This window comes from Phyllobates terribilis, unplaced genomic scaffold (assembly GCF_046119375.1).
Source record: "Phyllobates terribilis strain yellow unplaced genomic scaffold, ASM4611937v1 Scaffold_6__1_contigs__length_29720123, whole genome shotgun sequence".
NCBI classification, from domain to species: Eukaryota; Metazoa; Chordata; class Amphibia; order Anura; family Dendrobatidae; genus Phyllobates; species Phyllobates terribilis.
The window spans coordinates 7,786,321-7,930,499 of record NW_027362766.1 but is presented as its reverse complement, the minus strand read 5'-3'; the positions used below and the strand labels follow the sequence as shown (position 1 = coordinate 7,930,499).

Genomic DNA, 144,179 nt, shown 5'->3' with positions numbered 1-144,179 from the left:
TACAGTATAATGGGCCCCACATAGTGCTCCATACAGTAAAATGGGCCCCACATAGTCCTCCATACAGTATAATAGGCTACACATAGTCCTCCATATAGTATAATGGGCCTCATATATTGCTCTATACAGTATAATGGTCCCACATAGTCCTCCATACAGTATAATGGCCCCACATAGTGCTCCATACAGTATAATGGGCCCCACATAGTGCTCCATACAGTAAAATGGGCCCTACATAGTGCTCCATACAGTATAATGGGCCCCACATAGTGCTCCATACAGTATAATGACCCCACATAGTCCTCCATACAGTATAATGGCCCCGCATAGTCCTCCATACAGTATAATGGGCTCACATAGTCCTCCATACAGTATAATGGGCCCCACATAGTGCTCCATACAGTAAAATGGGCCCCACATAGTCCTCCATACAGTATAATAGGCTACACATAGTCCTCCATATAGTATAATGGGCCTCATATATTGCTCTATACACTATAATGGTCCCACATAGTCCTCCATACAGTATAATGGCCCCACATAGTCCTCCATACAGTATAATGGGCCCCACATAGTCCTCCACACAGTATAATCGCCCACATAGTCCTTCATAGGGTATAATGGCCCCACATAGTGCTCCATACAGTTTAATGGGCTCACATAATCCTTCATACAGTATAATGGCCCCACATAGTCCTTTATACAGAATAATGGCCCCACATAGTCCTCCATACAGTATAATGGGCTCACATAGTCCTCCATACAGTATAATGGGCCCCACATAGTCCTCCATACAGTATAATGGCCCCACATAGTCCTCCATACAGTATAATGGCCCCACATAGTCCTCCATACAGTATAATGGCCCCACATAGTCCTCCATACAGTATAATGGCCCCACATAGTCCTCCATACAGTATAATGGCCCCACATAGTCCTCCATACAGTATAATGGGCTCACATAGTCCTCCATACAGTATAATGGGCCCCACATAGTGCTCCATACAGTAAAATGGGCCCCACATAGTCCTCCATACAGTATAATAGGCTACACATAGTCCTCCATATAGTATAATGGGCCTCATATATTGCTCTATACAGTATAATGGTCCCACATAGTCCTCCATACAGTATAATGGCCCCACATAGTGCTCCATACAGTATAATGGGCCCCACATAGTGCTCCATACAGTAAAATGGGCCCTACATAGTGCTCCATACAGTATAATTGGGCCCCACATAGTGCTCCATACAGTATAATGACCCCACATAGTCCTCCATACAGTATAATGCCCCGCATAGTCCTCCATACAGTATAATTGCCCCACATAGTCCTCCAAACAGTTTAATGCACTCCACATAGTGCTCCATACAGTATAATGGCTCCACATAGTGCTCCATACAGTATAATGGCCCCACATAGTCCTCCATACAGTATAATGGCTTCACATAGTCCTCCATACAGTATAATGGACCCCACATAGTGCTCCATACAGTATAATGGGCCCCACATAGTGCTCCATACAGTATAATGGACCCCACATAGTGCTCCATACAGTATAATGGCCCCACATAGTCCTCCATACAGTATAATGGCTTCACATAGTCCTCCATACAGTATAATGGACCCCACATAGTGCTCCATACAGTATAATGGACCCCACATAGTGCTCCATACAGTATAATGGACCCCACATAGTGCTCCATACAGTATAATGGCCCCACATAATCCTCCATACAGTATAATGGGCCCCACATAGTCCTCCATACAGTATAATGGCCCCACATAGTCCTCCATACAGTATAATGGCCCCACATAGTGCTCCATACAGTATATGGGGCCCCACATAGTGCTCTATACAGTATATGGGGCCCCACATAGCCCTCCATACAGTACAATGGGCTCAATGTAATGCTCCCTACAATATAATGGGCCCCACATAGTCCTCCATACAGTATAATAGCCCCGCATAATGCTCCATACATTATAATGGCCCCACATAGTCCTCCATACAGTATAATGGCCCCGCATAGTGCTCCAAATAGAATAATGGCCCCGCATAGTCCTCCATACAGTAGAATGGCCCCGCATAGTGCTCCATACAGTATAATGGCCCCACATAACCCTCCATACTTTATAATGGCCCCACATAGTCCTCCATACAGTATAATGGCCCCACATAGTCCTCCATACAGTATAATGGCCCCACATAGTCCTCCATACAGTATAATGGCCCCACATAGTCCTCCATACAGTATAATGGGCCCCACATAGTCCTCCATACAGTATAATGGGCCTTATATCTTGCTCCATACAGTATAATGGTCCCCACATAGTCCTCCATACAGTATAATGGCCCCACATAGTGCTCCATACAGTATAATGGGCCCCACATAGTCCTCCATACAGTATAATGGCCCCGCATAGTGCTCCTTACAGTATAATGGCCCCACATAGTCCTCCATACAGTATAATGGCCCCACATAGTCCTCCATACAGTATAATGGCCCCGCATAGTACTCCATACAGTATAATGGCCCCACATAGTCCTCCATACAGTATAATGGCCCCGCATAGTGCTCCATACAGTATAATGACCCCACATAACCCTCCATACAGTATAATGGCCCCACATAGTCCTCCATACAGTATAATGGCCCCACATAGTCCTCCATACAGTATAATGGGCCCCACATAGTCCTCCATGCAGTATAATGGCCCCACATAGTCCTTCATAGGGTATAATGGCCCCACATAGTGCTCCATACAGTTTAATGGGCTCACATAATCCTTCATACAGTATAATGGCCCCACATAGTCCTTTATACAGAATAATGGTCCCACATAGTCCTCCATACAGTATAATGGCCCCATATAGTCCTCTGACGCGCCCCCTGGGCCAGTGTTGTTTGGGGGATACCCGGATCCGAATCAGATGGGGGTTGTAGTCTCCGAGTGGCGGTGACCCGGTCCGTGCCCAGGGTGTCAAGCTCAGTGTGTGGCAGTCCTACAGATGTTGCTGGATGTTCTTTAGTGTCGACTACGCCACCCGTTGATTTGCGGTCAATACGGCCGCTGCTGAAGCAGGGTCCGCTGAGGCTGGTGGTGTGTGTGCAGCTTCTGGTAGTATAACCCCCAACGGGAGGGGTATAGCCTCAGGGGGTCAGTTGCAGAGGATGGTGGTTGTGGAGGTGCAGTGAGGGTGGTAATAAGACTCAGAGTCGGGCTGTGCAGTTCAGGGTTTTTACTTACTGCTGTTGTGCTGGTCACTCTGGCCTTGAGTGACCACCCGAGCCGTGCTGCGTCCACCAGGTCCTGGACTCGGCCAGCCCCCAGGTAATTCTGGAGCGTGATCCTGAGCTCCCTTTCTGACGTTCCTTTTCTCTGGCCTTCCCCACCAGGGATCCACTTATGTCCGGCTCCCTCGGGCCTCTTGTTGGTAAAACCCTTGTCTCTGGGTTCCCTGACCCTATACTTGGTGTGCCTTCGCAGTGGATTTAGTGGGGGGTCGTGGCAGATCCTGCCCACAACCTCCGGTCTCTGGCTGAGGATTAGTGCCCTCCACCAGCTTGGGATCCGGTACCCTTGTGCCAACCCTTCACCCTTCTGGTTGTATTTGGGCTCTTGGGGTTCCCTCTTCTTCCCCTCTGGGTCCTTTTCTTCTCCTCTCTCTCTTCTTTCAGGACTGCTTGACCCTCTACAAAAGACTGACTGGTAACTGTCTGCCTGTCTGACCCTGATCTAAGATGGTTCCCACCTTATATACTCCCTCTATGTGTGAGCTCAGGTGACCAGCACCCAATGAGCTCCTAGCATTACCCAGACTGCTCCCCCTATCTGCCCCTACACTACTGGGATGTTCCAACCCCCTCCCACTCCAGCCAGGGACAGACACTATCGTACCTGCACATATTTTGGTGGGAGTACCGTCGATCTGTCCCCCGGAAATGGGATGTATGTAGTGCATGCAGCCTACTGAGCTCAGTTCCACACTCCATCCTTACCCGGGAGTGGAATACCACACCTCTGGCTTGAGGTGCAATACCCCTGTAGCAGCCGAATCCTCAGGGTGCTACATTCCCCCCTGGTAAATCACAGCACGTCCTCGGGCTGTAAGAGAATAAAAACATCAAACATACAAATTTTCATAACAACAATAACATATAAAACACTATATATATATTAACACTCTTGCTCCTCCGGCCACGGTGCGACTTGTGACCGGGTAAAGTGCGACAGTCTCTTGTAGAAAAACGGTTTCCTTATAAAACCAGTAGGGGGCGCCTTAGAAAGCGCAACTATATATAGGGGGAAAGTGGCCGCTCTCAGTCCTCGGCCAGGTATAAGGAAGGAATGACCGCTCTCAGTCCTCGGTCAGTGGGATTAAGGGACACACGGGTTAACAGTTCAATTTGCTGGTCCCAACGGGGACTATATTTTAACTAGCAGCAGTAACAGTTCACTGTACCCCGACGGGTAACTATATACAGTCTCTTTACCGTACTTTAACGACGGCGTCCTCCTGCTCCTCCTTTGTCTTCAGACCCGTCCGGGTCCTCTTGCTCCTCCTCACACCGCAGCTCCTCCTCCGTCAGGCGATGCACATGGAGGGCGTAGGGTCCTTTGGCACACTTGTGCCGGGTGAACGTGACCTCGTCCCCTACGTACAGGTCACGACCTCTGTGTCCCTCCGGCAGATGGCTTTCTACGTCTCTGCGGGTTACAAAGACGTCGCCGGGGGTATGATGGTCTCTTATGAAGCCCCACCCATGCTGCAGGTTGAATTTAATCACAGTCCCGGTGGTACGGGGACCATGAGCTGCACGGGGGTTCCTCCTGGTCCGGCTCTTCTGCCCTGCGCTCTGTTCCTGCAGCCGCTGCTCACGGATCCGCCTCTCTTTCCGCTCTTGCTCGAAGGCTGCCAACTGCTGGCGGCAGCACTCCACTCGCTCTGCTGCGGCTGCCCGCGTTTCTTGAGTGAACCCCATGAGGTCTCCTCCGGTGGGGTCCCACTCGAATTGTGCTTCTTCTAGCGGGAGCGGGGTTCTCCTGACGGGCTTCGGAGCCGGAATCAGGGGCTCGTACAGGGGCCTTGCTCTTTGGAGTTCCAGTTGGTAGTACTCCTGGGGCCATACAAAGGGCTGCCCATCCGGGCACGTGTGCTGGGCAAATAGATCTTCGCCCAGGTGCGGCACTCGAGATGTTGAGGGCGCGTTGATGGTAGCGGCGCCCGGGTTGACCAGGCCTTGCGACCAGGCTTGGGGCACCCTAAAGGTAAAGGGCACCGTAAGGACGGCGGCGCCCGGGGGTACTCGGCCCTGCGACCAGGCCGGTGGCTCCGCGGAGGTAGGGGGCGCTGTTGGAATTGCGGCGCCCGGAGGTACTAGACCTTGCGACCAGGCCGATGGTATTTCCTGTTTCGTCGCGCTCAGGGTCGAGGCGTGTGACGTCACAGGGGTCGCGGCCGCGGCTTCTACTTGAGGCCTAGTCTGGCACGGTGACGATGCAGCGACGGGCACGGCAGGGGGAATTTCGGGCTCTGCGACGGGGAGCTGGGACAGGTACACGGCTCCTCGGCTCGGGGTAGTGACGTCCCCTTTACCTGCCTCCAGTTGTCCAGCTCCCTTCTCGGCGCCGTCTCCAGCCTTCACTCCTCCTGCACCATCCTCAGAGGCGGTCTGTCTCCTCGTCTCGGGTGGCGTGCTCCGCTGACGGGTTCCGGTCTGCTGGGCCATCTCACGGCTCCACTCCGTCAGCGTGTCTTGCTGCACCTGGGCCATCCTCCGTGCGAGGCCCTCCAGCGCGGTCTGTGCACACTCCCGGTCTCGGGGGAGCTGTGCTAGGATCTCCACTAAGCCTAGTGGGGTTGTTGCTTGCAGCAGGCTCCTGACCACTGGGTCGGTGCTGCCTGTCTCTCCCTCCATCTCCGGGTACGCTTTCTCTGGACTCCTCTCCAGACTTCTTGTCTCCGGGTGCGCTCTCTCCAGACTCCTCCAGGCTGCACCCATCTTCTCTCTTTTGTTCCGTCTCCGCCCACATTGAGGGTGGTCCCGGGGCAACTTTGTGATTGTTAGTTCCAGGGGCAGTTCTCTCACGCTGATGGACACTTCCAGCATCACAGTCTCTGTTGGTGGGCGCGGTTTCCGCTTTTGGCGCCATTCTTCGACCTGGCCCACGATGGGAGGTGACCTCTTGCCACCCTCTGGCACGCCCATAATGGCGTCCGCTCTTCCAAGGCGGGAAATCTTTGGAAATGGCGGGAATCGTCTCCCAGTGGCAGGAAACTCCATGGATGGCGGGAAAAGCTGCAAATGGCGGACAACCGGCGGGAAACGACCTGTAATGGGGTCCGTTGGCGGGGACCCTCCGGAACCGGCGGGAGACTTCTTTTTGAGGTAACGGTGAACTTTTCTTCAGGCACGCAGTACCCGGTTGTTGCGGGCACGTTATCCTGCCAACTACGCCAAAGTTGACGCGCCCCCTGGGCCAGTGTTGTTTGGGGGATACCCGGATCCGGATCAGATGGGGGTTGTAGTCTCCGAGTGGCGGTGACCCGGTCCGTGCCCAGGGTGTCAAGCTCAGTGTGTGGCAGTCCTACAGATGTTGCTGGATGTTCTTTAGTGTCGACTACGCCACCCGTTGATTTGCGGTCAATACGGCCGCCGCTGCAGCAGGGTCCGCTGAGGCTGGTGGTGTGTGTGCAGCTTCTGGTAGTATAACCCCCAACGGGAGGGGTATAGCCTCAGGGGGTCAGTTGTAGAGGGTGGTGGTTGTGGTGGTGCAGTGAGGGTGGTAATAAGACTCAGAGTTGGGCTGTGCAGTTCAGGGTTTTTACTTACTGCTGTTGTGCTGGTCACTCTGGCCTTGAGTGACCGCCCGAGCCGTGCTGCGTCCACCAGGTCCTGGACTCGGCCAGCCCCCAGGTAATTCTGGAGCGTGATCCTGAGCTCCCTTTCTGACGTTCCTTTTCTCTGGCCTTCCCCACCAGGGATCCACTTATGTCCGGCTCCCTCGGGCCTCTTGTTGGTAAAACCCTTGTCTCTGGGTTCCCTGACCCTATACTTGGTGTGCCTTCGCAGTGGATTTAGTGGGGGGTCGTGGCAGATCCTGCCCACAACCTCCGGTCTCTGGCTGAGGATTAGTGCCCACCACCAGCTTGGGATCCGGTACCCTTGTGCCAACCCTTCACCCTTCTGGTTGTATTTGGGCTCTTGGGGTTCCCTCTTCTTCCCCTCTGGGTCCTTTTCTTCTCCTCTCTCTCTTCTTTCAGGACTGCTTGACCCTCTACAAAAGACTGACTGGTAACTGTCTGCCTGTCTGACCCTGATCTAAGATGGTTCCCACCTTATATACTCCCTCTATGTGTGAGCTCAGGTGACCAGCACCCAATGAGCTCCTAGCATTACCCAGACTGCTCCCCCTATCTGCCCCTACACTACTGGGATGTTCCAACCCCCTCCCACTCCAGCCAGGGACAGACACTATCGTACCTGCACATATTTTGGTGGGAGTACCGTCGATCTGTCCCCCGGAAATGGGATGTATGTAGTGCATGCAGCCTACTGAGCTCAGTTCCACACTCCATCCTTACCCGGGAGTGGAATACCACACCTCTGGCTTGAGGTGCAATACCCCTGTAGCAGCCGAATCCTCAGGGTGCTACACCTCCATACAGTATAATGGCCCCACATAGCCCTCCATACAGTATAATGGGCCCCACATAGTCCTCCATACAGTATAATGGCCCCACATAGTCCTCCATACTGTATAATGGCCCCACATAGTCCTCCATACAGTATAATGGCCACACATACTCCTCCATACAGTATAATGGCCCCACATAGTCCTCCATACAGTATAATGGCCCCACATAGTCCTCCATACAGTATAATGGGCCCCACATAGTCCTCCATACAGTATAATGGCCCCACATAGTCCTCCATACAGTATAATGGCCGCACATAGTCCTCCATACAGTATAATGGCCCCACATAGTCCTCCATACAGTATAATGGCCCCGCATAGTGCTCCATACAGTATAATGACCCCACATAACCCTCCATACAGTATAATGGCCCCACATAGTCCTCCATACAGTATAATGGCCACACATAGTCCTCCATACAGTATAATGGCCCCACATAGTCCTCCATACAGTATAATGGGCCCCACATAGTCCTCCACACAGTATAATGGCCCACATAGTCCTTCATAGGGTATAATGGCCCCACATAGTGCTCCATACAGTTTAATGGGCTCACATAATCCTTCATACAGTATAATGGCCCCACATAGTCCTTTATACAGAATAATGGCCCCACATAGTCCTCCATACAGTATAATGGGCTCACATAGTCCTCCATACAGTATAATGGGCCCCACATAGTCCTCCATACAGTATAATGGCCCCACATAGTCCTCCATACAGTATAATGGCCCCACATAGTCCTCCATACAGTATAATGGTCCCACATAGTCCTCCATACAGTATAATGGCCCCACATAGTCCTCCATACAGTATAATGGCCCCACATAGTCCTCCATACAGTATAATGGGCTCACATAGTCCTCCATACAGTATAATGGGCCCCACATAGTGCTCCATACAGTAAAATGGGCCCCACATAGTCCTCCATACAGTATAATAGGCTACACATAGTCCTCCATATAGTATAATGGGCCTCATATATTGCTCTATACAGTATAATGGTCCCACATAGTCCTCCATACAGTATAATGGCCCCACATAGTGCTCCATACAGTATAATGGGCCCCACATAGTGCTCCATACAGTAAAATGGGCCCTACATAGTGCTCCATACAGTATAATGGGCCCCACATAGTGCTCCATACAGTATAATGACCCCACATAGTCCTCCATACAGTATAATGGCCCCGCATAGTCCTCCATACAGTATAATTGCCCCACATAGTCCTCCAAACAGTTTAATGCACTCCACATAGTGCTCCATACAGTATAATGGCTCCACATAGTGCTCCATACAGTATAATGGCCCCACATAGTCCTCCATACAGTATAATGGCTTCACATAGTCCTCCATACAGTATAATGGACCCCACATAGTGCTCCATACAGTATAATGGGCCCCACATAGTGCTCCATACAGTATAATGGACCCCACATAGTGCTCCATACAGTATAATGGCCCCACATAGTCCTCCATACAGTATAATGGCTTCACATAGTCCTCCATACAGTATAATGGACCCCACATAGTGCTCCATACAGTATAATGGACCCCACATAGTGCTCCATACAGTATAATGGACCCCACATAGTGCTCCATACAGTATAATGGCCCCACATAATCCTCCATACAGTATAATGGGCCCCACATAGTCCTCCATACAGTATAATGGCCCCACATAGTCCTCCATACAGTATAATGGCCCCACATAGTGCTCCATACAGTATATGGGGCCCCACATAGTGCTCTATACAGTATATGGGGCCCCACATAGCCCTCCATACAGTACAATGGGCTCAATGTAATGCTCCCTACAATATAATGGGCCCCACATAGTCCTCCATACAGTATAATAGCCCCGCATAATGCTCCATACAGTATAATGGCCCCACATAGTCCTCCATACATTATAATGGCCCCACATAGTCCTCCATACAGTATAATGGCCCCGCATAGTGCTCCAAATAGAATAATGGCCCCGCATAGTCCTCCATACAGTAGAATGGCCCCGCATAGTGCTCCATACAGTATAATGGCCCCACATAACCCTCCATACTTTATAATGGCCCCACATAGTCCTCCATACAGTATAATGGCCCCACATAGTCCTCCATACAGTATAATGGCCCCACATAGTCCTCCATACAGTATAATGGCCCCACATAGTCCTCCATACAGTATAATGGGCCCCACATAGTCCTCCATACAGTATAATGGCCCCACATAGTCCTTCATAGGGTATAATGGCCCCACATAGTCCTCCATACAGTATAATGGGCCCCACATAGTCCTCCATACAGTATAATGGCCCCACGTAGTCCTTCATAGGGTATAATGGCCCCACATAGTGCTCCATACAGTTTAATGGGCTCACATAATCCTTCATACAGTATAATGGCCCTACATAGTCCTTTATACAGAATAATGGCCCCACATAGTCCTCCATACGGTATAATGGCCCCACATAGTCCTCCATACAGTATAATGGCCCCACATAGTCCTCCATACAGTATAATGGGGCCCACATAGTCCTCCATACAGTATAATGGCCCCACATAGTCCTTCATAGGGTATAATGGCCCCACATAGTGCTCCATACAGTTTAATGGGCTCACATAATCCTTCATACAGTATAATGGCCCCACATAGTCCTTTATACAGAATAATGGCCCCACATAGTCCTCCATACAGTATAATGGCCCCACATAGTCCTCCATACAGTATAATGGCCCCACATAATGCTCCATAAAGTATAATGGCCCCACATAATCCTCCATATAGTATAATGGCCCCACATAGCCCTCCATATAGTATAATGGCCCCACATAATCCTCCATACAGTATAATGGGCCCCCACATAGTCCTCCATACAGTATAATGGGCCCCCACATAGTGCTCCATACAGTATAATGGCCCCACATAGTCCTGCATACAGTATTATGGCCCCACATAATCCTCCATACAGTATAATGGGCTCCATATAATGCTGCATACAGTATAATGGACCCCATATATTGCTTTATACAGTATAATGCACCCCATATAATGCTCCATACATAAAAAATAATAAATTACTCGCCTCTCCCTGTTCCCCCACCGCTCCAGTCTCCTTAGCGCCTTCTGACCCTCTGCACTGCTCAGCACAGAGGGGTCGCTGTGGAGCATCTGCGCTGATATGTCACACAGCCCAGACACAGAGGGGGAATGATGGCAGAGGGAGCATCAGCTAACACTCCCAGTCCCATCATCCAGGATGCCCAAACAGTAGAAAGTACGATGGAGGGGCCTGATGCCAAGGGCCCAACACATCAAGTGCTGGTGTCCCCAACAGCGAGTGGGGCCCCCTGTTTGTTCAGGGCCCCAGCACTTGCCCAGGTGGTGACTCCGGCTCTGTCCAGCACCCAACAAAAAGAAGCAAAAGAAGATTGCCTTGCCGTGGCTGCTGGGCGTGCATGAATTGTCCAAATTAAGTGCCAAGTATCTTGTTTTTTTCCTATTTTCTAGAGCAAAGTATTTTCTACTTTTGTTAGTTATGTGTGGAGATGACTACTGTTACTAAGCACCTGTTCAGACCAGTATTCTGTTTGGAAGTGACGGTCAGTCTTTTGATATTTGTATACATAGGCCCTCTGACTGAGCACTCCACCCATTACAGCAGGATCTTACCTACCCATATAAATGTAGGCTATCATTTTTTCCTATTTTATAGAGCAGTAATGCAATTAAAATGTCATATATTTCATGTTTACATGATAAAGTGTTACAGAGTGCAACTTTGTTAGCCTCGTCTTTGGTCTCAGCCTCTGTCCTGGTGAGTCTACATTCACCGTCTGGCACCCATCTTTCTCCTCGGCCTCGGTCCTGATGAGTCTACAGTCACCGCCTGGCCTCATCTTTCTCATCAGCCATGGTCCTGATGAGTCTAGGGTCACTGTCGGGCCCTCATCTTTCTCCTCTGCCTCGGTCCTGATGAGTCTACAGTCACCACATGGCCCTTGTCTTCCTCTTCAGCCTCTGTCCTGATGAGTCTACAGTCACCACTTGGCCCTCGTCTTCCTCCTCAGCCTATGTCCTGACGAGTCTACAGTCACCACCTGGCCCTCGTCTTTCTCCTCTGCCATGGTCCTGATGAGTCTACAGTCAAAGCCTGGCCTCATCTTTCTCCTCTGCCATGGTCCTGATGAGTCTACAGTCAAAGCCTGGCCTCATCTTTCTCCTCAGACATGGTCCTGATGAGTCTAGGGTCACTGTCGGGCCCTCATCTTTCTCCTCTGCCTCGGTCCTGATGAGTCTACACTCACCGCCTGGCCTCATCTTTTTCCTCGGCCTCGGTCCTGATGAGTCTACAGTCACCGCCCGGCCTCATCTTTCTCCTTGGCCTCTGTCCTGATGAGTCTACAGTCACCGCCTGGCCCTCATCTTTCTCCTCGGCCTCTGTGCTGATGAGTCTACAGTAACCGCCCGGCCTCATCTTTCTCCTTGGCCTCTGTCCTGATGAGTCCAGTCCCCGTGTGCCCCTCGTGTTTCTCCTCGGCCTCTGTCCTGATGAGTCTACAGTCACCGCCTGGCCTCATGTTTCTCCTTGGCCTCTGTCCTGATGAGTCCAGTCCCCGTGTGCCCCTCGTGTTTCTCCTCGGCCTCTGTCCTGATGAGTCCAGTCCCCATGTGCCCCTCGTGTTTCTCCTCGGCCTCTGTCCTGATGAGTCCAGTCCCCGTGTGCCCCTCGTGTTTCTCCTCGGCCTCTGTCCTGATGAGTCTACAGTCACCGCCTGGCCCTCATCTTTCTCCTCAGCCTCGGTCCTGATGAGTCTACAGTCACCGCCTGGCCTCATCTTTCTCCTCGGCCTCTGTCCTGATGAGTCTACAGTCACCGCGTGGCCCTCGTGTTTCTCCTCGGCCTCTGTCCTGATGAGTCTACAGTCACCGCCTGGCCCCCATCTTTCTCCTCAGCCTCGGTCCTGATGAGTCTACAGTCACCACCTGGCCCTCATCTTTCTCCTCTGCCATGGTCCTGATGCATCTCCAGTCACCGCCTGGCCTCATCTTTCTCCTCGGCCTCTGTCCTGATGAGTCTACAGTCACCACCTGGCCTCATCTTTCTCCTCAGCCTCTGTCCTGATGAGTCTACAGTCACCGCCTGGCCCCCATCTTTCTCCTCAGCCTCGGTCCTGATGAGTCTACAGTCACCGCCTGGCCTCATCTTTCTCCTCGGCCTCTGTGCTGATGAGTCTACAGTAACCGCCCGGCCTCATCTTTCTCCTTGGCCTCTGTCCTGATGAGTCTACAGTCACCGCCTGGCCCTCATCTTTCTCCTCAGCCTCGGTCCTGATGAGTCTACAGTCACCGCCTGGCCCCCATCTTTCTCCTCAGCCTCGGTCCTGATGAGTCTACAGTCACCGCCTGGCCCTCATCTTTCTAATTGGCCTCTGTCCTGATGAGTCTACAGTCACCGCCTGGCCCCCATCTTTCTCCTCAGCCTCGGTCCTGATGAGTCTACAGTCACCGCCTGGCCCTCATCTTTCTCCTCGGCCTCTGTGCTGATGAGTCTACAGTAACCGCCCGGCCTCATCTTTCTCCTTGGCCTCTGTCCTGATGAGTCTACAGTCACTGCCTGGCCCTCATCTTTCTCCTCGGCCTCTGTCCTGATGAGTCCAGTCCCCGTGTGCCCCTCGTGTTTCTCCTCGGCCTCTGTCCTGAGGAGTCTACAGTCACCGCCTGGCCTCATGTTTCTCCTCTGCCTCTGTCCTGATGAGTCTACAGTCACCACATGGCCCTTGTCTTCCTCCTCAGCCTCTGTCCTGATGAGTCTACAGTCACCGCTTGGCCCTCGTCTTCCTCCTCAGCCTATGTCCTGACGAGTCTACAGTCACCACCTGGCCCTCGTCTTTCTCCTCTGCCATGGTCCTGATGAGTCTACAGTCAAAGCCTGGCCTCATCTTTCTCCTCTGCCATGGTTCTGATGAGTCTACAGTCAAAGCCTGGCCTCATCTTTCTCCTCAGACATGGTCCTGATGAGTCTAGGGTCACTGTTGGGCCCTCATCTTTCTCCTCTACCTCGGTCCTGATGAGTCTACAGTCACCACATGGCCCTCGTCTTCCTCCTCAGCCTCTGTCCTGATGAGTCTACAGTCACCACTTGGCCCTCGTCTTCCTCCTCAGCCTATGTCCTGACGAGTCTACAGTCACCACCTGGCCCTCGTCTTTCTCCTCAGCCATGGACCTGATGAGTCAATGGTCAATGTCTTGCCCACATCTTTCTCCTCTGCCATGGTCCTGATGAGTCTACAGTCACCGTCTGGCCCCCATCTATTTCCTCAGCCATGGACCTGATGAGTCAATGGTCACTTTCTGGCCCCCATCTTTCTCCTCAGCCTCTGTCCTGATGAGTCTACAGTCACGCCCGGCCTCATCTTTCTCCTTGGCCTCTGTCCTGATGAGTCTACAGTCACCGCCTGGCCTCATCTTTCTCCTCGGCCTCTGTCCTGATGAGTCTACAGTCACCACCTGGCCCTCGTCTTTCACCTCAGCCTCTGTCCTGATGAGTCTACAGTCACCACCTGGCCCTCGTCTTTCTCCTCAGCCTCTGTCCTGATGAGTCTACAGTCACCACCTGGCCCTCGTCTTTCTCCTCTGCCATGGTCCTGATGAGTCTACAATCACCGTCTGGCCCTCGTCTTTCTCCTCGGCCTCGGTCCTGATGAGTCTACAGTCACCACCTGGCCCTCGTCTTTCTCCTCAGCCATGGACCTGATGAGTCTACAGTCACCGCCCGGCCTCATCTTTCAACTTGGCCTCTGTCCTGATGAGTCTACACTCACCGCCTGGCCTCATCTTTTTCCTCGGCCTCGGTCCTGATGAGTCTACAGTCACCGCCTGGCCCTCATCTTTCTCCTCGGCCTCTGTGCTGATGAGTCTACAGTAACCGCCCGGCCTCATCTTTCTCCTTGGCCTCTGTCCTGATGAGTCCAGTCCCCGTGTGCCCCTCGTGTTTCTCCTCGGCCTCTGTCCTGATGAGTCTACAGTCACCGCCTGGCCTCATGTTTCTCCTCGGCCTCTGTCCTGATGAGTCCAGTCCCCGTGTGCCCCTCGTGTTTCTCCTCGGCCTCTGTCCTGATGAGTCCAGTCCCCATGTGCCCCTCGTGTTTCTCCTTGGCCTCAGTCCTGATGAGTCCAGTCCCCGTGTGCCCCTCGTGTTTCTCCTCGGCCTCTGTCCTGATGAGTCTACAGTCACCGCCTTGCCTCATCTTTCTCCTCGGCCTCTGTCCTGATGAGTCTACAGTCACCACCTGGCCTCATCTTTCTCCTCAGCCTCTGTTCTGATGAGTCTACAGTCACCGCCTGGCCCCCATCTTTCTCCTCAGCCTCGGTCCTGATGAGTCTACAGTCACCGCCTGGCCTCATCTTTCTCCTCGGCCTCTGTGCTGATGAGTCTACAGTAACCGCCCGGCCTCATCTTTCTCCTTGGCCTCTGTCCTGATGAGTCTACAGTCACCGCCTGGCCCTCATCTTTCTCCTCAGCCTCGGTCCTGATGAGTCTACAGTCACCTCCTGGCCCCCATCTTTCTCCTCAGCCTCGGTCCTGATGAGTGTACAGTCACCGCCTGGCCCTCATCTTTCTCATTGGCCTCTGTCCTGATGAGTCTACAGTCACCGCCTGGCCCCCATCTTTCTCCTCAGCCTCGGTCCTGATGAGTCTACAGTCACCGCCTGGCCCTCATCTTTCTCCTCGGCCTCTGTCCTGATGAGTCCAGTCCCCGTGTGCCCCTCGTGTTTCTCCTCGGCCTCTGTCCTGATGAGTCTACAGTCACCGCCTGGCCTCATGTTTCTCCTCTGCCTCTGTCCTGATGAGTCCAGTCCCCGTGTGCCCCTCGTGTTTCTCCTCGGCCTCTGTCCTGATGAGTCCAGTCCCCATGTGCCCCTCGTGTTTCTCCTCGGCCTCTGTCCTGATGAGTCCAGTCCCCGTGTGCCCCTCGTGTTTCTCCTCGGCCTCTGTCCTGATGAGTCTACAGTCACCGCCTGGCCTCATCTTTCTCCTCGGCCTCTGTCCTGATGAGTCCAGTCCCCGTGTGCCCCTCGTGTTTCTCCTCGGCCTCTGTCCTGATGAGTCTACAGTCACCGCCTGGCCTCATCTTTCTCCTCAGCCTCTGTCCTGATGAGTCCAGTCCCCGTGTGCCCCTCGTGTTTCTCCTCAGCCTCTGTTCTGATGAGTCTACAGTCACCGCCTGGCCCTCATCTTTCTCCTCAGCCTCGGTCGTGATGAGTCTACAGTCACCGCCTGGCCCTCATCTTTCTCCTCAGCCTCTGTTCTGATGAGTCTACAGTCACCGCCTGGCCCTCATCTTTCTCCTCAGCCTCTGTCCTGATGAGTCCAGTCCCCGTGTGCCCCTCATCTTTCTCCTCAGCCTCTGTTCTGATGAGTCTACAGTCACCGCCTGGCCCTCATCTTTCTCCTCAGCCTCTGTTCTGATGAGTCTACAGTCACCGCCTGGCCCTCATCTTTCTCCTCGGCCTCTGTCCTGATGAGTCTACAGTCACCGCCTTGCCCTCATCTTTCTCCTCAGCCTCGGTCGTGATGAGTCTACAGTCACCGCCTGGCCCTCATCTTTCTCCTCAGCCTCGGTCCTGATGAGTCTACAGTCACCGCCTGGCCTCATCTTTCTCCTCAGCCTCTGTTCTGATGAGTCTACAGTCACCGCCTGGCCCTCATCTTTCTCCTCGGCCTCTGTCCTGATGAGTCTACAGTCACCGCCTGGCCCTCATCTTTCTCCTCAGCCTCTGTTCTGATGAGTCTACAGTCACCGCCTGGCCCTCATCTTTCTCCTCAGCCTCTGTTCTGATGAGTCTACAGTCACCGCCTGGCCCTCATCTTTCTCCTCGGCCTCTGTCCTGATGAGTCTACAGTCACCGCCTGGCCCTCATCTTTCTCCTCAGCCTCTGTTCTGATGAGTCTACAGTCACCGCCTGGCCTCATCTTTCTCCCCGGCCTCTGTCCTGATGAGTCCAGTCCCCATGTGCCCCTCGTGTTTCTCCTCGTCCTTTGTCCTGAGTGTATTTCTTCCTTTTCAGCTTACACGTCTCCAGCCACCTTGTTTCACCGAATTGGATGATGCCCCATCTCTATACTCTGGCAGTGCCCCCTGGTTTCTGCACTGCTCGGTTTCTGGCAGCATAGCCCCTCCATGTCCTGTGACCCCGCTCTCGCTCTCCAGCCGCGGCGACAATAACAGGATCTGTGTGTTTGTGCAGCATGCGGGGCAGGAAGCCGATGCTTTTCCTGGACTCAGAGGTTCCCACTAAATTTTTCTTTCTAGTGTTCCTCAACAACAACACACGGCCCTTTCTCCAGACGCGGCCTGACCCCTCACGCAACTCTGCAAACCCCAGTAGTTACATAAATGGCAGGTGGGACACCACTTAGCCGACATTTCCCACGTCCTGGACGTTAACAAAGTCTCTGTGGCCTGAGGGTGAGATGCCGGTGATACCGCTGCCATCAGTGCTGTGCCCACTGAACCAGAGGACCCCAAAAAGGTCATCCCTGATGCGCCCTTGGTGTTTAGAAAGGAGTTTGACTATAAGATGTTCTGGGGTGACAGAGAGTGCACCGATCAGACTTAACATACCTGCAAAGGAACCTGGAAAAGGGGGACATATCATCATAATCGGCAGCGATTAATGGTCAGGAAGCAGGAACTATGAGCAAGCATAAGGATCTGAGCAGCTCGGACACGGGCCACATTAAGGTCTGGGTCACTTTAAAAATGGAGGGTGTTGTGGAGGTCCCTAGAATACTGCAGATCCTGTGGAGGTCCCTAGAATACGGCAGATCCTGTGGAGGTCCCTAGAATACGGCAGATCCTGTGGAGGTCCCTAGAATACGGCAGATCCTGTGGAGGTCCCTAGAATACGGCAGATCCTGAGGAGGTCCCTAGAATACGGCAGATCCTGTGGAGGTCCCTAGAATACGGCAGATCCTGTGGAGGTCCCTAGAATACGGCAGATCCTGTGGAGGTCCCTAGAATACGGCAGATCCTGTGGAGGTCCCTAGAATACGGCAGATCCTGAGGAGGTCCCTAGAATACGGCAGATCCTGTGGAGGTCCCTAGAATACGGCAGATCCTGTGGAGGTCCCTAGAATAGGGCAGATCCTGTGGAGTGTTCTAGTATATGGCACATATGATAGACAGGTTAGGACAGAGCATCGTAGCTTGATGATTGTGGGGCTAACCAGTCGGAGGATCCATGCTGAAACAGCCACCTACAATGAGCACGTGATCATCAAAGCTGGACCATGAAGCGATGGCCCAATCTGATGATTTTCATGCTCCATGGTGTGGGCTGCGTGCGTTTCCAGAGAAGAGAAGATATCTGGTGGACTATGGGATGACGACAGTGGTGGAGGAAAAGCGATGGGGGATGTTGTGCAGTCGATCGATCATCAGTGGGATGTGCAGGTCCAATCCAGTGAGTCTGCTCCAAGCAACAACCAGGACTACGGTGGGGTCCAGGCCTTGAGAGGTCAGAGATGGGGGCAGGCTGCAGTATTAGTTATGGCTGACACAGGTTTGTACCTTCTGTGCCGTGGTGGTCCCCACCATTTCAGCATTGTTAGAAGACAACGATCTGGTTCTCTGTGTCATGATGATGGTGAATCTACAACCTGAAGAAGGAGAAGACTCAGACGCCCAACCAAGATAGACTCCCTCCTCAGTGTGAGGAACGTCTTCTATTGCAGCAGAGGCATCAACAAGACCAGGCAGAGGGGGAGATGTGGATGGTGGAGGACGTTGGGGACGAGGACGCAGGGAGCAGCTCAGGGTTACAAGCAGTTCTTAAAGTTTAGCGCAAGTTCATCTGAAGATGTTTTTGATGTGGATTTTAGAGCAGAATAGAAGCTACTGTTGTCTTTCAGCTCTATCGTGCGGTGCCCATCAGCGGTCTCCCTACACATGACTCACGAGGGTCCTCTCTACTGTGTCTGGACCACAGAGCTCACTCTTGGCTCACAGGTGTTCTGTGGTTTGCAGTCTAGACGCCTCTCGCTGACTCCACCGACACCTGGGCAGAGCGCACACCGGGACTTGTTCTAATCAACTGGATGCTCTCAGGGTCTTTTGTCCATCATGTACTTGGTGCAAACCCCCCAGCACACGACATCATGACCCTCCCTGAGCACAAGCATCCAGCGAGCCCGACATGGATGCTGCAGATTCTTCGTGAATTGTGTGGCACACTCTACCCCTCCATATTGGATTTCATCCTTATGGAGGAGGAAGCACTGAACCCAGAACTACATTCCTAATAATCCATGGGTTAGATTAGTCTGGCATTACCCCGAGACAGCAGGTAGAATGGAAGCTCCTAGGATCCCAGCTCCGACCATAGATCAGGGAGGATCCATTATCTACGCCTGCCCTCTGGTGGCCACATGAAGCATTACACCGCAGAGTAAAGACAGGAGACGGGAAACCGCGCCACCCTGCAATAGCGCGCGACACCAATAAATGCCCCCCTGAGAAAAGAGAGGTGTATAGAGTGTAAGTCACATAATGACCTTCACCAGTGGGCAGCACCTACTACCCACAGCCCAGAAAGGAAGCAGCAGCCGCGTGATTACAGCTCTGGCTCTGAATGGAGAGGACTGCCTATTAGATTGTCAGCTCCGGTGACCCTGTATGTTTAAGGGCTGTGACGACCCTGAGGGACCTGCCGATGCTGTATGACAATGGCAGCTCAAGATCAGCCCCAGGTTTTATGGACGGCATCAGCCATTTTAATCACAGGCCAACACCAAGAAATAAAAGTGACGGCGGAGTACAAAGCCAGAACCCTTTATTTCACAGTGCATGGTGGAATGTAAACGATGGGGGTTATGTCCTCTTCTTGTTCTTCCCGATCACCTTCCCCGGGGGCACAGCTGGGGTTACAGTCTGGTACAGAGCAGAGGAGATCTTGTTCACGTAGTACAGATCCACCAGGGAGAAGATAAAGCTGCGGGATGAGCAGAGACACCATGATCACCCCCCCATAATCACAGTGTGCCCCCATCCATCTCATGTGACCCCCTCGCATACTCACCATGTAGTGACACAGACTCTGTGGACCAAGCCGGAAGCAAAAATGGCAATGAAGAGGCAGACGAGGACTGCAACACAAACATATAGGTGATCACCCCGAGTGACCCCCCGACCGCCCCACTGACCTGGACACCCCAACGGCTCCACAAATCTTGTCCCAGGCATGTACGAAACATGGTAGATGCTCCGGGGCCAGGAGACTGCACCCCTCTCTGGCTAGCGTTCCCCCACTCACATTCCAGATCTGACTACATCCTAGCTTCTACCTCTCCTCCAACAGACAGGGCCTTCACCAGAAGTCTTCCTCCCCAACAGGGCCTTCACCAGAAGTCTTCCTCCCAACTCACAGTCAAGATCTGGCTACAACTTCGCTTCTACCTCTCCTCCAACAGACGGGGCCTTCACCAGAAGTCTTCCTCCCAACTCACAGTCAAGATATGACTACAACTTAACTTCTACCTCTCTTCCGACAGACAGGGCCTTCACCAGAAGTCTTCCTCCCCACTCACATTCAAGATCTGGCTACATCCTAGCTTCTACCTCTCCTCCAACAGACAGGGCCTTCACCAGAAGTCTTCCTCCCTACTCACAGTCAAGATCTGGCTACATCCTAGCTTCTACCTCTCCTCCAACAGACAGGGCCTTCACCAGAAGTCTTCCTCCCTACTCACAGTCAAGATCTGGCTACATCCTAGCTTCTACCTCTCCTCCAACAGACAGGGCCTTCACCAGAAGTCTTCCTCCCCACTCACATTCAAGATCTGGCTACAACTTAGCTTCTACCTCTTCCAATAGACAGGGCATTCACCAGAAGTCTTCCTCCCCACTCACATTCAAGATTTGGCTACAACTTAGCTTCTACCTCTTACGACAGACAGGGCCTTCACCAGAAGTCTTCCTCCCCAACAGGGCCTTCACCAGAAGTCTTCCTCCAAACTCACATTCAAGATCTGGCTACAACTTAGCTTCTACCTCTTCCGACAGACAGGGCCTTCACCAGAAGTCTTCCTCCCCAACAGGGCCTTCACCAGAAGTCTTCCTCCAAACTTACATTCAAGATCTGGCTACAACTTAGCTTCTACCTCTTCCGACAGACAGGGCCTTCACCAGAAGTCTTCCTCCCCACTCACATTCAATATTTGGCTACAACTTAGCTTCTACCTCTTCCGACAGGGCCTTCACCAGAAGTCTTCCTCCCCAACAGGGCCTTCACCAGAAGTCTTCCTCCCCACTCACATTCAAGATCTGGCTACAACTTAGCTTCTACCTCTCTTCCGACAGACAGGGCCTTCACCAGAAGTCTTCCTCCCCACTCTCATTCCAAATTTGACTACATCCTAGTTTCTACCCCTCCTCCGACTCACAGGGCATTCACCCATTCATAGTCCACATCTGACTACATTCTAGCTTCTACCTCTCCTTTGACAAACAGGGTCTTCACTCACTCGTATTGCAGATGTAACTATATCCTAGCTCCTACCTATTTCCCGACAGACAGGGCATTCAACTTCTCATATTCCAGATCAGAATACATCCTAGTTTCTACCTTCACCGGAAGTTCCCGCTCATCATGTCCCATACACACAAGTCTCCGGTATACAGACATGAGCCGTCCTGTGCCTGTCATGGCTTCTATATAAATCAGGACTCCAGTACACACCCCGAGTCATGTGTAACTGGTGTGGATCCACAAGATCTTTGCTGAGAATCTGGCACCATTGTACTAAATCCCGAGATCTCACCAATCCTGCCTGCAGTCATCTACATATGAAGGACACCGGGGGATCGAGCCCCAAGGCTCTCACCTTCTGGAAACACCTTCGCCTGGAAACCTTTCCCAAATACCAGATTCTCCAGATTATTAAAGGCCTAAAGTCCAAATTAAGGAAATAACAGATCATGTGTCAGGGGAAGAGCAGGTAATACAGGACGGCCGACAGAAGGATACAGTGAGGGAGAAGAGGAAGATGCCGGAGCCCAGGAGCCCACCCAGGATGGTCAGCCACTCCGAGGACGCCAGGTGGCGGCTGTACATCTGCATTCCAGCGAAGAGGAGGAGCGCGACCAAGGAGGAAAGCGCCAGCGAGATCCCGGTACTGACCGCTGCGGGGAAAGACCACAAGTCACACAAGGGGCGACGCCCTCCACTGACTGCGTACCCCCGCTAGTGATAACAGCCCCCACTAATAACCACGTACCCTCACTAGTGATAAAAGCCCCCACTAATAACCACGTACCCTCACTAGTGATAAAAGCCCCCACTAATAACCACGTACCCCCACTAGTGATAACAGCCCCTACTAATAACCACGTACCCCCACTAGTGATAACAGCCCCCACTAATAACCACGTACCCCCACTAGTGATAACAGCCCCCACTATACACTAAGTACCCCCACTAGTGATAACAGCCCCCACTAATAACCACGTACCCACATTAGTGATAACAGCCCCCACTAATAACCACGTACCCCCACTAGTGATAACAGCCCCCACTAATAACCACGTACCCCCACTAGTGATAACAGCCTCCACTATACACCACGTACCCCCACTAGTGATAACAGCCCCCACTATACACCACGTACCCCCACTAGTGATAATAGCCTCCACTAATAACCACGTACCCCCACTAATGATAACAGCCCCCACTATACACTAAGTACCCCCACTAGTGATAACAGCCCCCACTATACACCACGTACCCCCACTAGTGATAACAGCCCCCACTATACACCACGTACCCCCACTAGTAATAACAGGCCCCACTAACAACCGCGTACCCCCACTAGTAATAACAGCCCCCACTATCAACCATGTACCCCCACTAGTGATAACAGCCCCCACTAACAACCGCGTACCCCCACTAGTGATAACAGCCCCCACTATCAACCACGTACCCCCCACTATACACCACGTACCTCCCCACTAGTGATAACCCCCACTATACACCACATACCTCCCCACTAGTGATAACCCCCCACTATACACCACGTACCTCCCCACTAGTGATAACCCCCACTATACACCACGTACCTCCCCACTAGTGATAACCCCCCACTATACACCACGTACCTCCCCACTAGTGATAACCCACCACTATACACCACGTACCTCCCCACTAGTGATAACCCACCACTATACACCACGTACCTCCCCACTAGTGATAACCCCCCACTATACACCACATACCCCCCACTATACACCACGTACCTCCCCACTAGTGATAACCCCCACTATACACCACGTACCTCCCCACTAGTGATAACCCCCACTATACACCACATACCCTCCACTAGTGATAACCCCCCACTATACACCACGTACCTCCCCACTAGTGATAACCCACCACTATACACCACGTACCTCCCCACTAGTGATAACCCCCCACTATACACCACATACCCCCCACTATTGATAACCCCCACTATACACCACGTATCTCCCCACTAGTGATAACCCCCCACTATACACCACATACCCTCCACTAGTGATAACCCCCCACTATACACCACGTACCCCCACTAGTGATAACCCCCCACTATACACCACGTACCTCCCCACTAGTGATAACCCCCACTATACACCACGTACCTCCCACTAGTGATAACCCCCCACTATACACCACATAACCCCCACTAGTGATAACCCCCCACTATACACCACATAACCCCCACTAGTGATAACCCCCCACTATACACCACATAACCCCCACTAGTGATAACCCCCCACTATACACCACGAACCTCCCCACTAGTGATAACCCCCACTATACACCACGTACCTCCCCACTATACACCACGTACCTCCCCACTAGTGATAACCCCCACTATACACCACGTACCTCCCCACTAGTGATAACCCCCCACTATACACCACATACCTCCCCACTAGTGATAACCCCCCACTATACACCACATACCCCCCACTAGTGATAACCCCCCACTATACACCACGTACCTCCCCACTAGTGATAACCCCCCACTATACACCACGTACCTCCCCACTAGTGATAACCCCCACTATACACCACGTACCTCCCCACTAGTGATAACCCCCCACTATACACCACATACCTCCCCACTAGTGATAACCCCCCACTATACACCACGTACCTCCCCACTAGTGATAACCCCCCACTATACACCACGTACCTCCCCACTAGTGATAACCCCCCACTATACACCACGTACCTCCCCACTAGTGATAACCCCCCACTATACACCACGTACCTCCCCACTAGTGATAACCCCCCACTATACACCACGTACCTCCCCACTAGTGATAACCCCCCACTATACACCACATACCCCCCCCACTAGTGATAACCCCCCACTATATACCACGTACCTCCCCACTAGTGATAACCCCCCACTATAGACCACGTACCTCCCCACTAGAGATAACCCCCCACTATACACCACGTACCTACCCACTAGAGATAACCCCCCACTATACACCACGTACCTCCCCACTAGAGATAACCCCCCACTATACACCACGTACCTCCCCACTAGTGATAACCCCCCACTATACACCACGTACCTCCCCACTAGTGATAACCCCCCACTATACACCACGTACCTCCCCACTAGTGATAACCCCCCACTATACACCACATACCCCCCACTATTGATAACCCCCACTATACACCACGTATCTCCCCACTAGTGATAACCCCCCACTATACACCACATACCCTCCACTAGTGATAACCCCCCACTATACACCACGTACCCCCACTAGTGATAACCCCCCACTATACACCACGTACCTCCCCACTAGTGATAACCCCCACTATACACCACGTACCTCCCACTAGTGATAACTCCCCACTATACACCACATAACCCCCACTAGTGATAACCCCCCACTATACACCACATAACCCCCACTAGTGATAACCCCCCACTATACACCACGTACCCCCACTAGTGATAACCCCCCACTATACACCACGAACCTCCCCACTAGTGATAACCCCCACTATACACCACGTACCTCCCCACTAGAGATAACCCCCACTATACACCACGTACCTCCCCACTAGTGATAACCCCCCACTATACACCACATACCTCCCCACTAGTGATAACCCCCCACTATACACCACATACCCCCCACTAGTGATAACCCCCCACTATACACCACGTACCTCCCCACTAGTGATAACCCCCCACTATACACCACGTACCTCCCCACTAGTGATAACCCCCACTATACACCACGTACCTCCCCACTAGTGATAACCCCCCACTATACACCACATACCTCCCCACTAGTGATAACCCCCCACTATACACCACATACCCCCCACTAGTGATAACCCCCCACTATACACCACGTACCTCCCCACTAGTGATAACCCCCCACTATACACCACGTACCTCCCCACTAGTGATAACCCCCACTATACACCACGTACCTCCCCACTAGTGATAACCCCCCACTATACACCACGTACCTCCCCACTAGTGATAACCCCCCACTATACACCACATACCCCCCCCACTAGTGATAACCCCCCACTATACACCACGTACCTCCCCACTAGTGATAACCCCCCACTATACACCACGTACCTCCCCACTAGAGATAACCCCCCACTATACACCACGTACCTCCCCACTAGAGATAACCCCCCACTATACACCACGTACCTCCCCACTAGAGATAACCCCCCACTATACACCACGTACCTCCCCACTAGAGATAACCCCCCACTATACACCACGTACCTCCCCACTAGTGATAACCCCCACTATACACCACGTACCTCCCCACTAGTGATAACCCCCCACTATACACCATGTACCTCCCCACTAGTGATAACCCCCCACTATACACCACGTACCTCCCCACTAGTGATAACCCCCCACTATACACCACATACCCCCCACTAGTGATAACCCCCCACTATACACCACATACCCCCCACTAGTGATAACCCCCCACTATACACCACATACCTCCCCACTAGTGATAACCCCCCACTATACACCAAATACCTCCCCACTAGTGATAACCCCCACTATACACCACGTACCTCCCCACTAGTGATAACCCCCCACTATACACCACGTACCTCCCCAATAGCGATAACCCCCCACTATACACCACATACCCTCCACTAGTGATAACCCCCCACTATACACCACGTACCCCCACTAGTGATAACCCCCCACTATACACCACGTACCCCCACTAGTGATAACCCCCACTATACACCACGTACCTCCCCACTAGTGATAACCCCCACTATACACCACGTACCTCCCCACTAGTGATAACCCCCACTATACACCACGTACCCCCCACTAGTGATAACCCCCCACTATACACCACGTACCTCCCCACTAGTGATAACCCCCACTATACACCACGTACCTACCCACTATACACCACCCCCACTATACACCACGTACCTCCCCACTAGTGATAACCCCCCACTATACACCACATACCTCCCCACTAGTGATAACCCCCCACTATACACCACATACCCCCCACTAGTGATAACCCCCCACTATACACCACGTACCTCCCCACTAGTGATAACCCCCCACTATACACCACGTACCTCCCCACTAGTGATAACCCCCACTATACACCACGTACCTCCCCACTAGTGACAACCCCCCACTATACACCACATACCTCCCCACTAGTGATAACCCCCCACTATACACCACGTACCTCCCCACTATACACCACGTACCTCCCCACTAGTGATAACCCCCAATATACACCACGTACCTCCCCACTAGTGATAACCCCCCACTATACACCACATACCTCCCCACTAGTGATAACCCCCCACTATACACCACATACCCCCCACTAGTGATAACCTCCCACTATACACCACGTACCTCCCCACTAGTGATAACCCCCCACTATACACCACGTACCTCCCCACTAGTGATAACCCCCACTATACACCACGTACCTCCCCACTAGTGATAACCCCCCACTATACACCACGTACCTCCCCACTAGTGATAACCCCCCACTATACACCACGTACCTCCCCACTAGTGATAACCCCCCACTATACACCACGTACCTCCCCACTAGTGATAACCCCCCACTATACACCACGTACCTCCCCACTAGTGATAACCCCCCACTATACACCACGTACCTCCCCACTAGTGATAACCCCCCACTATACACCACGTACCCCCCACTAGTGATAACCCCCCACTATACACCACGTACCTCCCCACTAGTGATAACCCCCACTATACACCACGTACCTACCCACTATACACCACCCCCACTATACACCACGTACCTCCCCACTAGTGATAACCCCCCACTATACACCACATACCTCCCCACTAGTGATAACCCCCCACTATACACCACATACCCCCCACTAGTGATAACCCCCCACTATACACCACGTACCTCCCCACTAGTGATAACCCCCCACTATACACCACGTACCTCCCCACTAGTGATAACCCCCACTATACACCACGTACCTCCCCACTAGTGACAACCCCCCACTATACACCACATACCTCCCCACTAGTGATAACCCCCCACTATACACCACGTACCTCCCCACTATAAACCACGTACCTCCCCACTAGTGATAACCCCCAATATACACCACGTACCTCCCCACTAGTGATAACCCCCCACTATACACCACATACCTCCCCACTAGTGATAACCCCCCACTATACACCACATACCCCCCACTAGTGATAACCTCCCACTATACACCACGTACCTCCCCACTAGTGATAACCCCCCACTATACACCACGTACCTCCCCACTAGTGATAACCCCCACTATACACCACGTACCTCCCCACTAGTGATAACCCCCCACTATACACCACGTACCTCCCCACTAGTGATAACCCCCCACTATACACCACGTACCTCCCCACTAGTGATAACCCCCCACTATACACCACGTACCTCCCCACTAGTGATAACCCCCCACTATACACCACGTACCTCCCCACTAGTGATAACCCCCACTATACACCACGTACCTCCCCACTAGTGATAACCCCCCACTATACACCACGTACCTCCCCACTAGTGATAATGCCCCACTATACACCACGTACCTCCCCACTAGTGATAACCCACCACTATACACCACGTACCTCCCCACTAGTGATAACCCCCCACTATACACCACATACCCCCCACTATTGTTAACCCCCACTATACACCACGTATCTCCCCACTAGTGATAACCCCCCACTATACACCACATACCCTCCACTAGTGATAACCCCCCACTATACACCACGTACCCCCACTAGTGATAACCCCCCACTATACACCACGTACCTCCCCACTAGTGATAACCCCCACTATACACCACGTACCTCCCCACTAGTGATAACCCCCACTATACACCACGTACCTCCCACTAGTGATAACCCCCCACTATACACCACATAACCCCCACTAGTGATAACCCCCCACTATACACCACATAACCCCCACTAGTGATAACCCCCCACTATACACCACGTACCCCCACTAGTGATAACCCCCCACTATACACCACGAACCTCCCCACTAGTGATAACCCCCACTATACACCACGTACCTCCCCACTAGTGATAACCCCCACTATACACCACGTACCTCCCCACTAGTGATAACCCCCCACTATACACCACATACCTCCCCACTAGTGATAACCCCCCACTATACACCACATACCCCCCACTAGTGATAACCCCCCACTATACACCACGTACCTCCCCACTAGTGATAACCCCCCACTATACACCACGTACCTCCCCACTAGTGATAACCCCCACTATACACCACGTACCTCCCCACTAGTGATAACCCCCCACTATACACCACATACCTCCCCACTAGTGATAACCCCCCACTATACACCACATACCCCCCACTAGTGATAACCCCCCACTATACACCACGTACCTCCCCACTAGTGATAACCCCCCACTATACACCACGTACCTCCCCACTAGTGATAACCCCCCACTATACACCACGTACCTCCCCACTAGTGATAACCCCCCACTATACACCACGTACCTCCCCACTAGTGATAACCCCCCACTATACACCACATACCCCCCCCACTAGTGATAACCCCCCACTATACACCACGTACCTCCCCACTAGTGATAACCCCCCACTATACACCACGTACCTCCCCACTAGAGATAACCCCCCACTATACACCACGTACCTCCCCACTAGAGATAACCCCCCACTATACACCACGTACCTCCCCACTAGAGATAACCCCCCACTATACACCACGTACCTCCCCACTAGTGATAACCCCCCACTATACACCACATACCCCCCACTATTGATAACCCCCACTATACACCACGTATCTCCCCACTAGTGATAACCCCCCACTATACACCACATACCCTCCACTAGTGATAACCCCCCACTATACACCACGTACCCCCACTAGTGATAACCCCCCACTATACACCACGTACCTCCCCACTAGTGATAACCCCCACTATACACCACGTACCTCCCACTAGTGATAACTCCCCACTATACACCACATAACCCCCACTAGTGATAACCCCCCACTATACACCACATAACCCCCACTAGTGATAACCCCCCACTATACACCACGTACCCCCACTAGTGATAACCCCCCACTATACACCACGAACCTCCCCACTAGTGATAACCCCCACTATACACCACGTACCTCCCCACTATACACCACGTACCTCCCCACTAGTGATAACCCCCACTATACACCACGTACCTCCCCACTAGTGATAACCCCCCACTATACACCACATACCTCCCCACTAGTGATAACCCCCCACTATACACCACATACCCCCCACTAGTGATAACCCCCCACTATACACCACGTACCTCCCCACTAGTGATAACCCCCCACTATACACCACGTACCTCCCCACTAGTGATAACCCCCACTATACACCACGTACCTCCCCACTAGTGATAACCCCCCACTATACACCACATACCTCCCCACTAGTGATAACCCCCCACTATACACCACATACCCCCCACTAGTGATAACCCCCCACTATACACCACGTACCTCCCCACTAGTGATAACCCCCCACTATACACCACGTACCTCCCCACTAGTGATAACCCCCCACTATACACCACGTACCTCCCCACTAGTGATAACCCCCCACTATACACCACGTACCTCCCCACTAGTGATAACCCCCCACTATACACCACATACCCCCCCCACTAGTGATAACCCCCCACTATACACCACGTACCTCCCCACTAGTGATAACCCCCCACTATACACCACGTACCTCCCCACTAGAGATAACCCCCCACTATACACCACGTACCTCCCCACTAGAGATAACCCCCCACTATACACCACGTACCTCCCCACTAGAGATAACCCCCCACTATACACCACGTACCTCCCCACTAGTGATAACCCCCCACTATACACCACGTACCTCCCCACTAGTGATAACCCCCCACTATACACCACGTACCTCCCCACTAGTGATAACCCCCCACTATACACCACGTACCTCCCCACTAGTGATAACCCCCCACTATACACCACATACCCCCCACTAGTGATAACCCCCCACTATACACCACATACCCCCCACTAGTGATAACCCCCCACTATACACCACATACCTCCCCACTAGTGATAACCCCCCACTATACACCAAATACCTCCCCACTAGTGATAACCCCCACTATACACCACGTACCTCCCCACTAGTGATAACCCCCCACTATACACCACGTACCTCCCCAATAGTGATAACCCCCCACTATACACCACGTACCCCCACTAGTGATAACCCCCCACTATACACCACGTACCTCCCCACTAGTGATAACCCCCACTATACACCACGTACCTCCCCACTATACACCACGTACCCCCCACTAGTGATAACCCCCCACTATACACCACGTACCTCCCCACTAGAGATAACCCCCCACTATACACCACGTACCTCCCCACTAGAGATAACCCCCCACTATACACCACGTACCTCCCCACTAGAGATAACCCCCCACTATACACCACGTACCTCCCCACTAGTGATAACCCCCCACTATACACCACGTACCTCCCCACTAGTGATAACCCCCCACTATACACCACGTACCTCCCCACTAGTGATAACCCCCCACTATACACCACGTACCTCCCCACTAGTGATAACCCCCCACTATACACCACATACCCCCCACTAGTGATAACCCCCCACTATACACCACATACCCCCCACTAGTGATAACCCCCCACTATACACCACATACCTCCCCACTAGTGATAACCCCCCACTATACACCAAATACCTCCCCACTAGTGATAACCCCCACTATACACCACGTACCTCCCCACTAGTGATAACCCCCCACTATACACCACGTACCTCCCCAATAGTGATAACCCCCCACTATACACCACGTACCCCCACTAGTGATAACCCCCCACTATACACCACGTACCTCCCCACTAGTGATAACCCCCACTATACACCACGTACCTCCCCACTAGTGATAACCCCCACTATACACCACGTACCCCCCACTAGTGATAACCCCCCACTATACACCACGTACCTCCCCACTAGTGATAACAACCACTATACACCACGTACCTACCCACTATACACCACCCCCACTATACACCACGTACCTCCCCACTAGTGATAACCCCCCACTATACACCACATACCTCCCCACTAGTGATAACCCCCCACTATACACCACATACCCCCCACTAGTGATAACCCCCCACTATACACCACGTACCTCCCCACTAGTGATAACCCCCCACTATACACCACGTACCTCCCCACTAGTGATAACCCCCACTATACACCACGTACCTCCCCACTAGTGACAACCCCCCACTATACACCACATACCTCCCCACTAGTGATAACCCCCCACTATACACCACGTACCTCCCCACTATACACCACGTACCTCCCCACTAGTGATAACCCCCAATATACACCACGTACCTCCCCACTAGTGATAACCCCCCACTATACACCACATACCTCCCCACTAGTGATAACCCCCCACTATACACCACATACCCCCCACTAGTGATAACCTCCCACTATACACCACGTACCTCCCCACTAGTGATAACCCCCCACTATACACCACGTACCTCCCCACTAGTGATAACCCCCACTATACACCACGTACCTCCCCACTAGTGATAACCCCCCACTATACACCACGTACCTCCCCACTAGTGATAACCCCCCCACTATACACCACGTACCTCCCCACTAGTGATAACCCCCCACTATACACCACGTACCTCCCCACTAGTGATAACCCCCCACTATACACCACGTACCTCCCCACTAGTGATAACCCCCCACTATACACCACGTACCTCCCCACTAGTGATAACCCCCCACTATACACCACGTACCCCCCACTAGTGATAACCCCCCACTATACACCACGTACCTCCCCACTAGTGATAACCCCCACTATACACCACATACCTCCCCACTAGTGATAACCCCCCACTATACACCACATACCCCCCACTAGTGATAACCCCCCACTATACACCACGTACCTCCCCACTAGTGATAACCCCCCACTATACACCACGTACCTCCCCACTAGTGATAACCCCCACTATACACCACGTACCTCCCCACTAGTGACAACCCCCCACTATACACCACATACCTCCCCACTAGTGATAACCCCCCACTATACACCACGTACCTCCCCACTATACACCACGTACCTCCCCACTAGTGATAACCCCCAATATACACCACGTACCTCCCCACTAGTGATAACCCCCCACTATACACCACATACCTCCCCACTAGTGATAACCCCCCCACTATACACCACATACCCCCCACTAGTGATAACCTCCCACTATACACCACGTACCTCCCCACTAGTGATAACCCCCCACTATACACCACGTACCTCCCCACTAGTGATAACCCCCACTATACACCACGTACCTCCCCACTAGTGATAACCCCCCACTATACACCACGTACCTCCCCACTAGTGATAACCCCCACTATACACCACGTACCTCCCCACTAGTGATATCCTCCCACTATAAACCACGTACCTCCCCACTAGTGATAACCCCCACTATACACCACGTACCTCCCCACTAGTGATATCCTCCCACTATACACCACGTACCTCCCCACTAGTGATAACCCCCCACTATACACCAAATACCTCCCACTAGTGATAACCCCCCACTATACACCAAATACCTCCCCACTAGTGATAACCCCCACTATACACCAAATACCTCCCCACTAGTGATAACCCCCACTATACACCACGTACCTCCCCACTAGTGATAACCCCCCACAATACACCACGTACCTCCCCACTAGTGATAACCCCCCACTATACACCACGTACCCCCCACTATACACCACATACCCCCCACTAGTGATAACCCCCCACTATACACCACATACCCCACACTAGTGATAACCCCCCACTATACACCACATACCCCCCACTAGTGATAACCCCCCACTATACACCACGTACCTCCCCACTAGTGATAACCCCCACTATACACCACGTACCTCCCCACTAGTGATAACCCCCCACTATACACCAAATACCTCCCACTAGTGATAACCCCCCACTATACACCAAATACCTCCCCACTAGTGATAACCCCCACTATACACCACGTACCTCCCCACTAGTGATAACCCCCCACAATACACCACGTACCTCCCCGCTAGTGATAACCCCCCACTATACACCACGTACCTCCCCACTAGTGATAACCCCCCACTATACACCACGTACCTCCCCGCTAGTGATAACCCCCCACTATACACCACGTACCTCCCCGCTAGTGATAACCCCCACTGTACACCACGTACCTCCCCACTAGTGATAACCCCCCACTATACACCACGTACCTCCCCACTAGTGATAACCCACCACTATACACCACGTACCTCCCCACTAGTGATAACCCACCACTATACACCACGTACCTCCCCACTAGTGATAACCCCCACTATACACCACGTACCTCCCCACTAGTGATAACCCCCACTATACACCACGTACCTCCCACTAGTGATAACCCCACTATACACCACGTACCTCCCCACTAGTGATAACCCCCCACTATACACCACATACCCCCCACTAGTGATAACCCCCCACTATACACCACGTACCTCCCCGCTAGTGATAACCCCCCACTATACACCACGTACCCCCACTAGTGATAACCCTCCACTATACACCACGTACCTCCCCACTAGTGATAACCCCCACTATACACCACGTACCTCCCCACTAGTGATAACCCCCACTATACACCACGTACCTCCCACTAGTGATAACCCCCACTATACACCACGTACCTCCCCACTAGTGATAACCCCCACTATACACCACGTACCTCCCACTAGTGATAACCCCCACTATACACCACGTACCTCCCACTAGTGATAACCCCCACTATACACCACGTACCTCCCCACTAGTGATAACCCCCCACTATACACCACATACCCCCCATTAGTGATAACCCCCCACTATACACCACGTACCTCCCCGCTAGTGATAACCCCCCACTATACACCACGTACCTCCCCGCTAGTGATAACCCCCCACTATACACCACGTACCCCCACTAGTGATAACCCCCCACTATACACCACGTACCCCCACTAGTGATAACCCCCCACTATACACCACGTACCTCCCCACTAGTGATAACCCCCACTATACACCACGTACCTCCCACTAGTGATAACCCCCACTATACACCACGTACCTCCCCACTAGTGATAACCCCCCACTATACACCACGTACCCCCACTAGTGATAACCCCCACTATACACCACGTACCTCCCCACTAGTGATAACCCCCCACTATACACCACGTACCTCCCCGCTAGTGATAACACCCACTATACACCACGTACCCCCACTAGTGATAACCCCCCACTATACACCACGTACCCCCACTAGTGATAACCCCCCACTATACACCACGTACCCCCACTAGTGATAACCCCCCACTATACACCACGTACCCCCACTAGTGATAACCCCCCACTATACACCACGTACCCCCACTAGTGATAACCCCCCACTATACACCACGTACCTCCCCACTAGTGATAACCCCCAACTATACACCACGTACCTCCCCACTAGTGATAACCCCCCACTATACACCACGTACCCCCACTAGTGATAACCCCCCACTATACACCACGTACCTCCCCACTAGTGATAACCCCCCACTATACACCACGTACCTCCCCACTAGTGATAACCCCCCACTATACACCACGTACCTCCCCACTAGTGATAACCCCCCACTATACACCACGTACCTCCCCACTAGTGATAACCCCCCACTATACACCACGTACCTCCCCACTAGTGATAACCCCCCACTATACACCACGTACCTCCCCACTAGTGATAACCCCCCACTATACACCACATACCCCCACTAGTGATAACCCCCCACTATACACCACATACCCCCCACTAGTGATAACCCCCCACTATACACCACGTACCTCCCCACTAGTGATAACCCCCCACTATACACCACGTACCTCCCCACTAGTGATAACCCCCCACTATACACCACGTACCTCCCCACTAGTGATAACCCCCCACTATACACCACATACCCCCCACTATACACCACGTACCCCCACTAGTGATAACCCCCCACTATACACCACATACCCCCCACTAGTGATAACCCCCCACTATACACCACGTACCTCCCCACTATACACCACATACCCCCCACGTACCTCCCCACTAGTGATAACCCCCCACTATACACCACGTACCTCCCCACTAGTGATAACCCCCCACTATACACCACGTACCTCCCCACTAGTGATAACCCCCCACTATACACCACGTACCCCCACTAGTGATAACCCCCCACTATACACCACATACCCCCCACTAGTGATAACCCCCCACTATACACCACGTACCTCCCCACTAGTGATAACCCCCACTATACACCACGTACCTACCACTAGTGATAACCCCCACTATACACCAAATACCCCCCACTAGTGATAACCCCCACTATACACCAAATACCCCCCACTAGTGATAACCCCCACTATACACCACATACCCCCCACTAGTGATAACCCCCACTATACACCACGTACCTCCCCACTAGTGATAACCCCCCCCTATACACCACGTACCTCCCCACTAGTGATAACCCCCCACTATACACCACATACCCCCCACTATACACCACGTACCCCCACTAGTGATAACCCCCCACTATACACCACATACCCCCCACTATACACCACGTACCCCCCACTAGTGATAACCCCCCACTATACACCACATACCCCCCACTAGTGATAACCCCCCACTATACACCACGTACCTCCCCACTAGTGATAACCCCCCAATATACACCACATACCCCCCACTAGTGATAACCCCCCACTATACACCACGTACCTCCCCACTAGTGATATCCCCCCACTATACACCACGTACCTCCCCACTAGTGATATCCCCCCACTATACACCACGTACCTCCCCACTAGTGATAACCCCCCACTATACACCACGTACCTCCCCACTAGTGATAACCCCCCACTATACACCACGTACCTCCCCACTAGTGATAACCCCCCACTATACACCACATACCCCCCACTATACACCACGTACCTCCCCACTAGTGATAACCCCCACTATACACCACGTACCTCCCCACTAGTGATAACCCCCACTATACACCACATACCTCCCCACTAGTGATAACCCCCCACTATACACCACGTACCTCCCCACTAGTGATAACCCCCACTATACACCACGTACCTCCCCACTAGTGATAACCCCCCACTATACACCACGTACCCCCACTAGTGATAACCCCCCACTATACACCACATACCCCCCACTAGTGATAACCCCCCACTATACACCACATACCCCCCACTATACACCACGTACCCCCCACTAGTGATCACCCCCCACTATACACCACATACCCCCCACTAGTGATAACCCCCCACTATACACCACGTACCTCCCCACTAGTGATAACCCCCCAATATACACCACATACCCCCCACTAGTAATAACCCCCCACTATACACCACGTACCTCCCCACTAGTGATATCCCCCCACTATACACCACGTACCTCCCCACTAGTGATAACCCCCCACTATACACCACATACCCCCCACTAGTGATAACCCCCCACTATACACCACGTACCTCCCCACTAGTGATAACCCCCCAATATACACCACATACCCCCCACTAGTGATAACCCCCACTATACACCACGTACCTCCCCACTAGTGATATCCCCCCACTACACACCACGTACCTCCCCACTAGTGATAACCCCCCACTATACACCACGTACCTCCCCACTAGTGATAACCCCCCACTATACACCACGTACCCCCCACTAGTGATAACCCCCCACTATACACCACATACCCCCCACTAGTGATAACCCCCACTATACACCACGTACCTCCCCACTAGTGATAACCCCCCACTATACACCACATACCCCCCACTAGTGATAACCCCCCACTATACACCACGTATCTCCCCACTAGTGATAACCCCCCACTATACACCACGTACCTCCCCACTAGTGAAAACCCCCCACTATACACCACGTACCTCCCCACTAGTGAAAACCCCCCACTATACACCACGTACCTCCCCACTAGTGATAACCCCCCACTATACACCACATACCCCCCACTAGTGATAACCCCCCACTATACACCACATACCTCCCCACTAGAGATAACCCCCCACTATACACCACATACCCCCCACTAGTGATAACCCCCCACAATACACCACGTACCTCCCCACTAGTGATAGCCCCCCACTATACACCACGTACCTCCCCACTAGTGATAACCCCCCACTATACACCACGTACCTCCCCACTAGTGATAACCCCCACTATACACCACGTACCTCCCCACTAGTGATAACCCCCACTATACACCACGTACCTCCCCACTAGTGATAACCCACCACTATACACCACGTACCTCCCCACTAGTGATAACCCCCACTATACACCACGTACCTCCCCACTAGTGATAACCCCCCACTATACACCACGTACCTCCCCACTAGTGATAACCCCCACTATACACCACGTACCTCCCCACTAGTGATAACCCCCACTATACACCACGTACCTCCCCACTAGTGATAACCCCCCACTATACACCACGTACCTCCCCACTAGTGATAGCCCCCCACTATACACCACGTACCTCCCCACTAGTGATAACCCCCCACTATACACCACATACCTCCCCACTAGTGATAACCCCCCACTATACACCACGTACCTCCCCACTAGTGAAAACCCCCCACTATACACCACGTACCTCCCCGCTAGTGATAACCCCCCACTATACACCACGTACCCCCACTAGTGATAACCCCCCACTATACACCACATACCCCCCACTAGTGATAACCCCCCACTATACACCACATACCCCCCACTATACACCACGTACCCCCCACTAGTGATAACCCCCCACTATACACCAGATACCCCCCACTAGTGATAACCCCCCACTATACACCACATACCCCCCACTATACACCACGTACCCCCACTAGTGATAACCCCCCACTATACACCACATACCCCCCACTAGTGATAACCCCCCACTATACACCACATACCCCCCACTATACACCACGTACCCCCCACTAGTGATCACCCCCCACTATACACCACATACCCCCCACTAGTGATAACCCCCCACTATACACCACGTACCTCCCCACTAGTGATAACCCCCCAATATACACCACATACCCCCCACTAGTGATAACCCCCCACTATACACCACGTACCTCCCCACTAGTGATATCCCCCCACTATACACCACGTACCTCCCCACTAGTGATAACCCCCCACTATACACCACGTACCTCCCCACTAGTGATAACCCCCCACTATACACCACGTACCCCCCCACTAGTGATAACCCCCCACTATACACCACGTACCCCCCACTAGTGATAACCCCCCACTATACACCACATACCCCCCACTAGTGATAACCCCCACTATACACCACGTACCCCCCACTAGTGATAACCCCCACTATACAACACGTACCTCCCCACTAGTGATAACCCCCCACTATACACCACATACCCCCCACTAGTGATAACCCCCCACTATACACCACATACCCCCCACTAGTGATAACCCCCCACTATACACCACATACCCCCCACTAGTGATAACCCCCCACTATACACCACGTACCTCCCCACTAGTGATAACCCCCCACTATACACCACGTACCTCCCCACTAGTGATAGCCCCCCACTATACACCACATACCCCCCACTAGTGATAACCCCCCACTATACACCACGTATCTCCCCACTAGTGATAACCCCCCACTATACACCACGTACCTCCCCACTAGTGATAACCCCCCACTATACACCACGTACCTCCCCACTAGTGAAAACCCCCCACTATACACCACGTACCTCCCCACTAGTGATAACCCCCCACTATACACCACATACCCCCCACTAGTGATAACCCCCCACTATACACCACGTACCTCCCCACTAGTGATAACCCCCCACTATACACCACATACCTCCCCACTAGTGATAACCCCCCACTATACACCACATACCCCCCACTAGTGATAACCCCCCACTATACACCACGTACCTCCCCACTAGTGATAGCCCCCCACTATACACCACGTACCTCCCCACTAGTGATAACCCCCCACTATACACCACGTACCTCCCCACTAGTGATAACCCCCACTATACACCACGTACCTCCCCACTAGTGATAACCCCCCACTATACACCACGTACCTCCCCACTAGTGATAACCCCCACAATACACCACGTACCTCCCCACTAGTGATAACCCCCACTATACACCACGTACCTCCCCACTAGTGATAACCCCCCACTATACACCACGTACCTCCCCACTAGTGATAACCCCCCACTATACACCACGTACCTCCCCACTAGTGATAACCCCCACTATACACCACGTACCTCCCCACTAGTGATAACCCCCCACTATACACCACGTACCTCCCCACTAGTGATAGCCCCCCACTATACACCACGTACCTCCCCACTAGTGATAACCCCCCACTATACACCACGTACCTCCCCACTAGTGATAACCCCCCACTATACACCACATACCCCCCACTAGTGATAACCCCCCCACTATACACCACGTACCTCCCCACTAGTGATAACCCCCCCACTATACACCACGTACCTCCCCACTAGTGATAGCCCCCCACTATACACCACGTACCTCCCCACTAGTGATAGCCCCCCACTATACACCACGTACCTCCCCACTAGTGATAGCCCCCCACTATACACCACGTACCTCCTCACTAGTGATAACCCTCCACTATACACCACGTACCCCCACTAGTGATAACCCCCACTATACACCACGTACCTCCCCACTAGTGATAACCCCCCACTATACACCACGTACCTCCCCGCTAGTGATAACCCCCCACTATACACCACGTACCCCCACTAGTGATAACCCTCCACTATACACCACGTACCCCCACTAGTGATAACCCCCCACTATACACAACATACCCCCCACTATACACCACGTACCTCCCCACTAGTGATAACCCCCACTATACACCACGTACCTCCCCACTAGTGATAACCCCCCACTATACACCACGTACCTCCCCGCTAGTGATAACCCCCCACTATACACCACGTACCCCCACTAGTGATAACCCTCCACTATACACCACGTACCCCCACTAGTGATAACCCCCCACTATACACAACATACCCCCCACTATACACCACGTACCTCCCCACTAGTGATAACCCCCACTATACACCAAGTACCTCCCCACTAGTGATAACCCCCCACTATACACCACGTACCTCCCCACTAGTGATAACCCCCACTATACACCACGTACCTCCCCACTAGTGATAACCCCCCACTATACACCACGTACCTCCCCGCTAGTGATAACCCCCCACTATACACCACGTACCCCCACTAGTGATAACCCTCCACTATACACCACGTACCCCCACTAGTGATAACGCCCCACTATACACAACATACCCCCCACTATACACCACGTACCTCCCCACTAGTGATAACCCCCACTATACACCACGTACCTCCCCACTAGTGATAACCCCCCACTATACACCACGTACCTCCCCACTAGTGATAACCCCCCACTATACACCACATACCCCCCACTAGTGATAACCCCCCACTATACACCACGTACCTCCCCACTAGTGATAACCCCCCACTATACACCACGTACCTCCCCACTAGTGATAACCCCCCACTATACACCACGTACCTCCCCACTAGTGATAACCCCCACTATACACCACGTACCTCCCCACTAGTGATAACCCCCCACTATACACCACGTACCTCCCCACTAGTGATAACCCCCACTATACACCACGTACCTCCCCACTAGTGATAACCCCCCACTATACACCACGTACCTCCCCACTAGTGATAACCCCCACTATACACCACGTACCTCCCCACTAGTGATAACCCCCCACTATACACCACGTACCTCCCCGCTAGTGATAACCCCCCACTATACACCACGTACCCCCACTAGTGATAACCCCCCACTATACACCACATACCCCCCACTAGTGATAACCCCCCACTATACACCACATACCCCCCACTATACACCACGTACCCCCCACTAGTGATCACCCCCCACTATACACCACATACCCCCCACTAGTGATAACCCCCCACTATACACCACGTACCTCCCCACTAGTGATAACCCCCCAATATACACCACATACCCCCCACTAGTGATAACCCCCCACTATACACCACGTACCTCCCCACTAGTGATATCCCCCCACTATACACCACGTACCTCCCCACTAGTGATAACCCCCCACTATACACCACGTACCTCCCCACTAGTGATAACCCCCCACTATACACCACGTACCCCCCCACTAGTGATAACCCCCCACTATACACCACGTACCCCCCACTAGTGATAACCCCCCACTATACACCACATACCCCCCACTAGTGATAACCCCCACTATACACCACGTACCCCCCACTAGTGATAACCCCCACTATACACCACGTACCTCCCCACTAGTGATAACCCCCCACTATACACCACATACCCCCCACTAGTGATAACCCCCACTATACACCACGTACCCCCCACTAGTGATAACCCCCACTATACACCACGTACCTCCCCACTAGTGATAACCCCCCACTATACACCACATACCCCCCACTAGTGATAACCCCCCACTATACACCACATACCCCCCACTAGTGATAACCCCCCACTATACACCACGTATCTCCCCACTAGTGATAACCCCCCACTATACACCACGTACCTCCCCACTAGTGATAACCCCCCACTATACACCACGTACCTCCCCACTAGTGAAAACCCCCCACTATACACCACGTACCTCCCCACTAGTGATAACCCCCCACTATACACCACATACCCCCCACTAGTGATAACCCCCCACTATACACCACGTACCTCCCCACTAGTGATAACCCCCCACTATACACCACATACCTCCCCACTAGTGATAACCCCCCACTATACACCACATACCCCCCACTAGTGATAACCCCCCACTATACACCACGTACCTCCCCACTAGTGATAGCCCCCCACTATACACCACGTACCTCCCCACTAGTGATAACCCCCCACTATACACCACGTACCTCCCCACTAGTGATAACCCCCACTATACACCACGTACCTCCCCACTAGTGATAACCCCCCACTATACACCACGTACCTCCCCACTAGTGATAACCCCCACTATACACCACGTACCTCCCCACTAGTGATAACCCCCACTATACACCACGTACCTCCCCACTAGTGATAACCCCCCACTATACACCACGTACCTCCCCACTAGTGATAACCCCCCACTATACACCACGTACCTCCCCACTAGTGATAACCCCCCACTATACACCACGTACCTCCCCACTAGTGATAACCCCCCACTATACACCACGTACCTCCCCACTAGTGATAGCCCCCCACTATACACCACGTACCTCCCCACTAGTGATAACCCCCCACTATACACCACGTACCTCCCCACTAGTGATAACCCCCCACTATACACCACATACCCCCCACTAGTGATAACCCCCCCACTATACACCACGTACCTCCCCACTAGTGATAACCCCCCCACTATACACCACGTACCTCCCCACTAGTGATAGCCCCCCACTATACACCACGTACCTCCCCACTAGTGATAGCCCCCCACTATACACCACGTACCTCCCCACTAGTGATAGCCCCCCACTATACACCACGTACCTCCTCACTAGTGATAACCCTCCACTATACACCACGTACCCCCACTAGTGATAACCCCCACTATACACCACGTACCTCCCCACTAGTGATAACCCCCCACTATACACCACGTACCTCCCCGCTAGTGATAACCCCCCACTATACACCACGTACCCCCACTAGTGATAACCCTCCACTATACACCACGTACCCCCACTAGTGATAACCCCCCACTATACACAACATACCCCCCACTATACACCACGTACCTCCCCACTAGTGATAACCCCCACTATACACCACGTACCTCCCCACTAGTGATAACCCCCCACTATACACCACGTACCTCCCCGCTAGTGATAACCCCCCACTATACACCACGTACCCCCACTAGTGATAACCCTCCACTATACACCACGTACCCCCACTAGTGATAACCCCCCACTATACACAACATACCCCCCACTATACACCACGTACCTCCCCACTAGTGATAACCCCCACTATACACCAAGTACCTCCCCACTAGTGATAACCCCCCACTATACACCACGTACCTCCCCACTAGTGATAACCCCCACTATACACCACGTACCTCCCCACTAGTGATAACCCCCCACTATACACCACGTACCTCCCCGCTAGTGATAACCCCCCACTATACACCACGTACCCCCACTAGTGATAACCCTCCACTATACACCACGTACCCCCACTAGTGATAACCCCCCACTATACACAACATACCCCCCACTATACACCACGTACCTCCCCACTAGTGATAACCCCCACTATACACCACGTACCTCCCCACTAGTGATAACCCCCCACTATACACCACGTACCTCCCCACTAGTGATAACCCCCCACTATACACCACATACCCCCCACTAGTGATAACCCCCCACTATACACCACGTACCTCCCCACTAGTGATAACCCCCCACTATACACCACGTACCTCCCCACTAGTGATAACCCCCCACTATACACCACGTACCTCCCCACTAGTGATAACCCCCACTATACACCACGTACCTCCCCACTAGTGATAACCCCCCACTATACACCACGTACCTCCCCACTAGTGATAACCCCCACTATACACCACGTACCTCCCCACTAGTGATAACCCCCCACTATACACCACGTACCTCCCCACTAGTGATAACCCCCACTATACACCACGTACCTCCCCACTAGTGATAACCCCCCACTATACACCACGTACCTCCCCGCTAGTGATAACCCCCCACTATACACCACGTACCCCCACTAGTGATAACCCTCCACTATACACCACGTACCCCCCACTAGTGATAACCCCCCACTATACACCACGTACCTCCCCACTAGTGATAACCCCCCACTATACACCACGTACCTCCCCACTAGTGATAGCCCCCCACTATACACCACGTACCTCCCCACTAGTGATAACCCCCCACTATACACCACGTACCTCCCCACTAGTGATAACCCCCCACTATACACCACGTACCTCCCCACTAGTGATAACCCCCACTATACACCACGTACCCCCACTAGTGATAAGCCCCACTATACACCACGTACCTCCCCACTAGTGATAACCCCCCACTATACACCACGTACCTCCCCACTAGTGATAACCCCCCACTATACACCACATACCCCCCACTAGTGATAACCCCCCACTATACACCACGTACCTCCCCACTAGTGATAACCCCCCACTATACACCACGTACCTCCCCACTAGTGATAACCCCCCACTATACACCACGTACCTCCCCACTAGTGATAACCCCCCACTATACACCACGTACCTCCCCACTAGTGATAACCCCCCACTATACACCACGTACCTCCCCACTAGTGATAACCCCCCACTATACACCACGTACCTCCCCACTAGTGATAACCCCCCACTATACACCACGTACCTCCCCACTAGTGATAACCCCCACTATACACCACGTACCTCCCCACTAGTGATAACCCCCCACTATACACCACATACCCCCCACTAGTGATAACCCCCACTATACACCACGTACCTCCCCACTAGTGATAACCCCCACTATACACCACATACCCCCCACTAGTGATAACCCCCCACTATACACCACATACCCCCCACTAGTGATAACCCCCCACTATACACCACATACCCCCCACTAGTGATAACCCCCCACTATACACCACGTACCTCCCCACTAGTGATAACCCCCACTATACACCACATACCCCCCACTAGTGATAACCCCCACTATACACCACGTACCTCCCCACTAGTGATAACCCCCCACTATACACCACGTACCTCCCCACTAGTGATAACCCCCACTATACACCACATACCCCCCACTAGTGATAACCCCCACTATACACCACGTACCTCCCCACTAGTGATAACCCCCCACTATACACCACATACCTCCCACTAGTGATAACCCCCCACTATACACCACGTACCTCCCCACTAGTGATAACCCCCCACTATACACCACGTACCTCCCCACTAGTGATAACCCCCACTATACACCACATACCCCCCACTAGTGATAACCCCCCACTATACACCACGTACCTCCCCACTAGTGATAACCCCCCACTATACACCACATACCCCCCACTAGTGATAACCCCCCACTATACACCACATACCCCCCACTAGTGATAACCCCCCACTATACACCACGTACCTCCCCACTAGTGATAACCCCCCACTATACACCACGTACCTCCCACTAGTGATAACCCCCCACTATACACCACGTACCTCCCACTAGTGATAACCCCCCACTATACACCACGTACCTCCCCACTAGTGATAACCCCCCACTATACACCACGTACCTCCCACTAGTGATAACCCCCCACTATACACCACGTACCTCCCCACTAGTGATAACCCCCCACTATACACCACATACCCCCCACTAGTGATAACCCCCCACTATACACCACGTACCTCCCCACTAGTGATAACCCCCACTATACACCACGTACCTCCCCACTAGTGATAACCCCCCACTATACACCACATACCCCCCACTAGTGATAACCCCCCACTATACACCACGTACCTCCCCACTAGTGATAACCCCCCACTATACACCACATACCCCCCACTAGTGATAACCCCCCACTATACACCACGTACCTCCCCACTAGTGATAGCCCCCCACTATACACCACGTACCTCCCCACTAGTGATAACCCCCCACTATACACCACATACCTCCCACTAATGATAACCCCCCACTATACACCACGTACCTCCCCACTAGTGATAACCCCCCACTATACACCACGTACCTCCCCACTAGTGATAACCCCCCACTATACACCACATACCTCCCACTAGTGATAACCCCCCACTATACACCACGTACCTCCCCACTAGTGATAACCCCCCACTATACACCACGTACCTCCCCACTAGTGATAACCCCCCCACTATACACCACGTACCTCCCACTAGTGATAACCCCCCACTATACACCACATACCTCCCCACTAGTGATAACCCCCCACTATCCGCAGTCCGCGCTCTGGTTATGGACACGTCACCCTTCCGCCTCTTGTTCCTCCTCCTCCTCCCGGCAGCCGGTACAGCCCCCACCTCCCCGCAGCCCCCCGCGCCTCCCGGAGAAGATCTCACCCATCTCTGCTGCACAGACGCCAACAACCCGGAACAGCCCGAGACAAGGAGGAGCCACCGACTACCCCGCCCACTGCGCGAGGACGCGTCATCAATTCCGAATACAACAAGAAACCACGCCCACAAGAGCGTCATCATTCCCCGCACACGACAGAAAGGGACGTCATCAGTCCGCGACCAGAGAGCGACACCTACCGGAGGATAAGAGAGTAGTGAGAGGAGCAGTCCTGTGCAGGAGGAGGTGGAGTGAGAGGAGCAGTCCTGTGCAGGAGGAGGAGGAGTGAGAGGAGCAGTCCTGTGCAGGAGGAGGAGGAGGAGTGAGAGGAGCAGTCCTGTGCAGGAGGAGGAGGAGGAGTGAGAGGAGCAGTCCTGTGCAGGAGGAGGAGGAGGAGTGAGAGGAGCAGTCCTGTGCAGGAGGAGTGAGAGGAGCAGTCCTGTGCAGGAGGAGGTGGAGTGAGAGGTGCAGTCCTGTGCAGTAGGAGGAGGAGGAGTGAGAGGATCAGTCCTGTGCAGGAGGAGGAGGAGTGAGAGGAGCAGTCCTGTGCAGGAGGAGGTGGAGTGAGAGGAGCAGTCCTGTGCAGGAGGAGGTGGAGTGAGAGGAGCAGTCCTGTGCAGGAGGAGGTGGAGTGAGAGGAGCAGTCCTGTGCAGGAGGAGGAGGAGTGAGAGGAGCAGTCCTGTGCAGGAGGAGGTGGAGTGAGAGGAGCAGTCCTGTGCAGGAGGAGGTGGAGTGAGAGGAGCAGTCCTGTGCAGGAGGAGAAGGAGTGAGAGGAGCAGTCCTGTGCAGGAGGAGGTGGAGTGAGAGGAGCAGTCCTGTGCAGGAGGAGAAGGAGTGAGAGGAGCAGTCCTGTGCAGGAGGAGGAGGAGTGAGAGGAGCAGTCCTGTGCAGGAGGAGGAGGAGTGAGAGGAGCAGTCCTGTGCAGGAGGAGAAGGAGTGAGAGGAGCAGTCCTGTGCAGGAGGAGGAGGAGTGAGAGGAGCAGTCCTGTGCAGGAGGAGGTGGAGTGAGAGGAGCAGTCCTGTGCAGGAGGAGGAGGAGTGAGAGGAGCAGTCCTGTGCAGGAGGAGGAGGAGGAGTGAGAGGAGCAGTCCTGTGCAGGAGGAGTGAGAGGAGCAGTCCTGTGCAGGAGGAGGAGGAGTGAGAGGAGCAGTCCTGTGCAGGAGGAGGTGGAGTGAGAGGAGCAGACCTGTGCAGGAGGAGGTGGAGTGAGAGGAGCAGTCCTGTGCAGGAAGAGTGAGAGGAGCAGTCCTGAGTAGGAGGAGTGAGAGGAGCAGTCCTGTGCAGGAGGAGGAGGAGTGAGAGGAGCAGTCCTGTGCAGGAGGAGGAGGAGTGAGAGGAGCAGTCCTGTGCAGGAGGAGGAGGAGTGAGAGGAGCAGTCCTGCGCAGGAGGAGGAGGAGTGAGAGGTGCAGTCCTGTGCAGGAGGAGGAGGAGTGAGAGGAGCAGTCCTGTGCAGGAGGAGGAGGAGTGAGAGGAGCAGTCCTGTGCAGGAGGAGGAGGAGTGAGAGGAGCAGTCCTGTGCAAGAGGAGGAGTGAGAGGAGCAGTCCTGTGCAGGAGGAGGAGGAGTGAGAGGAGCAGACCTGTGCAGGAGGAGGTGGAGTGAGAGGAGCAGTCCTGTGCAGGAGGAGGAGGAGTGAGAGGAGCAGACCTGTGCAGGAGGAGGAGGAGTGAGAGGAGCAGTCCTGTGCAGGAGGAGGAGGAGTGAGAGGAGCAGTCCTGTGCAGGAGGAGGAGGAGTGAGAGGAGCAGTCCTGTGCAGGAGGAGGAGGAGTGAGAGGAGCAGTCCTGTGCAGGAGGAGGAGGAGTGAGAGGAGCAGTCCTGTGCAGGAGGAGGAGGAGTGAGAGGAGCAGTCCTGTGCAAGAGGAGGAGTGAGAGGAGCAGTCCTGTGCAGGAGGAGGTGGAGTGAGAGGAGCAGTCCTGTGCAGGAAGAGTGAGAGGAGCAGTCCTGAGGAGTGAGAGGATCAGTCCTGTGCAGGAGGAGGAGGAGTGAGAGGAGCAGTCCTGTGCAGGAGGAGGAGGAGTGAGAGGAGCAGTCCTGTGCAGGAGGAGGAGTGAGAGGAGCAGTCCTGTGCAAGAGGAGGAGTGAGAGGAGCAGTCCTGTGCAGGAGGAGGAGGAGTGAGAGGAGCAGACCTGTGCAGGAGGAGGAGGAGTGAGAGGAGCAGACCTGTGCAGGAGGAGGTGGAGTGAGAGGAGCAGTCCTGTGCAGGAGGAGGAGGAGTGAGAGGAGCAGACCTGTGCAGGAGGAGGTGGAGTGAGAGGAGCAGTCCTGTGCAGGAGGAGGTTGAGTGAGAGGAGCAGTCCTGTGCAGGAGGAGGAGGAGTGAGAGGAGCAGACCTGTGCAGGAGGAGGTGGAGTGAGAGGAGCAGTCCTGTGCAGGAGGAGGTGGAGTGAGAGGAGCAGTCCTGTGCAGGAGGAGGAGGAGTGAGAGGAGCAGTCCTGTGCAAGAGGAGTGTAGCGCCGGCGTCCCTGCCCTCTGCTAGGCAGGGACGCTGTTCCCCTCACCTCTCTGCTCCGTGCCCGGCGTCCTCCTCCCGCTCTGCTGGCAGCGCGCGCTCCTTCCCGGCCACTGTGCTTAGGGCGCGCGCGCGCGCTCTCCCTCGCTCTTAAAGGGGCCGCGCGCGCCGTCCTAAGGTGTCCCCGGCCAATTGCTGGAGGACCTCCCATATAAAAGGCACCTCCTCCAAAATGGAGGTGCCCGAGCAATGTTGTTGCACTGTTCACTACTCTGCTTCAGCCCTCAGGTCCCGTTGCCAGTTACCTGCCAGATTCCTGCCTGATTATCTGCTACCTGCCTGCTAGCCTGAGGTCCGACGGTCTGCCTTACTACTCCTGTCAGTATGTCTAAGGACCAGCTTGCCCGCTCACCTGGGAGCGCACATCAACTACCTGCCTGCTTGCCTGAGGTCCGACGGTCTGCCTTCCAACTCCTGTCAGTCTGTCTATGGACCAGCTTGCCCGCTCACCTGGGAGCACACACCCGCTACCTGCCTGCTTGCCTACCTGGAGGCTCCGCCGTCACGTGCTGTGACCACCTGCTATTCCAGAGACTCTCGCCCGCTCACCTGGGAGCGCTCATCTGCTACCTGCCTGCTAGCCTGCCTGGAGGCTCCGCCGTCACGTGCTGTGACCACCTGCTATTCCAGAGACTCTCACCCGCTCACCTGGGAGCGCTCATCTGCTACCTGCCTGCTAGCCTGCCTGGAGGCTCCGCCGTCACGTGCTGTGACCACCTGCTATTCCAGAGACTCTCGCCCGCTCACCTGGGAGCGCTCATCTGCTACCTGCCTGCTAGCCTGCCTGGAGGCTCCGCCGTCACGTGCTGTGACCACCTGCTATTCCAGAGACTCTCGCCCGCTCACCTGGGAGCGCTCCTCCGCTACTTGCCTGCCTGCCTACCTACCTGGAGGCTCTGCCGTCACGTGCTGTGACCACCTGCTCTTCCAGAGACTCTCGCCTGCTCACCTGGGAGCACTCTTCTGTCATCCGCCTGCTAGCCTACCTGGAGGCTCAGCCGTCACAGGTCATACCTACCCTATACTCAGAGACTGTCCCGGTCACTTGCTGTGACCTCCTGCCCGTTCACCCAGAGACTGCCCCGGTCACCTGCTGTGACTGCCTACCCGTCTTCCCTGGTCGCCACCCGCTCCCTTACAAGGACCGCCCCCTTGTATAGTAGCTCAGAGGTTCCGCCTACCAGACCCGTTACAGTTTGCTCGGGCCATGGAACCCGGTGGCACCCAAGCTCCCTCGCTCTCGGACCTGTGTCATGAACTGTCCCGTCAAAGGTCCCAACAGGAGTCCATCCTGGGTCACCTGCGGAATGTCAATACTCGCCTGGACACTCTGACTGCTCCACCAGCAACCTCCGCCAGTGCCATGTCTCGCAATCCGGCAGCCCCGCTGCCCACTAATACCATGGTATCCTACCCCGGACCCCGGCTTTCTGCACCTCCTCGCTTCGGAGGCGACTCCGCCCAGGCTCGGGGCTTCATAAATCAGTGCACCCTGCACTTTGAACTATTGTCCCACCAGTTTAACTCCGACCGGGCCAAAATTGCATTCATCATGTCCCATCTCACCGGGGAGGCCCTGGCCTGGCTAAATCCTCTATGGGAGAGAGGAGACCCCCTGGTGTCCGACTTGCCTGCCTTTCTCACGGCTTTCCGGAAAGTCTTCGACGAGCCCGGACGGAAGACCTCATCCGCATCATCTCTGCTACGCCTCCGTCAGGGAAGTCTCACCATGGGCCAATATGCCATACGTTTCCGTACCCTTGCCTCGGAGCTGGCCTGGGAAAACGACGCTCTGGTATCCGTCTTCTGGGAGGGTCTGTCCGGCCGTATTAAAGATGAACTTGCCGGTCGGGACATTCCTACCACTCTCGATGACCTAATAACTCTTGCCACCCGGATTGACCTACGGTTCCAGGAGCGTGCCAAAGAGGTCACCCGTGAGAGGAGGTTTCCACGTCTAGCTCCTACTTTTCAGAAACCCGTCACTCCATCCGTCTCTCCCCAGGTACACTCTCCTGAGCCTATGCAGGTCGACCAGACCAAGATGGTCAAAACCCGTCAGGACTTACGCCGTGCCGAAGGGAGCTGCTTCTACTGTGGCAGTAAGGAGCACCGGATCCGTACCTGCCCGGAGAGGTCGGGAAACGCCTGTGTCTAGGTTCGCTCAGAGAGGTCAACCTAGACAAGAATAAATCCTCTCCATCTCTGCTGCTGTCAGTCTCTATTATCTGCGGGGAGAATCGTTATTTCGAACTAGCCCAACTTGACTCTAGAGCGGCCGGGAATCTTATCTCACAGTCCCTGGTAGAAAAATACCGCATTCCCACCAAACCTCTGGCTGTACCAATATCTGTCGCTGCTGTGGATGGGGGCCTCTTACCACGTCCCATCCAACTCATCACCGAATCCGTAACTCTGCAAGTGGGAATGCTGCATTCTGAGAGCATCTCCTTTCATGTTCTGCCTGGACTCTCTCACGCCCTCTTGCTAGGCCTACCTTGGCTCCAGAGACATGCACCCGTGCTTGACTGGCAGACCGGAGAAGTCCTTCGCTGGGGACAGGACTGCCATAAGACCTGTCTGGTTCCCGTCCATCCCGTCCGTCCTTCTCCTACCCCAGCTAATCTACCTGGACTTCCGATTCCTTATTGGTCTTATGCTGATGTCTTTAATAAAAAGGAAGCAGAGACACTACCTCCTCATAGACCATACGACTGCCCTATCGACCTGTTACCTGGTACTACTCCTCCCCGTGGGCGTATTTATCCTTTATCCGCTGCTGAGACCCGGTCGATGTCCGAATATATCGAGGAGAATCTGGCCAGGGGATTCATCCGGAAATCTACCTCTCCGGCGGGAGCAGGCTTCTTTTTCGTCAAAAAGAAGGACGGCTCTCTCCGTCCCTGTATAGACTATAGAGGCCTTAACCAGATCACGGTGAAGAATAAGTACCCCCTTCCGCTCATTCCGGAGTTATTTGATCGTCTGAGGGGGGCTAGAATCTTCACCAAACTGGACCTCCGTGGGGCGTACAACCTGGTTCGTATCCATCAGGGGGATGAATGGAAGACGGCATTCAACACCCGGGACGGCCACTATGAATATCTGGTAATGCCCTTTGGTCTCTGTAACGCTCCTGCCGTCTTTCAAGAGTTGGTCAATGACATCTTCCGGGACCTTCTCTACTCCTGCGTAGTGGTGTACCTGGACGACATCTTGGTCTTCTCTCCGGATCTCCAGACTCACCGGAGGGACGTTCGTCAGGTCCTGCTCAGGCTCAGGCAGAATCACCTCTTCGCTAAATACGAGAAGTGCCTCTTTGAGCAGACCTCGCTTCCGTTTTTGGGCTACATTATTTCTCAGACCGGCCCACGAATGGATCCAGAGAAACTGTCTGCCATCGAGAAATGGCCTCGACCGGAGGGGTTGAAGGCCATTCAGCGATTCCTGGGCTTCGCCAACTACTACCGCCTCTTCATACCACACTTCTCTTCCCGAACTGCCCCAATTTCCGCGCTCATCCGTAAGGGTACTAATCCCAAAGAGTGGCCGCCCGAAGCAGAGGAGGCCTTTCTTTCCCTAAAACAGGCCTTCTCTTCCACCCCGGTGCTGCATCGCCCGGACGGCAACAAGCAGTTCTTCCTGGAAGTTGACGCCTCCTCCTCTGGAGCCGGAGCGGTACTTACTCAAAAATCATCTTCCGGGAGAATGGTAACTTGTGGCTTCTTCTCCAAACTCTTCTCCTCTTCTGAGCGCAATTATTCCATTGGAGACCGAGAGTTATTGGCCATCAAACTGGCATTGGAGGAGTGGCGTTACCTACTCGAGGGGGCTCTTCACCCGGTAATAATTTACACTGACCACAAGAACTTGGCTTACCTCCAGCATGCCCAGAGACTTAACCCGCGCCAAGCCCGGTGGTCCTTGTTTTTTGCTCGCTTTGATTTTGTTCTTCATTTTCGCCCGGCTGACAAAAACGTCAAAGCAGATGCCTTGTCCCGATCCTTTCTGGTGTCCGATCTCGAGGAAGAACCTAAACATATCATCGATCCCGCCAGAGTAATGCAGGTGGCTCCCGTGAGTCTAAATCGTCTCCCTCCCGGTAAGACGTTCGTATCAGTACCTGATCGGGAGAAGATCCTACACTGGGGTCACTCGTCTAAACTAGCTGGCCACGCCGGTCAGAAAAAGACCCTCCAGCTTATTGCCCGGCACTACTGGTGGCCTACCCTGCACAAGGACGTAATAGACTTTGTTTCTGCCTGTGTGTCCTGCGCCCGCAACAAAGTCCTGAGACACCTGCCAGCCGGTCGCCTTCTTCCGCTTCCTGTGCCTGCTGCCCCCTGGCAGCATATTGCTATGGACTTCATAACTGATCTCCCCGTCTCTGCCGGTTGTACGGTCATTTGGGTGGTCGCTGACCGCTTTTCCAAGATGGCTCACTTTATTCCCCTGCCTGGCCTCCCGTCTGCACCCGAGCTGGCTAAAGACTTTATCCGCCACATCTTCCGTCTTCATGGCCTGCCCCTCCACATCGTGTCGGATCGTGGGGTACAGTTCACCTCACGTTTCTGGAGAGCCACTTGTAAACTGCTAGACGTCACCCTGGACTTCTCTTCCGCTTACCACCCACAGTCCAATGGTCAAGTGGAGCGGATCAATCAGAACCTGACCAGTTACCTCCGGCACTTCGTTAATGCCCATCATTCTGACTGGGTGGATCTCCTACCTTGGGCCGAGTTCTCCTATAACAATCACGAGAGCGAATCCTCCTCCAAATCCCCGTTTTTTGTAGTCTTCGGTCAGCATCCTCGGATTCCTTTTCCTGTCTCCACCTCTGTGGACAACCCGGCTGCGGAATCTCTCGTTAGCAAATTTTCCTCCATTTGGGAGAGTACCCGATCCGCACTCCTTCAGTCGTCCGAACGGATGAAAAGACACGCTGACAAAAAACGCCTGGATCCTCCACAATTTCGTCCTGGAGATAAAGTCTGGCTCTCATCTAAATATGTCCGACTCAAGATACCTTCTTACAAGTTAGGGCCTCGGTTCATCGGTCCTCTGGAGGTCATCAGTCAGATCAACCCGGTGGCCTATAAATTAAAACTCCCGGCCAACTTACGGATCCCTAACTCCTTCCATGTATCTCTCCTCAAACCTGTGGTACTTAACTCTTTTTCCAAGTCTACAGGTACGCCTCCTGCTCCGGTTTCTGCTGAGGATGAGTTTGAGGTAGAGAACATTCTTGCCACCAAAAGGGTAAGAGGAAAGACCTTTTTTCTAGTAGATTGGAGGGGGTTTGGTCCTGAGGAGAGAACGTGGGAGCCCCGGGAGAACATCCATGCCCCTCTTATCCTAGCTAAATTTCTGTCTGGCCTAAAAAAGGGGGGGCCTAAAGGGGGGGGTACTGTAGCGCCGGCGTCCCTGCCCTCTGCTAGGCAGGGACGCTGTTCCCCTCACCTCTCTGCTCCGTGCCCGGCGTCCTCCTCCCGCTCTGCTGGCAGCGCGCGCTCCTTCCCGGCCACTGTGCTTAGGGCGCGCGCGCGCGCTCTCCCTCGCTCTTAAAGGGGCCGCGCGCGCCGTCCTAAGGTGTCCCCGGCCAATTGCCGGAGGACCTCCCATATAAAAGGCACCTCCTCCAAAATGGAGGTGCCCGAGCAATGTTGTTGCACTGTTCACTACTCTGCTTCAGCCCTCAGGTCCCGTTGCCAGTTACCTGCCAGATTCCTGCCTGATTATCTGCTACCTGCCTGCTAGCCTGAGGTCCGACGGTCTGCCTTACTACTCCTGTCAGTCTGTCTAAGGACCAGCCTGCCCGCTCACCTGGGAGCGCACATCAACTACCTGCCTGCTTGCCTGAGGTCCGACGGTCTGCCTTCCAACTCCTGTCAGTCTGTCTATGGACCAGCTTGCCCGCTCACCTGGGAGCACACACCCGCTACCTGCCTGCTTGCCTACCTGGAGGCTCCGCCGTCACGTGCTGTGACCACCTGCTATTCCAGAGACTCTCGCCCGCTCACCTGGGAGCGCTCATCTGCTACCTGCCTGCTAGCCTGCCTGGAGGCTTCGCCGTCACGTGCTGTGACCATCTGCTATTCCAGAGACTCTCGCCCGCTCACCTGGGAGCGCTCCTCCGCTACTTGCCTGCCTGCCTACCTGGAGGCTCTGCCGTCACGTGCTGTGACCACCTGCTCTTCCAGAGACTCTCGCCTGCTCACCTGGGAGCACTCATCTGTCATCCGCCTGCTAGCCTACCTGGAGGCTCAGCCGTCACAGGTCGTACCTACCCTATACTCAGAGACTGTCCCGGTCACTTGCTGTGACCTCCTGCCCGTTCACCCAGAGACTGCCCCGGTCACTTGCTGTGACCTCCTGCCCGTTCATCCAGAGACTGCCCCGGTCACTTGCTGTGATCTCCTGCCCGTTCATCCAGAGACTGCCCCAGTCACTTGCTGTGACCTCCTGCCCGTTTACCCAGAGACTGTCCCGGTCACTTGCCGTGACCTCCTGCCCGTTCACCCAGAGACTGTCCCGGTCACCTGCTGTGACTGCCTACCCGTCTTCCCTGGTCGCCACCCGCTCCCTTACAAGGACCGCCCCCTTGTATAGTAGCTCAGAGGTTCCGCCTACCAGACCCGTTACAAGGAGGAGTGAGAGGATCAGTCCTGTGCAGGAGGAGGAGTGAGAGGAGCAGTCCTGTGCAGGAGGAGGAGGAGGAGTGAGAGGAGCAGTCCTGTGCAGGAGGAGGAGGAGGAGTGAGAGGAGCAGTCCTGTGCAGGAGGAGGAGGAGTGAGAGGAGCAGTCCTGTGCAGGAGGAGGAGGAGTGAGAGGAGCAGTCCTGTGCAGGAGGAGGAGGAGTGAGAGGAGCAGTCCTGTGCAAGAGGAGGAGGAGTGAGAGGAGCAGTCCTGTGCAAGAGGAGGAGGAGTGAGAGGAGCAGTCCTGTGCAGGAGGAGGAGGAGTGAGAGGAGCAGTCCTGTGCAGGAGGAGGAGGAGTGAGAGGAGCAGTCCTGTGCAGGAGGAGGAGGAGTGAGAGGAGCAGTCCTGTGCAGGAGGAGGAGGAGGAGTGAGAGGAGCAGTCCTGTGCAGGAGGAGGAGGAGGAGTGAGAGGAGCAGTCCTGTGCAGGAGGAGGAGGAGGAGTGAGAGGAGCAGTCCTGTGCAGGAGGAGGAGGAGGAGTGAGAGGAGCAGTCCTGTGCAGGAGGAGGAGGAGTGAGAGGAGCAGTCCTGTGCAGGAGGAGGAGGAGTGAGAGGAGCAGTCCTGTGCAGGAGGAGGAGGAGTGAGAGGAGCAGTCCTGTGCAGGAGGAGGAGGAGTGAGAGGAGCAGTCCTGTGCAGGAGGAGAAGGAGTGAGAGGAGCAGTCCTGTGCAGGAGGAGGAGGAGGAGGAGTGAGAGGAGCAGTCCTGTGCAGGAGGAGGAGTGAGAGGATTAGTCCTGTGCAGGAGGAGGAGGAGTGAGAGGAGCAGTCCTGTGCAGGAGGTGGAGGAGTGAGAGGAGCAGTCCTGTGCAGGAGGAGGAGGAGTGAGAGGAGCAGTCCTGTGCAGGAGGAGAAGGAGTGAGAGGAGCAGTCCTGTGCAGGAGGAGAAGGAGTGAGAGGAGCAGTCCTGTGCAGGAGGAGGAGGAGTGAGAGGAGCAGTCCTGTGCAGGAGGAGGAGGAGTGAGAGGAGCAGTCCTGTGCAGGAGGAGGAGGAGTGAGAGGAGCAGTCCTGTGCAGGAGGAGGAGGAGTGAGAGGAGCAGTCCTGTGCAGGAGGAGGAGGAGTGAGAGGAACAGTCCTGTGCAGGAGGAGGAGGAGTGAGAGGAGCAGTCCTGTGCAGGAGGAGAAGGAGTGAGAGGAGCAGTCCTGTGCAGGAGGAGAAGGAGTGAGAGGAGCAGTCCTGTGCAGGAGGAGGAGGAGTGAGAGGAGCAGTCCTGTGCAGGAGGAGGAGGAGTGAGAGGAGCAGTCCTGTGCAGGAGGAGGAGGAGTGAGAGGAGCAGTCCTGTGCAGGAGGAGTGAGAGGAGCAGTCCTGTGCAGGAGGAGGAGGAGTGAGAGGTGCAGTCCTGTGCAGGAGGAGGAGGAGTGAGAGAAGCAGTCCTGTGCAGGAGGAGTGAGAGGTGCAGTCCTGTGCAGGAGGAGGAGGAGTGAGAGGAGCAGTCCTGTGCAGGAGGAGGAGGAGTGAGAGGAGCAGTCCTGTGCAGGAGGAGGAGGAGTGAGAGGTGCAGTCCTGTGCAGGATGAGGGGGATGAGAGGTGCAGTCCTGTGCAGGAGGAGGAGGAGTGAGAGGTGCAGTCCTGTGCAGGAGGAGGAGGAGTGAGAGGAGCAGTCCTGTGCAGGAGGAGGAGGAGTGAGAGGAGCAGTCCTGTGCAGGAGGAGGAGGAGTGAGAGGAGCAGTCCTGTGCAGGAGGAGGAGGAGTGAGAGGAGCAGTCCTGTGCAGGAGGAGGAGGAGTGAGAGGAGCAGTCCTGTGAAGGAGGAGTAGAAGCCAGAGGGGTAGTCCTGTGCAAGTGGAGGAGTAGTCATGTGCAGGATGAGGATGCGTTAGAGGAGTGGTCCTGCACAGGAGGAGGAGGAGGGATGAGAAGAGTAGTCCTGCATAAAAGGAGGAGTGAGAGGAGTAATCCTGTGTAGGAGGAGTGTCATAGAAAATATTAAGAATATCTCTCTTCCTCCAGACCACTCATCCCCCCCCCCCCTATACAATTTGTCAAAGGAACATGTCATGTCTGGTCTCTACAGAAAGGTAAATTCGCAATTAAAAATATGGTGTCATTTGTGAACCTCTGTGACCAACCAGCGAGGAGTTATCTCAGAAATTATAGATTTTAATTAAACCATGAAGGACGGAGACCAACCCACGTGAGGTCATCACAGGGGATTGTGTAACTGTATATACTGTATTGTTTTGTCCCCCTTGTAACATCCTTGTATATATTTTTTCTAAACACTGCCTCCCTTTTGGATTAAATATACAATTTAATAGTTCTGTTTCTTTTGCTCTGTAATTGTTCCTCCCGCGAAGACATATACGCTACCAGAAAGCAAGGGTCCAATCAGGCCTGTATTATATTTTAAAACTGATCGGTGGTGGCAGCAAATAATATTAATTGGGCTATCGTGAAGCTGACAGTGACTGTACCGGGGCATAAACACATATTTCATGCGTTGGAATTCTGAAGTGTATACGCCATACGCTCACTGCTCGCTTGCCGATAGGTACATTGTGAGTAATCGGGATCGTGCGTGTACCGAATCCCCGACAATCCTGACAAAGTGATTGCAGCGGTGGGATATTGTATGGTCCCGCCGGTGTCGTTCCTGACAAGGAGGAATAGTGAGAGTAGTCCTGTGCAGAAGGAGGATGAGTGAGAGGAGCAGTCCTGAGTAAGAGCAAAAGGAGTGAGAGGTGTACTCTTGTGCAGGAGGAAGAGGGGAGAGAGGAGTAGTCATGTGCAGTAGGAGGATGAGTGAGTGGTGTAATCCTGTGTAGGAGGAGTAGGCATGAGAAGAGTAGTCCTGCACAGGAGAAGGAGTGAGAGGAGCAGTCCTGTGGAGGAGAAGTAAGAGGAGCAGTCCTGAGGAGGAGGAGTGAGAGGAGCAGTCCTGTGCAGGAGGAGGAGGAGTGAGAGGAGCAGTCCTGTGCAGGAGGAGTGAGAGGAGCAGTCCTGTGCAGGAGGAGGAGGAGTGAGAGGAGCAGACCTGTGCAGGAGGAGTGAGAGGAGCAGTCCTGTGCAGGAGGAGTGAGAGGAGCAGTCCTGTGCAGGAGGAGTGAGAGGAGCAGTCCTGTGCAGGAGGAGTGAGAGGAGCAGTCCTGTGCAGGATGAGGAGGAGTAAGAGGAGCAGTCCTGTGCAGGAGGAGGAGGAGTGAGAGGAGCAGTCCTGTGCAGGAGGAGGAGGAGTGAGAGGAGCAGTCCTGTGCAGGAGGAGGAGGAGTGAGAGGAGCAGTCCTGTGCAGGAGGAGGAGGAGTGAGAGGAGCAGTCCTGTGCAGGAGGAGGAGGAGTGAGAGGAGCAGTCCTGTGCAGGAGGAGGAGGAGGCGTGAGAGGAGCAGTCCTGTGCAGGAGGAGGAGGAGTGAGAGGAGCAGTCCTGTACAGGAGGAGGAGGAGTAAGAGGAGCAGTCCTGTGCAGGAGGAGGAGTGAGAGGAGCAGTCCTGTGCAGGAGGAGTGAGAGGAGCAGTGCTGTGCAGGAGGAGGAGAAGTGAGAAGAGTAGTCCTGTGCAGGAGGAGGAGGAGGAGGAGTGAGAGGAGCAGTCTTGTGCAGGAGGAGTGAGAGGAGCAGTCCTGTGCAGGAAGAGGAGGTGTGAGATGAGTAGTCCTGTGAAGGAGGAGTAGAAGCGAGAGGGGTAGTCCTGTGCATGTGGAGGAGTAGTCATGTGCAGGATGAGGATGCGCTAGAGGAGTGGTCCTGCACAGGAGGAGGAGGGGTGAGAAGAGCAGTCCTGTGCAGGATGAGGGGGAGTGAGAGGAGCAGTCCTGTGCAGGATGAGGGGAAGTGAGAGGAGCAGTCCTGTGCAGGAGGAGGAGGAGTGAGAGGAGCAGTCCTCTGCAGGAGGAGGAGGAGTGAGAGGAGCAGTCCTGTGCAGGAGGAGGAGGAGTGAGAGGAGCAGTCCTGTGCAGGAGGAGGAGGAGTGAGAGGAGCAGTCCTGTGCAGGAGGAGTGAGAGGAGCAGTCCTGTGCAGGAGGAGGAGGAGTGAGAGGAGCAGTCCTGTGCAGGAGGAGGAGGAGTGAGAGGAGCAGTCCTGTGCAGGATGAGGGGGAGTGAGAGGAGCAGTCCTGTGCAGGATGAGGGGGAGTGAGAGGAGCAGTCCTGTGCAGGAGGAGTGAGAGTAGTAGTCCTGTGTAAGAGCAAAAGAGTTAGAGGTATACTCCTGTACAGGAGGAGGAGGGGAGAGAGGAGCAGTTCTGTGCAAGAGGAGGGGAGAGTAGTCCTGTGCAGGAAGAGGAGGAGTGAGAGGAGCAGTCCTGTGAAGAAGAAGGAGTGGTAGATGTGTCTGGTCATGATGATGGGTGTGTGTGACGATACAGCCTATAATTTTAATAAGCCAGACATTTAGATTTGTTAATCCAAGAGAAATACAATATTCTCTTTGTGTGTCTGTTGACTTGTAACTGTATGTGTATTTCAAGAAGAACAGACCAGTATTTGTATAACCCTGATTGTTATCTCCTCTTGGGTTTGCAGACAACGATGTTTGCTAATATGCTAATTACATATTGTGCTAAAAGCCAGCTGAATGTTGATTTAAAGATCCCACTCTATACCAACTATGTAAATTGATTAGCTCAAACAATGAGACCGGAGCCCTGTGAGTAATGCCCTCCCTAACCCCTTACCCTCGAATCTGTACTTGACGGACAAGTGTAACTATTTTAAGGGACATGTGCTCCTGTAGCAGTCAGACTTAAAACAGAGAATCAATGAGAAGCAAGTGGACTCTCAGATTCTCTTCACACCATCAGCTTGGTAGCATGGCTTTACCCAAAGAGACACAGATTTGGATTTTACATGATTCTAGCCTAAGGGTATCGGCCCTGACTGGAAAGATAAGGATCTGCTACGTTAACCATCAGACAGACATGGATACATTTGGGGAGACCAGGTTGGGACAATGAAGTCACTTGGCCCCATGTATATGTTGTTTGGGGTTACCAGGAGGGACCCACCAGTCGCCTGGAACTCATGGAGCCATTCGGAGAAGCCAGATTGGGACTAGCCGGTCATCTGACCCCATGGAAACTCTCGGAGAGGCCAGGGTGGGACCCTCGAGTCTCCTGGCCTTGTACCTCAATGGATTGCTAGCTTCCTAAGCATGCCACTACCTTCTCTCTGTGGGGGCCCGCCAGAAGCGGGGGGCCACTGGTTGAGGTAGTCGGCCCTGGAAGTCCCAAAGTCGCAGCTGTTCTATCCCAGGCGGGCGGAGAAGGAAGGATGAGACTGTGTAATGTTGCACCATCTTGGGTATTTGTTGGGACTGTTCTACCTGTTTATTGTCCTGTTTGTGGTTCAGTAAAGTATTGCCACGCTGTTTTACCCGCACCCTGTGTTGTCTGAGTAGTGTTACGCCCACGGGAGACCCCGGATCTTCACAGGGTGGTAATAGTAGATGTGTCTGGTGATGATGATGGGGGTAGTAGTGATGTGTCTAGTGATGATGATGAGGGTAGTAGTAGATGTGTCTGGTGATGATGATGGGGGTAGTAGTAGATGTGTCTGGTGATGATGATGGGGGTGGTAGTAGATGTGTCGGGTGATGATGATGATGGGGGTGGTAGAAGTAGATGTGTCTAGTGATGATGATGAGGGTAGTAGTAGATGTGTCTGGTGATGATGATGAGGGTAGTAGTAGATGTGTCTGGTGATGATGATGAGGGTAGTAGTAGATGTGTCTAGTGATGATGATGAGGGTAGTAGTAGATGTGTCTGGTGATGATGATGAGAGTAGTAGTAGATGTGTCTAGTGATGATGAGGGTAGTAGTAGATGTGTCTGGTGATGATGAGAGTAGTAGTAGATGTGTCTGGTGATGATGGGGGTGGTAGTAGTAGATGTGTCTGGTGATGATGGGGGTGGTAATAGTAAATGTGTCTGATGATGGGGTGGTAGTAGTAGATGTGTCTGGTGATGATGATGGGGTGGTAGTAGTAGATGTGTCTGGTGATGATGGGGGTGGTAGTAGTAGATGTGTCTGGTGATGATGATGGGGTGGTAGTAGTAGATGTGTCTGGTGATGATGATGGGGTGGTAGTAGTAGATGTGTCTGGTGATGGGGGTGGTAGTAGATGTGTCTGGTGATGATGAGGGTGGTAGTAGTAGATGTGTCTGGTGATGATGGGGGTGGTAATAGTAAATGTGTCTGGTGATGATGATGGGGTGGTAGTAGTAGATGTGTCTGGTGATGATGGGGGTGGTAATAGTAAATGTGTCTGGTGATGATGATGGGGTGGTAGTAGTAGATGTGTCTGGTGATGATGATGGGGTGGTAGTAGTAGATGTGTCTGGTGATGATGATGGGGTGGTAGTAGTAGATGTGTCTGGTGATGATGATGGGGTGGTAGTAGTAGATGTGTCTGGTGATGATGATGGGGTGGTAGTAGTAGATGTGTCTGGTGATGATGGGGGTGGTAGTAGTAGATGTGTCTGGTGATGATGGGGGTGGTAGTAGTAGATGTGTCTGGTGATGATGGGGGTGGTAATAGTAAATGTGTCTGATGATGATGGGGTGGTAGTAGTAGATGTGTCTGGTGATGATGGGGGTGGTAATAGTAAATGTGTCTGGTGATGATGATGGGGTGGTAGTAGTAGATGTGTCTGGTGATGATGATGGGGTGGTAGTAGTAGATGTGTCTGGTGATGATGATGGGGTGGTAGTAGTAGATGTGTCTGGTGATGATGATGGGGGTGGTAGTAGATGTGTCTGGTGATGATGATGATGGGGTGGTAGTAGTAGATGTGTCTGGTGTTGATGATGGGGGTGGTAGTAGTAATAGTGTCTGTTGCTGATGATGGGGGTGGTCTCTCCCCTCCCCCGCTCCGCACTGCTCATGCTCTCCTTGTCCTTCGTCTCCTCCTCGTCTTCCTCCTCCAGCAGGCGAGCAGTATGGCAGAAGGGGATGAGCTGCAGGCTTTCACCTCCATCATGGACGCTCTGGTGCGGATCAGTGTAAGTGCCGTCTGTGGATGATGGGGTAGTGGTTGTGTTTTTGTCATCTTTCTCAGGTGGGGGAGATGTGGAGCGACAGGGGCTGCTGCAATGTCTGCCGTCTCCATAGTAACTGCATCCTCCATCTTCCTGCAGCCAGAATCCCCCGCCCGTTACCGGGGCGACATGGCTGTCAGGAGGGTTAATGCTGGGCCCAGACATTCATGTATACAGAGGACGGGGGGACGTATACACCTCCATCATACACAGGACAGGGGATGTATACACCTCCATCATACACAGGACAGAGGATGTATACACCTCCATCATACACAGGACAGGGGATGTATACACCTCCATCATACACAGTACAGGGGATGTATACACCTCCATCATACACAGGACAGGGGATGTATACACCTCCATCATACACAGGACAGAGGATGTATACACCTCCATCATACACAGGACAGAGGATGTATACACCTCCATCATACACAGGACAGAGGATGTATACACCTCCATCATACACAGCACAGGGGATGTATACACCTCCATCATACACAGGACAGGGGATGTATACACCTCCATCATACACAGGACAGGGGATGTATACACCTCCATCATACACAGGACAGGGGATGTATACACCTCCATCATACACAGTACAGGGGATGTATACACCTCCATCATACACAGGACAGGGGATGTATACACCTCCATCATACACAGGACAGAGGATGTATACACCTCCATCATACACAGTACAGGGGATGTATACACCTTCATCACACACAGGACAGGGGATGTATACACCTCCATCATACACAGGACAGGGGATGTATACACCTCCATCATACACAGTACAGGGGATGTATACACCTCCATCATACACAGGACAGAGGATGTATACACCTCCATCATACACAGGACAGAGGATGTATACACCTCCATCATACACAGGACAGGGGATGTATACACCTCCATCATACACAGGACAGAGGATGTATACACCTCCATCATACACAGGACAGGGGATGTATACACCTCCATCATACACAGTACAGGGGATGTATACACCTCCATCATACACAGGACAGAGGATGTATACACCTCCATCATACACAGGACAGAGGATGTATACACCTCCATCATACACAGTACAGGGGATGTATACACCTCCATCATACACAGGACAGAGGATGTATACACCTCCATCATACACAGGACAGAGGATGTATACACCTCCATCATACACAGGACAGGGGATGTATACACCTCCATCATACACAGCACAGGGGATGTATACACCTCCATCATACACAGGACAGAGGATGTATACACCTCCATCATACACAGGACAGGGGATGTATACACCTCCATCATACACAGGACAGGGGATGTATACACCTCCATCATACACAGGACAGGGGATGTATACACCTCCATCATACACAGGACAGAGGATGTATACACCTCCATCATACACAGGACAGAGGATGTATACACCTCCATCATACACAGGACAGAGGATGTATACACCTCCATCATACACAGGACAGGGGATGTATACACCTCCATCATACACAGGACAGGGGATGTATACACCTCCATCATACACAGGACAGAGGATGTATACACCTCCATCATACACAGGACAGGGGATGTATACACCTCCATCATACACAGGACAGGGGATGTATACACCTCCATCATACACAGGACAGAGGATGTATACACCTCCATCATACACAGGACAGAGGATGTATACACCTCCATCATACACAGTACAGGGGATGTATACACCTCCATCATACACAGGACAGAGGATGTATACACCTCCATCATACACAGGACAGGGGATGTATACACCTCCATCATACACAGGACAGAGGATGTATACACCTCCATCATACACAGGACAGGGGATGTATACACCTCCATCATACACAGGACAGGGGATGTATACACCTCCATCATACACAGGACAGGGGATGTATACACCTCCATCATACACAGTACAGGGGATGTATACACCTCCATCATACACAGGACAGGGGATGTATACACCTCCATCATACACAGGACAGAGGATGTATACACCTCCATCATACACAGGACAGGGGATGTATACACCTCCATCATACACAGGACAGGGGATGTATACACCTCCATCATACACAGGACAGGGGATGTATACACCTCCATCATACACAGGACAGGGGATGTATACACCTCCATCATACACAGGACAGGGGATGTATACACCTCCATCATACACAGGACAGGGGATGTATACACCTCCATCATACACAGGACAGGGGATGTATACACCTCCATCATACACAGGACAGGGGATGTATACACCTCCATCATACACAGGACAGGGGATGTATACACCTCCATCATACACAGGACAGAGGATGTATACACCTCCATCATACACAGGACAGAGGATGTATACACCTCCATCATACACAGGACAGGGGATGTATACACCTCCATCATACACAGGACAGGGGATGTATACACCTCCATCATACACAGGACAGGGGATGTATACACCTCCATCATACACAGGACAGGGGATGTATACACCTCCATCATACACAGGACAGGGGATGTATACACCTCCATCATACACAGGACAGGGGATGTATACACCTCCATCATATACAGGACAGGGGATGTATACACCTCCATCATACACAGGACAGAGGATGTATACACCTCCATCATACACAGGACAGAGGATGTATACACCTCCATCATACACAGGACAGAGGATGTATACACCTCCATCATACACAGGACAGGGGATGTATACACCTCCATCATACACAGGACAGGGAATGTATACACCTCCATCATACACAGGACAGGGGATGTATACACCTCCATCATACACAGGACAGAGGATGTATACACCTCCATCATACACAGGACAGAGGACGTATACACCTCCATCATACACAGGACAGAGGACGTATACACCTCCATCATACACAGGACAGGGGATGTATACACCTCCATCATACACAGGACAGGGGATGTATACACCTCCATCATACACAGGACAGGGGATGTATACACCTCCATCATACACAGGACAGAGGACGTATACACCTCCATCATACACAGGACAGGGGACGTATACACCTCCATCATACACAGGACAGGGGACGTATACACCTCCATCATACACAGGACAGAGGATGTATACACCTCCATCATACACAGGACAGGGGATGTATACACCTCCATCATACACAGGACAGGGGATGTATACACCTCCATCATACACAGGACAGGGGATGTATACACCTCCATCATACACAGGACAGGGGATGTATACACCTCCATCATACACAGGACAGGGGATGTATACACCTCCATCATACACAGGACAGGGGATGTATACACCTCCATCATACACAGGACAGGGGATGTATACACCTCCATCATACACAGGACAGGGGATGTATACACCTCCATCATACACAGGACAGGGATGTATACACCTCCATCATACACAGGACAGGGGATGTATACACCTCCATCATACACAGGACAGGGGATGTATACACCTCCATCATACACAGGACAGGGGATGTATACACCTCCATCATACACAGGACAGGGGATGTATACACCTCCATCATACACAGGACAGGGATGTATACACCTCCATCATACACAGGACAGGGGATGTATACACCTCCATCATACACAGGACAGAGGACGTATACACCTCCATCATACACAGGACAGGGGATGTATACACCTCCATCATACACAGGACAGGGGATGTATACACCTCCATCATACACAGGACAGGGGATGTATACACCTCCATCATACACAGGACAGGGGATGTATACACCTCCATCACACACAGCACAGGGGATGTATACACCTCCATCATACACAGGACAGGGAATGTATACACCTCCATCACACACAGCACAGGGGATGTATACACCTCCATCATACACAGGACAGAGGATGTATACACCTCCATCATACACAGGACAGGGGATGTATACACCTCCATCATACACAGGACAGAGGATGTATACACCTCCATCATACACAGGACAGGGGATGTATACACCTCCATCATACACAGGACAGGGGATGTATACACCTCCATCATACACAGGACAGGGGATGTATACACCTCCATCACATACAGCACAGGGGATGTATACACCTCCATCATACACAGGACAGAGGATGTATACACCTCCATCATACACAGGACAGAGGATGTATACACCTCCATCACACACAGCACAGGGGATGTATACACCTCCATCACACACAGCACAGGGGATGTATACACCTCCATCATACACAGGACAGAGGATGTATACACCTCCATCATACACAGGACAGAGGATGTATACACCTCCATCATACACAGGACAGGGGATGTATACACCTCCATCACACACAGCACAGGGGATGTATACACCTCCATCATACACAGGACAGGGGATGTATACACCTCCATCATACACAGCACAGGGGATGTATACACCTCCATCATACACAGGACAGAGGATGTATACACCTCCATCATACACAGGACAGAGGATGTATACACCTCCATCATACACAGGACAGGGGATGTATACACCTCCATCATACACAGGACAGGGGATGTATACACCTCCATCATACACAGGACAGGGAATGTATACACCTCCATCATACACAGGACAGGGGATGTATACACCTCCATCATACACAGGACAGAGGATGTATACACCTCCATCACACACAGTACAGGGGATGTATACACCTCCATCATACACAGGACAGAGGATGTATACACCTCCATCATACACAGGACAGGGGATGTATACACCTCCATCACACACAGTACAGGGGATGTATACACCTCCATCATACACAGTACAGGGGATGTATACACCTCCATCATACACAGGACAGAGGATGTATACACCTCCATCATACACAGGACAGAGGATGTATACACCTCCATCATACACAGGACAGGGGATGTATACACCTCCATCATACACAGGACAGGGGATGTATACACCTCCATCATACACAGTACAGGGGATGTATACACCTCCATCATACACAGGACAGGGGATGTATACACCTCCATCATACACAGTACAGGGGATGTATACACCTCCATCATACACAGGACAGGGGATGTATACACCTCCATCATACACAGGACAGAGGATGTATACACCTCAATCATACACAGGACAGAGGATGTATACACCTCCATCATACACAGGACAGAGGATGTATACACCTCCATCATACACAGGACAGGGGATGTATACACCTCCATCATACACAGGACAGGGGATGTATACACCTCCATCATACACAGGACAGGGGATGTATACACCTCCATCATACACAGGACAGGGATGTATACACCTCCATCATACACAGGACAGAGGATGTATACACCTCCATCATACACAGGACAGGGGATGTATACACCTCCATCATACACAGGACAGGGGATGTATACACCTCCATCATACACAGGACAGGGGATGTGTACACCTCCATCATACACAGTACAGGGGATGTATACACCTCCATCATACACAGGACAGAGGATGTATACACCTCCATCATACACAGGACAGGGGATGTATACACCTCCATCATACACAGGACAGGGGATGTATACACCTCCATCATACACAGTACAGGGGATGTATACACCTCCATCATACACAGGACAGGGGATGTATACACCTCCATCATACACAGGACAGGGTATGTATACACCTCCATCACACACAGGACAGGGGATGTATACACCTCCATCATACACAGGACAGAGGATGTATACACCTCCATCACACACAGTACAGGGGATGTATACACCTCCATCATACACAGGACAGGGGATGTATACACCTCCATCATACACAGGACAGGGTATGTATACACCTCCATCACACACAGTACAGGGGATGTATACACCTCCATCATACACAGTACAGGGGATGTATACACCTCCATCATACACAGGACAGAGGACGTATACACCTCCATCATACACAGGACAGAGGACGTATACACCTCCATCATACACAGGACAGAGGACGTATACACCTCCATCATACACAGGACAGAGGACGTATACACCTCCATCATACACAGGACAGGGGATGTATACACCTCCATCATACACAGGACAGAGGATGTATACACCTCCATCATACACAGGACAGGGGATGTATACACCTCCATCACACACAGGACAGAGGATGTATACACCTCCATCATACACAGGACAGGGGATGTATACACCTCCATCACACACAGTACAGGGGATGTATACACCTCCATCATACACAGTACAGGGGATGTATACACCTCCATCATACACAGGACAGAGGATGTATACACCTCCATCATACACAGGACAGAGGACGTATACACCTCCATCATACACAGGACAGGGGATGTATACACCTCCATCATACACAGGACAGGGGATGTATACACCTCCATCATACACAGGACAGGGGATGTATACACCTCCATCATACACAGTACAGGGGATGTATACACCTCCATCATACACAGGACAGGGGATGTATACACCTCCATCATACACAGGACAGAGGATGTATACACCTCAATCATACACAGGACAGAGGATGTATACACCTCAATCATACACAGGACAGAGGATGTATACACCTCCATCATACACAGGACAGAGGATGTATACACCTCCATCATACACAGGACAGAGGATGTATACACCTCCATCATACACAGGACAGGGGATGTATACACCTCCATCATACACAGCACAGAGGACGTATACACCTCCATCATACACAGGACAGGGGACGTATACACCTCCATCATACACAGGACAGGGGACGTATACACCTCCATCATACACAGGACAGGGGATGTATACACCTCCATCATACACAGGACAGGGGATGTATACACCTCCATCATACACAGGACAGGGGATGTATACACCTCCATCATACACAGGACAGGGGATGTATACACCTCCATCATACACAGGACAGAGGATGTATACACCTCCATCATACACAGCACAGGGGATGTATACACCTCCATCATACACAGGACAGGGGATGTATACACCTCCATCATACACAGGACAGGGATGTATACACCTCCATCATACACAGGACAGAGGATGTATACACCTCCATCATACACAGGACAGGGGATGTATACACCTCCATCATACACAGGACAGGGGATGTATACACCTCCATCATACACAGGACAGGGGATGTATACACCTCCATCATACACAGGACAGAGGATGTATACACCTCCATCATACACAGGACAGAGGATGTATACACCTCCATCATACACAGGACAGAGGATGTATACACCTCCATCATACACAGGACAGGGGATGTATACACCTCCATCATACACAGGACAGAGGATGTATACACCTCCATCATACACAGGACAGGGGATGTATACACCTCCATCATACACAGGACAGAGGATGTATACACCTCCATCATACACAGGACAGGGATGTATACACCTCCATCATACACAGGACAGGGGATGTATACACCTCCATCATACACAGGACAGAGGATGTATACACCTCCATCATACACAGGACAGGGGATGTATACACCTCCATCACACACAGGACAGAGGATGTATACACCTCCATCATACACAGGACAGAGGATGTATACACCTCCATCATACACAGGACAGAGGATGTATACACCTCCATCATACACAGGACAGAGGATGTATACACCTCCATCATACACAGGACAGAGGATGTATACACCTCCATCATACACAGGACAGGGGATGTATACACCTCCATCATACACAGGACAGGGGATGTATACACATCCATCATACACAGGACAGAGGATGTATACACCTCCATCATACACAGGACAGAGGATGTATACACCTCCATCATACACAGGACAGAGGATGTATACACCTCCATCATACACAGGACAGGGGATGTATACACCTCCATCATACACAGGACAGAGGATGTATACACCTCCATCATACACAGGACAGGGGATGTATACACCTCCATCACACACAGGACAGAGGATGTATACACCTCCATCATACACAGGACAGGGGATGTATACACCTCCATCATACACAGGACAGGGGATGTATACACCTCCGTCATACACAGGACAGGGGATGTATACACCTCCATCATACACAGGACAGAGGATGTATACACCTCCATCATACACAGGACAGGGGATGTATACACCTCCGTCATACACAGGACAGGGGATGTATACACCTCCATCATACACAGGACAGGGGATGTATACACCTCCGTCATACACAGGACAGGGGATGTATACACCTCCGTCATACACAGGACAGGGGATGTATACACCTCCGTCATACACAGGACAGAGGATGTATACACCTCCGTCATACACAGGACAGGGGATGTATACACCTCCATCATACACAGGACAGGGGATGTATACACCTCCATCATACACAGGACAGGGGATGTATACACCTCCATCATACACAGGACAGAGGATGTATGCACCTCCATCATACACAGGACAGGGGATGTATACACCTCCATCATACACAGGACAGAGGATGTATACACCTCCATCATACACAGGACAGGGGATGTATACACCTCCATCATACACAGGACAGGGGATGTATACACCTCCATCATACACAGGACAGGGGATGTATACACCTCCATCATACACAGGACAGGGGATGTATACACCTCCATCATACACAGGACAGAGGATGTATACACCTCCATCATACACAGGACAGGGGATGTATACACCTCCATCATACACAGGACAGGGGATGTATACACCTCCATCATACACAGGACAGGGGATGTATACACCTCCATCATACACAGGACAGGTGATGTATACACCTCCATCATACACAGGACAGAGGATGTATACAGCTCCATCATACACAGGACAGGGGATGTATACACCTCCATCATACACAGGACAGGGGATGTATACACCTCCATCATACACAGGACAGAGGATGTATACACCTCCATCATACACAGGACAGGGGATGTATACACCTCCATCATACACAGGACAGAGGATGTATACACCTCCATCATACACAGGACAGGGGATGTATACACCTCCATCATACACAGGACAGAGGATGTATACACCTCCATCATACACAGGACAGAGGATGTATACACCTCCATCATACACAGGACAGGGGATGTATACACCTCCATCATACACAGGACAGGGGATGTATACACCTCCATCATACACAGGACAGGGGATGTATACACCTCCATCATACACAGGACAGAGGATGTATACACCTCCATCATACACAGGACAGGGGATGTATACACCTCCATCATACACAGGACAGGGGATGTATACACCTCCATCATACACAGGACAGGGGATGTATACACCTCCATCATACACAGGACAGGGGATGTATACACCTCCATCATACACAGGACAGAGGATGTATACACCTCCATCATACACAGGACAGGGGATGTATACACCTCCATCATACACAGGACAGGGGATGTATACACCTCCATCATACACAGGACAGGGGATGTATACACCTCCATCATACACAGGACAGGGGATGTATACACCTCCATCATACACAGGCCAGGGGATGTATACACCTCCATCATACACAGGACAGAGGATGTATACACCTCCATCATACACAGGACAGGGGATGTATACACCTCCATCATACACAGGACAGAGGATGTATACACCTCCATCATACACAGGACAGAGGATGTATACACCTCCATCATACACAGGACAGGGGATGTATACACCTCCATCATACACAGGACAGGGGATGTATACACCTCCATCATACACAGGACAGAGGATGTATACACCTCCATCATACACAGGACAGGGGATGTATACACCTCCATCATACACAGGACAGAGGATGTATACACCTCCATCATACACAGGACAGAGGATGTATACACCTCCATCATACACAGGACAGGGGATGTATACACCTCCATCACACACAGGACAGGGGATGTATACACCTTCATCACACACAGGACAGGGGATGTATACACCTCCATCACACACAGGACAGGGGATGTATACACCTCCATCATACACAGGACAGAGGATGTATACACCTCCATCATACACAGGACAGAGGATGTATACACCTCCATCATACACAGGACAGGGGATGTATACACCTCCATCATACACAGGACAGAGGATGTATGCACCTCCATCATACACAGGACAGTTCATCCCACCGTCGGAGGAGTTCCCTTCTTCCCACCGTTCGGGGGAGTTCCCTTCTTCCCACCGTTCAGGGGAGTTCTCTTCATCCCACCATCGGGTGGGTTCCCTTCATCCCATGAACGGTGGCATTTCCTTCATCCCATTATCATATGGTTCCCTTCATCCCACCATCGGGGGGGTTCCCTTCATCCCACCATCGTGGGGGGGGGTTCCCTTCATCCCACCATCGTGGGGGGTTCCCTTCATCCCATCATCGGGTGGGTTCCCTTCATCCCACCATCGGGGGGAATTCCCTTCATCCCATCATCGGGGGGAGTTCCCTTCATCCCATCATCGGGGGGAGTTCCCTTCATCCCATCATCGGGGGAGTTCCCTTCATCCCACCGTTCGGGGGAGTTCCCTTCATCCCACCGTTTGGGGGAGTTCCCTTCATCCCACAGTTTGGGGGAGTTCCCTTCATCCCACCGTTCGGGGGAGTTCTCTTCATCCCACCATCGGGGGTGTTCCCTTCATCCCATCAACGGGTGGGTTTCCTTCATCCCATTATCAGGTGGTTCCCTTCATCCAACCATCGGAGGTGTTCCCTTCATCCCACCATCGGGGGGGGTTCCCTTCATCCCACCATCGTGGGGGGTTCCCTTCATCCCATAATCGGGGGGGTTCCCTTCATCCCACCATCGGGGGTTGTTCCCTTCATCCCATCATCGGGGGGGTTTCCTTCACCACACCATCGGGGGGGGTTTCCCTTCATCCCACCATCGTGGGGATCCCTTGATCCCTGTATCGTGGAGTTCCCTTCATCCCACCATTGGAGGATTCCCTTCATCCCGCCATCTGGGTGGTTCCCTTCATCCCACCATCATTTGGTTCCCTTCATCCCTGTATCAGAGAGGTCCCTTCATCCCACCATTGGGGGGGTTACCTTCATTCCACCATCGGGGGAGTTACCTTCATTCCACCATCGGGGGGGGTTACCTTCATTCCACCATGGGGGGGATCCCTTCAGCCCACCATCGGGGGTTCTCTTTATCCCTGTATCGGAGAGTTCCCTTCATCCCACCATCGGGGGGGGTTCCCTTCATCCCATCATCGGGTGGGTTCCCTTCATCCCACCATCGGGGGGGGTTCCCTTCATCCCATCATCGGGTGGGTTCCCTTCATCCCACCATCGGGGGGAATTCCCTTCATCCCATCATCGGGGGGAGTTCCCTTCATCCCACCGTTCGGGGGAGTTCCCTTCATCCCACCGTTCGGGGGAGTTCTCTTCATCCCACCATCGGGGGTGTTCCCTTCATCCCATCAACGGGTGGGTTTCCTTCATCCCATTATCAGGTGGTTCCCTTCATCCAACCATCGGAGGTGTTCCCTTCATCCCACCCAATCAACGGGTGGGTTTCCTTCATCCCAATATCAGGTGGTTCCCTTCATCCCACCATCGGAGGTGTTCCCTTCATCCCACCATCGGAGGTGTTCCCTTCATCCCATCATTGGGGGGGTTCCCTTCATCCCACCATCGGGGGGGTTCCCTTCATCCCACCATCGTGGGGGGGGTTCCCTTCATCCCATCATCGGGGGGGTTCCCTTCATCCCACCATCGGGGGCGGTTCCCTTCACCCCACCATCGGGGGGGGTTCCCTTCATCCCATCATCGGGGGGGTTCCCTTCATCCCACCATTGGAGGATTCCCTTCATCCCACCATCGGGGTGGTTCCCTTCATCCCACCATCATTTGGTTCCCTTCATCCCTGTATCAGAGAGGTCCCTTCATCCCACCATTGGGGGGGTTACCTTCATTCCACCATCGGGGGGGGTTACCTTCATTCCACCATCGGGGGGGGTTACCTTCATTCCACCATCGGGGGGGATCCCTTCAGCCCACCATCAGGGGTTCTCTTCATCCCTGTATCGGAGAGTTCCCTTCATCCCACCATCGGGGGGGTTACCTTCATCCCACCATTGGGGGGTTCCCTTCATTCCACCATCGGGGGGGTTCCCTTCATCCCACCATCGGGGGGGTTCCCTTCATCCCACCATCGGGGGGGTTTCCCTTCATTCCACCATCGGGGGGGTCACCTTCATTCCACCATTGGGGGGTTCCCTTCATCCCACCATTGGGGGGGTTCCCTTCATCCCACCATTGGGGGGGTTCTCTTCATCCCTGTATCGGAGAGTTCCCTTCATCCCACCATTGGGGGGGTTCCCTTCATCCCACCATTGGGGGGGTTCTCTTCATCCCTGTATCGGAGAGTTCCCTTCATCCCACCATCGTGGGGATCCCTTGATCCCTGTATCGTGGAGTTCCCTTCATCCCACCATTGGAGGATTCCCTTCATCCCGCCATCTGGGTGGTTCCCTTCATCCCACCATCATTTGGTTCCCTTCATCCCTGTATCAGAGAGGTCCCTTCATCCCACCATTGGGGGGGGTTGCCTTCATTCCACCATCGGGGGAGTTACCTTCATTCCACCATCGGGGGAGTTACCTTCATTCCACCATTGGGGGGGTTACCTTCATTCCACCATCGGGGGGGATCCCTTCAGCCCACCATCGGGGGTTCTCTTCATCCCTGTATCGGAGAGTTCCCTTCATCCCACCATCGGGGGGGGTTCCCTTCATCCCATCATCGGGTGGGTTCCCTTCATCCCACCATCGGGGGGGGTTCCCTTCATCCCATCATCGGGTGGGTTCCCTTCATCCCACCATCGGGGGGAATTCCCTTCATCCCATCATCGGGGGGAGTTCCCTTCATCCCACCGTTCGGGGGAGTTCCCTTCATCCCACCGTTCGGGGGAGTTCCCTTCATCCCACCGTTCGGGGGAGTTCTCTTCATCCCACCATCGGGGGTGTTCCCTTCATCCCATCAACGGGTGGGTTTCCTTCATCCCATTATCAGGTGGTTCCCTTCATCCAACCATCGGAGGTGTTCCCTTCATCCCACCCAATCAACGGGTGGGTTTCCTTCATCCCATTATCAGGTGGTTCCCTTCATCCCACCATCGGAGGTGTTCCCTTCATCCCACCATCGGAGGTGTTCCCTTCATCCCATCATTGGGGGGGTTCCCTTCATCCCACCATCGGGGGGGTTCCCTTCATCCCACCATCGTGGGGGGGGTTCCCTTCATCCCATCATCGGGGGGGTTCCCTTCATCCCACCATCGGGGGCGGTTCCCTTCACCCCACCATCGGGGGGGGTTCCCTTCTTCCCACCATCGTGGGGGGGTTCCCTTCATCCCATCATCAGGGGGGTTCCCTTCATCCCACCATTGGAGGATTCCCTTCATCCCACCATCGGGGTGGTTCCCTTCATCCCACCATCATTTGGTTCCCTTCATCCCTGTATCAGAGAGGTCCCTTCATCCCACCATTGGGGGTTTACCTTCATTCCACCATCGGGGGGGTTACCTTCATTCCACCATCGGGGGGGGGTTACCTTCATTCCACCATCGGGGGGGATCCCTTCAGCCCACCATCAGGGGTTCTCTTCATCCCTGTATCGGAGAGTTCCCTTCATCCCACCATCGGGGGGGTTACCTTCATCCCACCATTGGGGGGGTTCCCTTCATTCCACCATCGGGGGGGTTCCCTTCATTCCACCATCGGGGGGGTTCCCTTCATCCCACCATCGGGGGGGTTTCCCTTCATTCCACCATCGGGGGGGTCACCTTCATTCCACCATTGGGGGGTTCCCTTCATCCCACCATTGGGGAGGTTCCCTTCATCCCACCATTGGGGGGGTTCTCTTCATCCCTGTATCGGAGAGTTCCCTTCATCCCACCATTGGGGGGGTTCCCTTCATCCCACCATTGGGGGGGTTCTCTTCATCCCTGTATCGGAGAGTTCCCTTCATTCCACCATCGGGGGGGTTCCCTTCATTCCACCATCGGGGGGGTTACCTTCATCCTACCATCGGGGGGGTCCCCTTAGTCCCACCATCGTGGGGATCCCTTCAGCCCACCATTTGGGGTTCCCTTCATCCCTGTATCGGAGAGTTTCCTTCATCCCACCAACGGGGGGGTTTCCTTCATCCCATTATCAGGTGGTTCCCTTCATCCCACCATCGGGGGGTTCCCTTCATCCCACCGTTCGGGTGAGTTCTCTTCATCCCACCATCGGGGGTGTTCCCTTCATCCCATCAACGGGTGGGTTTCCTTCATCCCATTATCAGGTGGTTCCCTTCATCCCACCATCGGAGGTGTTCCCTTCATCCCACCATCGGAGGTGTTCCCTTCATCCCACCATCGGGGGGGTTCCCTTCATCCCACCATCGTGGGGGGGGTTCCCTTCATCCCATCATCGGGGGGGTTCCCTTCATCCCACCATCGGGGGCGGTTCCCTTCACCCCACCATCGGGGGGGGTTCCCTTCATCCCACCATCGTGGGGATCCCTTCAGCCCACCATTGGGGGTTCCCTTCATCCCTGTATCGTGGAGTTCCCTTCGTCCCACCATCGGGGGGTTCCCTTCATCCCACCATCGGGGGGTTCCCTTCATCCCACCATTGGAGGATTCCCTTCATCCCACCATCGGGGTGGTTCCCTTCATCCCACCATCATTTGGTTCCCTTCATCCCTGTATCAGAGAGGTCCCTTCATCTCACCATTGGGGGGGTTACCTTCATTCCACCATCGGGGGGGGGTTACCTTCATTCCACCATCGGGGGGGTTACCTTCATTCCACCATCGGGGGGGATCCCTTCAGCCCACCATCAGGGGTTCTCTTCATCCCTGTATCGGAGAGTTCTCTTCATCCCACCATCGGGGGGGTTACCTTCATCCCACCATTGGGGGGGTTACCTTCATCCCACCATTGGGGGGGTTCCCTTCATTCCACCATCGGGGGGGTTCCCTTCATTCCACCATCGGGGGGGTTCCCTTCAGCCCACCATCGGGGGGGTTCCCTTCATTCCACCATCGGGGGGGTTCCCTTCATTCCACCATCGGGGGGTTCCCTTCAGCCCACCATCGGGGGGGTTCCCTTCAGCCCACCATCGGGGGGGTTCTCTTCATCCCTGTATCGGAGAGTTCCCTTCATCCCACCATTGGGGGGGTTCCCTTCATCCCACCATTGGGGGGGTTACCTTCATCCCACCGTTGGGGGGGTTCCCTTCATTCCACCATCGGGGGGGTTCCCTTCATTCCACCATCGGGGGGGTTCCCTTCAGCCCACCATCGGGGGGGTTCCCTTCAGCCCACCATCGGGGGGGTTCTCTTCATCCCTGTATCGGAGAGTTCCCTTCATTCCACCATCGGGGGGTTTCCCTTCATCCCACCATCTGGGGGGGGTTCCCTTCATTCCACCATCTGGGGGGTTACCTTCATCCTACCATCGGGGGGGTCCCCTTAGTCCCACCATCATGGGGATCCCTTCAGCCCACCATTGGGGGTTCCCTTCATCCCTGTATCGGAGAGTTTCCTTCATCCCACCAACGGGGGGGTTTCCTTCATCCCATTATCAAGTGGTTCCCTTCATCCCATTATCAGGTGGTTACCTTCAGCCCACCATCAGGTTGTATATGGTTGCATACGCTACATATGCTGAGGCTTTTTGCCTACCTTCTGGCACATGCTGCTCTGTATGTCGATGTCCTCTTGGTTATATCATAGATATTCATTCCCAGCCACTTGCTTTGCTCTCTGATTCTGCCCGCATTACCCTCTCCTGTTACACTCGATCGTTATATGAATTATGGTGGTCACATGCAGTGTTTCCTCATTGATCTACTGGACTGTGACCAATACTTGTGTTTCTGGTGGTCCCTCGCTATCACAGGTTTCTCCTTATAAGAAACTCCTTTTAATCATGTTTTTATGAGAGATTTTGGCTTCAGTAAAATGTAATATTTTATACATCCTTATTAACCTGCAATTGCTTTACTTTTTTCTTGTGATATGAGAAGGATTGACACCCAGGTGGACGCAGTCTACTAATTATGTGACCTATGGGGCGATTGGTCACTCAGGATGTTATTTAAGGGCATCAGACTACAGGGGGCTGAATACTAATGCAGAATGTCACAAGACCCACACTCCCATCATCCCCATGTACGATGCCGGCTGGTGGCCATGATGTGCTCCTTCTGTGTGCGCTCACCGGCCATGTTCAGGAGTGTCCAGTGTGGAGTCTTCGCAGTTACAGCCTCACTGTCCCACACTCCTCTAGTCTTCTTATACAACTTATGTAATTTGGGGTGGGGTACCGATCACACGACTCTTCTCCTTCCTGCCATTACAGACCAGTATGAAGAACATGGAGCGTGAGCTCTTGTGCCCAGTGTGCAAGGAGATGTACAAGCACCCGGTCATCCTGCCATGTAAGCACAACGTCTGCCAGGTGTGTGCCAGCGAGATCCTGCTGCAGAGGGGCTACGTGTGTGACCCCAACTCCGAGCCCAACTCCCCCGCATCCTCACCCTCCACACGGAGCCCACGGCAGGGCCGGAGAGTGGTCCCCAAGCAGGAGCGGCTGATGAAGTCAGGTAACCCCGGCATATATCGTGCCTTCCTACATACAGGTGCGGAGGCTGAGCCCGCTCCAGATCTCTGTGAGGGCCGCATGCTGCATTGTTACTGTCAGGACAGATTTGGTCACTGTGCCTTCTCTTTGGCAGGTTTTGGCACGTACCCTGGCAGAAAGCGGTGCAGCGGGCACACACAGAGCGTGCTTTTCCCATGTCCTTCCTGCCAGCATGATGTGGACCTCGGCGAGAGGGGTCTGGGCAATCTTTTCCGAAACCTGACCCTGGAGCGTGTGGTGGAGCGGTACCGGCAGACGGTGAACATCAGCACCGCCATCATGTGCCAGTTCTGTAAACCACCACAGCAGGAGGCCAGTAAAGGCTGCACCGAGTGTCGAGCAAGCTTCTGCAATGAGTGCTTCAAGCTCTACCACCCCTGGGGAACCCAGAAGGCCCAGCATGAGCCCACGCCCCCCACCATGACCTTCAAACCAAAGGTGAAACCTTTGGCCTACAGGCAGACGCTTGAGCTCCTAACTAATAAGGAGGCCCTGTCTGAGAAGATGGCGGGGAGATCCTGAGCTTGGTGGGGAGACTCTTACTGACGGGGAGACCCTGACTCACTGGGAGATCCTGAGACCCTGAAAAGTAAACCATGTTTCTCCAAAAATAAGACAGGGTCTCTTAGCACTTCCCATGCGCCTTGTAGCACTTCCCATGCACCTCTTAGCACTTCCCTTGCACCTCTTAGTACTTTCCTTGCTCCTCTTGGCACAAAAGAAGTGCTACGAGGCGCAAGCGAAATGTCAAGAGGCGCAAAGAAAGTGCCATTTCCCTTGCTCCTCTTTAGCACTTCTCTTGCGCCTCGTAGCACTTCTCTTGCGCCTCGTAGCACTTCCCTTGTGCCTCGTAGCATTTCTCTTGCGCCTCGTAGCACTTCTCTTGCGCCTCGTAGCACTTCCCTTGCGCCTCGTAGCATTTCTCTTGCGCCTCGTAGCACTTCCCTTGCGCCTCATAGCATTTCTCTTGCGCCTCGTAGCACTTCTCTTGCGCCTCGTAGCACTTCCCTTGCGCCTCGTAGCATTTCTCTTGCGCCTCGTAGCACTTCCCTTGCGCCTCGTAGCATTTCTCTTGCGCCTCGTAGCACTTCCCTTGCGCCTCGTAGCATTTCTCTTGCACCTCGTAGCACTTCCCTTGCACCTCTTAGTACTACTTCGAGCCTTGTAGCATTTCTCTTGTGCCTCTTAGCATTTTCTCTTGCGCCTCTTAACATTTGTCTTGCGCCTCGTAGCATTTCCCTTGCGCCTCGTAGCATTTCTCTTGCGCCTCGTAGCACTTGCATTATGCCTATTACCACTTCCCTTACACCTTGTAGCTCTTCCCTTGCATCTGTTAGTACTTCCCTTGCGCCTCTTGGCACTTCCCTTGCGCCTCTTGGCACTTCTCTTGCGCCTCGTAGCACTTCTCTTGCGCCTCGTAGCACTTCCCTTGCGCCTCGTAGCATTTCTCTTGCGCCTCGTAGCACTTCCCTTGCGCCTCGTAGCATTTCTCTTGCGCCTCGTAGCACTTCTCTTGCGCCTCGTAGCACTTCCCTTGCGCCTCGTAGCATTTCTCTTGCGCCTCGTAGCACTTCCCTTGCGCCTCGTAGCATTTCTCTTGCACCTCGTAGCACTTCCCTTGCACCTCTTAGTACTACTTCGAGCCCTGTAGCATTTCTCTTGTGCCTCTTAGCATTTTCTCTTGCGCCTCTTAACATTTGTCTTGCGCCTCGTAGCATTTCCCTTGCGCCTCGTAGCATTTCTCTTGCTCCTCGTAGCACTTGCATTATGCCTATTACCACTTCCCTTACACCTTGTAGCTCTTCCCTTGCATCTGTTAGTACTTCCCTTGCGCCTCTTGGCACTTCCCTTGCGCCTCTTGGCACTTCTCTTGCGCCTCGTGGCACTTCTCTTGCGCCTCGTAGCACTTCTCTTGCGCCTCGTAGCATTTCTCTTGCACCTCGTAACACTTCCCTTGCACCTCTTAGTACTACTTCGAGCCTTGTAGCATTTCTCTTGCGCCTCTTAGCATTTTCTCTTGCGCCTCTTAGCATTTGTCTTGCGCCTCTTAGCATTTGTCTTGCGCCTCGTAGCATTTCCCTTGCGCCTCGTAGCATTTCCCTTGCGCCTCGTAGCACTTGCATTATGCCTATTACCACTTCCCTTGCACCTTGTAGCTCTTCCCTTGCATCTGTTAGTACTTCCCTTGCACCTCTTGGCACTTCCCTTGCGCCTCTTGGCACTTCCCTTGCGCCTCTTGGCACTTCCCTTGCGCCTCGTAGCACTTCTCTTGCGCCTCGTAGCACTTCTCTTGCGCCTTGTAGCACTTCTCTTGCGCCTTGTAGCACTTCTCTTGCGCCTCGTAGCACTTCTCTTGTGCCTCGTAGCACTTCTCTTGCGCCTCTTAGCACTTCCCTTGCACGCCTTAGTACTTCTTTGAGCCTCGTAGCATTTCTCTTGCGCCTCTTAGCATTTCTCTTGCGCCTTGTAGCATTTCCCTTACGCCTCGTAGCACTTGCCTTATGCCTATTACCACTTCCCTTGCACCTTGTAGCACTTCCCTTGCATCTGTTAGTACTTACCTTGCTCCTCGTAGCATTTCCCTTGCACCTCGTAACACTTGCCTTATGCCTATTACCACTTCCCTTGCACCTTGTAGCACTTCCCTTGCATCTGTTAGTACTTACCTTGCACCTCGTAGCATTTCCCTTGCACCTCGTAGCACTTCCCTTGCGCCTCGTAGCACTTCCCTTGCGCCTCGTAGCACTTCCCTTGCGCCTCGTAGCACTTGCATTATGCCTATTACCACTTCCCTTGCACCTTGTAGCTCTTCCCTTGCATCTGTTAGTACTTCCCTTGCACCTCTTAGTACTTCCCTTGCACCTCTTAGTACTTCCCTTGCGCCTCTTGGCACTTCCCTTGCGCCTCTTAGCATTTGTCTTGCGCCTCTTAGCATTTGTCTTGCGCCTCGTAGCATTTCCCTTGCGCCTCGTAGCACTTGCATTATGCCTATTACCACTTCCCTTGCACCTTGTAGCTCTTCCCTTGCATCTGTTAGTACTTCCCTTGCACCTCTTAGTACTTCCCTTGCGCCTCTTGGCACTTCCCTTGCGCCTCTTGGCACTTCTCTTGCGCCTCGTAGCACTTCGCTTGCGCCTCGTAGCATTTCTCTTGCACCTCGTAGCACTTCCCTTGCACCTCTTAGTACTACTTCAAGCCTTGTAGCATTTCTCTTGCGCCTCTTAGCATTTGTCTTGCGCCTCGTAGCATTTCCCTTGCGCCTCGTAGCATTTCCCTTGCGCCTCGTAGCACTTGCATTATGCCTATTACCACTTCCCTTGCATCTGTTAGTACTTCCCTTGCACCTCTTAGTACTTCCCTTGCGCCTCTTGGCACTTCCCTTGCGCCTCTTGGCACTTCTCTTGCGCCTCGTAGCACTTCGCTTGCGCCTCGTAGCATTTCTCTTGCACCTCGTAGCACTTCCCTTGCACCTCTTAGTACTACTTCAAGCCTTGTAGCATTTCTCTTGCGCCTCTTAGCATTTTCTCTTGCGCCTCTTAGCATTTGTCTTGCGCCTCGTAGCATTTCCCTTGCGCCTCATAGCATTTCCCTTGCGCCTCGTAGCACTTGCATTATGCCTATTACCACTTCCCTTGCACCTTGTAGCTCTTCCCTTGCATCTGTTAGTACTTCCCTTGCACCTCTTGGCACTTCCCTTGCGCCTCTTGGCACTTCCCTTGCGCCTTGTAGCACTTCTCTTGCACCTCGTAGCACTTCTCTTGCGCCTCTCAGCACTTCCCTTGCACGCCTTAGTACTTCTTTGAGCCTCGTAGCATTTCTCTTGCGCCTCGTAGCATTTCCCTTGCGCCTCGTAGCACTTGCCTTATGCCTATTACCACTTCCCTTGCACCTTGTAGCACTTCCCTTGCATCTGTTAGTACTTACCTTGCTCCTCGTAGCATTTCCCTTGCACCTCGTAACACTTGCCTTATGCCTATTACCACTTCCCTTGCACCTCGTAGCACTTCCCTTGCGCCTCGTAGCACTTCCCTTGCGCCTCGTAGCACTTCCCTTGCGCCTCGTAGCCCTTGCGCCTCGTAGCACTCCCCTTGTGCCTCGTAGCACTTCCCTTGCACCTTGTAGCACTTCCCTTATGCCTCTTCTCTGTCGGGGAGACTCTTGCTGTCGGGGAGACTGTTGCTGTCGGGGAGACCACTTCCCTTGTGCCTTGTAACACTTCCCTTGCACCGGTTAGTACTTCCCTTGCTCCTTGTAGCATTTACATTGCGCCTCTTAGCATTTCCCTTGCTCTTCTTAGCATTTCCCTTGTGTCTATTAGCACTATCCTTGTGTCTCTTAGCACTTCCCTTGTACCTCTTAGTACTTCTTTTTTGCCTCGTAGCATCTCCCTTGCTCCTTGTTGCACTTTCTTGAGCCTTGTAGCACTTCCCTTGCGCATCTTAGCACTTCCCTTGCGCCTCGTAGCACTTTCCTTGCGCCTCGAAGCACTTCCCTTGCACCTCGTAGCACTTCCCTTGCTCCTCGTTGCACTTTCTTGAGCCTTGTAGCACTTCCCTTGCACCTCGTAGAATTTCCCTTGCGCCTCTTAGCATTTCCCTTGCGCCTTGTATTTCTTTCCTTGTGCCTTGTAGCATTTCCCTTGCGCCTCGTAGCACTTCCCTTGCGCCTCTTAGCATTTCCCTTGCACCGGTTAGTACTTCCCTTGCTCCTTGTAGCATTTCCCTTGAGCCTCTTAGCATTTACATTGCGCCTTTTAGTACTTCCCTTGTGCCTCTTTGCATTTCCCTTGCGTCTATTAGCACTATCCTTGTGTCTCTTAGCACTTCCCTTGCGCCTCGTAGCACTTCCCTTGCGCCTCGTAGCACTTCCCTTGTGCCTCGTAGCACTTCTCTTGTGCCTCGTAGCACTTCTCTTGCGCCTCGTAGCACTTCTCTTGTGCCTCGTAGCACTTCTCTTGCGCCTCGTAACATTTCCCTTGCGCCTCGTAACATTTCCCTTGCGCCTCGTAGCATTTCCCTTGCGCCTCTTAGCATTTCCCTTGCGCCTCGTATTTCTTTCCTTGTGCCTTGTAGCATTTCCCTTGCGCCTCGTAGCACTTCCCTTGCGCCTCTTAGCATTTCTCTTGCACCGGTTAGTACTTCCCTTGCTCCTTGTAGCATTTCCCTTGAGCCTCTTAGCATTTACATTGCGCCTCTTAGTACTTCCCTTGTGCCTCTTAGCATTTCCCTTGCGTCTATTAGCACTATCCTTGTGTCTCTTAGCACTTCCCTTGCGCCTCGTAGCACTTCCCTTGCGCCTCGTAGCACTTCCCTTGTGCCTCGTAGCACTTCTCTTGCGCCTCGTAGCACTTCCCTTGCGCCTCGTAGCACTTCCCTTGCGCCTCGTAGCACTTACCTTGCACCTCGTAGCACTTCCCTTGCGCCTCGTAGCACTTCTCTTGCGCCTCGTAGCACTTCTCTTGTGCCTCGTAGCACTTCTCTTGCGCCTCGTAGCACTTCTCTTGCGCCTCGTAGCATTTCCCTTGTGCCTTTTAGCATTTCCCTTTCGCCTCGTAGCACATCCCTTGCGCCTCGTAGCATTTCTCTTGCGCCTCTTAGCACTTCCCTTGCACGCCTTAGTACTTTTTTGAGCCTCGTAGCATTTCCCTTGCGCCTCGTAGCACTTGCCTTATGCCTATTACCACTTCCCTTGCACCTTGTAGCATTTCCCTTGAATCTGTTAGTACTTACCTTGCTCCTCGTAGCATTTCCCTTGCACCTCGTAGCACTTCCCTTGCGCCTCGTAGCACTTCCCTTGCGCCTCGTAGCATTTCCCTTGCGCCGCGTAGCATTTCCCTTGCCCCGCGTAGCATTTCCCTTGCGCCTCGTAGCATTTCCCTTGCGCCTCGTAGCATTTCCCTTGCGCCTCGTAGCACTTTCCTTGCGCCTCGTAGCACTTTCCTTGTGCCTCGTAGCACTTCCCTTGCGCCTCGTAGCACTTCCCTTGCGCCTCGTATCCCTTGCGCCTCGTAGCACTCCCCTTGCGCCTCTTAGCACTTCCCTTGCACCTTGTAGCACTTCCCTTATGCCTCTTCTCTGTCGGGGAGACTGTTGCTGTCGGGGAGACTGTTGCTGTCTGGGAGACTGTTGCTGTCGGGGACACCACTTCCCTTGCGCCTTGTAGCACTTCCCTTGCACCGGTTAGTACTTCCCTTGCTCCTTGTAGCATTTACATTGCGCCTCTTAGCATATCCCTTGCGCCTCTTATTACTTCCCTTTTGCCTCGTAGAATTTCCCTTGCTCCTTGTTGCACTTTCTTGAGCCTTGTAGCACTTCCCTTGCACATCTTAGCACTTCCCTTGCGCCTCGAAGCACTTCCCTTGCGCTTCGTAGCACTTCCCTTGCTCCTCGTTGCACTTTCTTGAGCCTTGTAGCACTTCCCTTGCTCCTCGTAGCATTTCCCTTGCGCCTCTTAGCATTTCCCTTGCGCCTCATATTTCTTTCCTTGTGCCTTGTAGCATTTCCCTTGCACCTCGTAGCACTTCCCTTGCGCCTCTTAGCATTTCCCTTGCGCCTCTTAGCATTTCCCTTGCACCGGTTAGTACTTCCCTTGCTCCTTGTAGAATTTCCCTTGAGCCTCTTAGTGTAACATACCTGGCGGCATCCTTGCATAGTGGTCCATGTCCCACTGTGCAAGAGCGCGCACTTGATATCCAGTCCAGACTGCCACTCTGGCTTCTTTCCATGTTGTCTGCTTTGCTTTGCTCTTGCTGCTTAGGGCGACGCCCGCTGAACTTCCTGTTTCTTGTAGCTGCTGCAGACACTCCCCTGATGCGTCCTCAGCCTATTGCTGTCTGTCACCTGGTATTTAAACCAGCTCCTCCTTGGAATCCTTGCCTGAGCATCTTGTTCTGTCAGTTGGCTTCTGGTCGCTGACATGCCAGGTCCTGTCTATGTTTCCTGCCTATCGGTATCAGTTCCCGTGTCTGAACTGTGTCCTGTCTGTGCACCCTAGCCTGTTGTCTGTCTGCCTTCCTGGTGGCTGTATTTCCAGACCAGTCTGAGCACGCTCTTAGCCTGTTCGTCTTGCCCTCTGGGGGCCTCATACCCAGACTCGCTCCTGTATTTGTTGCAGTACAGTTCCTGTCTGAACTGTCTCCTAACCTGCTTCCTGTTTCTTTCTATGTCCGTACCTTCCCTTTCTCCTGCTTTGTCTAAACCAGCACTTGGCTTTGCCTTGGCTCGTTCCTGTATTTTGTTGCAGTTACAGTTCCTGTCTGAACTGTCTCCTTACCTTTTACCTGTTTCGTCTCTATGTCGGTCCCTTCCCTTTTCCTGCGTTGTCTGAACCTGCACCTAACTCCTTCTCGTTGTCGCTGTACTTCCGTTTGTGAGTTGGAGTCCTCTCGCTACTTCTTTGCAAGTATCTAGTGTGTATCTGGTTCTGCCTTTCTTTCTGTTCCGTGTGAACAGAGCCCTATCCCTTTTGCTTTGTCTTTGTTTACCCCTTCGGCGACTTATCTCAGCCTTGTCCACTGCGTCTGCGGTTTCGCTCTGCTCTGCCTTGTCCACCGCGTCTGCGGTTTCGCTCTGCCTTGTCCACCGCGTCTGCGGTTTCGCTCTGCTCTGCCTTGTCCACCGCGTCTGCGGTTTCGCTCTGCTCTGCCTTGTCCACCGCGTCTGCGGTTTCGCTCTGCTCAGCCTTGTCCACCGCGTCTGCGGTTTCGCTCTGCTCTGCCTTGTCCACCGCGTCTGCGGTTTCGCTTTACTCTGTTTGATTACAGCATCTGCGGCTCTGAACTCGTCTCCCAGTCTGTACTGGACCCTACCCAGCCTGCGCTCTAGTCTGCCTGTTCCTGTATTTCCCTGTGTGGGTCAACAGCCGTGTCCGGAGTCTGACCTGGAGTAGACCCTGATCCCTCTGCTCGGTTCCTCCCTGGTGCACTGGCGTCGTATGCCGTCGTGCGACCTTGGTCGGATCGATGCCTCGTAGCATTTCCCTTGCTCCTCGTTGTACTTTTTTGAACCTTGTAGCACATCCCTTGCGTTACGTAGCACTTCCCTTGTACCTCTTCGCTGACGAGGAGACTGTGGCCGACGGGGAGACTGTGGCCGACGGGGAGACCCTGTGACCCTGATTGATGGGGAGACTGTGACCTATGAGGAGACCCTGATCTATTCCTCTCTTTGCAGGGTCTGATGTGTCCAGACCACAAGGAGGAGGTGATGCTGTACTGTAAGACCTGTCAGCGGTTGGTGTGTCAGATCTGTCGGGTGCGGCGGACACACAGCGGTCACAAGATCACTCCCATCATCAGCGCCTACCAGGCTTTAAAGGTGAGGGGACCATGTGTAATGTCAATATAATCCTGGAGTGTCACCGCCGAGAGTCTGGTGTTAGAGGTCTGCGCTCGGCAGGTGCTGCACTCTGACCGCAGAGCTCTCCAGTTAGTGTTGTGTTATACAGATGACCAGCAGAGGGAGACACAACCTATACATAGATATATGCAGTGCATATAAGTCTACACTCCCACTTTTTTGACATGTAAAGAAGAGTAATTTCTGAACTTGTTCCACCTTTACCGACTCCCAGAATCTGTACAGTTTAATTAAAAACAAACTATTTTTCTTTTTCTACCCCCCAAAAATGTCAATGAACAGAAATGTGGTTGCATAAATCTGCACACCCATACACTAGCACTTTGCTGCGGTCCCCTGTGAATTTCTGGCAAAGTTCAATCTTTGGGTCGGGATCTATCAGCGCGGCACATCTAGAATTGCCGATCTCTGCCCGATCTCCATTGCAGCAGAATCTGTCAGATTGTGGGGCATCTCCTGTGTACAGCGCCCTCTTCAGGTCACCACAGATTGTCACTTGAGTTCAGGTCTGGGCCACTCCAGAACGTCCATCTTCATTTGGTGAAATCTTGGTGATTTGGAGATCACCCAGGGTCGTTGTTTGCTGAAAGGTGAAATTCCTCTTCATCTTCAGCTTTTTAGCAGAGACCGGAAGGTTCTGATGTAAATTGTCTGATATTTGTTCTGTTCATAATTCCCTCCCCCTTGGCTAAATCTGCAGTTCCAGCTGCTGAAAAGCAGCCTCAGAGCACAACGCTGCCCCCACCATGCCTCACTGTGGAGATGGTGTTTTAGAAGTTTTAGGTTTTAGAAGAACTTCGCCGGCCTGGAGGTTTTGTAGGACAAGGCTTCATCTTCTCCCTGTCCCCAGAAGCCGAGATATGAAAATCATGGGAGATTTCTTTCACATGCAGGACACAACACGGGCAGGCCAAAATTCCCTGTAGCTCCACTAATGTTGCTGTCGGCTTCCAGCACCAATTTTCTTGTCCTTTCATCAATATTTCTGGGACGTCCAGTTCTCGGTAATGTCACTCTTGTACCACATTTAGGTCTCTTCTTGATGCCGTCTTCAGTGTCCATGGTGGATCTGATGCCTGGGAAATGTCTTTGTACCTTCTCCTGACTGACAACTTTCCACAGCGAGATCCTTTGCTGTGTTGTCAGCTGTTTACAGGCCAGAAAATGTCAGGAAAATCCTCCTAGATCAGCAACACTTTCTCTGGAGTTAATCAGAATCATTGTAAATGACGGCGACTACTGTGTAACAAGACGGCTGATTCTGAACACAATCACAATTATAAGAGGGTGTGCACACTTGTGCAACCAACCACATTATTGTAGTTTCTTTTTATATTCCCCTCACAATGATTCCAGATTGTCTCTCACTGGATTTGTACAGATTATGGCGACATTAAAGTTGGAAGAAGTTCTGCAATATTTCTTTTTGTAGGATTTTTACAGGGGCGTGTAGACTTTCTTATATAAGTGCTGGGTGTCTATAATACATATGTGTTACAGGATAAGCTGGGTAAGACGCTGGCGTACATCCTAGGAAGTCAGCACCTTGTGCAAGGACAGATCAATGAGCTGGAGGACAGCATGAAGCAGACGGAGGTGAGAGAGCCCAGCTCACAACCCTCCTCACCGGTCGCTCCATATCCCCACCCTTTCTGACCATAGCCCCACCCTTTCTGACCATAGCCCCACCCTTTCTGACCATAACCCCACCCTTTCTGACCATAACCCCACCCTTTCTGACCATAGTCCCACCCTTTCTGAGCATAGCCCCACCGTTTCTGAGCATAGCCCCACCCTTTCTGAGCATAGCCCCACCCTTTGACCATAGCCCCACCCTTTCTAACCATAACCCCACCCATCCCCTCTCACATGACTCCTATCTCCCACCTCCTCATTCACCCTCCTTCCAGATCTTTCTTGGGCTCAGGCTCCACCCTTTCATCACCCACTGACTCCACCCCCTCATGACCCAGAATCCTCTCCACAGTTGCACGGAGCCAAAGCTCAGGAGGAGGTAGTGCAGCTGGTCTGTGCCCTGCGCTCCGCCCTGGATGAGAAGCAGGCAGTGCTGACGCGGGACATTACAGAGCGACAGCGGGAGCGGCGCTGCCTCCTGGAGGCCCAGGTGTGGGAGCGCCAGTCCCTGCTGGAGAACTCCGGCCTGGTGAGCTACGCCCATGAGGTGATGAAGGAGACCGAGCAGCCTTGTTTTGTCCTGGCAGCCAAGCAGTTGCATGAGCGGTATGTACCTCGGGGGTGGGGAAGAGTTATTGCACAGGGGATGGGTGTAGAGCAGGGCATCTCAGGGGCGGGGCAGAGTGATTACCGAATGGATGGGTGTAGAGCAGGGAACCTCGGGGTCGGGGCAGAGTGATCACCGAGGGGTTGGGTGTTGTGTAGAGCAGGGAACCTCGGGGTCGGGGCAGAGTGATCACCGAGGGGGTGGGTGTTGTGTAGAGCAGGGAACCTTGGGGGCGGTGCTGAGTGATCACCGAGGGGGTGAGTGTTGTGCAGGGAACTTAGGGGGCGGGGCAGAGTAATGACCGAGGGGGTGGGTGTTGTGCAGGGATCCTCGGGGGTTAGGTTGAGTCATTATCGAGGGTTTGTGTGTAGAGCAGGGAACCTTGAGGGCGGGGAATAGTGATTACAGAGGTAGTGTATGTAGTGTAGGGCACCTTGGGGCATGGCAAAGTAATTACAGGGGGGATGCAGTGTAGAACACCTCTGGGGGCAGGGAAGAGATTACAGAGGGGGGTGGGTGTAGTGAAGGCACCCCCAGGGCGGGGCAGAGTGATTACCGAGGGGGTGGGTGTAATACATTGTACCTTGGGGGCGGGCTGAGTGATTACTGAGGGGTGAGTGTAGGGCGGGGCAGATTGATTATCGAGGGGGTTGGTGTAGTGCAGGGAACCTCCAGGGTGGGGCAGAGTGATTACCAAGGGAGTGGGTGTAGTACATTGCACCTTGGGGGTGGGGCAGAGTGATTACCGAGGTGGTGGGTGTAGAGCAGGGCACCTCCAGGGTGGGGCAGAGTGATTACCAAGGGAGTGGGTGTAGTACATTGCACCTTGGGGGTGGGGCAGAGTGATTACCGAGGTGGTGGGTGTAGAGCAGGGCACCTCCAGGGTGGGGCAGAGTGATTACCAAGGGAGTGGGTGTAGTACATTGCACCTTGGGGGTGGGTGTAGAGCAGGGAACCTCCAGGGTGGGGCAGAGCGATTACCAAGGGAGTGGGTGTAGTACATTGCACCTTGGGGGTAGTTGTAGAGCAGGGAACCTCCAGGGTGGAGCAGAGTGATTACTGAGGCGGTGGGTGTAGTACATTGCCCATTGAGGGCGGGGCAGAGTGATTACTGAGGGGGTGGGTGTAGAGCAGGGAACCTTCAGGGTGGGGCAGAGTGATTACCGAGGGGGTGGGTGTAGGGCAGGGAACCTCCAGGGTGCCGCAGAGTGTTTTCCGAGGGGGTGGGTGTATAGTACATTGCACCTTGGGGGTGGTTGTAGAGCAGGGAACCTCCAGGGTGGAGCAGAGTGATTACCGAGGGGGTGGGTGTAGTACATTGCACCTTGAGGGTGGGGCAGAGTGATTACCGAGGGGGTGGGTGTAGTACATTGCACCTTGAGGGTGGGGCAGATTGACTACGGAGGGGGTGGGTGTAGAGCAGGGAACCTCCAGTGCGGGGCAGATTGACTACGGAGGGGGTGGGTGTAGTACATTGCACCTTGAGGGTGGGGCAGATTGACTATGGAGGGGGTGGGTGTAGTACATTGCACATTGAGGGTGGGTCAGATTGACTACGGAGGGGGTGGGTGTAGAGCAGGGAACCTCCAGGGTGAGGCAGATTGACTACGGAGGGGGTGGGTGTAGAGCAGGGAACCTCCAGGGTGGGGCAGATTGACTACAGAGGGGGTGGGTGTAGAGCAGGGAACCTCCAGGGTGGGGCAGATTGACTACGGAGGGGGTGGGTGTAGTACATTGCACATTGAGGGCGGGGCAGATTGACTACGGAGGGGGTGGGTGTAGAGCAGGGAACCTCCAGGGTGGGGCAGATTGACTACGGAGGGGGTGGGTGTAGTACATTGCACCTTGAGGGTGGGGCAGATTGACTATGGAGGGGGTGGGTGTAGTACATTGCACATTGAGGGTGGGTCAGATTGACTACGGAGGGGGTGGGTGTAGAGCAGGGAACCTCCAGGGTGGGGCAGATTGACTACGGAGGGGGTGGGTGTAGTACATTGCACCTTGAGGGTGGGGCAGATTGACTACGGAGGGGGTGGGTGTAGTACATTGCACCTTGGGGGTGGGGCAGAGTGATTACCGAGGTGGTGGGTGTAGAGCAGGGAACCTCCAGGGTGGGGCAGAGTGATTACTGAGGGGGTGGGTGTAGTACATTGCACCTTGGGGGTGGGGCAGAGTGATTACAGAGGTGGTGGGTGTAGAGCAGGGCACCTCCAGGGTGGGGCAGAGTGATTACTGAGGGGGTGGGTGTAGAGCAGGGAACCTCCAGGGTGGGGCAGAGTGATTACTGAGGGGGTGGGTGTAGAGCAGGGCACCTCCAGGGTGGGGCAGAGTGATTACGGAGGGGGTGGGTGTAGTACATTGCACCTTGGGGGTGGGGCAGAGTGATTACCGAGGTGGTGGGTGTAGAGCAGGGCACCTCCAGGGTGGGGCAGAGTGATTACGGAGGGGGTGGGTGTAGTACATTGCACCTTGGGGGTGGGGCAGAGTGATTACCGAGGTGGTGGGTGTTGAGCAGGGCACCTCCAGGGTGGGGCAGAGTGATTACGGAGGGGGTGGGTGTAGTACATTGCACCTTGGGGGTGGGGCAGAGTGATTACCGAGGTGGTGGGTGTAGAGCAGGGCACCTCCCGGGTGGGGCAGAGTGATTACGGAGGGGGTGGGTGTAGTACATTGCACCTCCAGGGTGGGGCAGATTGACTATGGAGGGGGTGGGTGTAGTACATTGCACCTTGGGGGTGGGGCAGAGTGATTATTGAGGGGGTGGGTGTAGAGCAGGGCACCTCCAGGGTGGGGCAGAGTGATTACGGAGGGGGTGGGTGTAGTACATTGCACCTTGGGGGTGGGGCAGAGTGATTACCGAGGGGGTGGGTGTAGAGCAGGGCACCTCCAGGGTGGGGCAGAGTGATTACGGAGGGGGTGGGTGTAGTACATTGCACCTCCAGGGTGGGGCAGAGTGATTATTGAGGTGGTGGGTGTAGAGCAGGGCAACTCCAGGGTGGGGCAGAGTGATTATTGAGGTGGTGGGTGTAGAGCAGGGCACCTACAGGGTGGGGCAGAGTGATTACGGAGGGGGTGGGTGTAGTACATTGCACCTTGGGGGTGGGGCAGAGTGATTACGGAGGGGGTGGGTGTAGTACATTGCACCTTGGGGGTGGGGCAGAGTGATTACCGAGGTGGTGGGTGTAGAGCAGGGCACCTCCAGGGTGGGGCAGAGTGATTACGGAGGGGGTGGGTGTAGTACATTGCACCTTGGGGGTGGGGCAGAGTGATTACCGAGGTGGTGGGTGTAGAGCAGGGCACCTCCAGGGTGGGGCAGAGTGATTACGGAGGGGGTGGGTGTAGTACATTGCACCTTGGGGGTGGGGCAGAGTGATTACCGAGGTGGTGGGTGTAGAGCAGGGCACCTCCAGGGTGGGGCAGAGTGATTACGGAGGGGGTGGGTGTAGTACATTGCACCTCCAGGGTGGGGCAGAGTGATTACGGAGGGGGTGGGTGTAGTACATTGCACCTCCAGGGTGGGGCAGAGTGATTATGGAGGGGGTGGGTGTAGTACATTGCACCTTGGGGGTGGGGCAGAGTGATTACGGAGGGGGTGGGTGTAGTACATTGCACCTTGGGGGTGGGGCAGAGTGATTATTGAGGGGGTGGGTGTAGAGCAGGGCACCTCCAGGGTGGGGCAGAGTGATTACGGAGGGGGTGGGTGTAGTACATTGCACCTTGGGGGTGGGGCAGAGTGATTACGGAGGGGGTGGGTGTAGTACATTGCACCTTGGGGGTGGGGCAGAGTGATTACGGAGGGGGTGGGTGTAGTACATTGCACCTCCAGGGTGGGGCAGAGTGATTATGGAGGGGGTGGGTGTAGTACATTGCACCTTGGGGGTGGGGCAGATTGACTATGGAGGGGGTGGGTGTAGTACATTGCACCTTGGGGGTGGGGCAGAGTGATTATTGAGGGGGTGGGTGTAGAGCAGGGCACCTCCAGGGTGGGGCAGAGTGATTACGGAGGTGGTGGGTGTAGTACATTGCACCTTGGGGGTGGGGCAGAGTGATTACCGAGGGGGCGGGTGTAGAGCAGGGCACCTCCAGGGTGGGGCAGAGTGATTACGGAGGGGGTGGGTGTAGTACATTGCACCTTGGGGGTGGGGCAGAGTGATTACCGAGGGGGTGGGTGTAGAGCAGGGCACCTCCAGGGTGGGGCAGAGTGATTACGGAGGGGGTGGGTGTAGTACATTGCACCTCCAGGGTGGGGCAGAGTGATTATTGAGGTGGTGGGTGTAGAGCAGGGCACCTCCAGGGTGGGGCAGAGTGATTACGGAGGGGGTGGGTGTAGTACATTGCACCTCCAGGGTGGGGCAGAGTGATTATTGAGGTGTTGGGTGTAGAGCAGGGCACCTCCAGGGTGGGGCAGAGTGATTACGGAGGGGGTGGGTGTAGTACATTGCACCTTGGGGGTGGGGCAGAGTGATTACGGAGGGGGTGGGTGTAGTACATTGCACCTTGGGGGTGGGGCAGAGTGATTACGGAGGGGGTGGGTGTAGTACATTGCACCTTGGGGGTGGGGCAGAGTGATTATTGAGGTGGCGGGTGTAGAGCAGGGAACCTCCAGGGTGGGGCAGAGTGATTATGGAGGGGGTGGGTGTAGTACATTGCACCTTGGGGGTGGGGCAGAGTGATTATTGAGGGGGCGGGTGTAGAGCAGGGAACCTCCAGTGCGGGGCAGATTGACTACCGAGGGGGCGGGTGTAGAGCAGGGCACCTCCAGGGTGGGGCAGAGTGATTACGGAGGGGGTGGGTGTAGTACATTGCACCTTGGGGGTGGGGCAGAGTGATTATTGAGGGGGTGGGTGTAGTACATTGCACCTTGGGGGTGGGGCAGAGTGATTATTGAGGGGGTGGGTGTAGTACATTGCACCTTGGGGGTGGGGCAGATTGACTATGGAGGGGGTGGGTGTAGTACATTGCACCTTGGGGGTGGGGCAGAGTGATTATTGAGGGGGTGGGTGTAGTACATTGCACCTCCAGGGTGGGGCAGAGTGATTACGGAGGGGGTGGGTGTAGTACATTGCACCTCCAGGGTGGGGCAGAGTGATTACGGAGGGGGTGGGTGTAGAGCAGGGCACCTCCAGGGTGGGGCAGAGTGATTACGGAGGGGGTGGGTGTAGAGCAGGGCACCTCCAGGGTGGGGCAGAGTGATTACGGAGGGGGTGGGTGTAGTACATTGCACCTCCAGGGTGGGGCAGAGTGATTATGGAGGGGGTGGGTGTAGTACATTGCACCTTGGGGGTGGGGCAGAGTGATTACGGAGGGGGTGGGTGTAGAGCAGGGCACCTCCAGGGTGGGGCAGAGTGATTATGGAGGGGGTGGGTGTAGTACATTGCACCTCCAGGGTGGGGCAGAGTGATTACGGAGGGGGTGGGTGTAGAGCAGGGCACCTCCAGGGTGGGGCAGAGTGATTACGGAGGGGGTGGGTGTAGTACATTGCACCTTGGGGGTGGGTGTAGAGCAGGCACAGCGGTCATGTCAGTAACCATCTCATTCTTTGCCAGGATCGCCCGAGCGCTAGAATCCGTCCAGAGTTTTCGCCCCGCGGCCTGCGCCCCTCTGCCGCCCATCAAACTGGACGTAAGCCGCGAGCTGAAGCTGCTGACAGAGCTGAACTTTGTCAGAGGTAAATGGCCATGTGACGTGGCATCTGCAGGGTCATCCCCCTCCATGACCACCCCCCACCTCCGCAGGATAATTCTGAGCAGCGCGCAGGGTCGCCCGTGCAGGGTCAGCTCTGCCGCATGTGCTGGATGTTAACGCTTTGTCATTCACTTCCATTCATTTGAAGGTGTCACCGCGCGGAACCTCCATGTCTGTTCTCCCCGGTGATAGCGGGGAGCTGGCGACTTCCCAGAGGGCCCCCGCCTGCCCATCCGTTGGGCCACTGCCTGCCCGCCCGTCCATGGCCCTCCTCACACCCACATGTCCCTCTCTCTGTTTGTAGGGCTCTCAGGGTGATGTCCAGTCCAGGAGATAGCAGAGGCAAGTGACCACCCCAATCTCCTGCTCTCACCTCCCCCTAACTGCTGCCAGTCTCCGTCCTGTGCGGGGGGATAACTCCCATCCTCTTCCTTCATCCTTCCATCCTCCTGCTCGCTCTCTGATCTACAGTTTCTTCCCTCTCTTAGCATGGAATGCTCCCTGCGTCCCTCCTGTTGTTCCTCCTGCCTCTGCCCTCTTTCTTACTGAATGTCGGTGCTTCTCCTACAGCTCCACATGCGCCGGTCATTGACACGCAACGGACGTATGCCTACGACCAGATCTACCTGAGCTGGCGCCTCCCGCAGGACTCTGCCCCCGCGTGGCACTACACCATAGAGTACCGGAAAATCGACCCGAAACACAAGACCCTAAAGCTGTGGCAGCGACGGGAGGAGGTGTGGAGCCTCAGCACCGTGTTGGAGGGCCCAGATGTCGCCAGCGTGTACGTGCTGCGGGTGCGTGGCTACAACAAGGCGGGATACGGGGAGTACAGCGAGGACATCTATCTGCACACCCCACCTGCGCCAGGTACGTGCCCAACGGGCAGTCTCAGCACTTCCGGCTCCGCCGATCTCTGAATATGTGTGATAGGGCAACCATTGCTTTTTATGTGGCAATGATTCACAGTTGATGATTCGCCGTAATGGTGACTTCTGCCGTAAAACTGCCTGCAAGCACTGCTGGGCTGGTAAAGTCCTAGCCAGCCAGAGTTCGTGTACAGAAAGCGCGCCTCGTCCAGTGTGCGGCCCCAGGGAGCGCGCCTCGTCCAGTGTGCGGCCCCAGGGAGCGCGCCTCGTCCAGTGTGCGGCCCCAGGGAGCGCGCCTCGTCCAGTGTGCGGCCCCAGGGAGCGCGCCTCGTCCAGTGTGCGGCCCCAGGGAGCGCGCCTCGTCCAGTGTGCGGCCCCAGGGAGCGCGCCTCGTCCAGTGTGCGGCCCCAGGGAGCGCGCCTCGTCCAGTGTGCGGCCCCAGGGAGCGCGCCTCGTCCAGTGTGCGGCCCCAGGGAGCGCGCCTCATCCAGTGTGCGGCCCCAGGGAGCGCGCCTCGTCCAGTGTGCGGCCCCAGGGAGCGCGCCTCGTCCAGTGTGCGGCCCCAGGGAGCGCGCCTCGTCCAGTGTGCGGCCCCAGGGAGCGCGCCTCGTCCAGTGTGCGGCCCCAGGGAGCGCGCCTCGTCCAGTGTGCTGCCCCAGGGAGAGTTCCTTGTCCCGTGTGTGGCCCCAGAGAGCACACCTCGTATGATATGCGGCACTCGGGGAGCGCGCCTCATCCAGTGTGTGGCCCCAGGGAGAGCGCCTCGTACAATGTGCGGCACCCGGAGAGCACGCCTCGTCCAGTGTGCAGCCCCAGCGAGCGCGCCTTGTCTAGTGTGCGGTCCCAGAGAGCATTCCTCGTCCAGTGTGCGGCCCCAGGGAGCACGCCTCGTCCAGTGTGCGGCCCCAGGGAGCGCGCCTCGTCCAGTGTGCGGCCCCAGGGAGCGCGCCTCGTCCAGTGTGCGGCCCCAGGGAGCGCGCCTCGTCCAGTGTGCGGCCCCAGGGAGCGCGCCTCGTCCAGTGTGCGGCCCCAGGGAGCGCGCCTCGTCCAGTGTGCGGCCCCAGGGAGCGCGCCTCGTCCAGTGTGCGGCCCCAGGGAGCACGCCTCGTCCAGTGTGCGGCCCCAGGGAGCGCGCCTCGTCCAGTGTGCGGCCCCAGGGAGCGCGCCTCGTCCAGTGTGCGGCCCCAGGGAGCGCGCCTCGTCCAGTGTGCTGCCCCAGGGAGCGCGCCTCGTCCAGTGTGCGGCCCCAGGGAGCGCGCCTCGTCCAGTGTGCTGCCCCAGGGAGAGTTCCTTGTCCCGTGTGTGGCCCCAGAGAGCACACCTCGTATGATATGCGGCACTCGGGGAGCACGCCTCGTCCAGTGTGCGGCCCCAGAGAGAGCGCCTCGTACAATGTGCGGCACCCCGAGAGCACGCCTCGTCCAGTGTGCGGCCCCAGGGAGAGTTCCTTGTCCCGTGTGCGGCCCCAGAGAGCACACCTCGTATGATGTGCCGCACTCGGGGAGCACGCCTCGTCCAGTGTGCGGCCCCAGCGAGCGCGCCTCGTCCAGTGTGCGGCCCCAGGGAGCGCGCCTCGTCCAGTGTGCGGCCCCAGGGAGCGCGCCTCGTCCAGTGTGCGGCCCCAGGGAGCGCGCCTCGTCCAGTGTGCGGCCCCAGGGAGCGCGCCTCGTCCAGTGTGCGGGCCCAGGGAGCGCGCCTCGTCCAGTGTGCGGCCCCAGGGAGCGCGCCTCGTCCAGTGTGCGGCCCCAGGGAGCGCGCCTCGTCCAGTGTGCTGCCCCAGGGAGAGTTCCTTGTCCCGTGTGTGGCCCCAGAGAGCACACCTCGTATGATATGTGGCACTCGGGGAGCGCGCCTCATCCAGTGTGTGGCCCCAGGGAGAGCGCCTCGTACAATGTGCGGCACCCGGAGAGCACGCCTCGTCCAGTGTGCGGCCCCAGCGAGCGCGCCTTGTCTAGTGTGCGGTCCCAGAGAGCATTCCTCGTCCAGTGTGCGGCCCCAGGGAGCACGCCTCGTCCAGTGTGCGGCCCCAGGGAGCGCGCCTCGTCCAGTGTGCGGCCCCAGGGAGCGCGCCTCGTCCAGTGTTCGGCCCCAGGGAGCGCGCCTCGTTCAGTGTGCGGCCCCAGGGAGCGCGCCTCGTCTAGCGTGCGGTCCCAGGGAGCGCGCCTCGTCCAGTGTGCGGCCCCAGGGAGCGCGCCTCGTCCAGTGTGCGGCCCCAGGGAGCGCGCCTAGTCCAGTGTGCGGCCCCAGGGAGCGCGCCTCGTCCAGTGTGCGGCCCCAGGGAGCGCGCCTCGTCCAGTGTGCGGGCCCAGGGAGCGCGCCTCGTCCAGTGTGCGGCCCCAGGGAGCGCGCCTCGTCCAGTGTGCGGCCCCAGGGAGCGCGCCTCGTCCAGTGTGCGGCCCCAGGGAGCGCGCCTCGTCCAGTGTGCTGCCCCAGGGAGAGTTCCTTGTCCCGTGTGTGGCCCCAGAGAGCACACCTCGTATGATATGTGGCACTCGGGGAGCGCGCCTCATCCAGTGTGTGGCCCCAGGGAGAGCGCCTCGTACAATGTGCGGCACCCGGAGAGCACGCCTCGTCCAGTGTGCGGCCCCAGCGAGCGCGCCTTGTCTAGTGTGCGGTCCCAGAGAGCATTCCTCGTCCAGTGTGCGGCCCCAGGGAGCACGCCTCGTCCAGTGTGCGGCCCCAGGGAGCGCGCCTCGTCCAGTGTGCGGCCCCAGGGAGCGCGCCTCGTCCAGTGTTCGGCCCCAGGGAGCGCGCCTCGTCCAGTGTGCGGCCCCAGGGAGCGCGCCTCGTCCAGTGTGCGGCCCCAGGGAGCGCGCCTCGTCCAGTGTGCGGCCCCAGGGAGCGCGCCTCGTCCAGTGTGCGGCCCCAGGGAGCGCGCCTCGTCCAGTGTGCGGCCCCAGGGAGCGCGCCTCGTCCAGTGTGCGGCCCCAGGGAGCGCGCCTCGTCCAGTGTGCGGCCCCAGGGAGCGCCTCGTCCAGTGTGCAGCCCCAGGGAGCGCGCCTCGTCCAGTGTGCGGCCCCAGGGAGCGCGCCTCGTCCAGTGTGCGGCCCCAGGGAGCGCGCCTCGTCCAGTGTGCGGCCCCAGGGAGCGCGCCTCGTCCAGTGTGCGGCCCCAGGGAGCGCGCCTCGTCCAGTGTGCGGCCCCAGGGAGCGCGCCTCGTCCAGTGTGCGGCCCCAGGGAGCGCGCCTCGTCCAGTGTGCGGCCCCAGGGAGCGCGCTTCGTCCAGTGTGCGGCCCCAGGGAGCGCTCCTCGTCCAGTGTGCGGCCCCAGAGAGCACACCTCGTATGATATGCGGCACTCGGGGAGCACGCCTCATCCAGTGTGCGGCCCCAGGGAGAGTTCCTCGTATGATGTGCGGCACTCGGGGAGCACGCCTCATCCAGTGTGTGGCCCCAGGGAGAGCGCCTCGTACAATGTGCGGCACCCGGAGAGCACGCCTCGTCCAGTGTGTGGCCCCAGCGAGCGCGCCTTGTCTAGTGTGCGGTCCCAGAGAGCGCGCCTTGTCTAATGGGCGGCCCCAGGGAGCATTCCTTGTCCAGTGTGCGGCCCCAGGGAGCACGCCTCGTCCAGTGTGCGGCCCCAGGGAGCACGCCTCGTCCAGTGTGCGGCCCCAGGGAGCGCGCCTCGTCCAGTGTGCGGCCCCAGCGAGCGCGCCTCATCCAGTGTGCGGCCCAAGGAAGCGCGCCTCGTCCAGTGTGCGGCCCCAGGAAGCGCGCCTCGTCCAGTGTGCGGCCCCAGGGAGCGCGCCTCGTCCAGTGTGCGGCCCCAGGGAGCGCGCCTCGTCCAGTGTGCGGCCCCAGGGAGCGCGCCTCGTCCAGTGTGCGGCCCCAGGGAGCGCGCCTCGTCCAGTGTGCGTCCCCAGGGAGCGCGCCTCATCCAGTGTGCGTCCCTAGGGAGCGCGCCTCGTCCAGTGTGCGGCCCCAGGGAGCGCGCCTCGTCCAGTGTGCGGCCCCAGGGAGCGCGCCTCGTCCAGTGTGCGGCCCCAGGGAGCGCGCCTCGTCCAGTGTGCGGCCCCAAGGAGCGCGCCTCGTCCAGTGTGCTGCCCCAGGGAGCGCGCCTCGTCCAGTGTGCGGCCCCAGGGAGCGCGCCTCGTCCAGTGTGCTGCCCCAGGGAGAGTTCCTTGTCCCGTGTGTGGCCCCAGAGAGCACACCTCGTATGATATGCGGCACTCGGGGAGCACGCCTCGTCCAGTGTGCGGCCCCAGGGAGAGCGCCTCGTACAATGTGCGGCACCCCGAGAGCACGCCTCGTCCAGTGTGCGGCCCCAGGGAGAGTTCCTTGTCCCGTGTGCGGCCCCAGAGAGCACACCTCGTATGATGTGCCGCACTCGGGGAGCACGTCTCGTCCAGTGTGCGGCCCCAGCGAGCGCGCCTCGTCCAGTGTGCGGCCCCAGGGAGCGCGCCTCGTCCAGTGTGCGGCCCCAGGGAGCGCGCCTCGTCCAGTGTGCGGCCCCAGGGAGCGCGCCTCGTCCAGTGTGCGGCCCCAGGGAGCGCGCCTCGTCCAGTGTGCAGCCCCAGGGAGCGCGCCTCGTCCAGTGTGCGGGCCCAGGGAGCGCGCCTCGTCCAGTGTGCGGCCCCAGGGAGCGCGCCTCGTCCAGTGTGCGGGCCCAGGGAGCGCGCCTCGTCCAGTGTGCGGCCCCAGGGAGCGCGCCTCGTCCAGTGTGCGGCCCCAGGGAGCGCGCCTCGTCCAGTGTGCGGCCCCAGGGAGCGCGCCTTGTCCAGTGTGCTGCCCCAGGGAGAGTTCCTTGTCCCGTGTGTGGCCCCAGAGAGCACACCTCGTATGATATGCGGCACTCGGGGAGCGCGCCTCATCCAGTGTGTGGCCCCAGGGAGAGCGCCTCGTACAATGTGCGGCACCCGGAGAGCACGCCTCGTCCAGTGTGCGGCCCCAGCGAGCGCGCCTTGTCTAGTGTGCGGTCCCAGAGAGCATTCCTCGTCCAGTGTGCGGCCCCAGGGAGCACGCCTCGTCCAGTGTGCGGCCCCAGGGAGCGCGCCTCGTCCAGTGTGCGGCCCCAGGGAGCGCGCCTCGTCCAGTGTTCGGCCCCAGGGAGCGCGCCTCGTCCAGTGTGCGGCCCCAGGGAGCGCGCCTCGTCTAGTGTGCGGCCCCAGGGAGCGCGCCTCGTCCAGTGTGCGGCCCCAGGGAGCGCGCCTCGTCCAGTGTGCGGCCCCAGGGATCGCGCCTCGTCCAGTGTGCGGCCCCAGGGAGCGCGCCTCGTCCAGTGTGCGGCCCCAGGGAGCGCCTCGTCCAGTGTGCGGCCCCAGGGAGCGCGCCTCATCCAGTGTGCGGCCCCAGGGAGCGCGCCTCGTCCAGTGTGCGGCCCCAGGGAGCGCGCCTCGTCCAGTGTGCGGCCCCAGGGAGCGCGCCTCGTCCAGTGTGCGGCCCCAGGGAGCGCGCCTCGTCCAGTGTGCGGCCCCAGGGAGCACGCCTCGTCCAGTGTGCGGCCCCAGGGAGCGCGCCTCGTCCAGTGTGCGGCCCCAGGGAGCGCGCCTCGTCCAGTGTGCGGCCCCAGGGAGAGCGCCTCGTACAATGTGCGGCACCCGGAGAGCACGCCTCGTCCAGTGTGTGGCCCCAGCGAGCGCGCCTTGTCTAGTGTGCGGTCCCAGAGAGCGCGCCTTGTCTAATGGGCGGCCCCAGGGAGCATTCCTTGTCCAGTGTGCGGCCCCAGGGAGCACGCCTCGTCCAGTGTGCGGCCCCAGGGAGCACGCCTCGTCCAGTGTGCGGCCCCAGGGAGCGCGCCTTGTCCAGTGTGCGGCCCCAGCGAGCGCGCCTCATCCAGTGTGCGGCCCCAGGAAGCGCGCCTCGTCCAGTGTGCGGCCCCAGGAAGCGCGCCTCGTCCAGTGTGCGGCCCCAGGGAGCGCGCCTCGTCCAGTGTGCGGCCCCAGGGAGCGCGCCTCGTCCAGTGTGCGGCCCCAGGGAGCGCGCCTCGTCCAGTGTGCGGCCCCAGGGAGCGCGCCTCGTCCAGTGTGCGTCCCCAGGGAGCGCGCCTCATCCAGTGTGCGTCCCCAGGGAGCGCGCCTCGTCCAGTGTGCGGCCCCAGGGAGCGCGCCTCGTCCAGTGTGCGGCCCCAGGGAGCGCGCCTCGTCCAGTGTGCGGCCCCAGGGAGCGCGCCTCGTCCAGTGTGCGGCCCCAAGGAGCGCGCCTCGTCCAGTGTGCTGCCCCAGGGAGCGCGCCTCGTCCAGTGTGCGGCCCCAGGGAGCGCGCCTCGTCCAGTGTGCTGCCCCAGGGAGAGTTCCTTGTCCCGTTTGTGGCCCCAGAGAGCACACCTCGTATGATATGCGGCACTCGGGGAGCACGCCTCGTCCAGTGTGCGGCCCCAGGGAGAGCGCCTCGTACAATGTGCGGCACCCCGAGAGCACGCCTCGTCCAGTGTGCGGCCCCAGGGAGAGTTCCTTGTCCCGTGTGCGGCCCCAGAGAGCACACCTCGTATGATGTGCCGCACTCGGGGAGCACGTCTCGTCCAGTGTGCGGCCCCAGCGAGCGCGCCTCGTCCAGTGTGCGGCCCCAGGGAGCGCGCCTCGTCCAGTGTGCGGCCCCAGGGAGCGCGCCTTGTCCAGTGTGCGGCCCCAGGGAGCGCGCCTCGTCCAGTGTGCGGCCCCAGGGAGCGCGCCTCGTCCAGTGTGCGGGCCCAGGGAGCGCGCCTCGTCCAGTGTGCGGCCCCAGGGAGCGCGCCTCGTCCAGTGTGCGGCCCCAGGGAGCGCGCCTCGTCCAGTGTGCGGCCCCAGGGAGCGCGCCTCGTCCAGTGTGCGGCCCCAGGGAGCGCGCCTCGTCCAGTGTGCGGCCCCAGGGAGCGCGCCTCGTCCAGTGTGCTGCCCCAGGGAGAGTTCCTTGTCCCGTGTGTGGCCCCAGAGAGCACACCTCGTATGATATGCGGCACTCGGGGAGCGCGCCTCATCCAGTGTGTGGCCCCAGGGAGAGCGCCTCGTACAATGTGCGGCACCCGGAGAGCACGCCTCGTCCAGTGTGCGGCCCCAGCGAGCGCGCCTTGTCTAGTGTGCGGTCCCAGAGAGCATTCCTCGTCCAGTGTGCGGCCCCAGGGAGCACGCCTCGTCCAGTGTGCGGCCCCAGGGAGCGCGCCTCGTCCAGTGTGCGGCCCCAGGGAGCGCGCCTCGTCCAGTGTTCGGCCCCAGGGAGCGCGCCTCGTCCAGTGTGCGGCCCCAGGGAGCGCGCCTCGTCTAGTGTGCGGCCCCAGGGAGCGCGCCTCGTCCAGTGTGCGGCCCCAGGGAGCGCGCCTCGTCCAGTGTGCGGCCCCAGGGAGCGCGCCTCGTCCAGTGTGCGGCCCCAGGGAGCGCGCCTCGTCCAGTGTGCGGCCCCAGGGAGCGCGCCTCGTCCAGTGTGCGGCCCCAGGGAGCGCGCCTCGTCCAGTGTGCGGCCCCAGGGAGCGCCTCGTCCAGTGTGCGGCCCCAGGGAGCGCGCCTCGTCCAGTGTGCGGCCCCAGGGAGCGCGCCTCGTCCAGTGTGCGGCCCCAGGGAGCGCGCCTCGTCCAGTGTGCGGCCCCAGGGAGCGCGCCTCGTCCAGTGTGCGGCCCCAGGGAGCACGCCTCGTCCAGTGTGCGGCCCCAGGGAGCGCGCCTCGTCCAGTGTGCGGCCCCAGGGAGCGCGCCTCGTCCAGTGTGCGGCCCCAGGGAGCGCGCCTCGTCCAGTGTGCGGCCCCAGGGAGCGCGCCTCGTCCAGTGTGCGGCCCCAGGGAGCGCGCCTCGTCCAGTGTGCGGCCCCAGGGAGCGCTCCTCGTCCAGTGTGCGGCCCCAGGGAGAGTTCCTTGTCCCGTGTGTGGCCCCAGAGAGCACACCTCGAATGATATGCGGCACTCGGGGAGCACGCCTCATCCAGTGTGCGGCCCCAGGGAGAGTTCCTCGTATGATGTGCGGCACTCGGGGAGCACGCCTCATCCAGTGTGCGGCCCCAGGGAGCGCGCCTCATCCAGTGTGTGGCCCCAGGGAGAGCGCCTCGTACAATGTTCGGCACCCGGAGAGCACGCCTCGTCCAGTGTGTGGCCCCAGCGAGCGCGCCTTGTCTAGTGTGCGGTCCCAGAGAGCGCACTTTGTCTAATGGGCGTCCCCAGGGAGCATTCCTCGTCCAGTGTGCGGCCCCAGGGAGCACGCCTCGTCCAGTGTGCGGCCCCAGGGAGCACGCCTCGTCCAGTGTGCGGCCCCAGGGAGCGCGCCTCGTCCAGTGTGCGGCCCCAGGGAGCGCGCCTCGTCCAGTGTGCGGCCCCAGGGAGTGCGCCTCGTCCAGTGTGCTGCCCCAGGGAGCGCGCCTCGTCCAGTGTGCGGCCCCAGGGAGCGCGCCTCGTCCAGTGTGCTGCCCCAGGGAGAGTTCCTTGTCCCGTGTGTGGCCCCAGAGAGCACACCTCGTATGATATGCGGCACTCTGGGAGCACGCCTCGTCCAGTGTGCGGCCCCAGGGAGAGCGCCTCGTACAATGTGCGGCACTCCGAGAGCACGCCTCGTCCAGTGTACGGCCCCAGGGAGAGTTCCTTGTCCCGTGTGCGGCCCCAGAGAGCACACCTCGTATGATGTGCCTCACTCGGGGAGCACGCCTCGTCCAGTGTGCGGCCCCAGCGAGCGCGCCTTGTCCAGTGTGCGGTCCCAGAGAGCGGACCTTGTCCAATGGGCGGCCCCAGGGAGCGCGCCTCGTCCAGTGTGCGGCGTCAGGGAGAGCACAACTTGTCCGGTGTGCAGCTCCAGAGAGCCTGCCTTCTCCGGTGTGTGGCCCCAGAGAGCGCGCCTTGTCCAGTGTACGGCCCCAGGGAAAGCACCTCTTACGGTGTGCGGACCCGGGGAGAGTGCGCCTCGTGCAGTGTCCGGCCCCAGGGAGAGTGCCTCGTTCGGTTTGCGGCCCCAGGGAGAGCACGCCTCTTCCAGTTGCAGCCCCAGGGAGAGCATGCATTATCGGGTGTGGGCCCCAGAGAGCATGCCTCGTTCGATGTGCGGCCCCAGAGAGCGCTCCTTGGCCGGAGTGCGGCCCCGGGGAGCGCTCCTTGGCCGGAGTGCGGCCCCGGGGAGCGCTCCTTGGCCGGAGTGCGGCCCCGGGAAGCGCTCCTTGGCCGGAGTGCGGCCCCGGGGAGCGCTCCTTGGCCAGAGTGCGGCCCCGGGGAGCGCTCCTTGGCCGGAGTGCGGCCCCGGGGAGCGCTCCTTGGCCAGTGTGCGGCCCCAGGGAGCGCTCCTTGGCCAGTGTGCGGCCCTGAGAAGAGCGCCTCGTCCAATGTGCGACCCCAGCAAACGCCTCGTACCATGTACAGATCATGTCCCATCATCATCCCATGGTCACTTGGATTGTGGTTTTCTCTCCCTAGTGCTGAACTTCTTCCTGGACAGTAGTTGTGGATTTCCGCGGGACCGGCTCGTGGTCAGTAAAGATCGCAGAGCAGTGCGCAGTGTACCCGGGGTGCCCATGCTTTTTGCAGCGGAGCGGTTAATGACAAGCTGCCACGTGTCCATGGAGCTGGTCCTGGGAGATGTGGCCGTCACACAGGGACGATATTACTGGGAATGCTCTGTGGACCCCAGCTCCTACGTGGTGAAAGTGGGCGTGGGGCAAGAGAGTAAACTGCAGGAGCTATTCCAAGTGCCCCAGGATGTGGTCAGTCCCAGGTGAGACAGGGCTGGGGAAAGGGAACCCTGCTATGTGTCCTACCTGTGGTGTGGGCTGTCAGTGGGTGTCCTGTGCTGCAGTGTTGGGGGCTGTCAGTGGGTGTCCTGTGCTGCAGTGTTGGGGGCTGTCTGTGGGTGTCCTGTGCTGCAGTGTTGGGGGCTGTCTGTGGGTGTCCTGTGCTGCAGTGGTGGGGGCTGTCTGTGGGTGTCCTGTGCTGCTGTGGTGGGGGCTGTCTGTGGGTGTCCTGTGCTGCTATGGTGGGGGCTGTCTATGGGTGTCCTGTGCTGCAGTGGTGGGGGCTGTCTGTGGGTGTCCTGTGCTGCAGTGGTGGGGGCTGTGTGTTGGTGTCCTGTGCTGCTGTGGTGGGGGCTGTCAGTGGGTGTCCTGTGCTGCTGTGGTGGGGGCTGTCTGTGGGTGTCCTGTGCTGCAGTGGTGGGGGCTGTCTGTGGGCGTTCTGTGCTGCTGTGGTGGGGGCTGTCTGTGGGTGTTCTGTGCTGCAGTGGTGGGGGCTGTCTATTGGTGTCCTGTGCTGCTGTGGTGGGGGCTGTCTGTGGGTGTCCTGTGCTGCTATGGTGGGGGCTGTCTATGGGTGTCCTGTGCTGCAGTGGTGGGGGCTGTCTATGGGTGTCCTGTGCTGCTGTGGTGGGGGCTGTCTGTGGGTGTCCTGTGCTGCTATGGTGGGGGCTGTCAGTGGGTATCCTGTGCTGCTGTGGTGGGGGCTGTCTGTGGGAGTCCTGTGCTGCAGTGGTGGGGGCTGTCTGTGGGTGTCCTGTGCTGCAGTGGTGGGGGCTGTCTGTGGGTGTCCTGTGCTGCAGTGGTGGGGGCTGTGTGTTGGTGTCCTGTGCTGCTGTGGTGGGGGCTGTCAGTGGGTGTCCTGTGCTGCTGTGGTGGGGGCTGTCTGTGGGTGTCCTGTGCTGCAGTGGTGGGGGCTGTCTGTGGGCGTTCTGTGCTGCTGTGGTGGGGGCTGTCTGTGGGTGTCCTGTGCTGCAGTGTTGGGGGCTGTCTGTGGGTGTACTGTGCTGCAGTAGTGGGGGCTGTTAGTCTTCATCCTGTGCTGCTGTGGTGGGGGCTGTCTGTGGGTGTCCTGTGCTGCTATGGTGGGGGCTGTCTATGGGTGTCCTGTGCTGCAGTATTGGGGGCTGTCTGTGGGTGTCCTGTGCTGCAGTGGTGGGGGCTGTCTGTGGGTGTCCTGTGCTGCTGTGGTGGGGGCTGTCTGTGTGTGTCCTGTGCTGCAGTATTGGGGGCTGTCTGTGGGTGTCCTGTGCTGCAGTGGTGGGGGCTGTCTGTGGGTGTCCTGTGCTGCTGTGGTGGGGGCTGTCTGTGGGTGTCCTGTGCTGCAGTATTGGGGGCTGTCTGTGTGTGTCCTGTGCTGCAGTGTTGGGGGCTGTCTGTGGGTGTCCTGTGCTGCTGTGGTGGGGGCTGTCTATGGGCATCCTGTGCTGCTGTTGTGGGGGCTGTCTGTGGGTGTCCTGTGCTGCAGTGTTGGGGGCTGTCTATGGGCATCCTGTGCTGCTATGGTGGGGGCTGTCTGTGGGTGTCCTGTGCTGCTATGGTGGGGGCTGTCTGTAGGTGTCCTGTGCTGCAGTGTTGGGGGCTGTCTGTGGGTGTCCTGTGTTGCAGTGTTGGAGGCTGTCTGTGGGTGTCCTGTGCTGCTGTGGTGGGGCTGTCTGTGGGTGTCCCGTGCTGCAGTGTTGGGGGCTGTCTATGGGCATCCTGTGCTGCTGCAGTGGGGCTGTTAGTGTGCATCCTGTGCTGCTATGCTGGGGGCTGTATGTGGGTGTCCTGTGCTGCTATGGTGGGGGCTGTCTGTAGGTGTCCTGTGCTGCAGTGTTGGGGGCTGTCTGTGGGTGTCCTGTGTTGCAGTGTTGGAGGCTGTCTGTGGGTGTCCTGTGCTGCTGTGGTGGGGCTGTCTGTGGGTGTCCCGTGCTGCAGTGTTGGGGGCTGTCTATGGGCATCCTGTGCTGCTGCAGTGGGGCTGTTAGTGTGCATCCTGTGCTGCTATGCTGGGGGCTGTATGTGGGTGTCCTGTGCTGCTGTGGTGGGGGCTGTCTATGGGCATCCTGTGCTGCTATGCTGGGGGCTGTATGTGGGTGTCCTGTGCTGCAGTGGTGGGGGCTGTCTGTGGGTGTTCTGTGCTGCAGTGGTGGGGGCTGTCTGTGGGTGTACTGTGCTGCAGTGCTGGGGGCTGTGTGTGGGTGTCCTGTGCTGCAGTGGTGGGGGCTGTCTGTGGGTGTCCTGTGCTGCAGTGGTGGGGGCTGTGTGTGGGTGTCCTGTGCTGCAGTGGTGGGGGCTGTCTGTGGGTGTTCCGTGCTGCAGTGGTGGGGGCTGTCTGTGGGTGTACTGTGCTGCAGTGCTGGGGGCTGTCTGTGGGTGTCCTGTGCTGAAGTGGTGGGGGCTGTCTATGGGCGTCCTGTGCTGCAGTGGTGGGGGCTGTGTGTGGGCGTCCTGTGCTGCTATGGTGGGGGCTGTCTGTGGGTGTCCTGTGCTGCTGCAGTGGTGGGGGCTGTCTGTGGGTGTCCTGTGCTGCTGTGGTGGGGGCTGTCTGTGGGTGTCCTGTGCTGCAGTAGTGGGGGCTGTCTGTGGGTGTCCTGTGCTGCAGTGGTGGGGGTTGTCTGTGGGTGTCCTGTGCTGCAGTAGTGGGGGCTGTCTGTGGGTGTCCTGTGCTGCAGTGGTGGGGGCTGTCTGTGGGTGTCCTGTGCTGCAGTGGTGGGGGCTGTCTATGGGTGTCCTGTGCTGCAGTGGTGGGGGCTGTCTATGGGCGTCCTGTGCTGCAGTGGTGCTGGTTGTCTGTGGGTGTCCTGTGCTGCTGTGGTGGGGGCTGTCTGTGGGTGTCCTGTGCTGCAGTGGTGGGGGCTGTCTGTGGGTGTCCTGTGCTGCAGTGGTGGGGGCTGTCTATGGGCGTCCTGTGCTGCAGTGGTGGGGGCTGTCTGTGGGTGTCCTGTGCTGCTGTGGTGGGGGTTGTCTGTGGGTGTCCTGTGCTGCTGTGGTGGGGGCTGTGTGTTGGTGTCCTGTGCTGCAGTGGTGGGGGCTGTCTGTGGGTGTCCTGTGCTGCTGTGGTGGGGGCTGTCTGTGGGTGTCCTGTGCTGCAGTGGTGGGGGCTGTCTGTGGGAGTCCTGTGCTGCTGTGGTGGGGGCTGTCTGTGGGTGTCCTGTGCTGCTATGCTGGGGGCTGTCTGTGGGTGTGCTGTGCTGCTGTGGTGGGGGCTGTCTGTGGGAGTCCTGTGCTGCTGTGGTGGGGGCTGTCTGTGGGTGTCCTGTGCTGCAGTGGTGGGGGCTGTCTATGGGCGTCCTGTGCTGCTGTGGTGGGGGCTGTCTATGGGTGTCCTGTGCTGCTGTGGTGGGGGCTGTCTGTGGGTGTCCTGTGCTGCAGTGGTGGGGGCTGTCTATGGGCGTCCTGTGCTGCTGTGGTGGGGGCTGTCTATGGGTGTCCTGTGCTGCAGTGGGGGGGGGCTGTCTGTGGGTGTCCTGTGCTGCAGTGTTGGGGGCTGTCTATGGGCGTCCTGTGCTGCAGTGGGGGGGGCTGTCTGTGGGTGTCCTGTGCTGCAGTGTTGGGGGCTGTCTGTGGGTGTCCTGTGCTGCAGTGGTGCTGGTTGTCTGTGGGTGTCCTGTGTTGCAGTGGTGGGGGCTGTGTGTTGGTGTCCTGTGCTGCTATGGTGGGGGCTGTCTATGGGTGTCCTGTGCTGCAGTGGTGGGGGCTGTCTGTGGGTGTCCTGTGCTGCAGTGGTGGGGGCTGTCTGTGGGAGTCCTGTGCTGCTGTGGTGGGGGCTGTCTGTGGGAGTCCTGTGCTGCTGTGGTGGGGGCTGTCTGTGGGTGTCCTGTGGTGGGGGCTGTCTGTGGGTGTCCTGTGCTGCTGTGGTGGGGGCTGTCTGTGGGTGTCCTGTGCTGCAGTTGTGGGGGCTGTCTGTGGGTGTCCTGTGCTGCAGTGTTGGGGGCTGTCTGTGGGTGTCCTGTGCTGCTGTGGTGAGGCTGTCTCTGGGTGTCCAGTGCTGCTGTGTTGGGGGCTGTCCATGGGCATCCTGTGCTGCTGCAGTGGGGCTGTTAGTGTGCATCCTGTGCTGCTATGCTGGGGGCTGTATGTGGGTGTCCTGTGCTGCTATGGTGGGGGCTGTCTGTGGGTGTCCTGTGCTGCAGTGTTGGGGGCTGTCCGTGGGTGTCCTGTGTTGCAGTGTTGGAGGCTGTCTGTGGGTGTCCTGTGCTGCTGTGGTGGGGCTGTTTGTGTGCATCCTGTGCTGCTATGCTGGGGGCTGTATGTGGGTGTCCCGTGCTGCAGTGTTGGGGGCTGTCTATGGGCATCCTATGCTGCTGCAGTGGGGCTGTCTATGGGCATCCTGTGCTGCTATGCTGGGGGCTGTATGTGGGTGTCCTGTGCTGCAGTGGTGGGGGCTGTCTATGGGCATCCTGTGCTGCTATGCTGGGGGCTGTCTGTGGGTGTCCTGTGCTGCAGTGTTGGGGGCTGTCTGTGGGTGTCCTGTGCTGCAGTGGTGGGGGCTGTATGTGGGTGTCCTGTGCTGCTGTGGTGGGGGCTGTCTATGGGCATCCTGTGCTGCTATGCTGGGGTCTGTATGTGGGTGTCCTGTGCTGCAGTGGTGGGGGCTGTCTGGGTGTGTTCTGTGCTGCAGCGGTAGGGGCTGTCTGTGGGTGTCCTGTGCTGCAGTGGTGGGGGCTGTCTGTGGGTGTTCTGTGCTGCAGTGGTGGGGGCTGTCTGTGGGTGTACTGTGCTGCAGTGCTGGGGGCTGTCTATGGGCATCTTGTGCTGCAGTGGTGGGGGCTGTGTGTGGGTGTCCTGTGCTGCAGTGGTGGGGGCTGTCTGTGGGTGTCCTGTGCTGCTGTGGTGGGGGCTGTCTGTGGGTGTCCTGTGCTGCTGTGGTGGGGGCTGTCTATGGGCGTCCTGTGCTGCAGTGGTGCTGGTTGTCTGTGGGTGTCCTGTGCTGCAGTGTTGGGGGCTGTCTGTGGGTGTCCTGTGCTGCTGTGGTGGGGCTGTCTGTGGGTGTCCTGTGCTTCTGTGGTGGGGCTGTCTGTGGGTGTCCTGTGCTGCAGTGGTGGGGGCTGTCTGTGGGAGTCCTGTGCTGCTGCAGTGGGGCTGTCTGTGGGTGTCCTGTGCTGCAGTGGGGGGGGGGTGTCTGTGGGTGTCCTGTGCTGCAGTGGTGGGGGCTGTCTATGGGCGTCCTGTGCTGCTGCATTGGGGCTGTTAGTGTGCATCCTGTGCTGCTGTGGTGCGGCTGTCTGTGGGTGTCCTGTGCTGCAGTGTTGGGGGCTGTCTGTGGGTGTCCTGTGCTGCAGCGTTGGGGGCTGTCTGTGGGTGTCCTGTGCTGCTGTGGTGGGGGCTGTCTGTGGGAGTCCTGTGCTGCAGTGGTGGGGGCTGTCTCTGGGTGTCCTGTGCTGCTGTGGTGGAGGCTGTCTGTGGGTGTCCTGTGCTGCTGTGGTGGGGGCTGTCTGTGGGTGTCCTGTGCTGCAGTGGTGGGGGCTGTCTGTGGGTGTCCTGTGCTGCAGTGTTGGAAGCTGTCTGTGGGTGTCCTGTGCTGCAGTGTTGGGGGCTGTCTGTGGATGTCCTGTGCTGCAGTGGTGGGGGCTGTCTGTGGGTGTCCTGTGCTGCTATGCTGGGGGCTGTCTGTGGGTTTCCTGTGCTGCAGTGGTGGGGGCTGTCTGTGGGTGTCCTGTGCTGCTGTGGTGGGGCTGTCTGTGGGTGTCCTGTGCTGCAGTGTTGGAAGCTGTCTGTGGGTGTCCTGTGCTGCAGTGTTGGGGGCTGTCTGTGGGTGTCCTGTGCTGCAGTGGTGGGGGCTGTTAGTCTACATCCTGTGCTGCTGTGGTGGGGCTGTCTGTGGGTGTCCTGTGCTGCAGTGGTGGGGGCTGTCTATGGGCGTCCTGTGCTGCTTCAGTGGGGCTGTTAGTCTGCATCCTGTGCTGCTATGCTGGGGGCTGTCTGTGGGTGTCCTGTGCTGCTATGCTGGGGGCTGTCTGTGGGTTTCCTGTGCTGCTGTGGTGGGGGCTGTCTGTGGGTGTCCTGTGCTGCTGTGGTGGGGGCTGTCTGTGGGTGTCCTGTGCTGCTATGCTGGGGGCTGTCTGTGGGTTTCCTGTGCTGCAGTGGTGGGGGCTGTCTGTGGGTGTCCTGTGCTGCTGCAGTGGGGCTGTTAGTGTGCATCCTGTGCTGCTATGCTGGGGGCTGTCTGTGGGTGTCCTGTGCTGCAGTGGTGGGGGCTGTCTATGGGCGTCCTGTGCTGCTGCAGTGGGTCTGTTAGTCTGCACCCTGTGCTGCTATGCTGGGGGCTGTCTGTGGGTTTCCTGTGCTGCAGTGGTGGGGGCTGTCTGTGGGTGTCCTGTGCTGCAGTGTTGGGGGCTGTCTGTGGGTGTCCTGTGCTGCAGTGGTGGGGGCTGTCTATGGGCGTCCTGTGCTGCTGCAGTGGTGCTGTTAGTCTGCATCCTGTGCTGCTATGCTGGGGGCTGTCTGTGGGTTTCCTGTGCTGCAGTGGTGGGGGCTGTCTGTGGGTGTCCTGTGCTGCAGTGTTAGGGGCTGTCTGTGGGTGTCCTGTGCTGCAGTGTTGGGGGCTGTCTGTGGGTGTCCTGTTCTGCAGTGTTGGGGTCTGTCTGTGGATGTCCTGTGCTGCAGTGGTGGGGGCTGTCTGTGGGTGTCCTGTGCTGCTATGCTGGGGGCTGTCTGTGGGTTTCCTGTGCTGCAGTGGTGGGGGCTGTCTGTGGGTGTCCTGTGCTGCTGTGGTGGGGCTGTCTGTGGGTGTCCTGTGCTGCAGTGTTGGAAGCTGTCTGTGGGTGTCCTGTGCTGCAGTGTTGGGGGCTGTCTGTGGGTGTACTGTGCTGCAGTAGTGGGGGCTGTTAGTCTACATCCTGTGCTGCTGTGGTGGGGCTGTCTGTGGGTGTCCTGTGCTGCAGTGGTGGGGGCTGTCTATGGGCGTCCTGTGCTGCTGCAGTGGGGCTGTTAGTCTGCATCCTGTGCTGCTATGCTGGGGGCTGGCTGTGGGTGTCCTGTGATGCTATGCTGGGGGCTGTCTGTGGGTGTCCTGTGCTGCCGTGGTGGGGGCTGTCTGTGGGTGTCCTGTGCTGCCGTGGTGGGGGCTGTCTGTGGGTGTCCTGTGCTGCTATGCTGGGGGCTGTCTGTGGGTTTCCTGTGCTGCAGTGGTGGGGGCTGTCTGTGGGTGTCCTGTGCTGCTGTGGTGGGGCTGTCTGTGGGTGTCCTGTGCTGCAGTGTTGGAAGCTGTCTGTGGGTGTCCTGTGCTGCAGTGTTGGGGGCTGTCTGTGGGTGTACTGTGCTGCAGTAGTGGGGGCTGTTAGTCTTCATCCTGTGCTGCTGTGGTGGGGCTGTCTGTGGGTGTCCTGTGCTGCAGTGGTGGGGGCTGTCTATGGGCGTCCTGTGCTGCTGCAGTGGGGCTGTTAGTCTGCATCCTGTGCTGCTATGCTGGGGGCTGGCTGTGGGTGTCCTGTGATGCTATGCTGGGGGCTGTCTGTGGGTTTCCTGTGCTGCTGTGGTGGGGGCTGTCTGTGGGTGTCCTGTGCTGCCGTGGTGGGGGCTGTCTGTGGGTGTCCTGTGCTGCTATGGTGGGGGCTGTCTGTGGGTTTCCTGTGCTGCAGTGGTGGGGGCTGTCTGTGGGTGTCCTGTGCTGCTGCAGTGGGGCTGTTAGTGTGCATCCTGTGCTGCTATGCTGGGGGCTGTCTGTGGGTGTCCTGTGCTGCAGTGGGGCTGTTAGTCTGCATCCTGTGCTGCTATGCTGGGGGCTGTCTGTGGGTTTCCTGTGCTGCAGTGGTGGGGGCTGTCTATGGGCGTCCTGTGCTGCTGCAGTGGGTCTGTTAGTCTGCACCCTGTGCTGTGCTGCGCAGTCAGTGCTCAGCTCTCCTCTCTTCTGTCTTCAGTAGGTATGATCCGGACAGTGGCCATGACTCAGGTGCTGAAGATGCGACTATGGACACGTCTCCGTCCTTCTGTTTCCTGACTATCGGGATGGGGAAAATCCTGCAGTCTCATGGCACCACCCCGACCTCCCGCGACCCATCAGGCTGCACCGTTCCTCTACCCCCGCGACTAGGTGTCTGCTTGGACTATGAGAAGGGCCGCGTGGGGTTCTTTGATGCTGTTTCACACCGCAGCCTGTGGGAGGGCAGCGTGGATTGCTCCAGCCCCGTGTGTCCAGCATTTTGTTTTATCGGAGGGGGCGCCCTTCAGTTACAGGAGCTGGTGTCCATTAAACACGAGCGCAGGGTGACTATCGGAGGGTTCACTAAAGCAGAATGAAGGTGTACACAACAGTGTATCTGTGGCCAGGCCTGGACATAGCGGAACTAGGGTGCGCACTACAGTGCGGCAGTGGCTGGGCTGGGATATAGCCTAACGAGGGTGTGCACCAGAGTGGAGCAGTGGCTGGGCTGGGATATAGCGGAACGAGGGTGCTCACCACAGTGCGGCAGTGGCTGGGCTGGGATATAGCCTAACGAGGGTGTGCACCAGAGTGGAGCAGTAGCTGGGCTGGGATATAGCGGAACGAGGGTGCTCACCACAGTGCGGCTGTAGCTGGGCCTGGACATGGCGGAACAAGGGTGCGCACCAGATGGGGGATGTAGCTTGGCTGAGATATAGTGGAATGAGGGTGCACACCACAGTGTGCGGTTGTAGCCGGGCCTGAACATAGTGGAATGAGGGTGCGCCCCACAGTGCGGCTGTAGCCGGGCCTGAAGATAGTGTAATGAGGGTGCGCCCCACAGTGCGGCTGTAGCCAGGCCTGAACATAGTGTAATGAGGGTGCGCCCCACAGTGCGGCTGTAGCCGGGCCTGAACATAGTGTAATGAGGGTGCGCCCCACAGTGCGGCTGTAGCCGGGCCTGAACATAGTGTAATGAGGGTGCGCCCCACAGTGCGGCTGTAGCCAGGCCTGAACATAGTGTAATGAGGGTGCGCCCCACAGTGCGGCTGTAGCCGGGCCTGAACATAGTGGAATGAGGGTGCGCCCCACAGTGCGGCTGTAGCTGGGCTGGGATATAGCGGAACGAGGGTGCTCACCACAGTGCGGCTGTAGCTGGGCCTGGACATGGCGGAACAAGGGTGCGCACCAGATGGGGGATGTAGCTTGGCTGAGATATAGTGGAATGAGGGTGCACACCACAGTGTGCGGTTGTAGCCGGGCCTGAACATAGTGGAATGAGGGTGCGCCCCACAGTGCGGCTGTAGCCGGGCCTGAACATAGTGTAATGAGGGTGCGCCCCACAGTGCGGCTGTAGCCAGGCCTGAACATAGTGTAATGAGGGTGCGCCCCACAGTGCGGCTGTAGCCGGGCCTGAACATAGTGGAATGAGGGTGCGCCCCACAGTGCGGCTGTTGCCGGGCCTGAACATAGTGGAATGAGGGTGCGCCCCACAGTGCGGCTGTAGCCGGGCCTGAACATAGTGTAATGAGGGTGCGCCCCACAGTGCGGCTGTAGCCGGGCCTGAACATAGTGGAATGAGGGTGCTCCCCACAGTGCGGCTGTAGCCGGGCCTGAACATAGTGGAATGAGGGTGCGCCCCACAGTGCGGCTGTAGCCGGGCCTGAACATAGTGGAATGAGGGTGCACACCACAGTGTGCGGTTGTAGCCGGGCCTGAACATAGTGGAATGAGGGTGCGCCCCACAGTGCGGCTGTAGCCGGGCCTGAACATAGTGGAATGAGGGTGCGCCCCACAGTGCGGCTGTTGCCGGGCCTGAACATAGTGGAATGAGGGTGCGCCCCACAGTGCGGCTGTAGCCGGGCCTGAACATAGTGTAATGAGGGTGCGCCCCACAGTGCGGCTGTAGCCGGGCCTGAACATAGTGGAATGAGGGTGCTCCCCACAGTGCGGCTGTAGCCGGGCCTGAACATAGTGGAATGAGGGTGCGCCCCACAGTGCGGCTGTAGCCGGGCCTGAACATAGTGGAATGAGGGTGCGCCCCACAGTGCGGCTGTAGCCGGGCCTGAACATAGTGGAATGAGGGTGCTCCCCACAGTGCGGCTGTAGCCGGGCCTGAACATAGTGGAATGAGGGTGCGCCCCACAGTGCGGCTGTAGCCAGGCCTGAACATAGTGTAATGAGGGTGCGCCCCACAGTGCGGCTGTAGCCGGTCCTGAACATAGTGTAATGAGGGTGCGCCCCACAGTGCGGCTGTAGCCAGGCCTGAACATAGTGGAATGAGGGTGCGGCTGTTGCTGGGCCTGAACATAGTGGAATGAGGGTGCGCCCCACAGTGCGGCTGTAGTTGGGCCTGAACATAGCGGAATGAGGGTGCGCCCCACAGTGCGGCTGTAGCCAGGCCTGAACATAGTGTAATGAGGGTGCGCCCCACAGTGCGGCTGTAGCCAGGCCTGAACATAGTGGAATGAAGGTGCGCCCCACAGTGCGGCTGTAGCCAGGCCTGAACATAGTGGAATGAGGGTGCGGCTGTTGCCGTGCCTGAACATAGTGGAATGAGTGTGCGCACCACAGTGCGGCTGTAGCCAGGCCTGAACATAGTGGAATGAGGGTGCGCCCCACAGTGCGGCTGTAGCCGGGCCTGAACATAGCGGAATGAGGGTGCGCCTCACAGTGCGGCGGTGGCTGGGCTGGGATATAGCGTATCCAGATTGCGCATCAGAGTGGAGCTGTAGCTGGGCTGGGATATAGCAGAACGAGGGTGCTCATCACAGTGCGGCTGTAGCCGGGCCTAGACATGGTGGAACGAGGGTGCGCACCAGATGGGGGATGTAGCTTGGCTGAGATATAGTGGAATGAGGGTGTGCACCACAGTGCTGCTATAGCCAGGCCTGAACATAGTGGAATGAGGGTGCGCCCCACAGTGCGGCTGTTGCCAGGCCTGAACATAGTGGAATGAGGGTGCGCCCCACAGTGCGGCTGTAGCCGGGCCTGAACATAGTGTAATGAGGGTGCGCCCAACAGTGCGGCTGTAGCCGGGCCTGAACATAGCGGAATGAGGGTGCGCCTCACAGTGCGGCGGTGGCTGGGCTGGGATATAGCGTATCCAGATTGCGCATCAGAGTGGAGCTGTAGCTGGGCTGGGATATAGCGGAACGAGGGTGCTCACCACAGTGCGGCTGTAGCTGGGCCTAGACATGGTGGAACGAGGGTGCGCACCAGATGGGGGATGTAGCTTGGCTGAGATATAGTGGAATGAGGGTGCACACCACAGTGCTGCTATAGCCGGGCCTGAACATAGTGGAATGAGGGTGCGCACCACAGTGCGGCTGTAGCCGGGCCTGAACATAGTGGAATGAGGGTGTGCCCCACAGTGCGGCTGTAGCCGGGCCTGAACATAGTGGAATGAGGGTGTGCCCCACAGTGCGGCTGTTGCTGGGGCTGGACATGCAGAACGAGGGTGTGCCCACCACAGTAGGACTGTAGCCAGGCCTGGACATGTTGGATCGAGGCTGCACACCAGAGTGCGGCTGTAGCCTGCATTGGACAGTTATGTGGCCCCTGTGGTCAGTGTCCTTGTCTCTTCATTCTTTTTCCATTCGGGCTGGACCCGCCGTCTTCCCCGCACCCTCCTGTCCGTGCACACGTGCCACTTTTTATGCACTTTTCTTTCCGTGGAGGCCGAGCTCCCGTCTACCTTTTTCTACACGTGGACCTCAGAAAACGACACATGTGCACAGAACAAGCATGAACACGCGCATGTACATAGAGCCAGCAGGGCCCCTGCATGCTCCTGTCTGTGAAGGGGGTAACCAGTCCACCATCCCGCAGGTTAACCCTTCACAAGCAAATGAAAGCATGTGATGGAGATGGTGACCCGCTGATCGGGGTGGTGATGGTGCACCCACTGACACTGGGGGGGAGTGATGGCGCACCCGCTGACACGGGGGAAGGGATAACGCACCCGCTGATCGGGGAAGTGATGATGCCCCCACTGATCGGGTGGGGGGTGGCATATCCGCCGATGGCACACTCACTGAGTGTCGGAAAGGCACAACATTCACTGAATATTTAATAAAGAGGTTCTGCAGCAGCCTGATTATTTGAGCCCTTGGACAGCGAGCAGGCAGTGTCACCCTTTCAGCTATGGCTGGTTTTTGCAGGGGGTGATGTGTCATCAGCCGCTCCTGGGATTAGGGCGATGACCGTGTAATAACAAGGGATAATCCAACACCAGGAAACGTTTTTTCGCCTCTGGGAGTAACCACAATTGTATGTAAATCCTCCCAACTGGAGCATAACGAGAGCTACCCCTGCCCAGGGCAAAGCCAAAAAGTCACCCGCTGTACACTGCGGAGCCTCCAGCATCCATCCCGGTCCCCACCCTGTATGCGTCATATGCGCTCCAGTGATGTCACACGACCTCCCACCGCACTGTCCACCATGGTAGTCTGCACCGGTCACCGTCTGAGATGAGATGCTGTGTCCCCAAGGGTCACTTAATGGGTGTTGAACCCTCTGAGGTGATGGGTTCCCAGGACTCACCAATAGTGGCCTTAGAGACCCCAATAAACACTCTCTATGGGGGCCATAGCCTCTCAAAGATGCTCGGGCCCCAGCATCTCAAAGGGCCCAAGAACCACAAAGAGTGGGTGTTCTTTGGAGCCTCTGAGGTCACATTGTGGTTGTTGGGCCCCCTCTTGTGCTGGCTCCGCAGGGGTTACTATTTGTGGGTGCAAAGCTTTCTAAAGTGCTGTCCCCAAGAGTCACCATTTTTGTTTTTTGACCCCCACCAACCCCTGAAATGCTGGGTTCCTTGGGGTCACTATTGGTGGATTTTGGTTGGGCCCACTGAGCTGCTGGTCCCCAATGGGTCACTAGCCCCCAGAAAAAGTGACCTCTGGGGAACCAGCATCTGAGGCCCCAACATCCACTAATGGGGACTCCAATGTAGTGGGCCCCAAGGGGGTCACTATTAGTGGGTGTTAGTCACCCTATAGGATCCAACATTGATCAACACCCACCAATAGTCACCCTAATGGAACAAGCACCTGAAGCTCCAACACGCACTAATGGGGCCTCTGAAGTACTTGGCTCCCAGGGTCACTATTTGTGGGTGATAGTGTTCACAAGGAACCAAGCACCACAGAGGGCCTATTAGTGGTAAAAGTGCTGGACCCCCAGGGGTCACAAACACCCACAAATAGTGACCCGTGAAGCCAAGTACTTCAGAGGCCCCATTAATGGGTGTTGGGGCCTCTGATGTGCTCATCCCCCAGAGTTCACTTTATGTAGGTGTGAAGCTTTCTAAGGTGCTGCCCCCCAAGGGTTTCGGTTTATTGCCCCCCCTTCTCCCTGAATGCTGGGTTTCTAGGAGTCACTATTTATGGATTTTGATTGGGCCCTCTGAGGTTCTAGATTCCCGGGGTCATTATTTGTTCTGCTCCCAAATTATTAGTGGCTGTTAGTGAACCGTGGGGGCCCAGTACTTAGGAAGACTCAACACCCACCAATGGACCCTCTGAGGTGCTGACTTCACAGGGGTCACTATTTGTGTGTGTTGGAGCCTCTGAGGTGTATTGTGTTTTGTTGAGCCCTTGGAGGTGGTAGGATGATCCTAGAGGTCGCTTTGTGTAGTTGTTGACACCTGCTTAGATGCTGTGTCCCCCAGGATCACTATTAGTAGGTGTTAATGAGCCCCTTAGGGCCCAGAATTTCATAAGGCCCAACAACCACTAGCAACCAGCAATAGTCACCCTGGGGGAACCAGCATCTGAAGCCCAAACACCCACTAAGGAGGCCTCTGAAGTACTGGACTCCGAGGGGTCACAATCACTTACATAATAACCCTTTGTGCCCAGTACTTCAGATTCCCCATTAGTGGGAGTTGGGCCCTCTGATGTGCTGGATTCCCAGGAGTCACTATTGGTGACCTTAGAGAGTCTTTGCTGGGATCTCTAACAGTGACCACTGGGGTCCAGCATCTCAGGGCGCGCAAGTAGTGAGTGTTTCTTGGGGCATCTGAGGTCTCAATTTGTGATTGTTGAGCCCCCTCTTGTGCTGGCTTCCCAGGGGTCGTTGTTTGTGGGTATTGGGTCCTCTAAGGTTCAGGTCCCAAATTATTAATGGGTGTTAGTGACCCCCTTAGGGCCCAGCACTTCAGACAGCCAAACAACCACTAACACCCAGCAATATTGACCCTGGAGGAATCAACAACTGAGGCTCTAACACCCACTAATGGGGCGTCTGAAGTGCTGGGTCCCCAGGGTCACTATTTGTGGGTGTTAGTGACCCCTGGAGCCCAGCAAATTAAAGTCCCTAACGAACACGCATTAACAGTGACCCAGCACCTGAGATGGCCCAACAACCATGAATAGTGACCTCAGAAGCTCCAACGAACACTTACAATTTGTGGTTCTTAACCCCCTTACTGTGCTAGGCCCCCAGTAGTCACTGTTACTGGGTGTTAGTGTCTCTAAGATGTTGGGCCCCCAGGGGTCACTAACACCCATTAGTAATTTGGTACCAGAACCTTAGAGGACCCAACACACACAAATGATGACTCCTGGGAATCTAGGATCTCAGGGAGGTCAACACCCGCTAATTTGGGTCCAGCACCTTAGAGGATCCATTAGTGGCTTTTGAGACCTCTGAAATGCTTGTTTCCTTGGGGGGCCTTTTAGTGGGTGTTCCGGCCTCTGATGTGCTTGAACCTAGTGGTCACCATTAGTGGTACTAACCACTAATCTAATAGATCTTCTAATGTATTGACCCCCAAATGGTCACTTTTTATGGTTGTTGTATAACATTGGTCTTAGTGTTGTCCGTGTGCTGTCCAGTTTTTCACGGACACCACCCTAAAAATAAGGTTGTGTGAACTTGCCCTCAGTGTGCGGGGTCCCCAATTATTGGCTGTCTAACTCTTTGAGATAACGTGTTCCCAGGAGTCATTAACACCCATTAACCATGACTCCTGCTACTCAGTATCTCAGAGGGTCTACTAGAGGTTGTTGGCCCTCGGAAGGGCTGCTCCCCAATTGATTGTGATTTGGACATTGTGGGGTTCTGGGTCATCAGGGGGTCACTGTTAGCTAGTGTTGGTGACTCCAAGACCTCAGACCTATGTATTTTTTTTCTCCTTTTATTCATGGTCTTGTACACACTGTGTTTATGATGATGTTTCTTCTCTTCCCGTAGGGTAGGGACAGTTATGGGTCACATTCGCACCATGCTGACCCCCCCACTCTAAACTCTTCCCAACTGCTCCACATCTCGAAAACCAAGGGTCCAGTTTACAGGATGGCCTGGGGCATTGAATTTTCAATATTTAATTTTTTTCCCACCCCTTTGATATAGGAGATGGGGGATGTCCACTGGTAACCCATGACCATCTGTTCATCCTTAGAGGCCTTGACCGGGCCGAGGGGCACGGAATGACTGGAATGGTGCTCTCTGTGCTCACAGAACCCTGAATTCCTGCAATAAAAGTTGACAGATTTTATGACCTTTGTGTTTGACAGACTTCTCATATTAGGATATTTCCCCCTACAGCTTCTGGGGTGAAGGGGTTACTGAAGGGTTAGTATTAGTAGGTGTTGGGCTCACTGAGGTGCTGAAGTTAACTCTTGACACATTTGCACAGTTCTGGAATTTCCCTCCCGCCTTTTACATAGCAGAGTCCAATCCTGTCCAAACACTGAGATCTGTGAGCAAACAGCGAGCACCGCGCTAATGCTCCATGACAGCACAAAAACATCCTCCTCCTGCACTGACTGTACCTAGGTGAGGTCACACACACCAAAAACACAACCAGACAAGCCCCATTGTAGGCCATTTATAACATGCACTATCATACCGCCATGCAGCCCCCTCTAATAGTGCCCCCTCTATTCTAAGACCCCTTATTCTACACCCCTCTAACGCTACACCCTGTCTAACTCTAATCGACACCCCCTCTAACTCTACACCCCCTCTAACTCTACACCCTGTCTAACTCTAATCGACACCCCCTCTAACTCTAATCTACACCCCCTCTAACTCTACACCCTGTCTAACTCTAATCTACACCCCCTCTAACTCTACACCCCCTCTAAGTCTACAACCCCTCTAACTCTAATCTACACCCCCTCTAACTCTACACCCTGTCTAACTCTAATCTACACCCCCTCTAACTCTACACCCCCTCTAAGTCTACAACCCCTCTAACTCTAATCTACACCCCCTCTAACTATACACCCTGTCTAACTCTACACCCCCTCTAACTCTACACCCCCTCTAACTCTACTTGCTCTCTAACTGTACAACCCCTTCTAACTCTACACCCCTCTAACTTTACACCCCTCTAATTCTACAACCCCTCTAACCTACTCTACACCCCTTCTAAGTTTTCTCTTCACCCTCTCTAACTCTACCGGACACCCCCTAACTACTCTACACATTTCTAACTCTACTTTATGCCACCTCTAACTGTATAATCCCTCTAATTCTACTGTACACCCCTCTATCTCTACTTTACACCAGCTCTAAATCAACACTCCTCTAACTCTACACCCCCTTTATCTCCACTATACACCCCTCTAACACTACATCACCTCTAACTCTTCACCCCTCTAATTCTAAACCCCATAACTCTACTCTCTGCCCTCTAACTTTACTCCCCCTCTAACTCTACACCCCCTCAAATTTTACCTGCATCTAACACCCCTCTTTGCTCTACACCTCTCTAACTCTGAACTCCTCTAACTCTAATCTACACCCCCTGTAACTCTACTCTGCACCCCTCAAACGCTACTATACATCCCCTGTAACTGTACTCTTAACCCCCTCTAGCTCTACACTCCCTCTAACTCTACATCCCCTCTAACTCTATTCTACACCCCCTCTGACTCTACACCCCTGTATCTCAAATCACCTTTAATTCTACACCCTTCTAACCCAACTCTACAACCATTTAATGGTACTCTACACCCCCTCTAACTTTACACCCCTTTAACTTTACACCCTTCAAAATCTACACCCCTCTAATTTATACACCCCTCTAACTCTACTCTACAACTTCTCTAACTGTACACTCCTCTATCTCTACTCTAACTCCCATTTCACTGTACACTACACCACTCTAACTCTTCCCCCTCTACCCTACTCCCCTCTCTCTAACCTATACCCCCTCAGTCTTCTCTACACCCCCTAAATCTGCACCCCTCTAACTGTACTCTACATCCCTCTTACTCTACATCCCTCTTACTCTACATCCCTCTTACTCTACACCCCTCTTACTCTACATCCCTCTTACTCTACATCCCTCTTACTCTACATCCCTCTTACTCTACACCCCTCTTACTCTACATCCCTCTTACTCTACATCCCTCTTACTCTACATCCCTCTTACTCTACACCCCTCTTACTCTACATCCCTCTTACTCTACATCCCTCTTACTCTACACCCCTCTTACTCTACATTCCCTCTTACTCTACATTCCCTCTTACTCTGCTCTACCTCCCTATTATTCTACTCTATAACCCCTCTCACTCTATACCCCCTCTAATTCTACACTCCCTCTAACGCTACTCTACACTATCACTAACTCTACTCTATACCTCCTCGAACTCTTCACCCTCTCTTACTGTACACCCCTCTAACTCTACTCTACAACTTCTCTAACTGTACACTCCTCTATCTCTACTCTAACTCCCATTTCACTGTACACTACACCACTCTAACTCTTCCCCCTCTACCCTACTCCCCTCTCTCTAACCTATACCCCCTCAGTCTTCTCTACACCCCCTAAATCTGCACCCCTCTAACTGTACTCTACATCCCTCTTACTCTACATCCCTCTTACTCTACATCCCTCTTACTCTACATCCCTCTTACTCTACACCCCTCTTACTCTACACCCCTCTTACTCTACATCCCTCTTACTCTACACCCCTCTTACTCTACATCCCTCTTACTCTACATCCCTCTTACTCTACACCCCTCTTACTCTACACCCCTCTTACTCTACATCCCTCTTACTCTACATCCCTCTTACTCTACATCCCTCTTACTCTACACCCCTCTTACTCTACATTCCCTCTTACTCTACATTCCCTCTTACTCTGCTCTACCTCCCTATTATTCTACTCTATAACCCCTCTCACTCTATACCCCCTCTAATTCTACACTCCCTCTAACGCTACTCTACACTATCACTAACTCTACTCTATACCTCCTCGAACTCTTCACCCTCTCTTACTGTACACCCCTTCTAACTCTACTCTACACCCCCTCTAAGTCTACACTCCCTCTACTCCCACTCTAACTCTACAGTTCTTCTAACTTTACACTACACCATCACTAATGATGCACCACTCTATCTCTACACCGCCTCTAACTCTACTCTACACCTACTCTAACTCTACACCCTTTCTTACTGTACACCCCCTCTAACTACTCTACACCCCATATAATGCTACTCTACTCCCACTCTAAGTCTACACTCCCTCTAAGGCCACAGTCCCACTATCAGTATTTGGTCAGTATTTGGTCAGTATTTTTTCTCAGGAGTGGGTTCAAAAACCAGGTGAGGAACAATCAGAGAAAAGGTATAATAGAAACAAGTCACCAATTCTTCATTTATCACCCACTCCTGAGAAAAAATACTGATCGAATACTGACCAAATACTGATAGTGGGGCCGGGGCCTAACTCTAGTATACTCCTCATCTAACTCTATGGTTCCTTTGACTCTACACTACATCCTCACTAATGATACACCCCTCTATCTCTACACCGCCTCAAACTCTACACTACCACAAAATCTACTCTACACCCCTCTTAATTTACACTGCCTCTAACTCTACCCTACACCCCTCTAACTCTACTGTACACCCCCTCTCACTCTATACCCCTCTAATTCTACACTATCTCTAACTCTACTATACACCCCCTCTAACTCTACTATACACCCCCTCTAACTCTACTATACACCCCCTCTCACTCTATACCCCTCTAATTCTACACTATCTCTAACTCTACTATACACCCCCTCTAACTCTACTATACACCCCCTCTAACTCTACTATACTCCCCCTCTAACTCTACTGTACACCCCCTCTCACTCTATACCCCTCTAATTCTACACTATCTGTAACTCTACTATACACCCCCTCTAACTCTACTATACTCCCCCTCTAACTCTACTGTACTCCCCCTCTAACACTACTGTACTCCCCCTCTAACTCTACTGTACACCCCCTCTAACTCTACTATACTCCCCCTCTAACTCTTCTATACACCCCCTCTAACTCTACTATACTCACCCTCTAACTCTACTGTACACCCCCTCTAACTCTACACCCCCTCTAACTCTACTATACACCCCCTCTAACTCTACTATACACCCCCTCTAACTCTATTATACACCCCCTCTAACTCTACTGTACACCCCCTCTCACTCTATACCCCTCTAATTCTACACTATCTCTAACTCTACTATACACCCCCTCTAACTCTACTATACACCCCCTCTAACTCTATTATACACCCCCTCTAACTCTACTGTACTCCCCCTCTAACTCTACTGTACTCCCCCTCTAACTCTACTGTACACCCCCTCTAACTCTACTATACTCCCCCTCTAACTCTTCTATACACCCCCTCTAACTCTACTGTACTCCCCCTCTAACTCTACTGTACACCCCCTCTAACTCTACACCCCCTCTAACTCTACTATACACCCCCTCTAACTCTACTATACACCCCCTCTAACTCTATTATACACCCCCTCTAACTCTACTGTACACCCCCTCTAACAACTCTACTATACACCCCCTCTAACTCTACTATACACCCCCTCTAACTCTACTATACACCCCTCTAACTCTACTATACACCCCCTCTAACTCTACTATACTCCCCCTCTAACTCTACTGTACACCCCCTCTCACTCTATACCCCTCTAATTCTACACTATCTGTAACTCTACTATACACCCCCTCTAACTCTACTATACACCCCCTCTAACTCTACTATACTCCCCCTCTAACTCTACTGTACACCCCCTCTCACTCTATACCCCTCTAATTCTACACTATCTCTAACTCTACTATACACCCCCTCTAACTCTACTATATACCCCCTCTAACTCTACTATACACCCCCTCTCACTCTACTATACACCCCCTCTAACTCTATTATACACCCCCTCTAACTCTACTATACTCCCCCTCTAACTCTACTGTACTCCCCCTCTAACTCTACTATACTCCCCCTCTAACTCTTCTATACACCCCCTCTAACTCTACTATACTCCCCCTCTAACTCTACTGTACACCCCCTCTAACTCTACTATACACCCCCTCTAACTCTACTGTACTCCCCCTCTAACTCTACTGTACTCCCCCTCTAACTCTACTGTACACCCCCTCTAACAACTCTACTATACACCCCCTCTAACAACTCTACTATACACCCCCTCTAACAACTCTACTATACACCCCCTCTAACAACTCTACTATACACCCCCTCTAACTCTACTATACACCCCCTCTAACTCTACTATACACCCCCTCTAACTCTATTATACACCCCCTCTAACTCTACTATACTCCCCCTCTAACTCTACTATACTCCCCCTCTAACTCTTCTATACACCCCCTCTAACTCCACATTTCCTCTACCTCTTCACCCCCCTTAACTCTACAACTTTTTAATTCTACACACCCTCTAAGTTATACAACTTTCTAATGCTACTTTACACCCCTCTAGCTCTACTCTACATCGCCAATAACTCTACACCCCTCCTACTCTACACACCTTCTAAGTCTACACGCCCCTAGCTGTACAACCCTCTAATGCTACTTTACACCACTCCAACTCTACTCTATACCCCCTCACTCTGCACCCCCTCTAAGTCAACACACCCTCTAACTCTACTGTACACCCACTTTAACTATACTTTTGACCCCCTCTAACTCTACACCCCTATAATTATATACCCCCTCTAATTATACAGCCCCGCTAACTCTATACCCCTCTACCTCTACTCTACACCCCTCTAACTCTACATCCTCCACAACTCTACCCCCACTCAAACTCTACAACCCCTTTAAATCTACTGTACACCCCATTTCACTCTACACCCTGCAACTCTACTCTTCACCCTCTCTAGCTCTACCCCCCAACTCAACTCTACATCTCACTAACTCTAACCTATATCTCCTCTAGCTCTACTCCACATCCAACTAACTCTTTACCCCTCTAACTCTACCTACCTTCTAACTCTACACCCCTTCTAACTCTACACCCCTCTAATGCTACTCTACACCCTTCTAACTGTACTCTACACCTCTTCATCCTCTCTTACTGTACACCCCCTCTAACTCTACACCCCCCTATAACTCTACTCTACACCCCCTCTAAGTCTACACTTCCTTTAACTCTAGTATACTCCCCCTCTAACTCTATGGTTCCTCTAACTCTACACTACACCCTCAATAATGATATACCCTTCTATCTTTACACCGCCTCTAACTCTACACCTCTTGAAACTCGACTCTACAACCCCTCTAACACTACCCCCCTTGTAACTCTTCACCCCTTCTAACTCAACGCTACACTCCTCTGACTCTACACCACCTTTGACTCTACACCCCCTCTAACGATATACCCCTCTATCTCTATACCGCCTCTAACTCTACACCCTTCTAACTACACCCTTCTAACTACTCTACACCCTTCTAACTCTAATCTACACCCCTTATAATGTTAATCTACATCTCCTCTAACTTTTCTCGACACCCTCTCTAACTCTACTCTAGCCCCACTTTCACCCTACACTACACCCCTTTAACTACTTTTACACCTTTAACTCTACAACCCCTCTAACTCCACCCTGCTCCCTCATTAACTGTACACCATCTCTAACTCTACACCTCCTCTAAATCTACTCTACACCCCCTCAAACTCTACACCACATCAAACTCTATACCCCTCTAACTCTCATCTACACCACCTCCAACTCTTCTCTACACCCTCTCTAAGTCTACTCCCCTTCTAACTTTATTCTGCACCCCCTCTAACTCTATGCCCCTACAACTCTAATCTACCCCACATCTAACTGTATTCTACATTCCCTCTAACTATTCTACACCCCCTCTAACACTTCACCCTCTCTAACTCTACACCTTCTAAATCTGTTCTACTCCCCCTCTAACTCTATAACCCTCTAACTCTACTCTTCAATCATCTAACTCTACTCTACACACACTCTTACTGTACATTTGCCCCCCTCTAGCTCTACACCCCCTCTGTTCTCTACACCCTTTCTAACTTTACTATACACCCTCTAATGCTACTCTACAACCCTCTAACACAAAGCCCCTTCTAATTCTATACCCCTCTAATGCAACTTGACAACCCTCTAATGCTACTTGTGAGGAGCTGGCCATGGACTTTTTCCAGCACGGAGCACCGGTACATCGCTCATCAGTTTAACTGCACTAATTTCACCTGGGAAGTGTTCAGCTTCAGGAATCAATGTTTCCATTCAGTGACAGTAAGCAGAGGAAGATGTGCAGGCCTACATTAGCATTTCTGTCCTGCATCTGGTGGGGGCATGTATGTCTTTGTTCCTCTCAGCAGGTGGCATCTCTAATACACAACCTGCAGACAGACTGGAGACTCGGCTTCTGGAACATTCTTCATTCTTTGAGTTAAAAGTAAATGTTTAACTCCTTTACAACCCAATGACCGGGCCAATTTTTACAATTCTGACCACTGTCTCTTTATGAGGTAATTACTCTGGAGCTTCAACGGATTCCCCTGATTCTGAGATTGTTTTTTCGTGACATATTGTACTTCATGATTGTGGTAAAATTTCTTCGATATCACTTGCGTTTATTTGTGAAAAAAAAAGAAATTTGTCGAAAATTTTGCAATTTTCAAAATTTGAATTTTTATGCCCTTAAATCAGAGAGATACAGTACAGACCAAAAGTTTGGACACACCTTCTCATTTAAAGATTTTTCTGTATTTTCATGACTATGAAAATTGTACATTCACACTGAAGGCATCAAAACTATGAATTACCACATGTGGAATTATATACTTAACAAAAAAGTGTGAAACAACTGAAAATATGTCTTATATTCTAGGTTCTTCACAGTAGCCACCTTTTGCTTTGATGACTGCTTTGCACACTCTTGGCATTCTCTTGATGAGCTTCAAGAGGTAGTCACCGGAAATGGTCTTCCAACAATCTTGAAGGAGTTCCCAGAGATGCTTAGCACTTGTTGGCCCTTTTGCCTTCACTCTGCGGTCCAGCTCACCCCAAACCATCTCGATTGGGTTCAGGTCTGGTGACTGTGGAGGCTAGGTCATCTGGCGTAGCCCCCCATCACTCTCCTTCTTGGTCAAATAGCCCTTACACAGCCTGGAGGTGTGTTTGGGGTCATTGTCCTGTTGAAAAATAAATGATGGTCCAACTAAACGCAAACCAGATGGAATAGCATGCCGCTGCAAGATGCTGTGGTAGCCATGCTGGTTCAGTATGCCGTCAATTTTGAATAAATCCCCAACAGTGTCACCAGCAAAGCCCCCCCACACCATCACACCTCCTCCTCCATGCTTCACGGTGGGAACCAGGCATGTAGAGTCCATCCGTTCACCTTTTCTGCGTCGCACAAAGACATGGTGGTTGGAACCAAAGATCTCAAATTTGGATTCATCAGACCAAAGCACAGATTTCAACTGGTCTAATGTCCATTCCTTGTGTTCTTTAGCCCAAACAAGTCTCTTCTGCTTGTTGCCTGTCCTTAGCAGTGGTTTCCTAGCAGCTATTTTACCATGAAGGCCTGCTGCACAAAGTCTCCTCTTAACAGTTGTTGTAGAGATGTGTCTGCTGCTAGAACTCTGTGTGGCATTGACCTGGTCTCTAATTTGAGCTGCTGTTAACCTGCGATTTCTGAGGCTGGTGACTCAGATAAACTTATCCTCAGAAGCACAGGTGACTCTTGGTCTTCGTTTCCTGGGGCGGTCCTCATGTGAGCCAGTTTCTTTGTAGCGCTTGATGGTTTTTGAAACTGCACTTGGGGACACTTTCAAAGTTTTCCCAATTTTTCGGACTGACTGACCTTCATTTCTTAAAGTAATGATGGCCACTCGTTTTTCTTTACTTAGCTGCTTTTTTCTTGCTATAATACAAATTCTAACAGTCTATTCAGTAGGACTATCAGCTGTGTATCCACCTGACTTCTGCACAACACAACTGATGGTCCCAACCCCATTTATAAGGCAAGAAATCCCACTTATTAAACCTGACAGGGCACACCTGTGAAGTGAAGACCATTTCCGGTGACTACCTCTTGAAGCTCATCAAGAGAATGCCAAGAGTGTGCAAAGCAGTCATCAAAGCAAAAGGTGGCTACTGTGAAGAACCTAGAATATAAGACATATTTTCAGTTGTTTCACACTTTTTTGTTAAGTACATAATTCCACATGTGGTAATTCATAGTTTTGATGCCTTCAGTGTGAATGTACAATTTTCATAGTCATGAAAATACAGGAAAATCTTTAAATGAGAAGGTGTGTCCAAACTTTTGGTCTGTACTGTACATCACACAAAAGAGTTAATAAATAACATTTCCCACATGTCTACTTTACATCAGCACAATTTTGGAACCAAATATTTTTTTTGTTATGGAGCTATAAGGGTTAAAAGATGACCAGTAATTTCTCATTTTTCCAACAAAATTTACAAAACATTTTTTTAGGGACCACATCACATTTGAAGTCACTTTGAGGGGCCTTTATGACAGAAAATACTCAAAAGTGCCACCATTCTAAAAACTGCCCCCCTCAAGGTGCTCAAAACCACATTCAAGAAGTTTATTAACCCTTCAGGTGCTTCACAGGAATTTTTGGAATGTGGAAGAAAAAAATTAACATTTAACTTTTTTCACAAAAATGTTACTTTAGACCCAATTTTTTTTTATTTTCGCAGGGGTAACAGGAAAAAATGGATACCAAAATTTGTTGTGCAATTTCCCCTGAGCGCGTAGATACCCCATATGGGGGGAAAACCACTGTTTGGGCGCACGGCAGGGTTCGGAAGGGAAGGAGCGCCATTTGACTTTTTGAATGTAAAATTTGCTTGAATAATTAGCGGACGCCATGTTGCGTTTGGGGAGCCCCTGATGTGCCTTAACAGTGGAAACCCCCCACAAGTGACCCCATTTTGGAAACCAGACCCCTCAGGGAACTTATCTAGATGTGTGGTGAGAACCCTGAACCCCCAAGTGCTTCACAGAAGTTTATAACATTGAGCCATAAAAATAACATTTTCACATTTTTGAAACAAAAATGTTTTTCAGCCCCCAATTTTGCACTTTCATAAGAGAAACAGGAGAAATTGCACCATGCAATTTGTTGTGCAATCTCTCCTGAGGAAGCCGATACCCCATATGTGGGGGAAAACCACTGTTTGGGCGCACGGCAGGGTTCGGAAGGGAAGGAGCGCCATTTGACTTTTTGAATGTAAAATTTGCTTGAATACTTAGCGGACGCCATGTTGCATTTGGAGAGCCCCTGATGTGCCTAAACAGTGGAAACCCCCCACAAGTGACACCATTTTGGAAACTAGACCCCTCAGGGAACTTATCTAGATGTGTGGTGAGCACCTTGAACCCCCAAGTGCTTTACAGAAGTTTAAAACATGGAGCCGTAAAAATAAAAAAATCAAACTTTTTCCACTTTTACCACCAAAGTGACGGAGTTCAGATCTAATTTATCTGTTACTGGATCTGAAGCAATGAGGAAATTGGAAGAAAACCAGGAACTGATTATTAAACCCTCAGATAAAGGGGGTAACCTGGTGATCCTTAAGCACCCTCTCTACCTCTCCATGTGCCAAGCAATACTGGGAGATAAGGATACTTATGAGATCCTAAAAACTGACCCTACCCCTCAATATCTTGAGAGACTGACCTTAATGTTGATTGAAAATCTTGAAGCAAGGGTGATATCTAAAAATGAATATGAGTTCCTTTTACCAGCTCACCCTGTTACCCCTACTTTCTATGCCCTCCCTAAGTTACATAAGGGCACAAACACCCTCAAGGGTCGTCCTATCGTGTCAGGAGTGTATGTTGATAAAATACTCCGACCGTTCGTGTCCTCATTACCATCATACCTGAGGGACATGTCCGATCTATTGGTCAAATTTGAGGGGATAAGTGTGAATAATGGTGTATTTTTTGCATCCATTGATGTAGAAGTCCTTTACAGTGACATACCACATGGGGCAGGCCTGAGAGGGTTACAACATTTCCTTGGGACAAGGGCAACACATTTTGCCACACATAATTGATTTGTATGTAATCTGATGTCATTCATACTCACCCACAATCATTTCTCTTTCAATGGTAAAACCTACCACCAGCTCAGGGGGACTGCAATGGGGACTCCCTCAGCCCCATCTTATGCAAATCTGTTCCTGGGCTGGTGGGAGGAGACTGTGGTGTTGCGGGAGGAAGCTTGGTGGTTCCCTTTTATTTTGCTGTGGTCTAGATTTATCGACGATGTGTTTCTTCTCTGGTCGGGATCACTAGATGACTTCCAAAAATTCATACAGTGCCTCAATACTAATGAAATTAATATGAGGTTCACATCTGAAATCAGGGGGGACGAGTTGACTTTTCTCCACTTAACAATTGGGAGAGACCAGGATGGTTTCATTACGATCCGAACCTTCCGTAAACTGACCGCAGCAAACAGTCTTCTCAGGTGGGAAAGCCATCATCCGGGTCCCCTAAAGAGAGGTATACCTAAGGGACAGTTCCTACGTATTAGGAGGAATTGTTCCAGTCAAGGAGTGTTTATGTCCCAATCCCGTGAATTAAGTGATCGGTTCAGGAACAGAGGGTATCTCGAAAAGATTGTTGAAGTGGCCTTCCTCCATGCCAATGGCCAGGATAGACAAAGATCACTATACCCAGCAGATAGGAGAAAGGAAACCAGTGGTCCGCCCAGAATTATTGGCACGTTTGATAACAGGGCAAATGAGGTGATGAATATTGTACGTAAGCACTGGGGGGTTCTTGGGATGGACCCTGACCTCAAAGGATTTATTGCTGAGCATCCAAGTGTTACCTACAGGAAGGGACAGTCACTACGGGACCGTTTGGTCAATAGTTTATATAAGCGGCCAGACAGGGATCCTGGCTTGAACGTAGGACTTGTGGTACTTTCAGATGTGGGAGTTGCAAATTTTGTCCGTGGCTGAGACCATCTAAGAGTTTTACTGGCAGTAAGGGGGGAAAAGTTTTTTTTATGAGGGATTTTGCCAACTGTAAAACAGAAGGGATAATTTATATGGCTTTGTGCCGATGCCCCAAGATTTATATTGGTAAAACCAAAAGGGAACTACGGAGATGGATTGGTGAACATCTTGGGGGACATACGACACAGGAGAGACACACCATTGGCCCGGCCCATGAGGGAACTGCACTCTAATAACATAAATGCGGTCTCCTTCTGTGTTATAGAGGTTATCCGAAAAAATGAGAGGGGGGGGTGATTGGAACAAGTTGTTACTCCAAAAAGAATGGCAATGGATTTTTAGATTGGGCGCTCTTACTCCGAATGGCCTCAATGAACAACAGAATTATTGCTGCTTTATCTAATTAATAGGGACTACTACCACCAGCATGGTTAAATGTATAATTCTATTTTGACTATCATAGATAAGTTTATCACTGTTTATATCAGGGGATCTATTATAACTTAGACACCTAGTACAGACCTCTTGTCCTTACATATATTCCCCTCTCTATTTTTAGTAGTGGAACGCGTGATTTGTCCCCCTTTCTGGTATGGAACTATCCCCCCGTCCATCCCCTCTTTTTGCCTGTCTCTTTTTCTGCCTGCCCTTTAAAATTGAGCGTCGGCCGGTATACACACACACCATGGACTGGTATAATATAATGTTGGGGCGGTCATCTCTTGTCTGTGGGGTATCTCTATCCAGTATGTTTGGGCTGCACTACATTGGGGTATCTGCGCATTGGTCTCCATCAGTTTTGTCTATGTGGACGGGTGCGCATGCGCTGACGTCACCGCGTGCGGCGATCCCGTGATTTCCTCTGGAGTGGAGGCGTGTCTGAATGCCGCGCATGCGCTGATGTCACCGCGTGCGGCGATCCCGTGATTTCCTCTGGAGTGGAGGCGTGTCTGAATGCCGCGTATGCGCTGACGTCACCGCGTGCGGCGATCCCGTGATTTCCTCTGGAGTGGAGGCGTGTCTGAATGCCGCGCATGCGCTGACGTCACCGCGTGCGGCGATCCCGTGATTTCCTCTGGAGTGGAGGCGTGTCTGAATGCCGCGCATGCGCTGACGTCACCACGTGCGGCGATCCCGTGATTTCCTCTGGAGTGGAGGCGTGTCTGAATGCCGCGCATGCGCTGACGTCACCGCGTGCGGCGATCCCGTGATTTCCTCTGGAGTGGAGGCGTGTCTGAATGCCGCGCATGCGCTGACATCACCGCGTGCGGCGATCCCGTGATTTCCTCTGGAGTGGAGGCGTGTCTGAATGCCGCGCATGCGCTGACGTCACCGCGTGCGGCGATCCCGTGATTTCCTCTGGAGTGGAGACGTGTCTGAATGCCGCGTATGCGCTGACGTCACCGCGTGCAGCGATCCCGTGATTTCCTCTGGAGTGGAGGCGTGTCTGAATGCCGCGCATGCGCTGACGTCACCGCGTGCGGCGATCCCGTGATTTCCTCTGGAGTGGAGGCGTGTCTGAATGCCGCGCATGCGCTGACGTCACCGCGTGCGGCGATCCCGTGATTTCCTCTGGAGTGGAGGCGTGTCTGAATGCCGCGCATGCGCTGACGTCACCGCGTGCGGCGATCCCGTGATTTCCTCTGGAGTGGAGGCGTGTCTGAATGCCGCGCATGCGCTGACATCACCGCGTGCGGCGATCCCGTGATTTCCTCTGGAGTGGAGGCGTGTCTGAATGCCGCGCATGCGCTGACGTCACCGCGTGCGGCGATCCCGTGATTTCCTCTGGAGTGGAGACGTGTCTGAATGCCGCGTATGCGCTGACGTCACCGCGTGCAGCGATCCCGTGATTTCCTCTGGAGTGGAGGCGTGTCTGAATGCCGCGCATGCGCTGACGTCACCGCGTGCGGCGATCCCGTGATTTCCTCTGGAGTGGAGGCGTGTCTGAATGCCGCGCATGCGCTGACGTCACCGCGTGCGGCGATCCCGTGATTTCCTCTGGAGTGGAGGCGTGTCTGAATGCCGCGCATGCGCTGACATCACCGCGTGCGGCGATCCCGTGATTTCCTCTGGAGTGGAGGCGTGTCTGAATGCCGCGCATGCGCTGACGTCACCGCGTGCGGCGATCCCGTGATTTCCTCTGGAGTGGAGGCGTGTCTGAATGCCGCGCATGCGCTGACGTCACCGCGTGCGGCGATCCCGTGATTTCCTCTGGAGTGGAGACGTGTCTGAATGCCGCGTATGCGCTGACGTCACCGCGTGCGGCGATCCCGTGATTTCCTCTGGAGTGGAGGCGTGTCTGAATGCCGCGCATGCGCTGACGTCACCGCGTGCGGCGATCCCGTGATTTCCTCTGGAGTGGAGGCGTGTCTGAATGCCGCGCATGCGCTGACGTCACCACGTGCGGCGATCCCGTGATTTCCTCTGGAGTGGAGGCGTGTCTGAATGCCGCGCATGCGCTGACGTCACCACGTGCGACGATCCCGTGATTTCCTCTGGAGTGGAGGCGTGTCTGAATGCCGCGCATGCGCTGACGTCACCGCGTGCGGCGATCCCGTGATTTCCTCTGGAGTGGAGGCGTGTCTGAATGCCGCGCATGCGCTGACGTCACCGCGTGCGGCGATCCCGTGATTTCCTCTGGAGTGGAGGCGTGTCTGAATGCCGCGCATGCGCTGACGTCACCGCGTGCGGCAATCCCGTGATTTCCTCTGGAGTGGAGGCGTGTCTGAATGCCGCGCATGCGCTGACGTCACCGCGTGCGGCGATCCCGTGATTTCCTCTGGAGTGGAGACGTGTCTGAATGCCGCGTATGCGCTGACGTCACCGCGTGCAGCGATCCCGTGATTTCCTCTGGAGTGGAGGCGTGTCTGAATGCCGCGCATGCGCTGACGTCACCGCGTGCGGCGATCCCGTGATTTCCTCTGGAGTGGAGGCGTGTCTGAATGCCGCGCATGCGCTGACGTCACCACGTGCAGCTATCCCGTGATTTCCTCTGGAGTGGAGGCGTGTCTGAATGCCGCGCATGCGCTGACGTCACCACGTGCGACGATCCCGTGATTTCCTCTGGAGTGGAGGCGTGTCTGAATGCCGCGCATGCGCTGACGTCACCGCGTGCGGCGATCCCGTGATCTCCTCTGGAGTGGAGGCGCGTCTGAATGCCGCGCATGCGCAGTACACCCGAAGTACCTCTAGTGGACGTCGGGTTTACAGACATGCGCACTAGAGGAGGGAAGGACGAGCACGCGATTGATATCAATGGGGGATACTTATTCTTGTGTTTGGGGGAGTGGACTTTGATTAAATACACCTGTATAGGTGGATATATTAAGAGGGTGAAGGGCAGCATGAAATAGACTGCAGGCTATCAGCAGGACACCTCATCATACTTGTTTTAATTTTTCCTCCTGATGAACCTAAAACGATATGGGGAAACGCGTTGAGGCTTGTGGAACCCCACGACTCACAGGGGGGGCAGGATTCCCACTTATTGAAATAAGTCTTGTATTCTAACTTCATGATTAATACCTGGGCAAAAGCTAGTATTGTCTAATGTGAATGGTGGAAGGGACCCATGAGGTTACCATTGATGAAGAATGGCCCCACTATCTTTGTACCCCATATACCACACCATACCATCAAGATACGAGATGTGCAGCATCTGAAACAATGGATCCCGGAAGCCTGTGCTAGCATTTCTTCTGTGGTGTTGCTATCAGTGTGTCAGGAGTGGGAGAAGAGGGCGGCACTGACAATCCAACACAATGGGCAGCACTTTGAACACATTTTATAAGTGGTCATAAACTTGTGCAAAAACTCACGAAAGAATAAAGTTACGTTAAAACCAAGCACACCATTGTTTTTCTTATGAAATTCTCAATAAGTTTGATGTGTCACATGACTCTCTTCCCATTGAAAAAAATAAAGTTGGATCCAAAATGTCCGACTTCAAAATGGCCGCCATGGTCACCACCCATCTGGAAAAGTTTTCCCCCTCCCATATACTAATGCGCCACAAACAGGAAGTTGATATCACCAACCATTCCCATTTAAATTTAGGTGTATCCGTATAAATGGCCCACCCTGTATAATACAGGCCTGGCCGGACGCCTGCATTTTGGTAGTGTATATGGCTTCAGGGGAGGGAACGATTACAGGACAAAAGAAACAGAACTATTAAATTTTATATTTAATCCAAAAGGGAGGCAGTGTTAGGAAAAATATACAAGGATTTTACAAAGGAGACATGTACAGTACAGAATATACAGTTACACAAAATAAACAGGATTAAAGAAGACTTACTATAAAGATCGCTGAGACGATTCAGTATAGGTGGAGGGGAGGCACTCCAATTGGACCATTATCGAACGTGACCCCTTGCTATTATGAAATATATACTTCCGGCAAGGAGTACTGATCCATCCTCAGTGGGATCTTTCACGCCGAAGGGGGAGGTCAGCCCACACACCCCCTGTGCTGACATCATGTGGGCTGGGCTCCAGCCTTCACATTTTTATTAAAATTGCTAACTTCTGGGATAACTTATTGCTTGATGATCGCAGAAGCTTGCAAACGACACCCTAATTTCCATTGTGAATTTGCCTTTTTTTAGAGACCACACATGACCTAGTTGCGGTCTGCTATTTTGTTACTTTTGCTTACCGCTCCCTGGAGGGGCTCACAGCTACGGAAAAATAAGCATATTGTTCCTTGGCTGACTGTGCCACTAAAAATATAGGTCCCATTATTATCGGACGTATGGAACTTGAGATATTCCATATTCCGTATCAGCGCTGGCCCGGCTGCATATTCCCGCTGGGAATTTTTCTAGTTATTGCGAGTGTGTTTGAAGCCTAAACGAGCTTTCCTCCTCACCCAGGTGTAAATTATCGCAGGCCTGCGTCAGTGAAACTACCCTCGCATTTTAATTGGGTTGGTAGCACCCTTTGTGCTAGCATTTGCTTACAAGGCACTTCTCATGTGTGTGTTAATTTCCATATAGACAGATGGTGGATTGTCAGCTCTTCTGACCAATACTATAGGGGAGGGGGGACGAAGAGGAGTTTCAGGGGGAGAAAGAATATTTTCAATATTTCTATGACATGCAAGTGCTTAAATTATTAACCAGTTGTGATGAATGCCACCAGAGAGATCCCGCAGAATCCCACCACTGTCACCACTTGTGACGGATCCACAACTCGCCACCCGCCTGACGTCACAATTACGTCAGACGGAGCATGTGATACGTATCCGCCCTTTGCATCAATGTGATGTTCCGCACCCCCTCGGGGACGTGCAGTTCTACACAGACAACCGCTGTCCAGACGGATACAGGAAGGCACCGGGAGTGAGAAGAGGTGGCCCACTCAGTCACTGACGTGGCACCACACTCGCTCACACCCCTGACAGGCTCAGAAGCCCCTCCACTAGCTCCAGTGAAGCAGAACCTTGTCAGCCTGGTAGAGCTGCCACCAGTTTCTATTAGATATAAGTCCCTGGTCCGTTAACGGGAATTATATCAGGCCTGAAACCCACTCCGGTAGCATGACGATTAAGCCGAACAACAGACGTGGGCTTGTGGATTGAGATAAAAAAAGAGCAGCCCAACGTTAAGGCGATTAAATATATAATTTAACGACACACACGACAATGCACTATATACATAGGAGTTATACATACATAATGGTCAGAGATACAAACACAATAGTAGTGGTACAAAAGATATAAGTGACTCGCCCCCTGGGCCGTGAGGTACCCGGAACCGGGCTTCAGTGCGATGTTGGGGGTAGTAGTGGCAACCCGGTCCCGTGGCTCAGGGTGGTCAGACCAAATGCTGTGGCAGTCTATTTGTAGGGTTTTGAATGTCCGATTACGCCACCTGTGGATTGCGGTCAGGGATAACCGCCGCTGCTAGGCAGACCACTGAGGCTGGTGTTGGTGTGGAGCACAGGGGTAGGATAACTCCCCACGGGAGGAGTGTGGCCTCAGGGCAGAGTAGGTGAATGCTGGGGGTGATCGTGTAGGCCGCAATAGTAAGAGTTTAGAGTCCGCTTCAAACAGTCCAGGGTCTTTATTGCAGATGTTATTACTGACCCACCAGGAGTACCGGTTAGGAATGGGCCTGGGTGTCTGAGAGCATTCGGGCGAGCCCCACTGGTCAGGGTGAGTGTGTAGGCCTACCGTTCTCTCTCTGCCCTTGCTGACTATCCCCCTCTTCGTGGTGTGATAGCCCACGTCCCTGAGCTGGCCGTGTACTTTGCCTGTATGGCTTGCGACTCGGGCCTTGGGTACCTTTTGCTTCTCCTTGCTGTACTGGTCCCTCTGTGTGGCGGAGCCTCCAGGCTTCTTAGGCCAAGGGACCTGAAATCCCTCGCGGGTTGGTTCTCTGCTGCTGGGCTTGCAACCCTGACAGCCTCGGACCCCAATGTCCGGTTGTGTGATTCTCTCAGCCAGGACCGGCTCTCGTCGCCTCTGTCCCTGGCTTGCTGTTCCTCCTCTGCCTCACGGACTCTTCAGCTGCTGCTGACCTGTCCCTCTTCTCTGAGAACCCTTCTGGACACTTCAGAAGTGGGTTCTGGTCTCTCTAACCCTGCCCCATTTCCAGCTTTTATAGGGTCAGCCTGCTCCCCCTACTGGCCTGGGACAGGAGGTGCTGCATGCTAATGGTCCCTGACCAGGGAACCTCCCTCCTGCTCTCAGACACAGCGTTTAATATTTGTGGCATCCAGGCCTGGTTTGACACATTCCCCCCTAGTAAAATTTAGTACTCCAGGACTAAGCTTTTTTAGCCAACAACAAACAGGGTATAAACAATAACATATTTACAAGTGCATTTTGTCCTCAAGGTCACGGCGCTTCCGTGACAGGGTGTCCATATCACCCAACAAGGTGAAGTTTTCCACGGTGTGGGGACCTGTCTCCATAAACCCCAAGTTCCTGGCCTTGGGCGTGGCGACAAGGCCGAGCTAACTACTTTGGGCCACAAGGGAGCCACACCGGACAGGTTTTTCTTCTGTGGCCATCTTCGCAAGAGGGCACCACGTGCAACTATCTACAAGACAGTTCCGGCCATTCAGTGTCCATGACCTGTCAGTCCATTGAACTAGGAAAAACTGGAAAAACATTATTAATTATCAGGTAACAACCATAAGACATTAAATATTTACAGGTAAATGTAGACTTTGTACTTAGATCTTCCAGCAAGCTGGTACTTGACCCCTAGTGCTCCGGGTTGACCTGCGTAACCCACTGTCTGGTGGTGGTCTAACCTGGCTTTCCCCACTAGCATTTAGGGTACAGCTACTAGCTGGGTTTACAGGCAGGGCAGGCAGCTGTCTGCAGGTCCTTTGGCTTACCGCAGGCATGGCAGGCTCACTGTCAGCAGAGGGTTGACTCTCCTGGGCTGCTGGCATGGGTTCTTCTACCTCCGGGGCTGCTTGTTCCTCTTGTTCTTCCTGCTCTCCTGTAGGCTCTTGCTGGGTAGGTTGAAGGAAGTGTAGGACGGGTACCACTATGGCATCGTTTATCCGAGTCCAGGACCGGGGGAACTCTCCGAGAACGGTGCTGACCATTTCTTCCTTGTCCTCTGCGGGTTCAAGGTCATCTTGATCTTCTCTTGGACTCTGCAGTTGCTCGGGGCACCGTTTTAGGTGGTCTCTGGAGACAGTGCTAGTGGTTTCTCCTCCATCCTTGGTAATTACACATACCTTCGGGTTGTCGTGGTTGGATGGCAGTACTGTGTACGGGTCGCTCTCCCACTGGTCATCTAGCTTGTGAAGCCTTCTCTTCCGCTTCAGGACCTGCTCACCAGGTTCCAGGGGACCAGCAGGGGCGTGTTGGTTGAAGAGCCTCTCTTGCTTTTCTCTCGCTTGAGCCAGACTCCTCTCCACACTCTCCTGTACCTTCTTGTACTGTAGCCGCCGTTCCGTATCCCAGTCCGCATCTGGGGAGGAGTCCTCGGGTGTCAGGACTCCCATCTCCAGGTCCATAGGCATCTTACCTGGTCTTGCTTGCATCAGGTAAGCCGGGGTGCAGTTGGCAGCATTCACTGGGATATGACTGTACAAGTCTATCAGGTCTGGCAGCTTCTCCGGCCACAGGCTGCATTCTTCCAGGGGCAACGTCTTGAGGAGATCAATGATGATATTATTCATTTTCTCACACAGCCCGTTGGTTTGCGGGTGGTAAGGCGTTGTCCGAATTTTCCTACAGCCGTAGAGGTTTCAGAACTCCTGGAAGACTTCCGACTCAAACGCTGGACCTTGATCTGTCAAGACCTGTTCCGGATACCCGTGTGGATGGCAGAAGTGTTGTTGGAAGGCTCTGGCCGCCGTTTGTGCCGTCAAGTCTTTAACTGGGACCACCACCAAGAACCGGGAGTAATGGTCCACAATCGTGAGGGCATAGATGTAGCCGGACCAGCTTGGAGCCAACTTCACATGGTCCAGAGCTACCAGCTCAAGAGGCTGCCTGGTGACGATGGGCCTCAAGGGTGTCTTCTGGCTGGTACGGTCGTTCCTTCTGAGGTGACATGGGCCGCAGTCCCTGCTCCACTTCTCGATGGCCCCTCTAATACCGATCCAGAAGAACCGCTCTCTCAGTAGGAACTCCAGTTTCTTCCACCCGAAGTGTCCCGCTCTGTCATGGTAGGCCTCCAGGACCATTGCTGCATCCCATCTCGGGACCACTACCTGCCAGGTCAGCTCGTGCGTCCGGTGGTTGACAAGCCTTCTGCACAGCTTACCCTCGTAGAGGAATAGCTTGCTTTTCTCCTTCCATAACTGCTTGGCTTCCTCTGGAGCGTCCGGGCCAGGGCTAGCGTCTGCCTGGGTTAACATGTCTTTCACCAGGCGTATTGCAGGGTCACTATCTTGCGCTTCAGCCCAGCCGTGGTGGGGTAAGGGGTTGAACATGACAGTGGTTAGGTCTTTGTCTCTTACCCGGTGAGAATACTGAGTGGCCCCTTACCGGTGGAACGCAGGGAGCTCTACTTCCTCCAGCTCTTCCGAGTCTTCTTCTCCTTCGGGTAGGTGGAGCATTCTTGATAGGGCATCTGCGTTGGCGTTGGTTCTGCCTGCCCGGTATTTGATTGTGAAGTCATAATTTGATAGCCGGGCCATCCACCGCTGTTCTAGGGCACCTAGTCTTGCATTGTCCAGATGTGTCAGCGGGTTGTTGTCCGTGTACACAGTGAACTTTGTGGAGGCCAGGTAATGTTTAAACCATTCTGTGACGGCCCACACCACTGCCAAGAATTCTAGCTTGAAGGAGCTGTAATTCTCCGGGTTTCTTTTAGTGGGCCTCAGCTTCCGGCTGGCGTACATGATCACTCTTTCTCTGCCCTGTTGGTTTTGTGACAGTACGGCTCCCAGTTCCACATTACTGGCGTCTGTGTGGAGGATAAAAGGCTGGGCATAATCGGGGTAGGCCAGGATCTCATCCCCCGTGAGGGCCATCTTCAACTGGCAGAAGGACTCCTCTTCCGGCTTGTCCCACTTGAAGGGTGGCTTGTGACTTCTGGATTTAGACTGACCTATCAGGAGGTCCTGAATTGGAGCTGCCATCTTAGTGAACCTGGGGATGAACCTTCGGTAGTAGCCTACCAACCCGAGGAATTGCCTCACTTCCTTGATGTTAGAGGGGCTTGGCCAGCTCTTGATGGCTGTAACCTTGTCGGGGTCGGGGGCTACTCCCTCAGCACTCACCACGTGCCCCAGGTACTGTACCTTCGGCTTTAACAGATGGCACTTGGAGGGTTTCACTTTCATGCCAAAGCCTGCCAGGGCCTCGAACACCTCGGCCAGGTGCTTTAGATGGTCCTCGTAAGTCTTTGAATAGACAATCACGTCGTCCAGGTAAAGGAGGACCGTCTCAAAGTTTCGGTGCCCTAGACAGCATTCCATCAGCCTCTGGAAGGTCCCGGGTGCATTGCAGAGCCCGAATGGCATACAGTTGAACTCGCTCAGTCCCATCGGGGTGGTGAAGGCGGTCTTCTCCTTGTCAGCCTCTGCCACAGGAACCTGCCAGTAGCCGCTAGTAAGGTCCAAAGTAGAGAAGAAATTAGCTGATTTTAGTGCGGTCAAAGACTCCTCTATCCTTGGTAACGGGTACGCGTCTTTATGGGTGATACGGTTGATTTGTCTATAGTCCACGCACATTCTCATGGTACCGTCTTTCTTTTTTACCAGAACCAAGGGGGCTGCCCAGGGGCTACAGCTATCTCTAATGACCCCGGCTTCTTTCATTTCTCTCAGCATGCCCTTTGCGTTCTGATAATGTGCAGGGGGTACAGGTCGGTGTCTCTCTTTTATTGGTGGGTGGCTCCCTATGGGGATGTGGTGTTCTACCCCTTTCACCCTGCCGAAGTCTAGCGGGTGCTTACTAATGATTCTTTCCTACTCCTGAACCACCCGGTAGACTCCTTGTTTTTGGTGCGAGGGAGTGGAGTCAGCACCCACGTGGAGTTTCT

At 54.5% G+C, this 144,179-nt stretch overlaps 2 protein-coding genes across 4 annotated transcripts; one reads left to right on the top strand and one right to left on the bottom strand.

The window, feature by feature from the left end:
* Nucleotides 1-19,525: 19,525 nt before the first annotated feature.
* Nucleotides 19,526-47,044, bottom strand: KRTCAP2 (keratinocyte associated protein 2). 2 transcript variants are annotated; one of them, XM_073637309.1, is made up of 5 exons: nucleotides 46,887-47,044; nucleotides 21,736-21,890; nucleotides 21,593-21,656; nucleotides 19,789-19,855; nucleotides 19,526-19,701 (listed from the first exon to the last, which is right to left on the bottom strand). In XM_073637309.1, exons 1-5 carry the CDS (start codon nucleotides 46,888-46,890, stop codon nucleotides 19,581-19,583), a joined length of 411 nt encoding a protein of 136 aa, XP_073493410.1. In that variant the 5' UTR covers nucleotides 46,891-47,044; the 3' UTR covers nucleotides 19,526-19,580. The 2 variants fall into 2 exon arrangements, with proteins under 2 accessions (XP_073493410.1, XP_073493411.1); XM_073637310.1 differs by lacking the exon at nucleotides 46,887-47,044 and adding an exon at nucleotides 46,735-46,878.
* Nucleotides 47,045-62,879: 15,835 nt separating this feature from the next.
* On the top strand, nucleotides 62,880-115,947 carry TRIM46 (tripartite motif containing 46). 2 transcript variants are annotated; one of them, XM_073637308.1, is made up of 10 exons: nucleotides 62,880-63,028; nucleotides 79,572-79,815; nucleotides 79,948-80,291; nucleotides 88,025-88,168; nucleotides 89,711-89,806; nucleotides 90,198-90,451; nucleotides 95,999-96,120; nucleotides 96,708-97,007; nucleotides 106,297-106,594; nucleotides 114,455-115,947. In XM_073637308.1, exons 1-10 carry the CDS (start codon nucleotides 62,966-62,968, stop codon nucleotides 114,828-114,830), a joined length of 2,241 nt encoding a protein of 746 aa, XP_073493409.1. In that variant the 5' UTR covers nucleotides 62,880-62,965; the 3' UTR covers nucleotides 114,831-115,947. The 2 variants fall into 2 exon arrangements, with proteins under 2 accessions (XP_073493409.1, XP_073493408.1); XM_073637307.1 differs by having other exon boundaries at nucleotides 114,452-115,947.
* The last annotated feature ends 28,232 nt before the right edge of the window (nucleotides 115,948-144,179 follow it).

Excerpts from the sequence above, each read along its gene's own strand:
- KRTCAP2 (XM_073637309.1), bottom strand. Across the intron at positions 21,657-21,735 it reads TCTTCCTCTTCTCCCTCACT|GCCTTTAATAATCTGGAGAA; the intron begins GTATCCTTCTGT and ends TTTGGACTTTAG. Across the intron at positions 19,702-19,788 it reads AGAGTCTGTGTCACTACATG|CTTTATCTTCTCCCTGGTGG; the intron begins GTGAGTATGCGA and ends CTCATCCCGCAG.
- TRIM46 (XM_073637307.1), top strand. The coding sequence starts at position 62,966 with ATGGCAGAAGGGGATGAGCTGCAGGCTTTCACCTCCATCATGGACGCT. Across the intron at positions 63,029-79,571 it reads ACGCTCTGGTGCGGATCAGT|ACCAGTATGAAGAACATGGA; the intron begins GTAAGTGCCGTC and ends CTGCCATTACAG. Across the intron at positions 89,807-90,197 it reads ACAGCATGAAGCAGACGGAG|TTGCACGGAGCCAAAGCTCA; the intron begins GTGAGAGAGCCC and ends TCCTCTCCACAG.